At 47.9% G+C, this 144,179-nt stretch overlaps 2 protein-coding genes and 1 pseudogene across 3 annotated transcripts; 2 read left to right on the top strand and 1 right to left on the bottom strand.

Moving 5' to 3' along the window:
* Positions 1-57,744: 57,744 nt before the first annotated feature.
* On the bottom strand, positions 57,745-62,885 carry LOC311530255 (E3 ubiquitin-protein ligase TRIM39 pseudogene; annotated as a pseudogene). Its single transcript has 3 exons — positions 62,775-62,885; positions 62,496-62,661; positions 57,745-60,082 (listed from the first exon to the last, which is right to left on the bottom strand). The product of its transcript is annotated as an E3 ubiquitin-protein ligase TRIM39 pseudogene (transcript).
* Positions 62,884-94,244, top strand: LOC311530254 (butyrophilin subfamily 3 member A2-like; the record flags this gene model as incomplete). The annotated part of the gene is made up of 7 exons (XM_084646717.1): positions 62,884-62,887; positions 64,311-64,562; positions 77,186-77,467; positions 79,000-79,116; positions 84,977-84,997; positions 93,007-93,072; positions 93,738-94,244. 6 exons carry the CDS (start codon positions 62,884-62,886, stop codon positions 93,057-93,059), a joined length of 729 nt encoding a protein of 242 aa, XP_084502843.1. The 3' UTR covers positions 93,060-93,072; positions 93,738-94,244.
* A 5,928-nt stretch (positions 94,245-100,172) lies between these two features.
* Positions 100,173-143,248, top strand: LOC311531239 (butyrophilin subfamily 1 member A1-like). The gene is given in 9 exon segments (XM_084648472.1): positions 100,173-100,415; positions 123,304-123,420; positions 127,032-127,379; positions 129,273-129,557; positions 131,143-131,247; positions 139,319-139,339; positions 140,267-140,299; positions 141,597-141,605; positions 141,608-143,248. Coding segments are annotated over 8 exon segments (1,413 nt in total). The 5' UTR covers positions 100,173-100,415; positions 123,304-123,314; the 3' UTR covers positions 142,114-143,248.
* Positions 143,249-144,179: the final 931 nt, after the last annotated feature.

Below are 144,179 nucleotides of genomic sequence, written 5' to 3'. Positions count from 1 at the left end.
GTTTGAGAGAGCAGACCCATGGCAGGCCTGGACAAGGCTCCCCCAAAAGTGCCTCATATGCCTGCTATGAATCGCTCAAATGGGCAGACGTCCCCGGCTCATTCCACCCCTGCACCCCCCAGGTACAACCCACACAAGGCATTCGACCAGGGTGAGGAGAACAGCTGCAATGCCCTGTCACCTGACGTGCTGAATTTGCCTCTGAGCCCATTTTCCCTTCCAGCTTGGGACTCCAGAACCCTGCCTTGTTGAGCCAGACATGCTTGCCAGCTGCAAACCTAGACCCAGGTCTGGGCCACACCCCCAACGCTGCAGACTTGAACCCAAAACTGCTCAGCAGGTCACCTGTCTCCAGCACCCAGCTCCCAATGGGATCCAAACCCCAAATAAATCCGTTTTACTCTGTATAAAGTTTATACAGGGTAAACTCAAATTGTCCACCCTCTATAACACTGATAGGGAGAGATGCCCAGCTGTTTGCTCCCCCAGGTATTAATCACTTACTCCGGGTTAATGAATAAACAAAAGTGATTTCATTAAATATAAAAAGTAGGATTTAAATGGTTTCAAGTAATAACAGACAGAACAAATAAGTTACCAGGAAAAATAAAACAAAACACGCAAGTCTAAGCCTAATACATTAAGAAACGGAATACAGATAAATCTCACCCTGAGAGATGTTCCAAAAAGCTTCTTTCCCAGACTGGACTCCCTCCAGTCTGGGCCCAATCCTTTCCCCTGGTACAGCCTTGTTCCAGCTCAGGTGGTAACTCGGGGATTTCTTATGACTGGCAGCCCCCTTTGTTCTGTTCCACCCCCTTTGATACCTTTGGCACAAGGCGGGAATCCTCTCACGGTCTCTCTGGGTTTCCACTCCTCCTTCTAAATGGAAAAGCACCAGGTTAAAGATGGATTCAAGTATCATGTGACATGTTCACATGTCCTGTGAGCCCCCCTCCATTCTTTCAGGACTGGCCCGCACGTATGCGGTGAAGGCTTGCAGGTGAACAGAGCCATCTACAGTCAGTTGTCCTAGCTAATGGGAGCCATCAAGATTCTAAGCCACCATTAATGGCCCACACTTTGCATAACTACAGTAGGACCTCAGAGTGATATCTCATATTCCTAATTTCAGATACAAGAATGACACATTCATCCAAATAGGATGAACACACTCAGTAGATTTGTAAGGTCTCATTACAAAACTTATAGAGACCTTTTGCATAAAGCATATTCCAGTTATATCATATTCACACTTAAACATTTTTATAAAGCTTATGAAGTGCAATGTCACAGGGTCAATACCCTCAGAGGATACCTGCAGATAGAGGCTTCCCTGGCTGGTGGAAAGGCCTCAACTGCCCTGCTTCCCATGGCCAGAAGGCATTGTAGTACAGCTATTCTCAGCTTACCTGGGCCTATGTGGAGCGGAATGTACATTAGAGAAGCCCCAAGGCTGCTCTGACTTAGACCTGGTCAGCACAAAGCCTGACGATCATTTGTCTACTCTCCGATCAGCATGGGCTGCCAGTGAGTTGGCCACCTAGGAAGCCTAGCCCCTGGCCCTTCCCCTTGTGCCTGAGGTCCCGCCATTCCCCTTCTGCCCCCCTCCCTCCCCTTCTACCTACCTCTCCCCCGCAGGAGCCCAAAGCACCCTCACCACAGCCCACAGCCCCAGCACTGGATGGCAGAGGTCGGGGGGCGAGACCCCAGCCCCGGGGCACTGCAACCTCCGTGCCCACAGCCCCATGACACCTGCTGCCCATGCTGATCACGCTGTCTGGATTGAAGAGATTTGATGCACGTTACCCTACTGTTCCCGTATCGTGTCCGAATCCCAGAGCTGTTGGCATGAAGACACCACTGGAAACGGAACATTCATTCATTCCTAAATCTGCTCAAAGTTTGTAAGTGCAAAGAAGAAAGGAATAATAAAATATATATAAGAGAACCCCTGAGATGCCTAGCTCTGTAAACAGTGAGAGGTGAGGAAGCCCCTCTCGTGTGGGTGCATCGTATGGTGCCATATGCACACCCAGCACTTCTCAAATCCCAGATGTTCTAATCCACATCCATCTCCTCGCTCTCCCATTCTCCCATCTCCTCCACCTCCATCTCCTCCATGTCGCTGCTGTCAGGGTCGTGTTGGGGCTCCGTCGGAGCCCTGGCTTTTGGGCTATCTGCTGCTCCATAGAAATCCCTGGCAGCATCTCCCATTGGCAGCTGCAATGTGATATTCACAGCAAAGTACGAAGCATGGTTGAAATCTACAAGCACAGAGCCCCGCGGCTGGGTTAGAGGCCAAGTGCACAGAGGTTTGTGCTGCTCATGCAGCTGGAGGGATGAAGGCAAAAACATCAAACTAGGAACCGAATTGGACAACCGTTTCACTGTAGACAAAGATCTCATGCCCCTCAATCCCGACCAGCAGCTCCCTGCTAGCCCAGTTTTGTCAATACTCCTCAGTCCCACCCCAGAGCCCCCTGCAGTTCTGGCCTTAGGTCACCCCAGACAGCTCTCTTGATTCTCTTCACTCCTTCTGTGGCAGATACAGGATACACAGTGGGGCAGTGTGCGGGTTTCCTTGGCACTCACTTCGAGTGAGCTCCATAACTCAAGGCTTCACCGTTCATTAGTAACACGTCAATTGCAACCCCACACCAGCCAAACCCATTCGCAGCTCCAGCAGGGCTTCCTTTCTGTTCCTTACCCGCCTTACACACACTCCGCCCAACCCAGAATACACTGGCGAGGAAAATCTCTTCCTGACCCCTGCATGTGACCAGCTGAAGCAAGAGACTTGGGACCATAAGACATATACCAGACAAGACCCTCAGGGTTGCCCAGTCCACCCCCATCCCACAAGCAACCCTCTCATACAGTCACACTCAAATGTGTCCAATGCTCTCTTACAACTAATAAAGTTTGCCCCTATTGGGAGGCTGTTCCAGAACCTCCCTCCTCAAATGGTTAGAAACTTTCTAATCTCCCAGCCTGAACTTGTTCTTGGCCAGTTGATTTGCCTTTGTTCTTGGGCCTACGTTGTCCTTTAGCTAGAACAGCTCTCCACCCTCCCTGGTGTTTACCCCGATGTATTTATGGAGAGCCATCAGATCCCCTCTCAGCCTTTGTTTTGCTAGACTAAACCAGCCCAGCTCTCCCAGCCTTCTCTCGTGAGACAGGCCCTCCATTCCCTGATCATCCTGAGAACTCTTCTCTGTACCTGTTTCACTCTGAATTCATCTTTCTCGAATGATCAGAATCATACACAGGATTCTAGAGGAGGGCTCTCCAGGGCCATGTACTTTCGTACTTCTCTGTCTCAACTGGAAGTGCCTCAGCTGATGTATCCTAGCATCACATTTGCCTTTTTCATGGCCACATCACATGGGTGGCTCAGTCACCGTATAATCAACCAACACATCAAGGTCTCGCCCCTCCTCTGTCGCCTCCAACTGATGAGCCCCAGCATCAAGAAGAAATTCTTCTTATTAGACCCTAAGTGCAGGATTTTGCACCTGGTACCTTTAAATGTCATCCTTCTTCTGGTACTCCAGTCTTCAAGGTCATCCAGATCTTCCTGTATAATATTCTACCCCCTCTGGACAGACCTTGTTTCCCAGCTTTTTAATCATCAGTAAGTTTTGTTATCACTCTCCTACTTTTTGGGTAAACAACATTAATAAAGAGATTAATGAAGATGGATCCCAAAACAGATCCTTGAAGAACTCCATTAGGAACCTCCCTCCGATCCCACAGTTGAGTTTCCAGACTTCTCCCCTTTAATTGGTTCCTTACCCGCCTTAGAATTCTTGTACTGATCCCCGTCTTCTCTAATTTAGCTAAGAATTTCCCACGTGATACCGTATCAAATGCTTTACTGAAGTCCAAGTATATTAGATCTGCTGCATTTCCCTTCTCTAAACAACCAGTTCTCAGCTCAAAGAAAGAGCTCAGGTTAGTCTGGCCCCATCTACCTTTGGTTACATCCCCTTTTCCATTTACCTCTGTTGGAGACCCCAGGGCATGGCCACTAGTTAAGTTGAGGAGATGGAAGGCCATAAGGGTCGAAGAGGTCTCCCTGCTAAAGGCCTAAGGGCTTCTTCTCAACCCCCCTTAATAGAATTCAGGCCTGGCTGATTTGAGTAAGCTCTTTTGCTCTTAAAACAATGTTGCAGATGCAGACAATGCCCCATAGTGTAAGGTTTGCTGACGCCAAGTTAAAGATAATAGGAGAGAGAGCTACAAGGCCAGACAGGATGTGCTGGTTCTTTAAGTTGCTAGGAATGCTTGTTAGAGGTTGCAGGAAATAAACATTGTCCTAACCCATATAAGAAAGGCAGAGTATTTGTGCAAAGTTTTGATTGGCTGATGTGTAGTGCAGTAGCATTAAGGAATATAAATGTGTGTAATGACCTGCTCTGATGTGCAGGATTTGAGATTCTATTCTCCCTGTACCTTGTTTGCAGCTGCAAATAAACTTTTCTGCTTCCCCACCCCGTTGTGATTATTGAGTGACGCACACCGGGTAACGAACCCCCCCTGCTGTTGTTCGCCTCTGGCACTGGGTGCCGGCAACAGCTTTTGGAGTCCCAACGTGGGGTGACGAGGATGCAATTTAGCCTTGCCCAGATCCCTTCTGGAGGTCGAGGATTGCAGCGACAACCGACGCCCAGCACACACCGGTGAGTTCATTGGGGGCCTCAGAGGAGAAGGAGTTTGATCAACCCCGGATGGAACGACGGTGCAACGCACTCACACAGTGGAGAAGCAGCTGTGGGAGACAGTGAGGAACCTGTTCCTTGGATATAGGGGAGGAGCAGCTGCGCGCGATGTTGGGGAACCGGTCCCTTGGATAAGGTAGGAACCTTTTGAAATCCGGATTATATGCTCTGTTGGAACCTGGGGACGCCCACAGTTACCCTGTAGGTATGGGAAAGGAACAGAGCACGGGAGGTACGGTACGATGCACGCCCCTACAGTGTATTTTAGTAAATTGGAAGATATTTGGATCAGATCCAATGACTAAGGGTAAATTGAAGCGATTTTGTACGGTTGACTGGCCTCAGTACCAATTAGAGGACCAAGAACAGTGGCCTCCCGAAGGATCACTAAATCATAATACAATCCTCCAGTTACTCCTGTTCTGTCAGCAAACGGGGAAGTAGAATAAGCATTCGTATGCTTACTTGTTTATAATCTTATAGTCTCGTACTGATATTTTACAATGCTGTAATTTAACCCCGATTGGCCCTGTAGCAATTAATGTCAGTCCCCGGATCCCCACCCCAAATGTAATGGCAGATCCGGTGTCTCCTTCGGCCCCTACACCCACACAGAGCGAGGCTCAAAGTAAGATTCCTAGTGAAGCTCATAGTGAGGTTCAGGCTCCATCTGTTGGATTATACCCGTTACTTACCAAGACTAAAATCGCCCCTAATGCAATAGAAAGGACAAGCTCTTACCATGCAGGTCTATACTCATGCATCTTTTAATCCTATGGACCTGGCCGCTTTCAAAGCACAGGCTTGAGAATTTTCTATCAACCCAAGCAAGTTGGTATCGGTCTTTGAGGGATGTCTTAGCAGCTACAAGCCAGGCTGGGATGATTGTAATGTCCTTCTGCAAACATTATTGACTGAGGTTAAACAAGAACAGGTCATAGCTAAAGCAAGGAAAAAAGCGAAAAGGCGATATGACCAAGACCGTAACAATGTCCCGATCCCAGATAATCAAGTTCCTATAAAATATCCTAGGTGGGACCCAAATGACAATCAGGCTATGACCCACCTCACCTTCTATAAGGAGCTGCTACTGTATAGACACCGTCATGCAGCTGTCAGACAGAATAATTAAACTAAACCATAGAAGGTAGTGCAGGATCCAAAGGAAAGCCCTGGAGCTTTTTTGCAGCACATTCGAAACACGATCCAACAGTATACCAATGCGGATCCTAATAATCCACAAACTGAGGCAATTATTAAAGGAGTATTTACAAGCAGGGCAGCCCCCGACATTAAGAGAAAGCTACAGAAAAAGGAGGATTTGATAAGTATGACCATGGCACAGATTTTAGAAGCAGCAAATCAAGTGCATAGTTTAAAAGAAGTAAAAAAAAAAAAAAGCAAGTAAAATTAATGGTAGCAGCAATGCAGGCAGGCACGAAGGAAAGTAAACAAAAAAAAGGGGGCCGTGGACACGGACGTCCAGGCCCGCGAAAAAGACGACTGGGGCGCAATCAGTTTGCCCTGTGTCGGCAAGAGGGACACTAAAAAAATAAGTGCCCAAACAAAAAGAAAAGGGGAAGTACCTCTATGATGGCGATAAAAAAACAAAAATAAGGGTGTCAGGGGAAACAGATCATCCTACCCCCGGAACCCCGAGTAAAAATGCGGGTGGGAAATGAAGAAATAGATTTTTTAGTCTCCTGAATTTTGTGGGACTCCAAGGATATCGGGTAGCACGAAGTAAGGCTCAGATTGCTCTCCCACAGGTACAGTACCTCGGGTTCTACTTACAGCAGGGGGAACGCCAGCTTTCAAATAAAAAAATAAAAGCCATATGCCAAGTTCCTATCCCTAGTAATCGCAAGCGGCTCAGAGCATTTCTGGGGATGGCAGGCTTCTGTAGAATATAAATCCCAGAGTCTGAACTATAGGCTAGACCCCTGTATGACTGTGTAAAAGGAGCAGACCATGACCCCTTTCATTGGACACCAGAGGCTGACAGGGCATTTAAAATCCTAAAAAACAAGCTAATGGAAGCCCCGGCTCTAGGTCTGCCAGATCTCTCCAAGCCATTTCAGTTGTATGTACATGAACGAAAGGAGGTGGCCCTGGAAGTACTCACACAGCTGCTAGGAGCATGAAAACGTCCGTTGGCATATTTTCCGAAATAACTGGACCAAGTAGCCAAGGGCTGGCCAGCGTGCCTGCGGGCAGTGGCAGCCACCGCCCTGACCCTGGCAGAAGCAGAGAAACTGACACTAGGGGGAACAATACAGGTTTTTACACCACACATGGTACGCGCTTTACTGGATGTTAAGGGCGGCCTCTGGCTCACACAAGCGCGTATGGCAAGATACCAAACAAAGCTCTTAGAGAACCCTGAGGTCACGCTGCAGCCTTGTCCATCCCTTAACCCTGCCACCCTCTTACCAAAAACTGAGAAACAGAAACATGACTGTTTAAAAATCATAGATGCCCAATATTCTAGCCGCCCGGACTTGAAGGATGTGCCTCTCCCAAATGCAGATTACGAGTGGTACACTGATAGTAGCAGCATGGTAATAAATGAGCAAAAACCGGCGGGTTATGCTATTGTAACCCTCAGTGACAGCGTGGAAGCTGAAAGTTTGCCCACTGGGACCTCTGCCCACTTGGCTGAGCTAGTGGCCCTGACCCGTGCACTCGAACTGTCCAAAAAAAAACAGGTCAATATTTTCACTGATTCCAAATATGCTTTTGGGGTGCTGCATGCTCCTGCTGGCCTGTGGAAGCAGAGGGGAATGCTGACAGCCCAAGGCTCCCCAGTCAAGTACGGGCCCCAAATCCTCCGGCTTCTAGAGGCAGTGCAACTCCCTTTGGAAGTGGCAGTGGGACACTATAAGGCCCATCAGAGGGAGGATCAAGATGTGACCAGGGGTAATGCCAGGGCAGATAAAGAGGCAAAGCATGCTGCCACCCTGATGTTCCCTCAGACTAAAAACACCTATATGCATGCCCTTATCCCATCAGTGGGGAAGCTCCCAACCCCTCAGTATTCTGGGGAGGAGAAACAGCTAGCTGACAAACTTGGTCTCCAGGAAAAGGAGGGATGGCTTCATTCCCCAGAAGGGAAAGTCCTCTTACCAAAGGGCCTAATTCTGCCAGTATTACAAAAATTACATCAAACCACTCATGCTGGCAGGGAGGCACTTATCCAAGTAATAAAAAAGTACTTCATAACCTCCAGACTCAGAGCCCTAGCTACCCAAGTACAAACAAAATGCCTAGTCTGTCAAAAGAATAACCCCCAATCAGGACACCCAGTACCACCAGCAACCCTGGAACCCACTCCAGGCCCCGGACGGGTGTGGCAAATAGACTTTGCTAAGTTTCCCCGGACCCAAAAGTTCAAGTATCTCCTTGTCATAGTAAATGGATTCAGCAGATGGTCAGAAGCCTTTCCATGTCACAATTGCACTGCCAAGACAGTGGCTCTCAAGTTTGTTAAAAAGATTATTCCTCCCTTTGGACTTCCCCAGTGAATAAAATCTGACAATAAAACACACTTCACGTCAAAAATCGTCCAAAGCATCTCAGACACCGTACAGATTCCCTGAAAACTCCATACACCCTGGAGACCGCAAGCCAGTGGGGTAGTAAAGTGGATCAATCAGACCCTTAAGCAACATCTCTCGAAAGTATGCCAGGAGGCCTCCCTATGGTGGCCTGATGCCCTGCCCCTAGTTCTGCTCCGCAGCCGTGCTCTCCCAAAGGGTAAATTAAAGCTCAGTCCCTTTAAAATTATGTTTAAAAAAACACGGCCTATAAATAGTACACCGCTTATGTAAAAAAAAAAAGTAAAAATTAAAAAACAAGTTTCTCTCTCAGTATATGTGTTCCCTGTCTGCTGTTCTTTGTCTCTTCACAGGTATACTAAGGATTCCCAGCCTCTACCCTTGGACTCACCCATCCACTCCCTGCAGCCTGGTGATTCAGTGCTCGTACGTACCTGGAAAGATGAGCCCCTCCAGAAAAAGTGGAAGGGACCCTATACCGTCCTGCTGGTCTCCCACACGGCAGCAAAGGCCGAGGGACACAAGAATTAGATTCATTATACCCAGCTGAAAGACGTGTCAAACCCCCCGGCTGAAAGGTAGACCGTGCATTCAGCCCCCTCCAGTGAAGATCTTAGACTAAAATTACTATTTAAACAGCAGCCCACCAAAAAAGCAAAAAAATAAATAAAAAAGTATATTTTATTCCCCCTCTTAGCCATGTGCCTAACCGGTACTGCTGTTTCAAGCATTGTACCCGTAGATACCTGGCTGGCACTGGCCCAGAGTGCAGTGAACGCAACGTCGTTCTCAGAGAACCTTATTCTCAGAGACTAAGGCAGCAGCTCTGGCCTTTTCTTTCGTTAGTATCCCTGGGCTTGTGGTGCATAATTACCACGCAGTAGAGCACCTTGCCTGCACAGTGGCAAAGGCCATTAATTTAACCTCAGCCGTCCTGGCCCAACTCTCACATGAGTTAGGGGAAGTACGTCAGGGCATGCTACAGAACAGGCTGGCTGTAGACTATTTACTTCTACGCCATGGTCACCTATGCCAGGAGTTTGCAAGCATGTGTTGCTTTAATATAACAGATGCAGAGCCATCCGTAAAAGCTGATTTACAACGCCTAAAGCAGCTAGCAAAGAGCATTCATCAGCAAACTAGAGAAAATTTGCTAAGCTAATTTTCTAGTTGAAGCCTTTCCCTGTAGCTAAATAAGGTATTTAGCCTATTATTTAAGTTTTTTTTCCTGTATGAATCATGTTATATTTACTATGTTATATATAGTCCTGGTAAAAATGCTTATTTTGCATAGTTTTAAAAATCTTAATTTTATGCATAGCCCGCTAGTAAGTAAATAAAAATAAAAAAACTCAAGCAATAAAAATAAATAGTCTCAAAAAAAAATGTTAAAAACCCCAGGACATGGCCACTAGTTAAATTAAAAAAATAAAAGGCCATAAAGGTCAAAAAAGTCTCCCTGCTAAAGCCCTAAGAGCTTCTTCTCAAACCCCCTTAATAAAATTCAGGCCTGGCTGGTTTGAGTAAGCTCTTTTGCTCTTAAAACAATGTAGCAGCCGCATATAATGCCTCATAGTGTAAAGTTTGCTAACGCCAAGTTAAAAATAATAAAAAAAACAGCTACAAGGCCAAACAAGATGTGCTGGTCGTTTAAGTTGCTAAAAATGCTTGTTAAAAGTTGCAAAAAATAAACATTGTTGTAAACCATATAAAAAAAGCAAAATATTTGTGCAAAGTTTTAATTACCTAATGTGTAGTGCAGTCGCATTAAGGAATATAAAAGTGTGTGTAATGACCTGCTCTAATGAGCAAAATTTAAAATTCTATTCCCCCTGTACCTTGTTTGCAGCTGCAAATAAACTTTTCTGCTTCTCCACCCCGTTGTGATTATTAAGTGACGCATACCGGGTAACAAACCCCCCCTGCTGTTGTTCGCCTCTGGCACTGGGTGCCGGCAACACCTCCATGAATTTAATTCTCCTCCCCTCACAGTGTCTTCTACAGCGCCTTGCCTACTGCTGAGCTCACTGACAGAAAAGCAAGAGGGAGCGAAAAGCTGGGATGTGGCCACTAGATGGGGACAAAGAGCTGCATCCGCTGGCCAAGAGCAGCTGGGGGAAGCCTGGGAGCAATAGGTATCAGAATAAGCAAGTCAATCTCAGACCGTGGCCTAGTTTCCAGACATCTCTGGGCCGATTCTTGGAGGACACAGCTCCTGGCAAAGCCAACCCCCAGAGTCAGGCCCTCAATGGTTCTCCCAGCGCAGTGGGCCCTGGGTGCAGCAATGGTGCAGAGATCGGTGTGAAATAGGAAACCCTGCAAGATGCTGGCTCTCCCTGCGGTCCCTGACCCCTCCAGGGGCTCCAGTGCAGCTCCCCCATACGCAGGCAGAGCTCAGAGCAGAGTCCGCAGCAGCCCCACCCCAGCGAGAGCTCCCAGTGAAGGCAGAGGCCTGGCAGAGAGAGGAGAGGGGCACAGGCAGGTCAGCGGAGAGCTGGAAGGTGGCTTCCACCCCAGGAGGATTAACAGAGAAAGAAGAGCGGAGCTGGGAGAGCGCAAAACAGAGACACCCCCCAGCAAATCCCCCCCGCCCCCAGACACCGAGATCCCGGCCTGGGAGAGCCCTAGCAGAGGGGTTCATTCCCCGATACTTACTCATGACCGTTGCAGCAAGGGGTCCTTGTGGGGTGGGAGGAGGTGCCACCCTGCTCTGGCTGGCTGGCTTTGGAGAGATACAAGGGTGAAGAGCGCGGTGAGGAGTTGGTGCCCTGGGAAAGAGGTGGAACAAGAGTAGGGGCTAAGGGCCGAACAGGGGTGGAGCATCTACGGGGAAAAATAAGTCAGTGCCCGTGGAGGGGAAGGCCGGGGGCTCTGTTCCACGACGGCTGAGCGTGTCAGAGCAAAACTACTGAGCAGCGTCATTGTGGCCTCCCCCTGCGTGTCCCTGATTCCCCAGGGTATACTGCATTTCCCCGGCTCCTTCCCTTGCTAGGTGTAATTTCAGAAAATCACTCTCCTGTCCCTAACTCCCACAGCCGCTGTGTATGAGCCACTGCCAGGCCTCTCTAGATGGGCTAACATCTGGATCCTGCCCAAGCTGGTTCTATCCCACGTGGCCAATTGCAAGTGACCGAAAAAAAAAAAATCACAAGTCAGAGCCCCCCTGAAAAACGATTGTTTTTAAAGTCTCGTTGGTTTTAAGCCAACAAGTTGGGGTTCTGTTCTCCAGCTCCTGGTGTTGGAGCCTTTTTTGGGGGGGGTCACCTTTTCAAGCTTTTCTCCCCATCCAGGAGAGCAAGATCATGAAAAACTTCTGCCAAGAATGGCCAACCCCGCCAAAACCTTCTACCAGCACCAGAAAACAGTTAGTCCCAAATTGGGGAAAAAACAAAACAAAAACCCCCACATCATCCAAACCATTTTTGGTTTTTGAATTTTCCAACAAAAAATTGATTTTTTCCTGTTAAAATGACACTTTCCACAAAAAATTGTCTTTAATCGAACACCCAATTTTCCCTAGCACAAAATGTTGATGGAAACATTTCAGTGTATTAGTTAAAGTTGCTGTGAAATCCCCACCTCCCCATACCTCCCTACCAGCACCAGCCCCAGCACCTATGGGGCGTGCAGCTGTGCAGCCTGCCTGGCTGTAGGGCCCCTTCCCTGCCTCCCAAACAGCAGCTGGAGCCAGGGAGCCATCGGGGATCCCCACAGGGACTGGCTGCACTTGCTGCTGCTCAGCTCAGCCCCACAGGGTCAGCATCAGCCTCTCCCCATCCCTTTCCTGGGCAGAGAAGCGGCAGTACCTGGAGCTCCGCTGCCCTGAAGATGCCCCACGGGCTGCGGTGCCTTGGCGCAGGGAGAAGCTGCTGGATGCAGCTGGGCTGGGGGTGAGCGCTGGGCTCGGGAACCTCTGGGACAGCCGGGCGGTCGGTTTGCGGGGCTGGTCCTGCTCCTGTGAACACAGCGCGCTTCTCTCCAAGGGGAGCTTGAACAGGGCCTCCAGCCCCAGCAGGAGGAAGGGTCTGCAACAGCCCCGGGGACCCAGCACAGAGACACCCCCGACCCCAGTGAGCTCCCCTGGGGCAGCAGCAGCCTGGCCTGAGGGGAGAGAGGGAGAGAGACACAGCAGGGGAGAGTAATGGGATAGTTCTGGTTTTGCACCAGGCAGCTAGGGAGAGCTCAGCTGAGCACCCAGGGCAGGCAGGGTGTTAGGGCAAGGGGCTGACAAAGGAGGAACTAGAGAGTGCCTGAATCCTGTACAATCCTCTAGTAAAGCTCAAATCTTGACCGCCTCAGGAAGCAAAGCATGGCTCGGAAAACTCTCCTCCCATTGCAAAGCCATTCCGGAGTTGTTAAATGAATCTCTAACCGGCTCTGTTGATCGTCTGGTGGAACTGCCCATGCCCCGTTTACACCACCAGCTTACTGCGCTTTCGTAGAGTCAGGTGACGGGGGGCTGGCCTTAGCTTTTGGTGAAGTTGCCGCCGATCTCGCCCGTTCCTTTTGCGCCTCTGCCATGCCGTGGGTCGGGGTGTTTCTGGGGCTCTTCCTTCCAGCCCGCCCCTCTGGGTTTTTGGATGGCACTTCAGGGAAGAGATTCCATCTCCCGTCTGGCCCGTTCAGTGGGGCTGGAGTCCTAAGCAGAAAAGGGGAGGGGGAGGTGTGTTGTCTGGGGGTTAGAGAAGGTAGAGCTGGGGCGGGCGGGGGGGGGCATGGCGGGGGGGCAGCTGCAGGGCCCATGTGTTCCCAACACCTCCGCATGCCCCTTTCTTCAGGCCCTGTCCCGCCCAGGGGCGCTGGAACCATTTGTACAGTGAGGGGGCAGAGAGCCACTGAGCCAAACTGTAAACCCTGGATAAGATGGAAACCGCTTCAAGCCGGGGGGGGAGGGGGCGGCGGCCCCGCTAGGTCCAGCACTGGTGGTCCTGCCCATGTCGATTTTACAGAAAATATTTGGGGCTTTTTTGTCCAGTTTTTTTATTTTTATTTATTTATTTGCAAATCCCCAGCTGCTGGCTGAGCAGGCGAGACCGAGAGGCGCAGAGAATAGGGACGGAGGGAAGAGCGCGTGGAAAGAACACACAGAGGAGGGGGGAGGGATTATTTTGTAAACTTTCTTTGAATGCAGTTTAGCAGCTGGAGACAGAGAGGATTGGCCAGCGCCTTGCATCCAGCCAGCCCCACTTGATCACAAGCAGAGAATCCCCTGGCAAGCCCCAGGTTAGGGAACTGGGGGTGCGGGGTGGGGCAGGGTTGAAGCGTGTGTCTTCTCGAGCAGGGGGAGTCGACCTTGGGTTTTAAGGTCTTGGGGCTGGGGGGAGCATGTCCTCACTGCAGAGTTAACTGGAGTTATGGACCCTGGGGGTTATAATCTGCTTGCAGAGATGTGCTGTGTAAATGCATGAGATGAAATCAGATCTGGTGCCGGCGTGAGAGGTGTGCATGGAGTGATGGGGGGTGTGTGTGTGAGTATGAGAAGCAGCCCTTGTTAATTGCACGCTGCCCACTCATGGCAGGGAAACCCCAGCACTCACCTCTAGATCTTTCTGTGATCTACCTACAGGAAGGAGCAGGTGGATGTGACACCCCTTCATTCCCTGTCTCAGGATCTTCCCAGCCTGCCTGCACACCAAATTCACTAGGTGGTGGGTGCATGACTGCAAGGCGCTGGGCTGGGGAAAATCAGCCCCGGGTGGTTATTTTGAGTAGAAAACCAGAGCCACTTCTGGGGTCTTTCAGCTTCTAATGCCCTTTCTCTTCTGCAGCTGGATGTAAGCCTATGATAAAATCCTTCTCAATGCCAAGCCAGTGCCATAAATCACTGGACTGGGTGCAGGAATCAGTAGGGGACGTTCTCTGGCCTGGGTTATGCCAGGGCTCAGACTAAATTATTCTTCCCAAAACTTTTAAAAGCTGAGACCCTCAAGGCAAAGAAACCAATCGTGCCCCTCACCCATCAGCAATGTGTTAGTGACCGCAGCCCCCATTTTCCTGTATACATCTTCAAACCCCACCCTTCCCACCATGGCTAGCCCTTCCCCACGCTTCAGGAGACGCTGGAGGAGATGATCCTAACCGTCCCCTCTAACCTTAAGAACCTGAGGGACCCCATCTTGGAGCATCTTAAAAATCCCAGTTCCCAGACTCTGGAACAGGGGCTGCTTTGCCGGGCTCACCTTTCTCCCTCCGTCAGGTTGGCCGATGGGGATAATGAGCCTGGAGATCTCATTCCCGCTGCTCTGAGTGCTGCCCATGTGCACTCGACCCAACTCAGCTCTTACTGTACCCCAGGAACGTCTTCATCTTCTGGGATCCTCATGGCAGCAGTGGGATGATTTAACGGAGTCCCTTAGTCATGGGGCCTTTCTCTCTCTTTTGTTTCAGAGCCAGCGTCCTGGAATCGTCTCATGGTGCGTGGAGTGGTGGGGGTGGTGGGGGTGCTGGTCTCACTATACCTATGTGGGTTTTGGAAAGGTAGAGGGAAAGTGTTTGCCTATTCGCAACTTGTCCTCAGGAAGCTGCTGACTCATCCCTCCCAGTAGCCTGGAAGTCCGCAGGATTCCCAGGAATCTGAGCTCCCCGCAGTGTGTGACAGGGACGGGGACCAGGCCCAGGGAACCAGAAACAGGAATCGAGACCCAGCCCTGGAGAATGGGGAAGGAGACCTGTTTGCGAATTCGTATCCAGTCTGCTGAATTGTTCACGTCCAGACCCTCCCCCCAGTTCTTAAAAAGTCGAAGCATTTCATTTAGACACTTTCCAAACAAACCATTTTGATTTTTCAGTTTGAAACTATTTTTTATTTAAAAATGTCCTTCACTTTTAATTTAAAAATTCAAAAAGTTATAACCCTTGAAATGTTCCTGGGTCTTTTTTTTTTTTTTTAAAGCTTTTTGGTTCATCAAAAATTTGGAAAAATGTTAGTTTTGTTCAACCTGAAACCGTTTTTTTTTCCATCTCTTTTTTGGAATTGCCAGTGACCAAAAAATTCTGTTTGCCCAGCTCGAGGGGCGGGTGAGGATTTTGGCGGTTATATGGTGGGTCTCTAAGTCCCCTTGTTGCTCAAAGTTTTCTTACTGCAACAAATTAATTTGGGGTGAGGGCAGGATGGGCAAAAGCTTCCTAAAAGTGGGGGGGCTGCTGGCACAAAAACTGTGGCCCACCCCCTGTGCCACCCCTTCTCCTCGAGGTCCTGCCCCCTCAAACTGCCCTTTTCCTTGAGGCCCTCCCTCACACCGCCTTTCTCCCTGAGCTCCCACTTCATGCCTCCTCTTGCCCACAAAACACTGCCCTCCCCACTCCCTTCTCTCCCCCATCATCCAGTCGCTCACACTTATGGCCAGTAAAAAGTGGTGGGCCCTGGTCTCCCCTGTTCCGGCACCCCTGGATGAGAGTGGGAGAGGATGAAGAACTCCTTTCAAATATAACTCCCCCCCACCCTCAGAAAAGCACAATTTGCCAGCAACAGCAAAACATGCACCTAACCAACCCGGGCCAGTCAAGCTGTGTTGTGTGTGACATTCCCGTCCTGGGGCGGTTTATGTCCTGGAGAATGTGAACCCTGCAGGCCTGTGTGTTTCTCTGCGTAATGTGACCTCAGTGCTCCTGATGAGAGCCATTGTTTGTAAATGTTTCAGTAGCAGACATATTTATCATTCATGTACAGACAGACATTTATTCACAATTAGAACTGGTCAAAAATAGGGAGGGTGGAGAGGGTCATGAAAATTGAAGAAGAAACCACTCCCCCCCCATATTCTTCCAACTTATTTGGAAATGTTTTTAATGATCAAATTTTTGTTTCGTTTTGGTGGGAAAAACTCCATGTTCTCTCTCAAGTGGGCAGAGAAATCCCAAAAGTTTTTTTTAAAGAGGTAACTTTTTTCAAATGATCAATGTAATCCAAAGTGGCATTTTTAGTTCAAAGGTTGCATTGTCAGTGTAAAACCCTTTTGAACCAGCTCTGTTACTGTATAAGAAGATGAGTTTATTTTTCATGATGCATTGTTTGGGCCAGGTTCCAAGTGGCATTTCAGTTTTTGCACAGCTCTTCTCTTCTTGCATCTGCACCTCTCATAAGCTGTGGCCTTAATCTTGGGCCTGGAAACACTTACGTGCATGTTTAACTTTAATTACTGCTGTGAATAATTCCATTTCAATGGGAAACTCTGAGATCGGCTTTACACTACGGCCCTATATAGATGTACCTATGTCATTTATTTAATTTTCTTCCTTTTATATGTGAAAGTTCTTGAGAGGTTAAAGCAGGTAAAATACATGAACAGGTTCAGACAGTCCGAGTTTGTCCGTGCAAAGTGACAGCAGAGATGTGGGATCTGCTAGTTTTCTATAAGTCTCTCAGGGTTACCCAGGATAACTTTGGGGATCTCTGTCTTGCATCGGGAATGTTCCCTGAAAGTGTCCAAACAGCTCAGAGCTACAGAACCATTCCCTGGATCCATTCTTCTAGCTGTCTTCCCCAGAAAGCAGTCTGGCAAGTGTTCCTGTCAGCTCATTGCTAAGTTATCTGTCAAAACACTAGAGTTTTCAGGTGCCTAAGTAGCCCCTGGAATCATGGTGAAATTATCCTCCCCGCCACCACCAAAATTGGAAATGGTGCCCCGGAGTGCACGGTACCCTACCGTGCTTCCCCCATAGGAACTGCATGAACAGGCAACTCTGCAAGTTCTCTGCATGCCTCTGCAAGTGACCCCCATGCCTCTCCATTTCCTTGGCCACATGGATCCTGTCCCCATGCCGGCGGTGAATCCAGAAAAAGAGGGAAAAGCTCACCACTGCGACCACGTGAGGGCGGTGTTGGGTTGAGATCAGCTGGTCAAAGCAGGCAATAGGGACAGAATCTGAGACTAGAAGCTCCTTGAGTGACCTCTGCCCTTTCTAGACCTGCCCTTCAATCAGACACAGAGATTGTAAAGTTGAATGTGATAGTAACTAGACCCATTTTAAACCCTTCACCACACAAGACAAAGCCCGTAGGATTCATCATGAACTATTTATTTCTCCTCCCCTGGCTCCATGCAGCCACCAGCCACCTTGAAGCTTTCTCTCGTCTCTCCCAGGCTGTGCTCACTTGATTGCAGGAGCTCAGTGGAGGGTCCAGCTTTGCTCTTTCGCTTCCATTCTTCACGTCTTTGGGTGGCTCCATTTGCAAGTGAGCAGCCTGATGGAAACACTGAGTCCTCTGTCTCGGCAGGCAGGCCCAGCCGCGAAAGCCAAAAGCTCCCTGAGAACAGGGGGAGGTTCGCCTGACCTCTCAGGAGTGGAGGCTTGGCCCATAGGTTAGGGTTACCATATTTAAACTTTCAAAAAAGAGGACACTCCGAGGGTGGGGGGGGAGTGGTAGCCCTGCCACCTATCTACTCCCTCCCACTTCCTGCCCCCTGACTGCCCCCCACAGAACCGCCATCCCATCCAACCCCCCCTGCTTCTTGTCCCCTGATCACCTCCTCCCAGGACCCTGCCCTCTATTTAAGTCTTCCTTCTCCCTGTCTGCAACTGCCCCCTCCTTAGACCCCTCCACCCTAACTGCCCCCCTTGAACTACACCCCCTACCTGTCCCCTGACTGCCCCGCCCCCTATCCGCACCCCCGAGCCTGACAGACCCCTGGCTCTCCCACACCCATCCAACCACTCCCTGTCCCCTGACTGCCCCCGCAGAATCCCCAACCCATCTAATCCCCCCTGCTCCCTGACCCTGACTCCCCCCCGAACCTCCGCCCCATCCAACCCCTCCCGCTCCCTGTCCCTTGACTCCCCCGACCCCTCTTCAAATGCCCACCCCCTGACAGGCTCCCCCCAGAACCTCTCATCCATCCAACCCCTCCTGCTCCCTGTCTCCTGACTGTCCCTTGGGACCCCATGCCCCTTCTCCAGCCCCCCCGGCCCCCGTACCCTGCTGCTCAGAGCAGTGTGTCTGGGGTGCGGAGCCAGACACAGTGCCGTGCTCCCCCACAGAGTGCGCAGCTCCCCCTCCGCCCCCAGAATGCTGCATTGGGAGGGAAATCCCGGCCCTTTGGAGAGTTTTACAAATTCCTCCCTGCGGGCAATTTAAAACCCAAAAAGCCGGACATGTCCGGGAAACTCCGGACGCATGGTAACCCGACCACAGGGACTCCAGGATCTGCAGCTGCTACCACCTGTATGGTGAATCCTCCGACTCATCACCAACCAGCTCTTCCCCATTCTGCAACCTGGCCCCATGGTCTGACCGTGCAGGAGAACAGAAACCGTTTGGGACAGCAGGAGTGTCTCCTCAATGCCGCACTCTTCGCATGGCTTCCCGCGGTCATCGTGAAACACGACTACCCTGCCCCCAGGAGTCTCTCAAGGAGCTGCCGGCACAGTCACTGGGCACCCACTCGTAATGGTCTCGGGCAGTGGCATAGCAGAGAGAGCTGAGCAGACCATCCCTCTGTGACTTCCTGAATTGCTGCCAGGACGGATTCTCCTCTGCGCTAGGGAGAGTCCCCGAGGACAAGCAGCTGTGGTGCGGGAGGGGGCAAGACAAACACTCCCCATGAGCCCTTGACTAGCAGGTAAGCAGGACTCTGGGAGCCAAGGCATCGGTGTGTCTTGCTGGGAGAGCAGAGCTGGAGAGCAAAAAAGGGCATTGGAGGAATTGTAGAAAAGTCAGTGTCATGGCTGGGTCATGGGCAGCCAGACCTAGTGGTCAGAGGCAGAGTCCACACTCACAAGACAGGAGTCGAGAGTCAGCTGGGTCAGAACACTGGAAGAGCAGAAGCAAAAGACCAAATTGTGTTCAGCACCTCAAGTCAGATGAGTCATCCCGAGTCAGGATGCCAGGAAATCAAGCCTGGGGAGTGGGAGCAGGAACAGCCAACACACAGTCCAGAGCCGGGGAGGAGCTCGGCTGTTCAGACAGCTTCTTCTTCCTGCTGCTGGTTTAAGGAGGTCCTGGGGGCCAATTAGCTGCTCTGGGACTCTGCCAATAGGAGCCTCAAACTGGGTCTGGACTTCGTCAGTCCTAGGTAAGCAGTTTTTCGTAGGCTTCCAGGTGGCGTGCTGGAGGGTGGCTGCTCCCAAGAGCCCTGCAGACCCGGGTTAATGACCCATGGGTCAGGACAGTGAATGATCTCTCCCCGCTCAAACCTCCTGCACAAAACAGTCTCCAGGGTCCTGGGCGCATCCTCTGAGAAGAAAGAAACACAATCATGAGGACAAGTAGGCTATGGAACAGGAGCCCCCTCTTTGTTGCAACAGCCCCAAGTGCCCAGAAGAGTGGACGGTTCTTACTTCCAGGACATGCCTGGGATCTTCCATCTAAGCCTCAATGGGACCCCTGTTGCTTGGTCTGACAGGAGGAGATCATGTGTCCCCACTGCTCTCTGCACTGGGCTGGCTGCAGCACACATCTGTGTAAGAGGCTGGGCCAGAGAGATGTTACAATCAGGGTCCAGGCAGCCCAGAAGGAGAACAGAGGGTCTGAAACCAGAAGACGAAGCAATCAAATCAGCGGATTCGACAGAGAAGTTTTCTACCCTACAGGGACATCAAAGAAGGTCTGTTAGGAAAGCTGAGATGTTAGTCTGGAAACTGCTTAGGCAAAGATTGTGACTTGTTAAGATTCAGTTTTAGTCACTACAAAGTGTGTTGTGTTTTGTTTCTCTCTTTGAAATGTGTCTTTTTCTCTTGCTTAGTATCACTTAAATCTCTTCTTTGTTACTATGCTTCCCAAACCACCTCAGTGTTGTGTGTTCGAGTGAAGTGTGATTCTCCAGCCTACCCAACAGGCTGAGCTGTGCCCTGTCTCTCTGAAGGTAGCGAAAAATTTCTGAGCAGTGCCGGGCCCAGAGTCCAAGGGCAGTTCACCAGACATCTTGTGGGAAGCCCAGAGACCAAAGGAGCAGGAGAGAATCCGGCCCCACTGACCCATGGGAACTTCCCACAGAAGAGCCTACACAGGGCTCTAGACACGGCCACTTTGGGTGTGTACCACAGTTCACTCACCGCTAGATGCTGGCCAGGCCTCGTGTCACCGCTTTCTCTCTGGGCTAGCAACCCCGCTGATACTCACTCTTGCAGTTTGTTGGCTGGGAACTCAGCCCTCCAACCAGGTGACTGTCCTTTACTCCACTCCTTCCTGGATTGTGCTCCTTGCAAACAAAGTCCCAAAATGTCTTGAACAGAAACAAGGCCTTCCACCCTCATGGGGAGTTCTGCCTCAGCCTGATTTCGGTTCGGGTTGCCCTTCTTGGGTTTCTCTGGTCTTTTATGTCCCCTTCCTTAGGGACGGTGAGAGAAGCCAGTCCTACCCTGGACTCCAGGGTTTGGCCCAAGGCCGTCTACTGAACAGCTCGCTCTGCTTCTGGACTTTTGATGGTGTTTTCCATTGTTTCCTCTCAGGTGGGGCTCACTTGATCATCAATTTGGCCTAGCCCCAGGCTAGGCAGCCATAGGCCAGGCCACCCTGTTAGACACCTCCTCCTTCAAATCCGGTCCAGCCAGGCTGACAGGTTTGCTGAGGGGATGGGGAAACCCCATTGCTGATCAGAAGGAGGTCAGAGTCTGTTCTCTAGGAGCTGAAGGTCCGTTTGTCCTGCTGCGGGAAGTGGAGCTGGAGGGCGGAGATGTTAGGTGAAAGAGACTGCATGATGGAGTTGGAGACTGAGGGACGGGAGCCTCCTCCCAGAAACCCTGCCAGGAGAAGAGGTTTGAGGAGGAGTTCTCTGGGGAGCCTCTTGCTTGGAAAAAAACAAGGGTGGCACATTGATGGAGATGTCTCTGTCCCAGGGATGGGGGAAGCTCCCAGCCAGGCTATGCAGCAGGGATCCCATTTCTCCCCCAAGAAACCCAGATGCCCAAAGAAGTCAATGGCTCTTACCTCCAAGAGGGAGCAGGGTCTTCCTTCTCAGCCTCTTTGAGAACTACCACTGCTTTGCTTCCTCGGACAAGGGACCTGTCCCCACTGCTCCCTAAGGTGGTTCAGCTTCTGACTGCACCAATCTGGGAGGCTGTCGCACACACCAGGGCCTAGAAGACACGGGGAGAGGAGGCTCCTCTTTATCTCAGACTCGGAGAGCCCAGGGAAGGGCCAAAGGAGGAATAAAGGGCAGGAGATGAAGCTAGCCCTGAGCCTCTGTCCCATCCTCACCTCTTCAAATGTGGAGCTTCCTGAGCTTCAGCTGGGCAGACAGTCTGAAGCCCTGACCCAAAGGTCCTTCTGCGCCATATGGGGCAGGAAGATCTCTGCCTGGGAACACGGGGAATGGGATGGGGGTGAGATCAAGGAAAGAGGGGAGGGATATGGGTGTGAGGGAAAGAGCTCCTGCCCCAGATGAAGGAATTTGGGGGGCCAAGGGAAGGACACAGCTCCACAGAGAGGGGAGAGAGTTTCTGTGAATGCCAGGGCCTCCATTTCCGCTTCCATTCGCCTGGCATTTACAGTGAGACAGAGCAGTACCTGCAGAAGGGAGCGGGACTTGCTGAACAGGGAGGGGAACCTTGAAGAGCGTCAGATGAGCCACAGCCTTTGCAGCGCCTCGGGCATCTGGTGCAAGTGCCGGATGATGTGAAGCTGGCTCATGACCTTGGCTGTGACATCCCCGTGCTGCAGGGGGACGAGAACATGGCAGAGACTGAGACACTCCCCAGGAATCAGGGAGGATGAAGGGCACCTGGAACCAGCACCATCATTTCCACCCAGCAGCTGCTCATGTCTGAGTGGTAGATTCACCCTCCTGACCCCCAGGATGGAGGCTTGCTGTCCTCTCTAGTGACCTCCAGTGCCAACCCCCCTCCTTGTCGGGTGAGCTCCTGCCACCTCCCCATCAGTGCCCGTGACAGCTGTTCCACATCCAACCCACCTGGGGACACCGCTCAAGTTCGGAGGACCCTCTCTTCCACCCCTACCTCCATCCCCACCCAGGTAGGGCATGGAGGGGGCTCTAGAAGGGTGGCGGGAGGGATTCTGGCAGCAGTGAAGTGGGATGAGGAGAGCTTGAGACCTTTCCCCAACACACCCCAGTGACAAAAGCTGAAACCACAGGATGGCAGCCCTGTTGAGCGGGGCAGGTCAGCAGCCCCTGCCAACTGAATCCTCCCAATCTCTCGAGAGTGGGTCCAGCCCTACCAGCAGCAAGACCAGCTTCCCACGCCCATGTGCCTCAGTCAGTCACCATCACCACTCAGTCCTTAGCCTCCCAGGCTGCCAGGGATGGGAGCAACTCTCGATGGTGGCTGGGGTGACATGGACACTAGGCCATGGGGAAATGGGTGCAGCTCTGTGGGGCAGGAAAGGTTCCCAGAGGGCACTTAGGAGACTCTCCTGTCCTTCCCAGGAGTGATAGCAGAGCACCACATCCTAAGAACAGAAGTCCATGAAGTCCAGAAGTCCCCACTAGGCTCCTTGGTACCAGGCCAGCGAATGGCGAGATGATGGGAAGGAGGCCCTGGGCCCCACCCCAAGCTTCTGAGTCGATTGCAGCTGCTTACCGTGTCCCCCATCAGTTGCTGGGCTTCCCCCAGGAGGGAGTAGACGAGCACCAGCCCAGCCTGGCTGACACGCAGCAGGGGGTCGTGGATGGCCAGCAAAGCTGTCTGCACGAAGGATCTTCTCTGCCCGACGGAGAAGAATTTTCCAAAGACCTAAAACCAAGAGGACATGAGGCTCGAGCAGATTGCCCAGAGCCAGCCTCCAAGTCCTGGCGGTACAATGGCGTCTCATGCCCCAAAGGGCGGGGAAGAGAGCTGCTGTGGCCAAGGCAGTTCATTCCCCAGGAGGCTTTCAGGCTCCCAGGGCTCAGGGAAGCCCCTTTATTAAAAGGTCACAGATGCTGAGGGACCAAAGCCTCCAGTGGCTCTTTCGGGAAGGCAATTTATGGCAGGGGCCAGGATGGGCTGGAAATGGATCTCTAATGTGTGTGAGCAGGCCCACTCTGCTGTGCAGGGCACAGAGATGACAGGGGACCCTGTCTTGCTTCCAGCAGAGAGATCTACTGCACTTCAGCAACTAGAGGAGAGTGCATGTGTTCTTACGTGGGGAGGGGGTTGGAGCTGACAGACCAATGGTCTCTTCCCCGAGCTAAGTGATTTCTCTAGTTGCTGGCTATGGCCTCTGCAACTCCTTGGTTTCTTCAAGGGAATCCAACCTGCAGCCTGACAAGAACAAGGAGACTCCTGGCCCAGTCCCAGTGTGGGACCTTTAGCACCAGCGTGTCCCACTGGTTGCTGGATGAGGAACTCTGAACTGGAAATAAGGAGCGGGCTCTTTTCCTGTCTCCAGGAGGCATCCACTGCAGGGAACCCAGCCAGCTACACTCCCTGAGCTGTGTCATGCCCTGGCACAGTGCCCTTACCTCCCCCACTCTGGCTGTATTCTTGTAGCCCAACAGCCTGCTGTCCTGGTGCCAGTCGTAGCACCAGAGATCTTCCGCCTCATGTATGGTCAGGCCTGGAAGAAAGAGAGAGAGAGAGACTTTTCTCCTCATTCTGGTTGCAGTTTCTGTGTCCTTCCAATCCCATTGGTGGCTGCACAGTGGAGTGGAGAAGAACAGAGGCAGAGAGAGACTTGTCCTCCAGCTGGGGTCAGTCTGAGAGAAATGGTCTGGGGTCCCATTATCAACCTGTGGTCACTCTCAGTCCCCTATTGGGTTCCGCGTCCCAGCTGGGTTCCTTACCCCTCTGTTGGAGCAGCAGTTGGTAGAGCCGGTAAGTCCCCTCCCTGGCCTGCCGGCTGATGTCCTTGTCTGGATCGCTGACAAATAGAGCCAGCTGGGCCACATGGTGCCCCATCCGAGGGAACTCGGCTGAGATCTAATGGAAGGGAGAGCAGAGGGGACTCCATCAGCATTTTCCTCTCAGCTCCCTGTCCGCCCTGGGCCAGAGGGCTCCCTCCCCTTAGCCCCTCTGCAGGAGATGCTGGGGGAGAGGAGCTTGAGATCGAGCCTTCATTTGCTCTGCTGCCAAGGGAGCCCGGAGCTGCTTTGGGATGCCAAGCAGGGGCTGGAGCGTGGGCCCCTTAAAGGCCCAGGGACAACACTGAACCAGGACAAGAAGAACTTGACTCAAGCCTAGCTCAATCCTGCTCTCACACTGCCTCCCCATGAAGAACCCTCCTAACCCACAGCCCCGGCAGCAGCAGCAGATCCTGCAGCCCGCTGGAGCCAGCCCACCTCCGCCTGGAGCCAGCAAGCTGGGCTCGGAGCTCACTTACGTCAAACTCAGGGAGGGTGACTGTGTATCTCAGCAGGGCTGTGCTGCTCCTGATGGCCCTGGCTCGCTCCTGGGACACCCTGGACACGACCCAGAGGTTGACATGCTGTGGGGAAAGGAGGCAGGTCAAACTCAGTGGCCAGCTGCTCCTGCTTTGCAAATGAGCCCCCCACGCCCCCAGCCCCAGGGGCCTGAGACGTTCTGCGCAGGGGGGAATATCTGAGTCCTTGATGGCAGAGCTTTAGAAGGGGATTCTTTCCCCCAGGATGCAGCTTGTACCCTTCAGGTCACAACTTCTCTGCGTCTCTCTAGATTGGGACAATGTTCGGGGTCGGGGCTGGTCCCATCCTCCCAGAATTCCTGATTCCTGAACAGTTCACCAGAAAGAAGACTGAACCCTCGGCCCTTCCCTGCTACGCAAATCCTTGGGGGGATGTAGGGAGTGACTGAGAGCACAATCCCCCCAGGAATTTCAGAGCAGATCAGAGGGAAGGGCTGATTCCCTGGGGCCCTCCTGTTTCTCTAGGAAGGAGCATGTGCCTCTTCTCTGAGAACTAGCTCCCTAATCTCATGGGCTCTGTTTGTTGGAGGGGAGGGGGAAGGGTGGATTTTCCGACTCTCACTCCCCAAGACAGCCAGGAGCCCTGTGCTTAGTGCTCAGCAGAACCAGGCAGAGCTCTGGCTTGGAGTCCCAGCTCCTTACTCTGTTCCTCAAAAAGGAAGGACCTGACACTACATTGCACTGACCTCCCCAACCAAGGACGGCCCACTGGGCACCCAGCTAGGAGGACAGAGTAGAAAATGGATCTTCCAGTCTCTCCTTACCTGTCCCCCAAAGAGTTACGGTGAAATGGGGCTCACCTCCAAGATGAAGTGGAGCCTGTCTGTGTCTGGGGACTCTGCCAGCAGGTTCCCCAGCATGGCATCCAGGACCTCTGGGATGACTTTCTGCAGAGTCTGCAAAGCATGGGTCAGATTTAGGGAACCTGGGCCTACACCTGCCACAGGATGGGAAGAGGGGTCTCTGGGAAGCACTGGGGAGACTCCCAAACACATCTCCCAGCCTCTCTCCTTCACATCCCACTGCAGGCAATTTGCAAGAATTGATGACCCCTGGACCTTTGATCCATGAGCTTAGCAGGTCTCTGCAGAGGGCCTTGTAGGCAGAAGAGTAGGAAACAGCCAAGTTGCTATGGATGGAACCTGGGCTTCTGGGCAAAACACGGCTTATGAAAGAAAGAAAGAAAGAAAGAAAGAAAGAAAGAAAGAAAGAAAGAAAGAAAGAAAGAAAGAAAGAAAGCAATCCCCCAGGGAGGCGTAATCTCTTCCCTGCTGGAGGGAAGGATCCAAGCCTGCAGCTTGTTCCATCTCCACTACCCCACCCCTAAAGATGGAGCTCCAGTGAATCAAGAGAGCAGGGACCAAGGACCACTCTGGAAGAGGAGGAGGATGGAGGAGGAGGAGGTACCTGGATGCCGGTGGTGTCCTTCTCCGTGCCCAGGGTGAAGACGGAGTGAAGGGCACCTCGCAAGAGGTGGGTCTCTAGGGCTGGCTCCAGGGCAGGTTTCATGGTGCTGGCAAGAGAGAGGAGCTGCTATTAGACTGTGCAGTATGGGGGTGGGACTGTTGCCAACACAGACACCAAGCCACAGGGATAGAGGCACAGTCTGGCGAGAATGGAAACTGAGGCACTTCGCTAGGGAATGACAAGGCCAAGGCGTCCCAGACAGACAGTGGCAGGACAGGAATAGCTGCTGTTCCCTGGAGCCTGCTGCCCCTCCTGTATCTGATCCCCGGAATGAGCCCCTCCCCAAGGCCCCTGTCATGTTATGGGAGTGAAAAGAAGAGCCCCGCCAGGAGAGAGTGACCCTTCCCACCCAACCATCTCTGCCAGAGGCTCCACTCTTGGGAGGTGACCTGGGAGGGACAGTGACGGTGACTCCCAGCCTTGGGCCTGAGCAGCACTGGGGTGAGGGGAGCCGGCGGGGTGGGGGAATGGGGCTGTCTCGGTACCAGAGGTTCCCCACTGCAGCCAGGGAGTGGGCGAGGACAGCGCTGGGTGACGAGTCATCGGGAAGCTCCTCGATGAGCTCCTGTGAGACGCGAAGGAGACAAAGGAGCGTGTGAGATTCAGGCCCGACTCACACCTCCCAATGACGAGATGACACAGCCAGTGCCCCACATGGTCAGCAGGATCCCCCACCACCTCCCGCTCCTCCAATTCCTTCCTGCCCATCAAACTTGTCCTCCTTCCCAGATTCCTGCCCAGCTCACTCCCAATCCCCTTCTCTCCTCCTCCCTGTCAAAACTGCCCCCATTCAGCCCCATCCTGATGACCGAGCTGGGACCATGTGATTCCTTGGCCCCCACTCTCAGCTGTCCTCCAGCCCCACAATTCCCCCCCTGCTCACTACTGACCAATCTCACAATTTCTCCCTTCTCTTCTCCCAAGTCTTCAGCCCGAGGAATCCTTGTCCTCTGCTGCCCCCTCCAACACCACCCAGTCCCCACCCATGAGCCCGGCCATACCCCTGCCAAACCCATGTCTCTCTCCTCCCTCCAGCTGCCGTATGGCGTGTCTCACTCACCACGATCCTCTTCACCACAGCCGCCTTGCAGCAGCGCGGCTCCAGCGTGTCCTCCCCTCTCTCCCGTGCAGCCAGACATGCGGGGTAGATGGCCTGAAGGAACAGGAGCTGCTGCCCCTCATCCTGTACCCACCGGGAGTGGGGTATAGCAAGAGAGAACCTGTTAGCTAGGGACCTTCCTACCCCACCCAAACCAGCTCCAGGGCTCAGGCCTCAATGGGGGATTGTGGGGACCAGCCTATTGTCCAAATCCCCCACCACTCCTACACAAGCAGGATCAGGAAGTGGGACAGTGCCTGTGGGGGGAAACGACCTCGGCTGTTGTGGGACAAACACCCCCATCTTGGGGGTCCCACATCATGGATGTAAAAGGGCCCCATTAGGGGTGGTGGATCAGGAGGGACAAGACCCTCGGCAGGGGGTGGGGATGCTGGGAAGGGACAGGGCAATCTTGGTTCAAGCCCAGGTGGGGAACATTTGTACCTTATCTCTGCACTGGAGCTGCTCTCGGATGACCTTGAGAGCAGCTTCATCTTTGGCCATGTGCACCCCTTCCTCCTGCTCCGAATCCCGGGGGGTCCCTGCACCAGGGAGGGAAGGACAGGGGCGTGGTGGGCAGAGCAGGATTCAAGACCCCCCTTCCCACCTCAGGCACCCAGGGCAGATCAGGCCCCAAACCTCCCTCTCAGGGATGCCTTCAGGCCCTAACAGCTTCAGAAGCCCAGAGCAGAGCCCCCCTCCGCTGCCCAGGACTCCAGGGCAGGTGCCTGTTCTCCCAGCCCCGGAGCAGCAAGGACCAAAATGGCAGCAGCTCTTCACGCCCCCACCCACAGGTCCCCGTGCGGAAGGGGCAGCTGTGTGACGGCTGCTGCTGTCCGTGGGGTTCCCGTGGCTCAGGCCAGACACCTGGGATGGGGACCTCCGCCCCGGCCCAGTATCCCAGGGAGAGTGTCTGGGCCCAGGGTGTTCACATCCCCATCCTCACCCCTCCCTCAGCCCAGCCTGGCTCCTCACCTGGAACAAAGCAGTGGCCTCCATCAGCCTGGCTGCTGCCAGATGCCCAGGTGCTGCCGCTGTCCCATGCTGAGCTGCCCGTGCTGGGACAGGGACCTTCCCGCTCCTGGCCGGCGGGGGCTGGAAGGGCCTCAGAGAGCGGGCAGGGTGATGCCTCCTGATGGGAAGGAGGGCTGGGCTCCTGGGGCCGCTGCTGCCCACACAACAAGCCCCAGAGCCACCCTGCCCGGCGCCCCTCCTGGGCTGGGTCCTGTCTTGAAAACCGCAGCCTGGGCCAGCTCCACTGGGGCCTGGTCGGGGCCTCTCCCAGCTCGGCGCCTGCGCTGGGAGCTGGGTTCCTTTTCCAGAAGGCCGGGCACTTCCGACGTCTGGTCTGGACGGGAGCTGCTTCCCCGCCAGCGGGGACGCAGGGCTTGCTCTGCCCCTTGGGAAGGTGGCAGCTGCTTCCCTCAGGCTCTGGGGCCACCTGCAGAGCCTTCCTCCGCAACATCCGCAGGAGCCTGGCCATCCTGGAACCGAGCGGGGAGCAGCGGTGAGACTGGGCTCAAGGCAGCCTTTCACTCCTGGGCCTTTTCCGTCCCTCCTCCTCCCTCCTCCAACCACAGCAGCCCCTTCTGCCCCCACAGGAGTGCAGGGAGTGCCATCTACACATACGGGCAGGAGTTCATTGCATGATATTCTCCTAATGTTCCCCCTCTTAATCCCTGCTGCTGCAATATCCAGGAAGTCTCATCCTTTTCCAGCAATGGGGTCAGTCCCTAAGACCATCGGTTCCTCTGGAGAAGCAGTCCCCTCCTGTCGTCCCAGGCCACTCTCCCACCCAGGCTAGAGAAGGAACAGAAGCCAGGAGTCCGGACTTCTCCTGGGAAACCATTCCCCACGTCAAAGTCACAAAGAGCCTAGGCACAGGAAGACCAGGGCCCTCCTCGTTCCCCCTTGATTTCCAGACTCAGCAGCCCACAGGGTCCGGCCCAGCTCAGAGACTCTCAGCCTGGGGAACGGTGTCCCACAAGGAAAGGGCTGGGAGCCCCATTGCTGGAACCTTTCAAAACACACTGGAGACGGCTCTGGAGAAGCCCCTGCCTGGCCTAAGAATGAGGGGCTCTTGGGGGCTGTTTGCAAAGGAAATCCCCCTTTGGAGATAGTCTCTCCCCCAGACAGACAGGGGAAGCCACCGAGGAACCCGAATGCCACTAACTTGCTCTCAGTGATGGGATGATGGATGGCGGATGTTCAGCGTCAGCAGACGTCCCACGCCCTCCTCCTCACTCTCCAAGCCCAAGGCAGGCTGGAGAGGGTGGTGACCTCAGGAGTTACCCTGCCCAGCCAGCAGGCAGGGTGATGACACTAGGGCGATCGACTAGCTGTGAAAACAAGAGTCTGTCTGATTGCCAAGGGACGGAGAAACTCAGCCAGCAGCAGGGGTTGCAGAACACTGCCCTAGGGCGGAGGTGACAGCGCCTCCAGGATCCTGACATCCCAGCACTTTACACACCTTCCTGGAGCCTCCCAAACCCACTGAGCTGTAGCCATGGGACCCTAACCCGACTGACGGCAAACGGGCCTCAGCTAGGAGCACAGGCTCACACTGAGTGTCAGAGCCATGGATCGACCCCTTCACTAACCACTGCCGCACACTCCCTCCACAGCTGGCAATTGCAACCAGGCCCTAATGGCTGGTCCCCCTGCCTTTGAGAGGGAGGGTCACTCCTGCTTCCATTGCTGCCTCTTGATCTGTGGGACTTTGGGCAAGTTGCTCCCCCTCTCCATGGCTCTCTGGGACTCACATCCCTGAATGGGCTTTAAAAAAAACAATGGTTAAAGTTTGGTCCCAACTAGTTCTTGTTTCTCGAGACTAGCCATTTCAGCAAAGTTTAGAATTCTTGACATTCAACACCTGGAAACATCCCTTTCTCCTTCGCAGACGGCCTTAACATCCCTTATCTCACCCAGGCTCCCTGCTGCCTGGAGTTAGAGAATTGACCCTATTCCCACTGGACCTACCCAAGGTGTCACACAGCAAAGCGTGACGGAGCCAGAAAGAGAAGACAACAATCCTGACTCCTGTTCTAACTAACAGACAACAACCCCCCCGGAGGCAGGGATAAAGCCCAGGAAATAAGGTGTGAACATTTTCATGGAAACCGTTTTCTGTCTTAAAATCCATTCAGATGAAACCACTTTGTTTCTTGAAATCATAGAAGTAGGATAAAAATTCTTTGCAAAAATATTTGTTTGCAAAACAAGAGCATCTCCTGTTTGTCACAGTGCATTCAACCGTCTCGTCGTACACAAAGGGGAGACACTATGAACTAGCAAAAAGAAAAAGGAGTACTTGTGGCACCTTAGAGACTAACAAATTTATTTGAGCATAAGCTTTCGTGAGCCCCAGCTCACTTCGTCGGATGCATCTGTAGCTCACGACAGCTGTAGCTCACGAAAGCATGTGCTCAAATAAATTGGTTAGTCTCTAAGGTGCCACAAGTCCTCCTGTTCTTTTTTGCAAATACAGACTAACACGGCTGCTACTCTGAAACCAACTATGATCTAGAAAATTAGATGAGATGCTTCAGTCTGAGCTAAGTAGTTGCTGCTCTTCACAATTTCAAAAGAATAAAATACAAATAAAAGAGAATATTAGGTCATAATCTGATATGGCTCAGTGTGATCGGACACCTCCTAGTCTGTACTGCTCCAAGTGACACTCTTCAGTGGATCCCCAGCATCCACCCATGGCGAGGTAGGTGGGAGAGCATTGTTATTCCTACTTGACAGAAGGAGAAACAAAGGCTGAGAAAGGAGCAGGGACTTGTCTTAGCTGATGCAGCCAGTCAGTAGCAGAATTGCTCTCAAATGAGCTACAGACCAGCAATTGTTCATAGTAATTATGCAGCAAGTATTTGAGAAGAATTGGATTGTTCGAGAGGATATTGAACTGCTCCGAGACAATGAATGGAGAGCAGCATCCACATTGGTCAGAGATATAACTGGTTGTGACTTATTTGCTTGGTCATAAAAGAGAACAACAAAGACCAGAGTTTCCTCCCTGTCAATAGCTCCCTCCTCAGCCAATCAAGGTTGAGACTTTGAGGGGTGGGAGGCTAAGGGTTCTCATTAAATAGCCCAAAGAATGGCCCTGGTCACCACCGAGGTGATCATTCTCGGAGCCCTATTCCAGTCTCACCTCCCTGTAAGGGCCTCCCACAACGCCCCCCGGCCCCCGCTCCACACACAGAGCTCCTGGTGAGCAGAGGAAAATGACAAAGGAAGCGAGAAGAGAAAGGTAGGAGGGACAGAGGAAAAGGGAAAACAAAAAGGAGAAAAACCAACGTCCCCAGTGATTCTAAGGGACAAAGTCCTAGGTTGGAAATAAAATACTTCCCCCACAATCTAATGTTTTCCTTTCCTAAAAATCAACCGGCACCTGATGGATCAGACTGAAGAGGTTCCAAACCTCTCCGAGGCTCTTACCTTCTATACAGGGATGTCTGTTTTCGATCAAAACCACTACAAGAAAAGGAGAAAACTCCGAAGAGGGTCCTCCTTGCTCTCACGAATGTGAAAGTGAATGCTCTCTCAGTCCTCCAGGAGAGACCTCGAGAAGGAGACGTGCTGAAGCAAAGCCACAGGGATCTCCGAGCTTGCCCCTGTCCTGCACCCCTGTCCTGCCTGGCTGATGTCAAGTTCTCTCTGTGAGGTCATCGCCTCCCCACCACCTTTGTCCAATAGGCTGAGGTCCTGCCAAAGGCCCTTGTGATGTCACTGCCACACCCACCCCTCCCCTGCAGTGCTGATGTCCTGCCCCTGTCCAGCCACATTGGATGTTTCAGCTGCTTCCCCTGGATCACCCCACTCAATGTCACTTCCTTGTGGGGTGACACCGACTACACAGTATAACACAGAGCTTCTTCCCCAGGCTGCAATTAGGTTTTCACAAGTTAGTTGACTTTATGGCCAGAAGCAACCGTTAGAGCATTTAATCTCATCCCCTGCGTATTCTAAGGCCTCCTGTATATCAGAAGAGCTGGGCTTTTCTTTTACTCAAATGTTTTCCAGAAAGGCATCTAGTCTTTATTCGAAGAGATCAAGAGATGGAGAATCCATCATTTCTCTTGGCAGTTTGTGCCAATGACAAATCACCCTCTTACAAATCCGGGTCTTATTGTCATTATACTTTTTCTGATTTCTGCTTCCATCCATGGGGTCTTGTCATGCCTTTCTCTGCTACATAAAAGAGCCCTTTTCTACTCAACATTTTCTCTCCATGAAGTCAAGCAACTCACCTCTCATTTGTCTTTTGTGGATACTAAACAGATTGAGCTTTTTCAATGTCTCATTAGAAGGCATCATCCCCATCCCTCAATTAGGAATCTTTTCTGTACCCTCTTCAATTGTTTTAACATAATATTCAAAATGTGGACACAAGAACTGGATTCAACATTCCAGCATCAGTCTCACCAATGCTCTTTCACTTCCCTTTCCATTCTCACTATTCTATCCAGCCAAGAATGGCTTTAACCTTTTTTAACACAGTTTCACATTGACAGACCGTGCTGAGCAGCTCGTCCTCTATGGCCCCGAAATCCTTTTCAAGGTCCCTGCTTTCCAGCGGATTGTCCCCCATTCTGTAGGGTGCCACCTGACTCCTTTGTTACTGAAGCTATGGGGTTGCATTTGGCTTGATTAAAACCTAATTATTTCATAAGTATTTTAGAAGAACTAGCCCATTAGAGAGAGAATTGTGAATTACTCCAAGACAATGAATGGAGAAAAGCGGCAAGAGCAATCAAATACATGTTTGGTTATGGCCTATTTCCTTGGTCTTAAAAGAGAGTAAGGAGGACCTGAGTCTCCTCCCTCACAATAGCCCCAAGCTCCCCCAATCAGCATTGAGACTCTGAGAAGCAGAAAGCTGAGAGTCTTCACCAGATGTCCCGGGTCACCACTGGAGGGAGTCACTCTTAGAGCACCAGTCCAGCCACATGTCTTTGGGAGCAACCCCCCATCCCCAACTCCACATGCACAGACAGGTCCTGGTGGTGAAAGGAAAGCAGGGGAATAGGACAAAGATGCAAGAGAAGACGAGAAAGGAGGGAGAGACAGGAAAAGGGAAAACAAAAAGGAGAAACCCCAGTGTCCCCAGTAATTCTAAGGGACAAAGTCCTAGGTCTGAATTAAAATGCTGGACCCACAATCTAGTGTTTGCCTTTCCTAAAAATCAGCTGGCACCTGATTGATCAGACTGGTCAGGTTCCAAACCTCTCCGAGGCTCTTACCTTCTATACAGGTACGTCTGTTTTTGAGCAAAACCACTACAAGAAAAGGAGAAAACTCCGAAGAGGGTCCTCCTTGCGCTCACAAATGTGAACGTGAATGCTCTCTCAGTCCTCCAGGAGAGACCTCGAGAAGGAGACGTGCTGAAGCAAAGCCACAGGGATCTCCGAGCTTGCCCCTGTCCTGCACCCCTGTCCTGCCTGGCTGATGTCAAGATCTCTCTGTGAGGTCATCGCCTCCCCACCACCTTTGTCCAATAGGCTGAGGTCCTGCCAAAGGCCCTTGTGATGTCACTGCCACACCCACGCCTCCCTTGCAGTGCTGATGTCCTGCCCCTGTCCAGCTACATTGGATGTTTCAGCCGCTTCCCCTGGATCACCCCACGCAATGAGCATTCATTGTGGGCTCAAGTCGAACAAAGTAAAACATCAGAGGCTTCTCCCCGTGCTACGCTCAGTTTTTCATAAATTAGCAGACTTTATGGACAGAAGAGACAATTAGAGCATGTCATCTGACCTCCTGCATATCTCATGCTTTCTGTAGAGCGTAGGAGCTAGTTTTTGAGTACACACGTTCCAGAAAGGCATCTAGTCTTCATTAGAAGACATCAAGAGGTGGGGAATTCCCACCACTTCCCTTTCTAGTTTGTTCCTTTGGTGATTCATCCTCACGGTTGAATATGTGTGCCCTCTTTCTAATATGAATTGGTCTCTTTTGAGTTTCCAGCCACTGGGTCTTGTTATTCTTTTCTCTGCTAGATTAATGAGCCCTTTCATACCCAATATTTTCTCTCCATGAAGTCACTTCAACACTTCAATGACGTCACCTCCCGATCTTTTTTATCATCTAAACAGGCTGAGCTCTTTCAATAGCTTATTCGCAGGCATTTTTCTCCAGCCCTCAAAACGTTTCATTGCTTTTTGCTGCCCCATCTCCAATATTTCCAAATCTTTTTTCAAAGGTGGATGCCAAAACTGCATGCAGGATTCCATGATCAGTCTTCCTCATGGTTTCAGAGTAACAGCCGTGTTAGTCTGTATTCGCAAAAAGAAAAGGAGTACTTGTGGCACCTTAGAGACTAACCAATTTATTTGAGCATAAGCTTTCGTGAGCTATAGCTCACTTCATCGGATGCATACTGTGGAAAGTGTAGAAGATCTTTTTATATACCTACAAAGCATGAAAAAATACCTCCTCCCACCCCACTCTCCTGCTACTAATAGCTTATCTAAAGTGATCACTCTCCTTACAATGTGTATGATAATCAAGTTGGGCCATTTCCAGCACAAATCCAGGTTTTCTCACACACCCCCCCCCCCACTGCACACACACAAACCCACTCTCCTGCTGGGAATAGCTTATCTAAAGTGACCACTCTCCTTACAATGTGTATGATAATCAAGGTGGGCCATTTCCAGCACAAATCCAAATTTTTTCATGCTTTGTGTGTATATAAAAAGATCTTCTACACTTTCCACAGTATGCATCCGATGAAATGAGCTGTAGCTCACAAAAGCTTATGCTCAAATAAATTGGTTAGTCTCTAAGGTGCCACAAGTACTCCTTTTCTTCCTCATGGTGTGTCATCTCCCTATGCTCCTCACTGCTCTTTTCATACATCTAATGATGGCTTTAGCCCTGTTCACCACAGCATCACCCTGCGTGCTCATGTTGAATGGCTTGCCTAGCATGGCCCCGAAATCCTCTTCACCATCAGTGCTTTCCTGGATACACTTCCCCACTCTGTAGATGTGGCCTGCATGCTTTGTCGCTAGCTATAGGACCCTTCCTTTGGTTCTTTTCCAACTTGTTTTCTTTGAATGGCTCCACTTTATCAAGGGATCCCATTGCTCTGTGTCACTGCCCTCTCCTCATCATTAATTACCACTCTGCTTCTATTTTATCACCCACCAACTTTAGCAGCAGTGATATTTTATTTAGGTTGCAGTTCATTGATATTTATTTTCAAGAATTAGTCCTTGAGAGCCTCTTCATATCCCTCGTGCCCATAACCTGCTCCACACAGCACAGTGAGAAAAGGCCACCCAGCCCAGCTGTGCCCAAGGGGCTAAGCACAGAACAAATGTAGGAGCTTGTGTCATCCATAGCTTCTGAACAACATGTGGGGGTCATCAGCTTACAAAGACACTCTAGACCTGTAGCACAGACAGGCCCCAAATGTGTCGAAGTGTCCCGCCTTGAAAAACAGAAGACAAAAAAACATAACCTTGAGTAGCTTTATTTTATAGTCGTGGAAACTGAGGCACACAGAAGCAAAGAGGTTCGTTCATGGTCAAAAAGTCAGGAATAGAAAATGGCCAATCTGCTGATAGTCAGTCCTGGGCCCTAGCCGTGTTTGTCCTGGCCTCTCTGCTTCAGCTCCAGTAACAACCCGAGTGGAGGTTTTCTTCCTCTCCATGTCCTTTAACTTCACGTCACTGGAGAAGAAAGATTGTTTCTGACCAGCTGGCTCTAATGCTTAAAAACCTTCATTTTTTTTCTTTCGCTAGGAGGATAACGCTGGGCGTTTTCTCTCATTCACTTTCCTTTGGAATAATTTCAATCCAGTCCAAAGGATTTCCTTTTCCAGTGTGTCTTCAGCACCTTTCCTAGCAAACAGTTCCTGTTCGAGCACAGGTTTCCAGTTTCAGGCTGTCCCAGGGGAAGATGGCCATGAAAGGGGTAGTAGCTCAACTGAACCTATCCCCAGGTGAAGGGAATAAGTGCAGGGGTCACATGGGAAGGAGCAGCATGTAACTAGGATCCAGGCCTGTTGGGCGATACAAGAACAGCCTGTGCTCAGCCAGGAGAGAGACCCGCAATGGGAGCAGGCCTGGGAGGGGCTTGGATAGTCCTTTCAAGTCAGTTTCGGTACACAGTAGGGGATGGAACAGCCAAGCTGCTAGGGTTGGGAGCTGGGCCTCCTGGCAGTGCCCAGGAACGAAAGCACAGCACCTGCCAGGAAGGGAGTCCCCACAGAGGGACACCGTAATCTCCCAGGGAGGGAAAAGGCTCTCACTGCCATTTCTTAACCTCATGGGGTGTTCTCCTGCTCTGCCAACCCCACCCCTATTTCAGCATCTCCAGGTGCCTGAGGAAGCAGGCACCACAGGCCATCCTGCAGCTGGGACAGAGATGGAGGTTGATGACCTACCTGCCCGTGGTGACCATGGTGCAGGACAGCCCTCAGGACATGCGAATGCAGCTCCAGATCTGCAGAATGCACCTTCCCTTTGCTGGCACGAGACCTTGCAGGTTGCAGGAGGTGAGACAGGCCCTAACTTTTGGTAACCCTCAGTGGGATCAGAGGGTAATGGTTTGTAGAAAGTGGTGTTGGAGAGCTTTACAAAAACTAGGCAAGCCATTTACAACACACACTTTGTTTCTCTACAAAAGAAAAAGGACACTAAACTCTCTAAACTACTACATGCCACAAGGGGCCACAACAGTGGTTCCCTTAACCCACCCAGCAATATTGTTAATGTATCCAACTATACTCTTAGCCCAGCAGAAGAATCTGTCCTATCTCAGGGCCTCTCCTTCTGCCCCTCCACCCCCACAAATATGATACCATTCTGTGGTGACCTAGAATCCTATTTTCGATGTCTCCGACTCAAGGAATATTTCTCACACCTCTGAACAACATACTAACCCACAGAGAGCTTCCTACCAAGACAACAAAAAGAAGGATTCTGGGTGGACTCCTCCTGAAGGTCGAAACAACAGACTGGACTTCTACAGAGAGTGCTTCCGCCGACGTGCACGGGCCGAAATTGTGGAAAAGCAACATCACTTGCCCCATAACCTCAGCCGTGCAGAACACAGCGCCATCCACAGCCTCAGAAACAGCTCAGACATCATAATCAAAAAGGCTGACAAAGGAGGTGCTGTCATCATCATGAATAGGTCAGAATATAAACAAGAGGCTGCTAGGCAGGTCTCCAACACCACTTTCTACAAGCCATTACCCTCTGATCCCACTGTGGGTTACCAAAAGAAACTACACCATCTGCTCAAGAAACTCCCTGAAAAAGCACAAGAACAAATCCGCACAGACACACCCCTAGAACCCCAACCTGGGATATTCTATCTGCTACCCAAGATCCATAAACCTGGAACTCCTGGACGCCCCATCATCTCAGGCATTGGCACCCTGACAGCAGGATTGTCTGGCTATGTAGACTCTCTCCTCAGGCCCTATGCTACCAGCACTCCCAGCTATCTTCCAGACACCACTGACTTCCTGAGGAAACTACAATCCATCGGTGATCTTCCTGAAAACACCATCCTGGCCACTATGGATGTCGAAGCCCTCTACACCAACATTCCACACAAAGATGGACTACAAGCCGTCAAGAACAGTATCCCCGATAATGTCATGGCAAACCTGCTGGCTGAACTTTGTGACTTTGTCCTCACCCATAACTCTTTCACATTTGAGGACAATGTATACCTTCAAGTCGGCCGGATTGCTATGGGTACCCGCATGGCCCCACAGTCTGCCCGCATTTTTATGGCTGACTTAGAATAACGCTTCCAACCAGGACACACCACACGATCCATTGTCTAAAGCCAAACTCTACCATACAACCGCATTTGCTCCAACCCCTCAGGCAGAGACAAATATCTACAAGATCTCTGTCAAGCATTCTTACAACTACAATACACACCTGCTGAAGTGAAGAAACAGATTGACAGAGCCAGAAGAGTACCCATAAGTTACCTACTACAGGACAGACCCAACAAAGAAAATAACAGAACGCCACTAGCCATCACCTTCAGCCCCCAACTAAAACCTCTCCAATGCATCATCAAGGATCTACAACCTATCCTGAAAGACGCCCCATCACTCTCACAGATCTTTGGAGAGAGGCCAGTCCTTGCGTACAGACAGCCCCCCAACCTGAAGCAAATACTCACCAGCAACCACACACCACACAACAGAACCACTAACCCAGGATCCTATCCTTGCAACAAAGCCCGTTGCCAACTCTGTCCACATATCTATTCAGGGGACACCATCATAGGGCCTAATCACATCAGCCACACTATCAGAGGCTCGTTCACCTGCACATCTACCAATGTGATATATGCCATCATGTGCCAACAAGGCCCCTCTGCCATGTACATTGGCCAAACTGGACAGTCTCTACATAAAAGAATAAATGGACACAAATCAGACGTCAAGTATTATAACATTCAAAAACCAGTCGGAGAACACTTCAATCTCTCTGGTCACTCGAACTCAGACCTAAAAGGGGCAATTCTTCAACAACAAAAAACTTCAAAAACAGACTCCAAGGAGAGACTGCTGAATTGGAATTAATTTGCAAACTGGATACAATTAATTTAGGCTTGAATAAAAACTGGGAGTGGATGTGTCATTACACAAAGTAAAACTATTTCCCCTTGTTTATTTCCCCCCCTACTGTTCTTGTCAACTGCTGGAAATGGCCCACCTTGATTATCACTACAAAAGGTTTTCTTCACCCTCCGCCCCCTCCCCTGCCCACCCCTGCTCTCCTGCTGGTAATAGCTCACCTTTCCTGATCACTCTTTTTACAGTCCGTATGGTAACACCAATTCTTTCATGTTCTTTATGTATAAAAAATCTCCACACTGTATTTTCCATTGCATGCATCCGATGAAGTGAGCTGTAGCTCATGAAAGCTTACGCTCAAATGTCTTTGTTAGTCTCTAAGGTGCCACAAGTCCTCCTTTTCTTTTTGTGGATACAGACTAACATGGCTGCTACTCTGAAACAGTGTTAGTCTTGCAGATGCAGACTAACACGGCTGCTACTCTGCCATGCCTCCACCCACTTTAACCCAAAACAAACTCAGGTTTTGGGTCAAAGGGGGTAGAGGCATGGAAGAGAGAATATAGTGAACAAAAGATTGATTTTAAAAGTGTCAGAACAAGACTGTGAAAACAGGAAAGTCCTAGTCTTGACAATCTTTCACGAAAAACCCTTGCATTCCAAAAATAGTCACTTTTCTACAGACAATCCTTCCTTTGGAAAAGATTTTCAACCTTGTCTAGAAATCGCTCCCAGGTCAGTGTCTCTCTGAGCGTGGGGTGCACTCATTTGCCCTCCCCTTCCCCTGGGGATGTGTACGAAGCACTAGTTAGAGGGGTACAGAGGAGGTATAAATAAAGATGATTAGGTCTTGACAAATACACATGTGGAGGGTTTGGGGGGAGAGAGACATGACTGATTGTATTGTCCTGAAGCAGTGCACAGCTTCCAAAGATTTGGTGAATGCTTCTCTGGGGGTCTGATTCTGCAAACCAACTTCCAGGAGCATCAGATGTGCATCTGACAAGGCCCTGCTCCCTCCTCATGTCCAGGCCACTTGGCCAGTGGCTTGGCATGAGTAACTCTGATGCTGGACTGCCATTTTCCTACCCCTGCCTCTATGTGCATTGTGAGCAGCTGCACTGCTGCACATCCAAGTGGCTAAAGAACCATCAACAGGCTTCACTCTTCTTCACTCTCTGGTCACGCAATTACAGACATGAAAGTTGCGATATTACAACAGAAAAACTTCAGAAACAGACTCCAACCAGAGACTGCTGAATTGGAATTCATTTGCAAATTGGATACAATTAACTTATGCTTGAATAGAGACTGGGAGTGGTTGACTCATTATGCAAGGTAACCTATTTCCCCTTGTTTATTCCTTCCCCCTCCCCCCCACTGTTCCTCAGACATTCTTGTTAAACCCTGGATTTGTGCTGGAAATGGCCCACCTTGATTATCATACACATTGTAAGGAGAGTGATCACTTTAGGTAAGCTATTACCAGCAGGAGAGCGGGGTGGGGGAGAGAAAATCTTTTGAAGTGATAAACACCCATTTTTTCATGGTCTGTGTGTATAAAAACATCTTCACTGTATTTTCCACTTTATGCATCTGATGAAGTGAGCTGTAGCTCACGAAAGCTTATGCTCAAATAAATTGGTTAGTCTCTAAGGTGCCACAAGTCCTCCTTTTCTTTTTGTGAATACAGACGAACACGGCTGCTACTCTGAAACCTGACTACACAGAGTGCTGTCAGTTGCACAAAGATAAAATGGAGAAATGTTGTATGTGTTTAACCTCTTTCAATCAGTGGGCTCTTAAAAGTTGCAAATAATTTCTAGCTCAACCAGAAGTTCGGGGCTTGAGGTAGGAGTCTCCCAGGCATTGTCTTCACTGCAAAAGTGTGTTTACACGGAGATAGCTAACTTGATGTAAAATCCGCGTGAAGACATAGAATAGGAACATAGAATATCAGGGTTGGAAGGGACCTCAGGTGGTCATCTAGTCCAACCCCCTGCTCAAAGCAGGACCAATCCCCAATTAAATCATCCCAGCCAGGGCTTTGTCAAGCCTGACCTTAAAAACTTCTAAGCAAGGAGATTCTACCACCTCCCTAGGTAACGCATTCCAGTGTTTCACCACCCTCTTAGTGAAAACATTTTTCCTAATATCCAACCTAAACCTCCCCCACTGCAACTTGAGACCATTACTCCTTGTCCTGTCCTCTTCCACCACTAAGAATAGTCTAGAACCATCCTCTCTGGAACCACCTCTCAGGTAGTTGAAAGCAGCTATCAAATCCCCCCTCATTCTTCTCTTCTGCAGACTAAACAATCCCAGTTCCCTCAGCCTCTCCTCATAAGTCATGTGTTCCAGACCCCTAATCATTTTTGTTGCCCTTCGCTGGACTCTCTCCAATTTATCCACATCCTTCTTGTAGTGTGGGGCTCAAAACTGGACACAGTACTCCAGATGAGGCCTCACCAATGTCGAATAGAGGGGGACAATCACGTCCCTCGATCTGCTCGCTATGCCCCTATTTATACATCCCAAAATGCCATTGGCCTTCTTGGCAACAAGGGCACACTGCTGACTCATATCCAGCTTCTCGTCCACCGTCACCCCTAGGTCCTTTTCTGCAGAACTGCTGCCTAGCCATTCGGTCCCTAGTCTGTAGCTGTGCATTGGGTTCTTCCGTCCTAAGTGCAGGACCCTGCACTTATCCTTATTGAACCTCATCAAATTTCTTTTGGCCCAATCCTCCAATTTGTCTAGGTCCCTCTGTATCCTATCCCTGCCCTCCAGTGTATCTACCACTCCTCCCAGTTTAGTATCATCCACAAATTTGCTGAGAATGCAATCCACACCATCCTCCAGATCATTTATGAAGATATTGAGCAGAACCGGCCCCTATCCCTTCACCCACTTCTAGACTATACAGAGCAAAGGACAGCTCTACGTCAGATAACTGAGCAGTATCAACTCAAAAAGATCACTTACCAAAGCTCTCCTCTCCTGTATCATGCATGCCAGAGCCAGACTGCTGGGACTTGCTAGACCCCTCCTGAGTGGAAAAGAGGTCCTGACTTGCTGCACCACAGGACGACCCTGCTGTGTGCTCCACATTGTCTTCCAATTCAAACTTCTCATCCACAACTTTGTCCTTGGGGTTGAGTCTACTGTCCGCTGCCTGCAGCCCCGCTAAAGTATCCACGAGGCTCTTGGCGGTGGAGATGGGTTCACTGCTAAAGATGGCGGCCAGCTCCTTATAGAAGCAGCAGGTCTTTGGCATAGCACCAGAGCAACGGTTTGCCTCCCTTGCCTTCTGGTACGCCTGCCTCAGCTCCTTTATCTTCACTCAGCACTGTCCTGTTCATACCCCTTTTCCAGTAAACCATGAGAAATCTGCCCACAGGTATCGAAGTTCCTACAGCTGGAGTGCAGCTGGGACTGCACAGCCTCCTCTCCCCATAGTACCAGCAGATCCAACAACTGCGGGGTACTCTGAGTGGGAGAATGTTTGCTGCGTGGAGCCACCATGGTCAGCTGGGGAGATGATATGTGAGCTCTCCATGCCGAGGAAACAGGAAGTGGAATTTCAAAAATTCCCTGGCCTTTAAAGGGTGTGTACCTGGGTACAGGGTGGCGGAGTGTCAAGGTTCCTCCCCCACTCTGAACTCTAGGGTACAAATGTGGGGACCTGCATGAAAAACCTCCTAAGCTTATCTTTACCAGCTTAGGTCAAAACTTCCCCAAGGTACAAAATATTCCACCCGTTGTCTTTGGACTGGCCGCTACCACCATCAAACTAATACTGGTTACTGGGGAAGAGCTGTTTGGACGCATCCTTCCCCCCAAAATACTTCCCAAAACCTTGCACCCCACTTCCTGGACAAGGTTTGGTAAAAAGCCTCACCAATTTGCCTAGGTGACTACAGACCCAGACCCTTGGATCTTAAGAACAATGAACAATCCTCCCAACACTTGCACCCCCCTTTTCCTGGGAAATGTTGGATAAAAAGCCTCACCAATTTGCATAGGTGACCACAGACCCAAACCCTTGGATCTGAGAACAATGAAAAAGCATTCAGTTTTTTACAAGAAGACTTGTAATAAAAAATAGAAGTAAATAGAAATAAAGAAATCCCCCCTGTAAAATCAGGATGGTAGATATCTTACAGGGTAATTAGATTCCAAAACATAGAGAACCCCTCTAGGCAAAACCTTAAGTTCCAAAAAAGATACACAGACAGAAATATTATTCTATTCAGCACAATTCTTTTCTCAGCCATTTAAAGAAATCATAATCTAACACATACCTAGCTAGATTACTTACTAAAAGTTCTAAGACTCCATTCCTGGTCTATCCCAGGTAAAGACCAGCATACAGACAGACACAGACCCTTTGTTTCTCTCCCTCCTCCCAGCTTTTGAAAGTATCTTGTCTCCTCATTGGTCATTTTGGTCAGGTGCCAGCAAGGTTACCTTTAGCTTCTTAACCCTTTACAGGTGAGAGGAGCTTTCCCCTGGCCAGGAGGGATTTCAAAGGGGTTTACCCTTCCCTTTATATTTATGACACCCCTTTTCCAGTAAACCATGAGAAATCTGCCCACAGGTATCGAAGTTCCTACTGCTGGAGTGCAGTTGGGACCGCACAGCCTCCTCTCCCCATAGTACCAGCAGATCCAACAACTGCGGGGTACTCTGAGTGGGAGAATGTTTGCTGCGTGGAGCCACCATGGTCAGCTGGGGAGATGATATGTGAGCTCTCCATGCCGAGGAAACAGGAAGTGGAATTTCAAAAATTCCCTGGCCTTTAAAGGGTGTGTACCTGGGTACAGGGCGGTGGAGTTCAAACTGCTGACCAGATCAGTCAGGATGGACATTTTGGGACACCTCCTAGAGGCCATTTCTAGCAACATAACCAAGCGCGGCGTATACATTAACACTTTCTTGATATAACTTTGTTGCAAATAGCTCTATGCCTTTTGTCGAGGTGGTTTTATTTTGTTGGCAAAGTAGGAGAGTTTTGTTGGCAGAAGGAACACTGCAGTGTGTACACCTCCACTGTTTTGTCAATGAAACCTGACTTTTGCCGACAAAATTATGCCGACAAAATTATGTAGTGTAGACAAGGCTTTACACTAAAAATCACAATATATTCAGGTTGCTTCTAGTCCCAAGAGATCAGTCACTTCCCCCAGATCAGCTGGTACCCTTGATCTTACACCAAAGACCATTCCTGTAGCCAATCCTATAATAAACTATCTAAAGGTTTATTAACTACAAAAATGAAATACGAGAGTTATTTACAGGTTAAAGCAAGCAAATATACACACAAATGAATTACCAGCTACGATTCCTAAAGATGACAGAGATGTAATAATCTGTCAATTCAAAATGTCTTTTAGGGCAAATGCAGGGGTAGCCCCTGGCGATCCCTGCCTTCATTTAATGTCTCTGGCCTGTGAGAGTCCAAAGAGCAAAGAGATGACAAATCTTCTTGTGACCCTGTTTTTTCTTTTACATTTGGCTTACCAGTCCATGAGAAGAGCTTCCTTGCATGGGGCATTTCCAAGGTGTGATAGGGCCATTCACCAATCCTTTGTATTGTGATGTTTCTTAATGTCAAATTTAATCTTGCTAGGTCTCCTTAAAGGGGCGGGGGGGGGGCGAAGGGGGAGGGGAGGAGGGAAGTTACCATGCTTGGGTTTACAGGTTCAGAGCAAACATTTTCAAAGTTATAAAGCAAAACTGACATATTTCCTTATAGCATGGAACACAAGTATTACAAGGGAGATTAATGCATGCTGCAATTTATAAGCATTTCATAGAGTCTAAGTATTAAATACATTCATATAAGATTAATATGTATTTTGAACAAAACTAATGTACATGTGAGCTGGTTTGTTTCCAGCTATGAGTTTCTCAGTGCTTAGCTAATGCCTACAGCATTGGTCAGAGCTGGCACTTGGTCTGTCAATGTCATAAAAGGTGGATGACCTGGTTAAAGATGTGTCTTTCATACTCTGCACCCTTGCAAAGCTGGATAGGGGTGTAAACCAGGGACCTCTTGGTGCCAACAGGCAGAGGGCACAGGGGGTGCAGAGGGTTTTGCAGAGATCCTCTGGGTCAGATATAGGAATTGTAGTTAACCGAAGGGTGGCATGTGAGGACTCTACCAAGAGCCCATTGGTTGCCATAATCATTGCAAAATATATGTCCAGACACTGTTTAAGTAGTTATATGTCTCTTCTGAAAATTGTGTTCTCAAGGATTTGGGATTAGGGTGGGTCACTAGGAGGTGATTTAGCTCAAGAATATTCCTTTCAAACAAGAGGTTACAGATACTTATTTCTCTGTCTGGTCATGGGTGCTTTGGGTATTGTATGTTTTGGGTATTGTATGTTTGGGTATTGTATGTAGCTACAGACTAGGGACCGAATGGCTAGGCAGCAGTTCTGCGGAAAAGGACCTAGGGGTGACGGTGGACGAGAAGCTGGATATGAGTCGGCAGTGTGCCCTTGTTGCCAAGAAGGCCAATGGCATTTTGGGATGTATAAGTAGGGGCATAGCGAGCAGATCGAGGGACGTGATCGTTCCCCTCTATTCGACATTGGTGAGGCCTCATCTGGACTACTGTGTCCAGTTTTGGGCCCCACACTTCAAGAAGGATGTGGATAATTGGAGAGAGTCCAGCGAAGGGCAACAAAAATGATTAGGGGACTGGAACACATGAGTTATGAGGAGAGGCTGAGGGAGCTGGGATTGTTTAGCCTGCAGAAGAGAAGAATGAGGGGGGATTTGATAGCTGCTTTCAACTACCTGAGAGGGGGTTCCAAAGAGGATGGCTCTAGACTGTTCTCAATGGTAGCAGATGACAGAACGAGGAGTAATGGATTCAAGTTGCAGTGGGGGAGGTTTAGATTGGATATTAGGAAAAACTTTTTCACTAAGAGGGTGGTGAAACACTGGAATGCGTTACCTAGGGAGGTGGTGGAATCTCCTTCCTTAGAGATTTTTAAGGCCAGGCTTGACAAAGCCCTGGCTGGGATGATTTAACTGGGAATTGGTCCTGCTTCGAGCAGGGGGTTGGACTAGATGATCTTCTGGGGTCCCTTCCAACCCTGATATTCTATGATTCTATGATTCTATGATTTCACAATGGAGCCTGTTTGCCTACTCTGCCAAATGCTCATCAAAAGAAATCTTCAAGAGCAAAATTTTACAGAAAGGAATAAAGAGCAGGCAGGGGTCCTGTTTACAAGTAAAGACAATGAATTTTTGGGATATATCTGGGCGTGACCTACATTGGAAATGTTCCTTCCACTGGGGGAGTAACAGATACACATCTCTATCCAGATATTTGGGTATTCTATATTGTGTTCTCACACTATAGGCCTATTTGCATAGTGAGCCAGATGCTGTTTAAGAGATTTTGAAATCTACAAGAAAGGAAAATACAGGAAAAAACAACCAGTAGGAGGGTGTCTTCTTTAGGAATAAGGACAATGGATTGTCCTGATATATCTGTGTGGAAGCAGACTGGCAGCATATTTGCCTCAGGAACGAAGGATCACAGTCAACCTGGCTGTAAATTGCTGCAAGGATTTTTGGGTGAGCAATACTTAATTAGATAGGAGAGTACCTTGTTAATTGAGACTGGGCTCTAGAGTATGTATTATGATTTTGTTTTAAATTAGGGCTCTCAATTGTAGTTAACTCAAGCAATTAATGCAAAACAAATTAACTAAATGAAAAAAATTAGTCACAATTAATGGCAGTTTTAATTGCACTGTTAAACAATAATAGAATACCAATTTAAATTTATCATAAATTGGATGTTTTCTATGTTTTAAAATATATTGATTTAAATTACAACACAGAATTCAAAGTGTACAGTGCTCACTTTATATTATTTTTATTACAAATATTTGCACTGTAACAAAGATAAACAAAAGAAATAGTAGTTTTCAATTCCTTTCAAGTACTGGAGTGCAATCTCTTTATTGTCAAAATGCAACTTATAAATGTAGAATATTTTGTAACATAACTGCACTTAAAAACAAAACAATGTAAAACTTTAGAGCCTACAAGTCCACTAAGTCCTACTTCTTGTTCAGCCAATTGCTGAATGCTGACCACTTCTTATTTACAATGTCACCTGAAAGTGAGAACAGGCATTTTCATGGCACTGTTGTAGCGGGCATTGCAAGGTATTTTTGTGCCAGATATGTTAAATATTTGTATGCCACTTCATGCTTCCACTTGTAGATTGCAAATTGTACAGTGCAAATATTGGTAATAAAAATAATAATTAGGCTGCCAATTAATAACAGTTAATGCATGTGATTAACTCAAAAGAACTCAATACTTTTTTTAATGTGCATTAATTGCATACTAGGGTGCCGTGCTCAGGGGGTGCTGCTGCATGCCTCCAGGGCGGGGATGCTCCTCCCCGCATCACCCTTCTCCACTGCTGCTCCTCCCTCCCACCCATGGAGCCACCCCAGACCAAGCTACTCCAGACTAGGAACCTGGCTTCACTCTTCTTCACAGAGTGGAAGGGGTGGGGTGGGGGCTGATGTTGGGGTTCCCCCTGCCCCCACCCATGTACCTGGTTACTGCTGAGCTGGGGTCAGGGAACAGGGGGAGCCTGTCTGCTGCTGCTGCCAGCTCAGGAATGAGTGCGGTCGACAGGAGCTGCTGTTGGCTGAAAAAGTGCTCAGGCTTCTGAGTGCTCTGCTTAAAGAGACAACGCTTCCCCAGCGCGCACGCACGCACACACACACACACACACTCTTCCCCCAAAGAGCAAAACTATTTAAATAAATGGTATTCTGTTATTGTTTAACAGTGCAATTAAAACTGCGATTAATCACAACTTTTTAAAATCTTGTGATTAATCACGATTAATGCTTTTTAGTCATTTGACAGCCCTATTTTAAATGTAACCATTTGTTTCCAATACTACTTGCTATGACTTGAATCTTGATTCTTTGTTAAATAAAAGTATACGGTGCTTGTTTTCAATACAAAAATAGCTAAGTGCCTTGTGTCAAGCAGCACAGTGACCTGAAGTGTAACGGCTAAACTGGTGTGCACTGTTTCTTTAGAAGCAGCGAATCCGTGAACACTACGAGTGTCCGGTGAACCAGGGGATGGACGCTCCAGGGAGATGCTTGCAGGGTTTGACGGTTGGAATGAGCCAATCAGTAACGTGAAGTGAGACTGCAGGGCCTGCGGGGCCTAGAGGGCAGTGCTTGTGTTGCCTATGGCCAATGGAGTTGGGAGCTGGCCCAAGGCAGGCGCAGATATGGCTTCTCATGGTAAGGCACATGGCAGTGAAGTGCTCACAACCCTGGGTACACCTGGGAAATATCACAGGAGGCCAGTGGCACAAGGGTGCAACTGTGCCAGGACCTCAGGACTTCTCTATCATGTGCCAGGCCTGTACTGGCCTCTGTAACCGTTGAATAGGGGCATTGCCAGCAGATCAAGGGACGTAATTGTTCCCCTCTATTTGACATTGGTGAGGCCTCATCTGGAGTACTGTGTCCAGTTTTGGGCCCCACACTACAAGAAGGATGTGGAAAAATTGGAAAACATCCAGCGGAGGGCAAGAAAAATTATTAGGGGACTGGAACACATGACTTATGAGGAGAGGCTGAGGGAACTGGGATTGTTTAGTTTGCGGAAGAGAAGAATGAGGGGGGATTTGATAGCAGCCTACAACTACCTGAGAGGTGGATCCAAAGAGGATGGCTCTAGACTGTTCTCAGTGGTAGCAGATGACAGAACGAGGAGTAATGGTCTCAAGTTGCAGTGGGGGAGGTTTGTGTTGGATATTAGGAAAAACTTTTTCACTAGGAGGGTGGTGAAACACTGGAATGCGTTACCTAGGGAGGTGGTAGAATCTCCTTCCTTTGTAGTTTTTAAGGTCAGGCTTGACAAAGCCCTGGCTGGGATGATTTAGTTGGGGATTGGTCCTGCTCTGGGCAGAGGGTTGGACTAGATGACCTCCTGAGGTCCCTTCCAACCCTGATATTCTATGATTCGATGATACTATGAATAGGGAGATCAAAAACTGTCCCCTTCTATCCCTTTGCCAGTGCAGGCATGAATCTGGCCCATTGAGCCAAACCTCTTCCAGCCTTAATTTCCAAATCTATACAATGTTTTTGTTGTTGTTTGTATTTCAGTCAATGGACAACAAGGACCACATTGTTCTGAGCTCTGTACAGATGCTGAGCAAACAGACCCAAAGAGCTTACAGCTCAGGGCCCTGATCCTGCAAACCCTTAACATTCTATTAATGGCAAAGGGCCCAAAGTAGATAAAATTATAGTCACGCTAAAGTCCTTACAGGATCTGGGTCTAGGTCATGACAAAAGGCAATAGGAGAATGAGACAAATCAACCAAGGGTTGGAGAGGGAGGATGAGAGAACAGTAAACAACTCTTAGAGATTGTACCTCCTAGGATGGTTGAGAGACTTAATGGATATTGATTCCATTGCTGTGAGATGCCTGAATGAAAGAGAAAATGGAAGGTTTCAGACTCGTTTGTATTAAAGACCTGTGTGTGTCTCTGTCCCTCTCTGTCTGTTTCTCTGCCACAATTAAAACACAGTCATGTGAATTAAGAGTGGGGATGTTGTTATAAATATCACAACATAAAATCTCACTGATTTTATCTTTTCTCCCTGTAGACACTCTGCCAGTTGAACTGGAGGAAAAAAAAGAGAATACGCTAGGATCACACAAACAGGGTGAGATTTCAAGGTGGAGATTATTTTTCAGTTACGAGAAAATTCCCATGAAAATGTTTTCTTGAACTTGTAGCTAAGCCAATGCTGACCATGACACAACCAGTCCTAAAAATAAAAACATTACTAAGACGTGCCCAAGTTGAAGTCGGACAAACAATCCAACCCCAACCTTAACGCTGAGTTCATGCCCACAGCAATGAACGGAAACATTCTCACTATCATCCAAACACCCTTAACTCTGACCCTGGGATTTTCATAGATATTCATAAGCATTATATATATTAAATTCATAGGAATGAGTGGACAGGCCACTCACCTCAGGGCTGATCTCTGGCTCTAATACTCTGCTTCCCTCTCTCCTCAGTGAATGTGACTCTGGATCCAGACACGGCTCATCCCCAACTCCTCCTCTCTGAGGGTCAGAAAAGTGTCAGACGGGGAGACAAATGGCACAGACTGCCCAACAATCCCAAGAGATTTGATACCCTGGATCAAAGATTTGATACCCTGCGTGCTGGGCTGTGAGGGATTCACATCTGGGAGATACTACTGGGAGGTGGAGGTGGGAGGTGAAATAATCTGGGCTGTGGGGGTTGCCAGAGAGTCTGTGAGGAGGAAGGGATTGTTCTGCTTTAACCCTGAGTGGGGGATCGGGCTATGGAGCAGTGGTGGGGTGAGTTCCAGGCTCTCACCTCCCCTAAAATTCCTCTGCCCCTGAGCTGGGTCCCCAGGAGGATCCGGGTTTGTCTGGACTATGAACAGGGGCTGGTGACATTTCTGAATGCTGATAATGATGCCCCAATCTTCACTTTCCCACCGGCTTCCTTCAGGGGGGAGAGAATCCACCCCTGGCTTTGGGTTCAGAGTGAACAATCACAGCTCAGACTGTGTCCCTGACACTTGGGGAAAACATCCCTTCTAAAGACCCTGAAATCAACTTCTCTAGCCTCAGACACCCTAATTTCTATGACCCTGGAGAACGCTTGTCTTCCTGAAAGCCTTCTACCACACAATCAGTTTGTATGACCATAAGGCTTGATGGGGCCTCTGAATTGTTAAAGTATAAAGACCAAGATGCTACTGAAATGGAGAAACCAACCGCATTGCTCCAAGAATTGTGCAACCTGTTTGTCACTGGCCTGTGTGATCCTTGAGGAGTGTAGCTGACTGTAGGGGTCAGAGACTGTCAGATAGGAGCTCAGAGAGTGGGAGAGTGAAAGTGAAAGAAAGTGACAAGGAGAGACATGAGCCAGGGTGACAGAGGGACTGGGAGATGCTACTGAACGTGATGGTGTCATTCATTATGTAATCCATCTATTTAATTCACTGGTTCATGAAAAGTGGAGCCATTTTAATGCCTTGGAAAAGTGATTTCTGCAAATGTTGCACTTTTTCTCTGTTCTGACCTTACATAATCACTCCCTAAGTGATTGAAGCCCTCATTTTTTTGTTAACTGAACCTTTTTAATAAATATAAAGCTTTTTTCTGCTTGGTGTTTTCCACTCTTTTGAGGGAGCGAGGAGGTGCAGAGGATTTGATTCGCCACTGACCAAAAGACAAGTTAAGAGTAAGGTGGGGTACACTCTATGGGGGGGCAAGTTGACTGGTTTAATCAAGGGGCTGTAGAGCTGCCACCCTCCATAAAATGACCTGCTTATGAACTTGGAAGTGCATTGAAACCCATGTGGATATATATCTTCCTTCTAAACATGGTACTCTTTAAAAGAGTCTGAAATAGAGCTTGTGAGGCTATTTTGGAGTTATTTGGTCAAGGGGTTCCCAAAACATACCCCCAAATACTCTGCTTTTATCATTTTCAGATTTTTATAACACTTTGTTTTAGAATTAGGAATAGCAGATTTAAATTAAAGCTCAGGAAAAACTTGCTAACTGTAAGAACAGTAGGACAATGGAACAGTGTCTAGGAAAGTTGTGGAAGCTCCTTCACTGGAGGTTTTCAAAAGGAGGCTGGATAGCCGTCTGTCTTGGATGGTTTAGACACAACAGCTCCTGAATCTTGGCAGGGAGTTAGCGTGGATGACCCTTTTAGTCCCTCCTAACCCTGTGATTACCTGAAACAAATCTAGATTTCTGACCGTCCAAAAATGTGTCCCATTGGACTGCCCCTGAGATCAGCTTTTCAATGGCATGAAAGACCAGTTTAGGAATATCTCAGAACGTAGTGAGCTGCCAAAGTTTTAGTATCTATGTGAGCAAATGTTTCCTCAGAAACTCCTTTGTCAAGAACACCCATGGCACCATGTACTGATTTGAGGGAATAGGCAGTGTTCTTTGAGCTCAGGGACAAGGAGTTCATTCCTCTGCTCAGGTGATTTGCATGCTGTGCATATTGGCACTCTCAGCTTGCCTTTCTGCTTGGTGTGCGGGTGGCACAGATGACAGTGAGCCACCCCATAGGACAGCTGGGAGGGGAATCTGCTGCTCTGGCTCGTGGGGTATTTCACGGTTACAGAGCCTGAACAGAGTCCAGCCTGTACTCTAATCTCCTAGCACACTCTTGGGGTGAAGACCTATTGTCTAATACCTCCTCTTGAGAATGGGGACCCAGTGTCTGACTGCCTAGACTCTCTGGGTGCAGTGCTGACACCTCAGCCTGCCTCATGCTTAAACGCGCCCTTTCCCAGACCCCACCCAAAAGGTTTGAGGCTCCTGGGTTACAGTTTAACTCTCAGGGGCACACCGTAGTGGTGTTCCTGCAACAGATCAGGATTCCTGTGTCACCCAGTGGTGCCCTGCTCTCACTCTGGGCTGTGCAGTGCATACAGAGAAAGGCCAACAAATACTTTATTTATTTAATGGTTATGGGTAGACAGCTTAGAAAGATGAAGTCCGACAGAGGAGCAAGAAGGTCAGAGGTGCTGGGATCTTACAGAGAAATCGACAACAGCTAGGAAATGTTACACTGGACAATGCTTTCCTACCACATTACTCTGGGCAGCCTCCTCTATGGGAACTGTAGTGTGAGCTCTGTGCTGCTTGGATCTGTCACAAATCTCACAGTTGGGATCTGATTCTTCTCACAGAGCAGTTTGAAATCTCGCCCTTGACTCACACACTCCCCCTTCTGGCTCTTCTTGCTTTTGTAAACATGAGTTCTTCCCTCAGGGCTCCTATTACTCCAGGCCCCGCCTGTAGCTGGTAGCAGGGGCATGGTCAGATAAAGGGCATGGCTCAGATGCCACACTGTGCCAGCTCCTGGTGCTGGTTTGGCCAGAAGTTCCTTTGCCCAGCAGTGTCATTGCAATGAGGATGGGAGAAGTCTCGTTCTGATTCCTCTCCCCAGGACTTGGTGATTCAGGCTCAGCTCAAATGGTGCTCACAGTCTGTAGACACCAGATCCTTGGAAGCAGCTTCCACTTGGAGATTTTTGGCTGTGCTTAGAAATACCCTGGGATCTCTCTGCAGAGTGGAAAGAATTTCACTCTCCAGAGCCAGTAATGGAGCAGCAATTAGGCAGGTCCCCTCCTGCCACAGGCTTGTTGTTACTCAGCTGGAATCCCCAGACAGCTGTCCTGAGAACCTGGTCCCTCTGGCATTGTGCAGGAGCAGATTTAAAGAGACATACCCTGGGAGCCAATGATCCAGGATGGTGCAGCCTGGACTTTGTGCAGTCACAGGATGGGAGTATATAAAAACTGTAAAGTTTCTAACCTGAAGGTTTCTGCCTTTTCTTTTCTCCTTCCAGCTATTCCTTTTCTTTCCTCTCACTTGATTTCACCTTCACCCTTTGCCTTGCTTCTTTCTTTCTACTGTATCCCCTTCCCTTATTATTTCAAATCTTCCATTCTCCTGCTCTTTCCTCTCCCCAGCTGCCCCACCTATCTTCCTCTTCTTGGAGTACAAGAAAAAAAGACTGCCTCCAGCTATAAGGAAACAAAGGACACCTCATCAACCAGCAGTGAGGAAAAACTGTCTCTGACCCTAAGAAAATGGAATGAGATGGCATTGCAGTACAGAGCTGAGCAATCAGCCAGTAGGTCAGGAACTGACAATAGTGACAAAGGAACACAAAGGATCAAATGCTAAACCCCTCTCAGTGGCTGAAAGTTCATCTGGTGGCAGGTCACAGGCCACTGTGGAAGGTGCTGGAATCTCAGCCTGGTCCCTAGTGGGGCAGGTGTCACCATCATACACAGATATAACTAGCAGGACCTGCACTGACTGGTTCCCTTTGTCATCGGTCTCAGCAGCAGAGGCCAATGACTCAATGGCTAGTGGAATCAGAACTTTCATCTCAGCTTTAGAGAGAGATTTTCCCCAGGTCAGGGTTGAAGTCCAATGGCTGTGGGCAGCGTGCATGAGGGGAGCTGGTTAGAAGGCTCCTGCACTGCACAGTGTGTGGGATAAACAGATACGTCCAATCCACTAGGCTCTCAGGACACTTGTCTGTTCCAGCTGCAAGATGGTGATCTGGGAACAGACTGAGGAGACCTGATAGTGTCTGGGGAGCAACCACCTGGGACCAGGAGTGGAAACTCAACTGTGGTGGGAAAGGAGCAATGACTAGACATGCTACTGCAGATATATTTAGTTCAACTGGGTACAATGCTGTTGACTGAAGTCATGCCAACAATCAAAAACCAGTATAATTACATCACTTGTGCATGTTCACAGAATGCTTCTTCCGTCGGCAGAGCGCGTCCACACTTAGTGCTCAACAGTAAGAGCAGTGCACTGTGCGTGGCTATCCCACTGTGCTACTCAGCACCTTCTGCAGCTAGGAGTTGTGGGAACACAGAGTGGATCGCAGTGTGTCATGAGTGCAGGCTCAACGTCCCATGATGCAGTTTTTCCCACCCTATCATTCCATGGGCTTCCAACTGTGTTTCATGGCATTTTTCAATGGTCCCTGTTTACTGTGTGCCCGCCATCTCTCTCTGAAAGGATGGATCCTGCACTGCTCTCTACCGTTGTGGTCACTGTTATAAACACATCATGGATGGTCATGTAGCATATCATGGACTCCCAATCTGGACAGGAATCAGAGTTCCCTGACCTGCTGTGTGCCATGGAAAGGAACAACACAAGATTACTTTTAGCATTCATGGAGCAGCTGCATATGGTGGATCGTCGCTTCTGGGCTCGGGAAACAAGCACTGAGTGGTGGGATCATATTATGTAGGTTTGGGATGATAGGCAGTGGCTGCACAACTTTTGGATGTGGAAATATGGCCAGTTGGTGAAGCTTCCCCTAGGGGAATCTATCCCCCTGTCCCGCCCCTTCCTCTGGTGGCCCTGCCCAAGCTCTGCCCTGCCCCACCCCCACTCTGCCCCACACCCTGCCCCTCTCCACGCCTTGTCCATGCTCCACCCCATGGCTTGCTACCACTTGGCCCCCTTGCCTGCCCCTCACCGTCACTCCTCTTGTCTGCTGAGGAGGAGAGGAGCAAGCAGAGGGCAGAGGAGGCCTAGGGGGAATGGGTGGAGCTGTTCAGCCACCTCCCCACTGAAACCCTTTTCCCACTGCTTGCTGTCACCATTCACTCCTCTCCTCCTACTCAGTGAGCAGTATGTGGTGGGGACCTCAGGGGAATGGGCAGAGCAGAGCCAGGAAGGGGTGGAGTGAGGGCAGGCCTCAGAGGGAAGAGTGGGACCTCAGGGCGGAGTGCAGGCGTGGCCATGGCCCAGGTGTCGCTGTTCACGTGTGGTGGATCAGCAGTTTTGGGAGGCTTAGCCTCTCCTGGCCTATGATCCCTGCCGCCCTTGTGTGGAAAGTCATCTTCATGGAACTGTGTGCAGAGCTTGCCCCAGCACTGAAGCACAAGGACACCAAAATGAAAGTTGCCCTCTGGGTGGAGAAGCACATGGTGATCACTCTGTGGAAGATGGAGACTCCAGACTGTTACTGGTTGGGCATGAATTAGTTGGGAGCTGGGAAGTCCACCACTGGGGCCACATGAATGCAAGTTTGCAGGGCCATTAATCGCATCCTGCTATGAAGGACTCTGACTCTTGGCAATGCGCATGAAATAGTGGATGGCTTTGTGGCATTGGGGTTCCCTAACAGCAGCAGGGCGATAGATGGCACACTGTAATGGTCCCTCGCTCTCCCATGGTGAGGGAGGCCACTCAGTCCAGTCCCGTCTGGCCAGGACCAGAGTCCGCAGGACAGTCAAGAGCCCACAATAGGGCTGAGCGACCAACAGTCACAGGCCAGCTTTAGCCTGGGCTTGGGAGGCTCAAGCTGCCAGCCCTTAAACAGGGTCTATAACTGAACTGGGCCCCGGGCTTGAGGAGGCTCAGGCAGCCAGCAACAAACAATCTCAGGGCTGGCTTTAGCCTGGGTGGGGCTCAGGCAGCCAGCAAACAAACAGTCTGCAGGTGGGCTGGGGCCTGGGTTTGAGGAGTCTCAGGCGGCCAGCGAACAAACAGTCTGCAAAGGTGACTGGTAAAGGAAGCTCCTTCTCCAGAGCAGGAGCTTCTCAGAAAAGTGTAGGGAGTTAGCCACCCAGGGTGGGGTGGCAGGGGGACACGGCCCCACCCTACTCCACCATGTCCCACCCCAGGGCCCTGGCAGGGGCAGGATCGGCTGCCCCTGCGTCGGTGGGGATCCAGCCGCAACACGCCGACTGAGCCACAGCCCCTGGGGCTGCCCCTGGGCTACTTCCTGCCTCCCCGGGGGTTAGTACCTGTGGCCTTCAGGCCTCTTCCGGCTCCTCGGGGTACACAGCAGCAGGCTTTCTGGGCCAGTTGGTGTAACAATCAGTGAACCCAAGTTCCCGGGTTCCCTGAAGACGTTCAATGAGTGCTACTTTTTCACCATCACTCCCAGGATCTATTTTCCATCCAACTCCACACTCACCCCCACTCTCCCACTGTGGGCCTATATACAAAATCAAACTGCCTGCCCAGGTATCCGGTTACTGAACAGAACCGCCCCAGCACAGCTAACACCGTGGCATGGTTTGCAGTAGAATAAAGTTCTGATAAACGTTCCCCTTCCCCCCAAGTCTTGCAGAGTCCCACAGATGCCCTGTGAGGCAGTGCAGCTAAGGGCACAGATGGGACCTTGATCAGTTCTGTCTGTACTGAGGATTCTGAGAGCCACATGTGCTTAGTGGCTCCCCCAAAAACAGAGAGTGCAGGGGGCACCCACACCCAGGGATCGGCACCACCATGTTATGCGATGGACTCTTTGCAAAATTACTGAACTTAGTGATGGACACTGGGGGAGGGGGGGTTATGTCATTCAGTCATTCAACGTTTTTTTGAAAAATTATCACGGACCTCAAAATTTTTACCATGGACACTTGGGTCTGTGAATGGACACATTGCCTACCCCTGTTCACACCTCTCCTAACACCATTCCTCCCTTCCCTGACTTCAGCTTTCTCTGTTCCTGGATCCCTCCCTTCTGCCCACTCAACCCTTCCCTGGGATCTCCCCATCCACTTCTCAGAGCTCCACCTCCATATACTGGGGTCTCTTCTCTTTCATTTCTGCAAGGGGCTCTTCCTACTTGTGGCCTTCCCCCCCTCCATTATATACCCCTCCCCCAAGTCTTCCTCTTGTGATCTGGGCTCTTCACTTCCTACTGCTGCAGCCTCCCATCCCACTCCACCCTAGTGTAAGCGGGGGAATGGTCCCGCTATTGTGGGGAACTTTCCTGGCTTATACACTACCCCAATGGAATTGACTTGAGAAAGGATCTGAGTCCTCACTCCTAGTCCCTTTACACAGAAGCCTGCCTAACCTCAAGGGCTCCCCTTCCACTCTCCTGTGTGGCAGAGTCCTCATAACCCCCAACATCACTGGGTCAAGGATTCCTGGGGGGCTTGACCCACAATCTTGTCATTGTCACTTAGGACAAAGGCTAGAGTGTCCCCACTCTGAGGTATTCTCTCCGCTCTGGACACTTCCCTGACCCACTGATCATTATATACAATTCATAGCAAATACAATTTACTGAACAGCAACAAATTAAAAAATATAAGGTGTAAAGATGCTGCCTTTGGTGTGACACTTCTGAGATTATCAATTCAGGACAAATTGCTTCAAGCAGGGGAATTACAGCCCAAGGTTGGGGTTTCTCCACTTCTAAGGCACACCAAACCAGCCAGACAAAGAGGACTTTGGTTTCACCCCACTGGCTAACCATAAGTCATACAAGCAATTCCCTTAGACACTCCAGTTTCCCAGTATCACCACCAGTGCCACTCATTATGGGGACGAATGGTTATGAAAACCAATACCCCAATAAAAGAAAAAAGGTTCTCTTGATCCCAAAGGGCCAAGCCCCAGACCCAGGTCAATATACAAGTTAGATCTTACCCACAAATCATGCTGTTGCCAATCCTTTAGAATCTAAAATCTAAAGGTTTATTCATAAAAGAAAGAAATATATATGAGAGCTAAAATTGGTTAAATGGAATCAGTTACATACAGTAATGGCAAAGCTCCTGGTTCAGGCTTGTAGCAGTGATGGAATAAACTGCAGGTTTAAATTAAGTCTCTGAGTACATCCACATCTGGGATGGGTCATACAGTTCTTTGTTCAGAGCTTCAGTGTAGCAAAGTTCCTCCAGAGGTCAGAAGCAGGACTGAAGATAAAATGGAAGGGTTTTCAGGGCCTTTTATATTCTCTGCCTGTGGAAGGACCCCTTTTGTTCTTACTGCGGAAAATGACAGCAGCAAGATGGAGTCTGGAGTCACATGGGCAAGTCACATGTCCACCATGCATGACTCAGTTTGCAGGCCAACGCCATTGTTTACGTGTTAGTTTGAACGTTCCCAGGAAAGCTCAGATGTGGACTGGCATCTCCCAGAGTCATTGTCAGTTACCTGTTTCTTGATTGGGCACTTACTGAGAACAGTCCTTTCTCAAGAAGCTGACCAAAAGCTTCACTAAGGCTACTTAGAATCAAAACACACTGAGATACAAGTACATAGCCAATATTCATAACTTCAACTACAAAAATGCTACACACATACAGACAGCATAACCATAACCAGAAAATCATAACCTTTTCATAGACATCTCACACAACAACCTTTGTACAATATTTGCTGCAAATATATAATAGTGGTTGCAACAATGATCTATGTGGTCATAGTTTATGTCAATAACGTCACATAAGGAAAAAATGGAAGAGCTTAAAGGAAACAAGTAACCCCACTCTGTGGCACGGGGACGTCACAACCAGCGTCTCTGGAATTTACGGGCAGTTCACAGTCTGTTCCTCACACGTCCCAGGCCTCCTGCCCAGGCCCTGGCTGCGCTGCAGGGATGCTGCGGGTCGGACACTTGCTCTGGCGGTGACCGGTGCTGGGGAGAAGGTGGCAGGACCCATCTCCCCAGCATCGGCCCCCACATCAGGGTGATGGTTTGCTGCCAACTCTGGCCTGCAATGCCTTTTGGCTGGTGGGGTCTTACTGCACTGGGCCCGCTGCCCAGGGTCCTCCTCGCTCTCCCCAGCTGCTCTCCGGACTGCTCCAGCCCCAGCCCCAGCCCCAGCTTCGCTCTGCCTCAGCGCAGCTGCTGTTCTGCCCCTGGCGCAGCTCTCTGGGCTGCTCCTCTGGCTCTGGCTGCCGTGGCTCTGCTCCCAGCACAGCGCTGAACCCTGGCCTGCTTCTCTCGCTCTGGCTGTTGTGGCTCTAGCTCGGCCCCTATGGGCAGACAGAGGATGGGACCCCGCTCTCCTTACTCCCTCATTGGCCTGCCTGCTGTGTCAATCAGGCGGATCTGGAGCATTTGCCTCTCCCCATTGGTCCTGGGGACTGTCAGTCCAAGGTCTTGGTTTCTCATCTGCAATTCCCCTTTCCTTTGTTACTGGGAGGGCCAACCAAAAATCCTCATTGAGTTTCAGTAAGGGGACAACAGTCCCCCTTACATCAGCAACAGCAGCCACCCCTGACATTGTGTCTACACACAGCTCTGCCTCTGCATGCCCACAACCCAGCAGCCTACATCCCCCCTCTGCCCCTCTCCTCTCCCCTAGCTCACAGGCTTGGTGCTGGGAACTGCGGGGGAGGCGGTGGCAGGCAGATGATTCCCCAGGCCATCCTTATAGGAACACACCTGGGGGCTGGTCAGCGCTGGGAGGGGACAGGCTCCTCCATGGGTGTCACTGTCAGGAACAGAGATTCCCTCCAGCCTGAGCTGGGACTGGGCAGATTATCAAGGGAGATGTGTTTCTAAATCCCTCTTTGTAAACTCTAAGTATAAAAATAAGGGTGGAGCGTTCCGGAGAAAGTGTCAGTGAAAGTGAAGAGATGGGACTTGTCAGTCACATTGTAAAATGAGACCTCTCCTGCCTCATAGTCCAGGAAAATCCCTACCCGGCTGGGCCTGACGCTCATGGACAGTGGAGTCAAATGGGAGGTGAGGGCCTTGTATTCCTTATATCTCAGACACACTGTCCAGAATCCATTCTCAGGTGATAGGTAAATCTTCCCCTTCCTTGTCACAGATTCTGTACAAACCCCCAGAGTCCAGTTTGTTTTGTCTCCCACCTCCACCTCCCAGTAATGCCTCCCTCCTGTCAATTTGTTAAAGCCCAGGACAATGGGATAAGTATCAAATCTCTTAATATTGTCAGGCAGATCCTGTTGTTTGTCTTCGTATGTCACAGTTTTCTGATCCTCAGACAGGATGAGGCTGGGATGAGCCGTGTCTGGATCCAGAGTCACATCCACTGGGGAGAGAGTCACAGAGTCAGTGCTGGAGGCAGGGGCTGGTCACTGGGATCAAAGGGAAATTAACCTGTGTCCCCATTAATTGCTGTGACACAAGGTTGCTGGCCATTTAAGGAGAGTCAGGGCCCCATCTAAGGCCAAGGGGGCAGGGGAAGGAGAGGAGATGGAAAGAGGGGCAGGTGCTTGTGAGGGACATAGGAGAGGGGAGGAACAAGCACCAGGGAAGGGGAGCAGATGGGAAGGGAAGGGGGAGATCTCCATGGAGTAGTGGGAGGGACGGGTCAGGCATCAAGGAATCAGAAAGGATAGGAGGGGAGTAGTGGGGGTTGCAGAGAAGAGAGGGATAAAGGCTGGCAGAGGAAGGGGACAGATGTCAGGGAGGCAGGGAGGGAAGGGCAGGCTGCAGGAACAAGGGTGGTGGTGGTGAGGGAAGAGGAAAGACAGGTGCCAGGGGGCAGAGGGAAGGTGCTCAGGGGTGGGGCAGGAGGTAGGAATTTGGGGCAGTAGCAAGGGACCTGGAGGGGCAGGTGCTGTGGGAGTTGCAGAGAGGGGTGGGTGCCAGGGGGACATGGAGGACATTGCAGTGGGGTCTAGAGGCCACTCAGGCTAGTTCCCTGTTGTGCCAGGCACTACATAGACAGAGGTGGATCTTTGCTTATGTCTGAGTGACTGAGGAGCACAGATCCCAGTGACTGCACAAAAAGAGCTTAGGCCTAAGTCCCTGGTTTCAGCTCCACTATGATGTGATCTTTGAAAAGTCATGGAAGACAGAAGAGATTCCAGAAGACTGGAAAAGGGCAAATATAGTGTCAATCTATGAAAAGGGGAATAAGGACAACCTGGGGAATTACAGACCATTTAGCTTTCAGAGTAGCAGCCGTGTTAGTCTGTATCCGCAAAAAGAAAAGGAGTACTTGTGGCATCTTAGAGACTAACAAATTTATTTGAGCATAAGGTTTCGTGAGCTACAGTTCACTTCATGGGATGCATGATGGAGCAAATAATTAAACAATCAATTTGCAAACATCTAGAAGATAATTAGGTGATAAGTAACAGTCAGCATGGATTTGTCAAGAACAAATCGTGTTAAACCAACTGGATAGCTTTCTTTGACACAGTAACATGCCTTTGGATGGGGGGAAGCGGTAGATGTGGTATATCTTGACTTTAGTTAGGGTTTTGAAACTGTTTTGCACGACCTTCTCATAAACAAACTAGGGAAATACGACCTAGATGGAGTTACTATAAGTTGGGTGTGTAACTGGTTGAAAAACAATTCCCAAAAAGTAGTTATTGTTGGTTCACAGTCATGCTGGAAGGGCATAATGAGTGGGGTCCCGCAGGGATCAGTTCTGGGTCTGGTTCTGTTCAATATCTTCATCAATGATTTAGATAACGGCATAGAGAGCACACTTATAAAGTTTGCGGATGATACAAAGATGGGAGGGGTTGCAAGTGCTTTGGAGAATAGGATTATAATTCAAAATGATCTGGACAAACTGGAGAAATGGTCTGAAGTAAACAGGATGAAATTCAATAAGGAAAAATACAAACTACTCCACTTAGGAAGGAACAATCAGTTGCATACATACAAAATGGGAAATGACTGCCTAGGAAGGAGTACTGCAGAAAGGGATCTGGGGGTCATAGTAGATCACAAACTAAATATGAGTACCAGAAAAAGAAAAGGAGTACTAGTGGCACCTTAGAGACTAACCAATTTATTTGAGCATAAACTTTCGTGAGCTACAGCTCACTTCATCGGAATACATCTGATGAAGTGAGCTATAGCTCACGAAAGCTTATGCTCAAATAAATTGGTTAGACTCTAAGGTGCCACTAGTACTCCTTTTCTTTTTGCGTGTAAGCAGTGTCAGGATGAGCTCCACCCTGACATCTGGTGGTGAGGTGTGGCAAGTTGTGGAAGAGAACTTCAGGGGCCGATCTCATTTGCATAGGCACACCCACCCCGCCTAGAATGAGAATACCAGAAGTGGGGGTGAGTGAACAAATAGAATATATATATTCTACACAAATGCCAACCTTCTACAACTACAGTATCTGCTTTGTGAATATTGGCAGGCCGGCTGGCTGCCCACAGCCATGTAGTTATAATTGTAGGAGGCAGCAGCTGAGGATTAATGAGTCAAGTGGCCCCATGATGGCTGCAGAGGATGGCAGAGAAGAAGGGCTGTCTCTGTCTGCTCAGCTGAGTGAGTCCCAGGGCTGCCCTGAGCTCTGCTCCCTTAGGGCCAAACTCCTAAAGGCCAGGGCAACATCTGCCCACACTGAGCCCGGTGCCCTGGGTGTGGATGTGCAGAGAGCACCTCTGAGGATCTGGCACTCCTGAGGGCTGTCTGCGTCTGCAGTTACTCAGCGTGGTTTGTGGGTATGATGGGGCAATGGACTCACATGCAAACACTGCACACCCATTGTAAGAGTATGTCATCTCCTTCTTGCCCCCAGAGAGCCTGGGGGTGAATCTGTGCCATGGACCATGGGACAGGAACTGTCCCCTGGTATGCTTCACTGTGATCCCCACCAGAAACATTTCCCGCTCCTGGTACCATGGCACCATCTCGGAGCAAACAGCCAGAGGAGATTGTAATATCAGCCTATAGCTTTTTGGCCCCTCACCCTGGGAACACTGCAGGGGGAAGGGCTCGGGGAAGGATAAACCCAGACACCCACCTGCCACTCTGTGGTTTTCTCCTCCTCTTCAGATGTCAGCTCCAGGGCCTTCTCCAGCTCCAGCCTCAGAGGGCCCAGGGCTTCCTGGAGTTTCACCTGCAGTGGCACCATGTGTGATAGCCATTAATCTGCACATCTGATGGGTGGAATTTGCAGGAGGCAGGGCCAGATGAAACAGGGGCACTACAAACCCATGTCTAGGCCCCAGCTACTGGAGTTATGTGATAAAATCAGGCTTTTGGCTTTCATTAAAAAGAGAATGTTTCAAACCTTCTGGGTTGCAAAGAAAATATTCAAAACATGCCCCAAATGTGACAGACACAGCGATTCCTGCCTGAGTCTGTAGAGAGCCTGAGCCCAGTGCCATGAGAGGGGACGGCTCCATTTATGTGTATGGAACATTGACACCAAGCCTCACTGCTCTGGGGGACAGCCAACCCCTCCGCAAAAAGAGGGGCTTTGTGTGGCAGCAGGGGGTAGGTCATATGACTCAGCTCCCCCATCCAATCATAGACACCTTGGCTAATAGATGGGGGGCGGGGGGGCTCCCTGAGCCTTTTCGAGTATCTCTGTCTCTCAATGGGAGGGAGAGGATTCTTGCTGTTGATCCTGTGGGAAAAAAGGACACCCAGCCCCTGGGATTCCCAAGGGGAGGGAGCCCCCAGCCTCTCCTCCTGCTTGTCTAAATAGGTTCACAGGCTCCACCCGCAGCAGACAGCCCTTGTGTGGGTGGCCCCTTCCACAACTACTGCTAATGGGGCCAGGGCCGCGACAGGGCCCCTTGTCAGCATGTTGCGGCTGGGGTGCCTCAGTCCAGCCCTGTAAGAAATGCACATTTCAATAGCAAAGCCAGGAGAATAACCTGGGCAGAGGCAGCAGCGTCAGAGCGGCACGTTCTGAGGCACTGTCTGGCTGAGACACTGATCCTGGGGGAGACTCTTCCCCACTTGTCTGCTCTGCTCCAAGATTTCTCAGAAACGGAGGCGTTTAGCTGAAGTTTGAGGACACTGAGCCAAGCTGCAGCCTTTCAGAACCAAGTGCTCACCTGGGCAGGGGAGGCCTCAGAAGGGAGATGAATGTATGTTTATGGGCATTACCAATCAGTCACCATTGGGCCAAGGATCTGGCCCCTTCTTGTGGTGTGCTGTCCCTTTAAATGTTTGAGCACTCCCCCCTCCCCAGTGCAAAGCCTCACTTGCACAGTTTCAGTTTTTCAGCTGACAATAAAACCACCAGGGCAGAAGCTGTTTTTCCATCAGCTCGCTTTGTCCCCTTACTAAAACTCAATGGGGGTGTTTTAGTTGTTAGCTCCCAGTACCAAAAGAAAGGGGAAGGGTGGATGGGAAATCAGGACCCTGAGACTGACAGTCCCCAGGAACAGTGGGGAGAGGCCAATGCTCCAGGTCAGCCTGATTGACAGGGTGGGCAGGCTAATCAGGGAGTCAGGAGGCCAGGGGGGTTCTGCCCTCCATGTGAGCTGGAATTGCCTGGGTCAGGCTGAGTGGGGCTGAGCTAAAGAGAAAGCAGGGGCCTGAGCTGAGCTGGGGAGCAGAGCTGGGCCAGATCCAGAGGGGCCAGAAAAGCAGCGCAGGAAGCAGGTCGCTGCTGGGAGCAGAGTCACAGAAGCAGCCCCCAGAGCAGACTTGTCCTGGGGGGAGAGCTGCAGCAACCAGAGCCAGGGGGGCCAGAGAAGCAGCCCAGGGAACTGGAGGCAGAGCAGCAGCAGCAGCCGCCGTGCTGAGGCAGAGTGGTGGAGCTGGAGCTCGGGCTGGAGGAGTCCGGAGCTGGGTGTGGTGAGCAGCTGGGGAGAGCAAGGGGGACCCTGGGCAGCGGGCCCAGTGCAGGGAGATGCCCCCAGCCAAGAGGCCTTGCAGGCCAGACTTGGAGGGGGGATCGTAACCCCGACGGGGCAGATGACACTGGGGAGATGGGTCCTGCCACCTAGAGCGTGTGGCCACCTCCAGAGCAAGTTCCTGCAGCATCCCTGCAGCACAGCCAGAGCCTGGGCAGGAGGCCTGGGATGTGTGAGGAACAGACTGTGAACAGCCCTGATATTCCAGAGACGCTGGTTGTGACGTCCCCATGCCACCGAGCGGGGTGACATGTCTTTTCCTTTAGCCTTTCCCATTGTTTCCTTATTTTTTAAAATCGATTGCTGTTTAATAAATTCTATTTGCTTTGAACTGTATGTAATGATCAGTGGGTCAGGGAAGCATCCAGTGTGGAGAGAGCACCCCGGAGTGGGGACACCCTAGTCCCTGACCTGAGTGACCATGACAAGGTTGTGGGTTGAGCCCCCCAGCCTTGTTGGGGTTCCAAGGACTCTGCCACACAGGAGAGTGGAAGGGGAGCCTTCACTTGCTATGAGGGTCGATTGCTAGCAGAGAGAGCACAAGCGCAGCCAGCCAAAGGCAGAATTCTGCAGTTTGCAGTGTGGACACACAACCAGCGGGGGGGCGTGTCGAGCACAGACAGTGCAGTAACAATGGAAGAATTTCTCTGTGGCAGAAAAGGTTATCCAGGAGGCTTGAAGAGCAGGAGAGCAGAGAAATGGCACCTTTTGTGGGCAATGATGATGAATTTGTTGAAAACTAAAATCCCAGGTGGTGTGCCTCAAATTTTTTGAGCAATTTTGCAGGGTAATTTGTAGTTTCCCAACAGACAACGAATTTCAATCTTGCTGACAGTGACTGGTCTGAAGCCATATGGACTGCCACATGATTTATTGTCTCCAACTGTGCCAAGAACTGCCAAGTATGCCACAATTACTGCCACAATGTGGGAACACTTTTCTCCTACATCATCAGTGATAGCTTGCAATTTCTTGTGCCAATTCTTTTAATATTCTTGGATGAAGATTATCTGGGCCCCCCGATTTAGTCCCATTAAGCTGTTTGAGTTTCGCTTCTACCTCAGATATGGTGATGTCTACCTCCATATCCTCATTCCCATTTATCATGCTACCATTATCCCTAAGATCCTCTTTAGCCTTATTAAAGACTGAGGCAAAGTATTTGTTTAGATATTGGGCCATGCCTAGATTATCCTTGACCTCCACTCCATCCTCAGTTTTTAGCGGTCCCACTTCTTCTTTCTTTGTTTTCTTCCTATTTATATGACTATAGAACCTTTTACTATTGGTTTTAATTCCCTTTGCAAGGTCCAACTCTACTTGACTTTTAGCCTGTCTCACTTTATCCCTACATCTTCTGACCTCAATAAGGTAGCTTTCCTTACTGATCCCTCCCTTCTTCCACTCCCTATATGCTTTCTGCTTTTTCTTAATTACCTCTCTAAGATGCTTGCTCATCCAGCTTGGTCTACAACTCCTGCCTATGAATTTTTTCCCCTTTCTTGGGATGCAGGCTTCCGATAGCTTCTGCAGCTTTAATTTAAAATAATCCCAGGCCTCCTCTACCTTTAAACCCATAAATTCTTCAGTCCAATCCACTTCCCTAACTAATTTCCTTAATTTTTGAAAGTCAGCCCTTTTGAAATCAAAAACCCTAGTTGCAGATTTATTTTTGTTAATCCTTCCATTCAGTTTGAACTGAATTAGCTCATGATCACTTGAGCCAAGATTATCTCCTACAACCATTTCCTCTATGAGGTCCTCATTACTCACCAAGACCAAATCTAAAATGGCATCCCCTCTAGTCGGTTCAGCAACTACTTGCTGAAGGAATCCATCAGCTATCGCATCTAGGAAAATCTGAGCCCTATTATTATTACTAGCACTCGTCCTCCAGTCTATATCTGGGAAGTTAAAGTCTCCCATGATCACACAGTTTCCATTAGTATTTATTTTATTAAAAACATTAAAAAGGGCTCTATCCATATCCAAATTAGATCCCGGCGGTCTATAGCACACCCCAAGCACTATCCCAGGGGAGGCTCTAATAGTTTTCTTCCCCAATTTAATTGTTGCCCAGACAGACTCAGTCATATCCATTTCATCGCTTCTTATTTCTTTACATTCTATCTCATCATTGATATACAGTGCTACTCCACCACCTTTACCTTTATTTCGGTCTTTCCTAAACAGCACATACCCTTCAATACCTGTAGCCCAGTCATGACTACTATTCCACCAGGTCTCTGTTATACCTATAATATCTGGTTTCACTTCCTGCACCAGTAACTCTAGTTCCTCCATTTTGTTACCTAGGCTCCTTGCATTAGTGTACAAACATCTTAATTTTTGCTGTTTGGCCTCACTCACATTCTGTACCCTATTAGGCACGGTTATTTTACTACCAGTATAACCTATTAGACTTGTATCTACACTGCCCTTCCTCCTACCTACAGCTGTATCCACTCTTACTTCATTTTCTTTCCACTCTATGCTAAATTCTGGCGTGGAGATTACCTGGACATCTCCCAACCATCTCCCCCAAATTCCTAGTTTAAAGCTCTCTTAATCAGTTGTGCCAGCCTCCATCCTAGAAGTCTATTTCCTTCCCTACTCAGATGAAGTCCATCCCGAGAGAACTGTCCTCTATCCATGAATGCCTCCCAATGGCCATACATCCCAAAGCCCTCCTTATAGCACCACTGCCTAAGCCATCTATTGATAGTCATAATCTTGTCACACCTTTGTTGCCCTTCTCTAGGAACAGGCAGAATCCCACTAAAGATCACCTGAGCCTCAATTTCCTTAAGCGTCCTCCCCAGCCTAGCATAGTCTCCCTTAATACTTTCCAGCGAGAATCTAGCCGTATCATTTGTTCCCACATGAAGGATAATTAGGGGATTCTTTCCCGCTCCCTTTAGAATCCTTTTCAACCTCAGGTCTACATCCCGTATCTTAGCACCTGGAAGACAGCACACCCTCCTATTTTCTGGATCAGCTCTGGTTACAGGCCTATCTATTCTTCTCAGTAAAGAGTCCCCAATCACATAGACCTGCCTTTTCCTAGTGACGGTGCTATTCTCCAGTCTATCCCCTGTTCCCTCTGGCTGCAAGTTCTTTCCATTCCCATTCTCCCTTGTAATCCTTTTTAACCCATCCTGTATCCTCCTGGGGCTCATATTTGGTGTAAACTCCATTAACTCTTCCCCTTTTCCTATAGGACTAACCGCTCTTCTCTTCTTCCTTGCCCTGTCACCTTCAGTGACTACCTGCTGAGCCCCTTCTTCATTTTCCAACTCTGCAAACCTATTCTGAAGCTCTATTTCTCCTTCACTAGCCCGTCTTTTCCTCTGCCTAGTTCTTTTAGTCACATGCTTCCACTGACCACTTTCCTCACCCAGTCTCCCCTCAGAATTCCCTAGTCCTGCTTCCATCTGCAAGTCTGAGCTTTTCCCTTCAGATACCTCATGTCTTTGCTCCATAATCTGCTCAAACCCCTTCCTAAACTCTACCAGACTTTCCACCTGCATCTCCAAACCTCTGATCTTTTCCTCCATCAGCTCTATCAGACGGCATTTCATGCAGACAAAACTCTTACCAGGTGCCCCCTCCAGGATCATGTACATACCACAGCTTCCACATCCAGTCATCTTCATTGTGTCATCTGCTACATGGGTCACTCCCACTGCCACCTCTGAATCTGTCATAGCCTTCCCACCTAAATCCTGTTAATCTGGGAAACACAAACCTGGTGTTTCAGGCACAGGCAGATCCCTGGATCCCTGAATGACTTCCTGAGCCGGAGCCCCCAGGAAAGTGACCCTCCACAAATGGCCCCTCCTCACCCCATCTCTGCTCCCGGGCGGGGGTCTGCGAGTCCCAGAGCTGCTGCCCTCCCTGACCCGACCAGGCTCTGCCCCCCTGAGCACCTGCAGGAGCCGAGCCAGCTCCGGGAGAGCGACCGCCCCGGGACTGGGCCAGGGACAGAGTCTCCCAACCCGATGGGAGAGGAGAGGGGGAAGGAGAGATGGAGACTTAAAAGGGCAACAGGGGACTGAAGTGGGGAGGGAGGTTCCCAGATCTGCCTGGATCCATGGGCGATGTGATGGGGAATGCGGGGGAGGTATCCAGTCCCTCTGTACAGATGCCCCAGGGCCCGAATGAAAAAATGGTGGGGGTAGGGCCAGTCAGTCCTTACCATCAGTCTCTGGCCCCAGCTCTGTCTGTCCCTGGGAGCTGCCAGCCCCTCTGTGCTTTCCTCAAGCTCGGTGCCGCTCTGGAGTGAGCAGCCCTGTGCCCTCTCCACCCACAGACACCACCTACCATTGGGCCTGGGGAGAGAACCGCCCACAACCACAACAGCCCGGCCCTGTCGGGGTGTGTCCTCCCCCCACCCTGCTCTGCACGGAGCAGCTGCTGTGCAGACTTGTCAGATGACACAGGCCAGTTGGCAGCTTCCTCACCTTCACTTGGCCTGATTTTCCTGCTTGCCCCTGTGTGAACCAGGAGTGACAGGTTTAATTTCACTTCCTTGTTCCCCTAAAAGTGCTGCCCTAACAGCAACTGGGCATTTCCCTTCTGCCAACTGCCTCCTGCTGTGGGGTGAGTTGAGAATAGTCATTGCAACACGGAGCCATGGGCTACCCTCATGTCAACCAGTTCCTGCAGCTTGGCCTCTCCTCAGCTCCAGCCAGTCGCTCCATCTGCTCTCAGTGAGGACGCTGTACAGGGAGCATCACATCTCTCACTCTCACTTATACACACACACCTGGCTATCCCTGAACACACCTCCTGTGTCTATGTAGCTACAGACTCTGGTGTCCATCACCACAGTATCTCGACTGCAAAGTTACAAAGCAACCACCCAGTCTGAGGATCAGGATTCTCCCCTTGTCCCATCATGTGCTGAGAAGTGTGAACACTAATCTCCCCCTCCCTCTGCCTCCCCTCTAAGGCCATTGTTGGGTGGGATTCTCCCTCTTGGCCCAGCCCACTTGGACACTGTACAGGGGTCATGTGTGACAGAAACAACCCAGTAAGGTCCTAAATATTGGCTAACTACTTAGGCCAAAGAGGGAGCAGTCACTTATGGTGTGATTGCCTTAGTGCCCCTTGCAGGGGTTCTCCCATTCTGAGCCTTCATTCTCTTCCTGTGGCCCCTGCTTCCCCAAGCCCTTCTGCCCCAAACAGAGCTCCCCACAGCCCCAGTCCCTCAGCTGTCCCTTCTGCACCCCCAAGAACCCCCAATACTTTCCCATCCCACCGCCCCATCCGTGACGTTATTGACATAATCTGGGACCGTATAGATCATTGCTGCAACCAAGGTCCTGTAGTGGTACCAAATCTTGTATAAAGGGGGTCAAATGAGGTGTCTAAGACAAGGTTATGATTTGCTGGTTATGATTATGCTATCTGTTTGCATGTATCATTTTTTTATTTAAAGATATAAGTATTGGCTCTATACTGTCTGTATTTCAAACTTATGCTATGCTTCTGGGTGACACCCCAGACAAGTTGGTGTCAGCTCTGCCTAGCCTGCTTGTTAGGACCATCAGCTTTACATTTGACCCATTGAGAGAAGGCAGACACGCCTTGTGACTCAGCAAGTTATGCAGGGACATGCCTATGGAGAGAACTCTGCGGTTTTTCCATGCCATGTGATGGACAGCTTGTCTTTGGAACAAAGAAAGAAAGACCACATGACAAGAGAATATAAAAAGCTGCTGCAGCTCCTCCATCTTGTCTTCAATCCTGCTTCTTATCTCTGGAGGGACTTTGCTACACTGAAGCATTGAACGAAGGACTGATGACCCATCCCAGCTGTGGCTGTTCTCCAGAGACTTGATTTGAACCTGCAGTCTATTCTATCACTGCTGCAAGCCTGCCATCAAGAACTTTGCCATCACTGTATGTAATTGATTCTACCAGTTCTAACCAGTTCTAGCTCTCATCTATATCTTTTTCCTTTTATGAATAAACCTTCTCTCCCACATCTCTCCCACAGCACCTGCAACAACCCCATACTCCTCCTACCACCCAATAGCCCCTTAGCTGCCCAGCCCCTCTGTACCCCCAGCTCTGCTGCTCCCCTAAGATCACCCAGAGCCATTCCTCTCCTATCTGGGGGGCTGGGCTCAAAACATCTGACTCTGCAGTAGTGATGGTACAGGAGTTTCTCCAAACAATCCATCCCAGCAAGGGCAGGGTTATTAATTAACTCTGCATTTACAGGGGGAGGATTCAATCTGAGGCAGAGCTGCAATGGCCTTGTTAAACCAGTGATAAGTGTATTGAACACACAGTTTGCACTGGGAAAAGCAGCTGATAGACCTGCTCTTATCTAAACAAGAGTAAGCCCTGGAAAGATGGGCTGGGATGACACAAGCTCTAAGATCAAAGTCTGAGTGTATTCAAGGGTCCCATCTTGCAGTCCTGGTGCTTTCTACATTTTCACTGAGCTCAGTAGATGATGTGACTCACATGCAAGGACTGCAGGAGTAGGGCTTGATCCTCCACCCCCTGGAGTTAAAGGCAAAGATTCCATTGATTTCAGGGGTGCAGGATCCAGCCATTCATACCAGCAAAATTTCTGCATTTGAGCAGCATCTGCTGGTGTTTCCAAGGCCACAGGTCAGGGGTTTTCCCCCTCCTGCCAGCTTAGGAGTGAGTGGATGTTAAGTGAAGAATGTGAAGGGCCTTTAACTAGAAAGGTTTCATGAGTACCTGGATCCCGCATTGCTGGGCATTTCAGAAATACAGATGGACAGAGAATTCCCCTGACAGAAGCAGGAATAGAACAAAGATGGTGATCCAGGGGTTGAGGACATGGGCCGGGGGCTGCTTGGGACCCCCATGCTGCTGGCATATATGTTGTATTATATGTTGTATTAATTTGTATGGTGTAGGTGTAACCCTGAGGTTTTTTTCAGGAGTTAAAGTCCATTTACAGACTATGAAGAGCCAATAACTGTCCAATCCTGTCCACTGATGGCACCACCCTCCTGACTGAGCCCAATATGATACTAGAAAGATGGAAAGAACATTTTGTGACTCTCCTCAATCATGAGTCAAGTGCAAATGATCAAATAGTAGACTCAATTGAACAAAGACAGTTTGATTTGAACTCAAACATCCGCCAACTTCAGAGGAGACTAAGAACGCACTTATGGAAATGAGAAATGGAAAGGCAGCTGGAGCTCACAAATCCCAGCTGAAGTGCGAAAACATGGTAGTCCTATACTTCACAAAGCTTTGCTAGACCCAGTTACTTTCTGCTGGGAAAATAAGGTTTTACCCCAGGATTTCAAAGTTACCAAAAGCGTAATAATCTGCAAGAGCAAAGGGGACAGACATAACTGCAGCAATTATCGTGGCATTTTGCTCTTCTCCATCACTGGTAGACTCCTTGGTAAGCTGTTGCTGAAAAGGTTTCAGGTTATTGCAGACGATGTACTCCCTAAATTCCAGTGTGGTTTCCATTCATCACACAGCATGGCCGACATGATATTTTCCCTATGCCAGTTACAGGAGCAAGCTGCTGAACAAGAAATGTCCTCGTATGTTGCCTTTGTTGACCTTAGTAAGGCATTCGACTATGTCAAATGCTCCACTGTCTTCTTGCAAAGTTTAGCTGCCCAAACAAACTAATCAACCTTATTTGCTGCTTCCATGCCAACATGCAGGCCCATGTATCAGTGGGTGCCGACTCATCTGATCCCTTTCCTGTAGCCCATGAGGTTAAAAAAGGCTGTGTGCTTCCCTTACATTATTTACTTTCAGAGTAGCAGCCGTGTTAGTCTGTATTCGCAAAAAGAAAAGGAGGACTTGTGGCACCTTAGAGACTAACCAATTTATTTGAGCATAAGCTTTCGTGAGCTACGGCTCACTTCATCGGATGGATGAAGTTTGTTCCTGGCTGGAATGACATGTACAACCATTACAGATGTCACTCTAACAACACGATTCGATGGCAGATTTCTAAACCTCTGCCCATTCAAGGCCAAAAGCAAATCCCAGAAAAGTGAAGTAAAGGATCTACTGTAAGCCGATGACTCAGCGTTTGTCACCCTTTCTGAGAACAACCTGCAGCATTTGCTGAATTCCTTTGCCCGTGTTGTATCCCTGTTTGGCCTCTGTATTAATGTAAAGAAAACAGAAATCCTGTACCAACCATCTCCTGGCAGAAACCCATCACTTCCACCACCACCAGAAATAAAATTGAACAGCTGCCAATTAAACAACATCAAGTCCTTCTGCTGCACAGGTAGCAGTTACCAATGACACTAACATTGACAAAGAACTTTCAGCACCCTTAAAGTCAGCTGTCTCAGCTTTTGGTTGTCTACACAAAGGACTATGGACAAGACAGGGGGTGGGGGTCAAAGTGTCCCCAAAATGCCAACTTTACAGAGCTGTTGTGCTCCCTTGTCTTCTATACTCGTTAGAGACCTCCCCCCTTTATCGTTGCCACATCCAAAACCTTAACTGTCTGCAACAATGCTACCTACGCAACATACTGGGAATCAAATGGTCTGACAAAATCGCCAACAACAAGGTACTACGGCAGGCAGCCATGCCAAGCCTGGAAGCCATGCTAGCACAGAGGCAAATGGCCTGGGTCGGCCACGTCATATGTATGGAAAACAATTGACTGCCTAAGAGAGTTCTGTGCAGTGGACTTGAAAAAGGCAGTAGGAAGGCTGGCCATCCCAGATGCTGTTACAAGGACTGCATCAAGCAGCACATACAGTCTGCTGGTCTGCACTTAATGACCTGGGAAGATACGGCCAAGGACAGGTGAGCTTGACACTCTGCTACGAAGGAAGCAGAACGAGCAACAGAATATCGTTGTGCCACCTTGGCCAACAGTAGGAGGGAATATAGACACCAAAGTGCCCTGGCACATCTCCCGAACCCTACATGTGGAAACTGATTTCCAGTCATAGTCGAATACAAGCAACAGATGGAATAAATGAGCACAAAGAGTCAAAGATGTTAACATGACCCTGTCACTGTCTAACATTAAACAGTGTTAAACAAGGTTTGGGGGTTGGTTTTCAGAGACCTCAGCCAGCGTTGTCTCATGGCAAACACACCATTGAAAAATCCCTTTAACCTTTTATTAAAAATACAAAAAAGAAGATTAACAATTGAAATATTTGCAAAAGGAGAGGGATAGGACAGAATAAAAATAAGGTAGGGAAGGAGAACTGAGAGGGGGGAGGAGTGACTGTCGAGGTCCCAAGTGGGGAGGAGGGGGGAAGGAAAGGAGGGACACCCGCACTGAGCTGGGAAGGGACGGGCAGGGCCACGGGCATAAGAAGCGGGATGGGGGGCTAGCCTCCTCGAGTGGAAGCTTCACCCTCCGCCCATGGTTAACTTTTCAGCCACAAGTCTTGCATGTGTTTGGAGGGTGGGGAATGGGAATGAAGAATATTTCAGGGCACTAGAATAAATTAACATGGCCACAGAGTCTAGTGGCTGCTGAAGCAGACTTTGGTCCAGTTCTTTACACAGGGTGGAGATAATTACAGTGACTCCTGGAGCACAAGGAAAAAAGTCTGCAGAACTGATTGTGTCACCAGTCAAAAGAGCTGGTTTGCTGGCACCACAGCTGTCTTCTCACTAGCACTGTGGGTGTGTCCGAGGAATTTGAACTTTGTGCCATAACCATGCTGTGAGAAGGATCCAGTTACAGTGACGTCCAGGCGCTACTGTAGTTGCAGTTTTGAAGCGGATGGATGTTCGAAGAGAGGACGGTGCTTCCATTTAATATAAAATGTATTAACTTAATGAAAAGCTTAGGAGCAGGCTGGAGTTAAACCCTGTGGCTCCCTGACCCCTCCAGCAGGATGGATGTTACAGCCTGGGAAAGGGAAGCAGTCACTGGAAGCAGGAGCTCTCTCTAGAGAGAATGGCTCTGGGTGCTAGCAAAGCAGGGAACCCCCTGGAGAGATTGGAATGGCTCAGGAATAACTGCACAGGATTCTGCAGATAGGGGGTTCACTCACTGCAACTCCCACTAAATTGCTCCCCTGAATATTTCCTGGCTTATTATGCTGATTAGTCAGAGGAGCGGCTGCTATCAACAGGCCTCGCTCCTGGGATTTGGGGGATAAAGTGTCACTTCACTACCAGGAAATCAGTTGTGAGTGTAGAAAGGCCCACACGGATTCAGAGACCTGTTCAGTCACTTCTCCACTGCCAGGTTCACATTTATTTGCTGTTCTGCTTTATTTACTGACAGATGTAGGAAACGATCACCATTTCTAATTTTCCCTTGGGGCGTTGTTGGGAGTGTGCAGGTATTTTTATCATCAACTCACTACTGTCATGCTCCAGAGTGAGAGGCTGAAAGATGGAAGGGAAACACCTGAGGCCAGATTGGGTGCAACTGATGGAGGGAGAGGGAGATTTTCTAAAGCTCCTAAGGGATTTAGGAGCACAAGCCCCATTGATCCTAACTCCCCTGTGTTTGTGAAAATCTCCCCCTCTGAGTGTAAATGGCACCTGTATGTGTCCATGAGGCCTCTTGTATACCAGATGGGCTCACTCCATCAGCATAACGTGGTGTGAGCCCCGAGTGAAGTCAGCCCTTGTTGGAAGCCCACTGCCCTTTAAAACAACATAGCCTCTTGCAGGTGCCAGGGGCCGTAGAGCCATAGGACCATGTTTCCAAAGGAGCTCAGCTCTGAACTGCTACATGTTGGCACCTGTGTGACATGGGCAGGTTTCCAGGGGCTCTGAGCAGCTCCTGTTGTTCTCAATGGGAGGGGAAGGGGAACAGTCTCCATTGGTTTCAGCTGGAGCTGCTGTACGGAGCACTGTGACATTGTTCCCATTGTGAGCGATGACCAAATCCATCCCTGACATCGCCTTGACCCTGGGACACTGAGGCTGGGCCACAGACACAGAAAGGGAGTCCCAGGCCAGGTGTGAGCTGTTGTGGGGGGAAAACCATAAAGAACCCTCCCCTGGAATAAGCAGAACTGGGGCATGGGTCACTGTCCCCCACCAATACCTTGGTAGTTATTAGGGACAGGGCTGGAAGGGGAGGGGCTATGTCATGCCCACTCTGAGGTCTGGCCTACACCGGCCTTTCCCCTTGAACATTTCCAAAGTTGCTGCCAGAGCAACACCTAAACAAATACTTTACCATCGTTTTTAATAAGGGTACTGAGGTGCTATGGGGTAGTGGCAGGGAATGGGAATTAGGACATGGAAATTACCACATCCAAGCTGGAAGCCAAACTCAAGCAGCTTAATGGGACTAAACAGGGGGCCCCGGATAATCTCCATCCAAGAATATTAAAGCAAGCCCAATAGCTAGGATTTTTAATGAATTTGTAAATTAGGGGATTGTATCCTATGACTGGAGAATGATTAATATAGTTTCTATTTTTAAGAAAAGAGAAAAAGTGATCCAGGAAACTAGAGGCCTGTTAGTTTGACTTCAATTGTATGCAAGGTCTTGGACCAAATCTTGGAAGAAAAAGTAGTTCAGGACAAGAAGTAAACAGTAACTGGGATAAAATATAACATGGTTTTTAGAAAGGTATATTGTGCTAAACCAACTGGATCTCCTTTTTTGAGAAGATAATTGTTTCTTTAGACAAAGGAAAAGCATTAGATCTAATCTACCTGGATGTCAGTAAGGCATTTGATACAGTTCCACCTGGGAAACTATTAGTTAAATTAGAGAAGATGGGGATTAATATGAAAATTGAAAGGTGCATAATGAACTGCTAAAGGGTCATACTGAGGGCTTGTCTACACTAGAAATGCTACAGTGGTACAGCTGCACTGATGCAGCTGCGCTGCTGTAGTGCATCTGGTGAAGAAACTATGCCAGCAGAAGAGAGCTCTTCCGTTGTCATAATACCTCCACCTCTGCAAGAGGTGGTAGCTATGTTGGCAGGAGAAGCTTTCCCACTGACATAGCGCTGTCCACACCAGCGCTTAGGTTGGTGTAATTTCTGTCACTCAGGGGTGTGAATTATTCACACCCCCTGAGTGATGTAAATTATACCAAAGTAAGCTCTAGTGTAGACCAAGCCTGAAAGGTGAATTGTCAGGCTGGAGGGAGGTTACTAGTGGAGTTCATGTATAAGATCTAATGCTTTTCCTTTGTCTATACGTGACATGTATAAAGCTGATACAATGGTCTGTGTATATCCCATGATACAATGGCTCTGTTCACAGGCTGGCAATCCTGGTTATTCATTCACACTTACCTGACTTTGCCCCATCACTGCATTGCCTGTTCTGTTTCTATAAAGACATTAACCCCTGCACATCTGGCCATTAACAATAGAAGATGAGAGGAGATACCAAGTGAGCTGTAGCTCACGAAAGCTTATGCTCAAATAAATTGGTTAGTCTCTAAGGTGCCACAAGTCCTCCTTTTCTTTTTGCGAATACAGACTAACACGGCTGTTACTCTGAAACCTGTCATAAAAATAAACCAGAACTTTCCCAGCTCTCTACAGATGCTGTAATGAGACTTTTGGCACATCTGGGTACTGTAGAATTAACACCTGTTTATTCCATTTTCCTCTAGGTGTGGGCTCTGATCCTGACATCCCTGTGGAAGGTCACCAGGATGGAGGGATCCGGGTTGTGTGTCGATCATTTGGGTGGTACCCAGAGCCTGAGGCTCAATGGAGAGATCTCCAGGGGCAGGTCTTACCATCAGCCTCTCACAACATATTGCAAGAGGCCACTTGTCTGTTTCAAACAGAGATTGCTATTGTTATAACAGAAGAATCCAACCAGAAAGTGTCCTGTTCTGTCAGGAACCCCTGCCTGAACCAGGAGAGAGTGTCAACCATTTCCATAGCAGGTCAGTGCCCATCCACGCTGTATGTGGAATAGACTGAGCTTCTGCAGTTGTTAGTGTGGAACAATTCTTATTGGGTCTCCTATTTACTGGCCTGAATCTTCAGCATTATGAGCAATTCAGCTACATTCACAAAAACACTTAGGTGTGCTGATGCTCAGCACCACAAACACTAATTATATAGTAACCAGTGGTGAAAGTAACTTAAGGGACTTACCGAGATGCAGGGAGGCCGGGGTCCTGAGCAAGGTTGGTGGGGGGAGGTGGCTCTGGGCCCCCGGAAGGGGTGGGCCTTGGGCAAAAGGGGCGGGACTGGGGCCAGACTCCCACAGCCAGCCTTTCAGCGCTGCCCAGCCCACGCCACCTGGAGCTCCAGCAGCAATTTAAAGGGTCCGGGGCTCCCGTCTGCTACCTTTTGCCACCCCCCCCCTCCGCCCATTAGCGTCCCTGCCGGTATGGTTGGCTGTGTATCGGCTCTTACTGGTATGCTGTACCATACTGGCTTACTTTCACCTCTGGGTGTAACCTGGAGTCAGTGAAGTTACTCCAGATTTACACTGGTGTAACAGATCTTAAGGAGAGTCAGTATTTGATACTTTGAGGTACCTAGAAAATCACTGGGAACAACAAAGCCTGAGTTAGGTGCCCAGGCTCCCTGTACAACAGGGGCTAGACTGCAATTCACAGAAACCAGCCTGCTAAGTGCCACCTCCTCTTAGCTAGCCAATGGGAGATGACAAGGAGAGGGGTGTGTGTTAAGTCCCCTTTGTCTCAGAGATAGGTGCCTAAACTGGAGTATTGTGTCCAGTTCTGGGTGCCACATTTCAGGAAAGATGTGGACAAATTGGAGAATGTCCCGAAAGAGCAACAAAAATGATTAAAGGTCTAGAAAACATGACCTCTGAGGGAAGACTGAAAAAATTGGGTTTGTTTATTCTGGAGAAGAGAAGACTGAATGGGGACATGATAACAGTTTTCATGTACATAAAAGGTTGTTACAAGGAGGAGGGAGAAAAATTGTTCTCCTTAACTTCTGTGGATAGGACAAGAAGCAATGGGCTTAAATTGCAGCAAGGGCGGTTTAGGTTGGACATTAGGAAAATCTTCCCAACTGTCAGAGTGGTTAAGCACTGGAATAAATTTCCTAGGGTTGGTGGTGGAATCTCCATCACTGGGGATTTTTAAGAGCAGGTTGGACAAACACCTGTGAGGGATGGTCTAGATAATACTTAGTCCTACCTTGAGTGCAGGGGACTAGACTAGATGACATCTCGAGGTCCCTTCCAGTCCTATGATTCTCTAATGGAGCTGCGCCAAGCCCCATCCCTGATATTCCCCTTTTCAGTAATTAACCATGTTCAGTAACCAGATTATTGCTTGGACTTTCAATGGCTTAATAATAAAGCACAGAGGAGCCACATCTCACCATGTATTTCCCTGTGAGATTCTTTTAACTGGTCACAGTGTCACCATTGTTGCAATGTCCTTCTTTTGACACATGTTTGTTCCTAAGTCAATGACACTTTCTCTTGCAGATCTCTTTTTCACATTTCACATCTGGGTGGTGGCTCTGGGTGTGATCCTGGGTGTTATCTTCTGTGTTCTCATTGCCCTGGCCAGTTACTGCTCCTGGAGTCAATGCAGAGCAAAAGGTAAAGTAACAAGAAGGGTGTCAGGGTTCCCTTCCCACTCTGAACTCTGGGGTACAGATGTGAGGACCCCCATGAAAGATCCCCTAAGTTTATATTCTACCACCTTAGGTTAAAACTTCCCCAAGGTACAATTCCTTTCCTTGTCCTTGGGTAGTATTGCTGCCACCACCAAGTGATTTACACAAAAATTTGGGAAAAGGGTCACTTGGAGTCCCTATCCCCCCAAAATATTCCCCCAAGCCCCTTCACCCCCTTTCCTGGGGAGGCTTGAGAATAATGTGAGTACCGACCAGACTCTTTGTCTCTAGGACACTGAAAATCAATCAGGTTCTTAAAGAAAGAACTTTATTTAAAGAAAAAGTAAAAGAATCATACCTGCAAAATCAGGATGGAAGATAACTTTACAGAGTAAAAACACAGAGGATTCCCCTCTAGGCTCAGCTTCAAAGTTACAAAAAACAGGAATAAAACTCCCTCTTAGCATAGGGGAAATTAACAAGCTAAAACAAAAGATAATCTAATGCATTTCCTTGCCCTTACTTACAATGTTTGTAATCTTAGATGAATCATTTCAGGTATGTTTTCAGGAGATGTTTTACTTTCCTGGCCTCTCTCTCCATCCAGAGAGAGAACAAACAAAGAGAAACAAACACTTCTTCCTGACCCCCAGATTTGAAAGTATCTTCTTTTCTTATTGATCCTTCTGGTCAGGTGCCAACTAGGTTATTTGAGTTTCTTAACCCCTTACAGGTAAAGTGTTCTCTGTTCATCTGGCCAGGAGGGATTTTATGCTATTGCATACATAAAGGTTGTTACCCTTCCCTATATATTTATGACAAAGGGAGAATGCAATTTGACCAGTCAGAGATTTAAAAACAAAAATGGAGATGCCAGGATTGAGGTGCTTTGATTAAATGTTTGGAAGAGTTTGGGGCAATGGAGATAGGTTGAGGGCGAAGGGTGCTCTGAATACATTATGATTTCACGTCTGAACTCACAAGTGTCAAGTGGGTTCATCCTGTCAGATCTCACTAACAGGTCCCAATGGAATGTGATTCTGAAATATTCCATGGGGATCAGCATTGCTCAGTTTGAAACACCCATGTGAGGCTTAGTAAGCTATGCTTGCAGCTGTGACATATCTAACTTGTTTGCTTGCAGACAAAACAATGCAAAGTAGGAGAGAAGTAAGTTTCTTAGGGCCCAATTCTGTGCACATGCACATCCCTTCTGTTGAAAAATTGTATAGTCAATCGTTTAACCACACTCTGTTTCATTATGAAATATATTCAAGAGACCAAATAACCAGTATCAGTCAGGTTTATTGCTAAAGCTCAATAATAGTATAGTAGAGGAAGAAAGGTTCATTACGATACCTGTGTCCAGGAAGCCGTCTTGTGCAGCCTTGTTAAATTCACCTTACACAGAAGGTGTGCACTCAAAGTTACTCTCCCAAAGTTATCCTTTTTATATCCTGCCTGTTCCTAAGTAAAAGGTACTGTGTCCTCTGAAACTAGATTTATTCAATCAGTTTTTCTGTACCAAAGTGTACTCCGTATCTTGTTGTTCTCAGCATGTGCATTCCAGGTACCAAGGGGCATGAAGGCACCTCCTAGGTTTGTACTAGGGTAGAACAATCATATGTCTTGTCCTTTTCCCTTGGGACCTTCCAGTGGTGGCCTTTGAGTGTGTGGAACAGTTACATTAGCCATGGGTTTGCTGTTATAAACACAACAGCATGAAATATCACCTCTTGCCTTTTTCTCCCTCTAGAGACTCTGCAATCTGCGATGGAGAGGCAGAAATGTCAGTGTCTGGGACCAATGGGATGGGTTGAAGATTTCATGTCATGATAGTCGAGTTAGCTCAGTGAAGCCAACTTAACTCGATTGAAAGACACATTTGATGCAGAGTAGTCACAGTTTACCACCTTTAGCTCAGTTTTAGCTGATGGAGTTACAGCCTGTTTTAATGAGTGATGGGGAACGTCTCCATATTGGCACCAGGGCCCAAGCTGTGAGCTCAGGGGCTGCTCATGCTCACATAAATGGGCTCTGAAGGCGAATAATAAAGCCCATGGGAATTATAGAAATGGTTCTCTGAATCCAGGGCCCTGAATAACACTTGCCATCCTGGGCCGGTGTCATTGCTGGAGACTGGGTACGTCTATACTGCAAAAAACCCACCCACGGCAGCAAATCTCAGAGCCTGGGGCTTGCACTGCATGGCTAAATATTAATATTGTAGACATTCCGGCTTGGGCTGGAACCCAGGCTCTGAGGCCCTCCCCCTCACTGGGTTTCGGAACACAGGTGCTAGCCCAAGCAGGAATGTCTGTACTGCTATTTTTAGCCCTGTAGCATGGGCTCCCCAAGCCTGAGTCAGTTGGCCTAGTCTCTGGGCCCCACTGTTGTGTTTTGTTTTGGGGTTTTTTTTGCAATGTAGATGAACCCTGAGAGACTTGAGACTTGTCCAATATTTAACAGGATCCCTCACTCAGGATCCCCCTGTGTTGTGGCTCTTCCATACACATGTAATGACGGAGAGGGCAGGATTTCACCTGCAGTGAGCATGTACACCCACAACCTCAGCTCCACTCTACAGCGACTCTATGCATTAACCATACAGGTCTGATCAGTGCAGAACAGTGTCTGTGGTTCTACATTAAATGAAACTGATTTTATAGGAACACAATGTTTTAAGGGTTTTTTTCCAATTTCCCCCCTCATGATGTTACTACAGGGCAGAGTTAAGGTTGTTTAGGTGCCTTAGCTGCATTTCGAGACCATGGAATGTTTGGATTTCTTTTAAATATAACCATAATTCTGTATTGTCTGGGTATATAACATTTGGTTTGGGGATAATTACAAGATTCTTGTAATGACTTTTACCCTTAAGTTACAAGTACATGTCCTCTCAGTTTTAACTCCATATTAAGGGGAATTGCATTGTGCATTATGGCACAGATCTGCAAAGAGACTTAGGCACCTAAACCCAGAGACAGGCATCTCAATCCTAGTTTTAGGCACCGTGATCCACAAGACCCCTCTTGGCTGATGCATAACTGTGTGGGTGCCTAAACTCACTCGGGACAGAAATCTCTGCTGTAAAAATTCTCTCAGTGTCTAAGTTTCTGCCTCTGGGCATATACATGGCTGCCTTGCTCTAGACGTTTAGGCACCTATCTCCCACCTGAGCCCCAAAGTGACCCACAAACTGGAGGAAGGAGCACCTGTCTCACCTATGAAGACTGATCCTGTAGACATGCTCAGAGGTCACCCAATGACACAAAGAACAGAGGTGGGAGACTGGGAGGAGGCAAAACTCTCTTATAACCTTTAGCCTAGGGGTTAGGGTACCCACCCGAAATGTGGGAGACTCTGGTTGAAGTCCCCTCTCTCTGCTGATGAGGAGAAAGGATTTGAACAGGGGTCTCCCAACTCTCAGGACAGTGCTCTAACTACTGGGCTATGGGATATTCTGGTATGAGGCTCACTCTGTCTGTTTTGTTTAAGGTGTTCAACTTTAATCAAATATTAATTGAGAATCACTCTATAACCACCTCACCCCGCTCCCCAGCACAACAGACATCATTTCCCCTGAGCCGGGATCTTCTGCATGGGCCTAGCCCCTCCCTGCAAGATTGCACCCCACCAGCTGTCTGCCTGAGAATCATACAGGAACTGGGCTCTTTTCCCTGCCTCAGGGTCTCCTCCTGGAGTCTTCCTGCTCCCTGAAGCTCTCCCTTAGCTGAAGAACTTGCTGGCCAGGCTTTTATTAGGACCAGGAGATCTTCAAGCCATCACTTGATCCCTGGCCTCAGCATCAGCTGATTAATCTCAGGGTGGAACTGGGCCCCAACTCTCCTTAAAAGACCAGCCACCTTGTGACACTTAGTCTCTCCCATCCTAAAACTTTCCATCCCTGATCCTAATTGCCTCTCTACCTACTGTCCCTTCTCCCTTCTCCCGCTAAGCTCAATGAACGCTCTGTCTACAATCACAGTCTGGAGTTTCTCTCCTCCTGTTCCATCCTAGACAGGGGTGCTGGAATAGGGGGCACCAAGGGGCCATGGAGCTCCACTTTTTACCTGCCATAAGAACAAGTAATGGGGTGAGGGGGCACAAAGGAGCAAGGGGGGAGCGGGGTCTTGGGAGGAAGAGGCAGCGCAGGGGCTCAGGAAGAAGGGGCGGTGCGAAGGCGGGGCCATGGGAGAATGGGCGCTGTGAGGGAGGGGCCTTGGGGGAATGAGAGCTGTGAGGGGGAGGGTCCATGGTTGGGGTGATGGTGGGCCCCGCACTTTTAGGAATCTTCTGCCGCTCCTGTCCTAGACCTAGACCCTCTCCAATTGAGCTTCTTCCCCATTCACTCCCCTGAAACCACTCTCACCAAAATCTCTAATGACCTCTGTGATGTTCCCAGCTCAGCCTCTTCTATGGCCTCCCAGACACACCCACTGTCTCCCTTCAGTCCACACAAACTCCATATAACAAAGAGATACCTGCCCCAGGGAGCTCACCCTCTACATGACAGACAGGCTATAACAGAGGGATGAAAAACACAAGGGACGTGAGGGGTTGGGAGGGCAAGCAGCGAGGTAATGATAAAAAGAAACCAAAGTCCAGCTCATCACTTGCCCAGCCAGTTTTTTACTGGGGCCACAGCATATATGTGTTTGGAGGAGGGATTTAAGAGAGAATAAGGGAGCAGCTTTACAAATATTGATGGGGCATTTTCTCCATGCACGGAAGGGGAGAAAACACTGAGGTGCTTGAGGGAGAAGCAGACAGGTGGGTGACCCAGCCTGCCAGGAGCAGCCCTTACCATTTTGCCCAAGAGGGCAAAAAATGTTTTCTATGCAATGGGAAGACAGTGTTGACAGCTCAGTAAAGCTGGTGGATTTGACAGACAGGGAAGGGCTGAATGGTGAAGGGACTAATGGCAAAGACTATTAGCTTGTGCTGGTGTGGTGCTGGGTGGGGCAGAGGGTCTTAGTGAAGGGACAATAAGACGGTGGGGGATGTGGTAGCAGAAACAACCCGGAAGGGAAGATGGGGCAGTAGTTGGAGAGGTGTGGGGAAAAGAAGCAGGTTTGTGAGTAAAATTATACCTGGGCTTTTGCATGGTCAGGACCCTAGATTGTAAACTCTTTGGAGCAGGGACTGTGTCTTTTTATAGTCTGGAGTGTGTGTGTGTGTACAGAACCAAGTGCAGTGGGGGCCCAGCCCTGAGTGTATGTGTACAGGACCTAGTATGGTGGGCCCCAGCCCTGAGCGTGTGTGTACAGGACCTAGCGCAGTGGGGCCCAGCCCTGAGTGTTTGTGTACAGGACCTAGTATGGTGGGCCCCAGCCCTGAGCGTGTGTGTACAGGACCTAGCGCAGTGGGGCCCAGCCCTGAGTGCGACCTCTAGATGCTACTGGAATGTAAATAATAATGTGCAGTGGGAGCAGCAGACCAGCATGGGATGTGGAGATATGGCCTGGGGTGGGGCTTAAAGGCATGTGTGTCTGTGCAGAGGATGGGGGATGAAGAGTGGCAGGTGGGGAGGAGGTTGCAGGGATCAGTGTGGGAGGGACGTGGAACGGTGACTTGGAGCCAGCAAGCCCTGCTCTCTGGTCCAGGTTTATGTGTGCAGTATCTGAGGTGTATAAGTTAGTACATGTAACAGCTGGGACAGGACAGCTTGGGTCCCTGTCCCCATAAGAAGCTCTGCTCTGCGCTCTTCTCTGCTTAGCGTCCTATTGACAGATCTTTCAGAACATTCGTATCATCAGTGTGGGAGACGTCACTCTTAGTTCGACTATTGCCCATTAATTTTGGTGACTCAACATTAACTGAAGGTGTCTTTTACCTTCCAGCGGAATATGAGGCAGTGAAAGGTACGTGCATTTTTACTAGTTTTGATTAAGCTCAAACTTGGAAAGTGAACACTCAGAGCTGTGTGTGCAAAAGAAATGTTAGTGTAAAAAACTGAAGCATGTTACTGTAACAGTTAATTTACAAGACAAGGGAAAATCCAGAGGAAGGAGTGATAAGAAACAAATATACAGATATTACCCAGAAATAATAAATAGAAAATCTGTGGCATTGAAATATGCATATTATCAGTTTTATTTTTCATATTAACCCTTGAAAATACTTGTAAAAACAAACTTCACTTACTGACCAGAGAGACAGTGTAACAAGAACAAGAATTGTTTTATACAAATAGGGCCCAGCCCTGTGAGCTCTCCGCAGATGTTGGTTTCCTTGGAGGAGGATTGGGCCTGCTGAGTCCTGTGTGGCTTCCACATACCACAGCTGTAGAATCAGGCACATGGGTCTGACCCACTGAAGCCGGCAGGAGTTGCAGGCACTCAGCACCCCTTGGAGTCAGGCCAGCATCATCCAGATTATGGAGACACTTATACAGGAAGAGTTCTTTGAACTGGAGGCCCAGATTCTCTGCGGTGCCAAGATCTGCTCAGGGAGGGGGATGAGGACAGTGAGGGAACTGGTGTTGGCTCCCTGATTATCAAGCTGTCCTAGGGGCTGCTCTAATGTACTCCAGTTGGCTGTGGTCCCTGAGAATTGATGATGTGCTCTGCTCTGGTCCAACACACATCCTCCCACAGGATTAAAAGAATCTCACAGGGAAATACATGGTGAGATGTGGCTCCTCTGTGCTTTTTTATTAAGCCATTGAAAGTCCAAGCAATAATCTGGTGGCTGAACATGGTTAATTACTGAAAAGGGGAATATCAGGGATGGGGCATGGCGCAGCTCCATTAGAGAATCATAGAATCATAGGACTGGAAGGGACCTCGAGAGGTCATCTAGTCCAGTCCCCTGCACTCATGACAGGACCAAGTATTATCTAGACCATCCCTGACAGGTGTTTGTCTAACCTGTTCTTAAAAATCTCCAGTGATGGAGATTCCACAACATCCCTAGGCAATCTATTCCAGTGCTTAACCACTCTGACAGTTAGAAAGTTTTTCCTAATGTCCAATCTAAACCTCCCTTGCTGCAATTTAAGCCCATTGCTTCTTATCCTATCCTCAGAGGTTGAGAAAAACAATTTTCTCCCTCTTCCTTGTAACAACCTTTTACGTACATGAAAACTGTTATCATGTCCCCTCTCAGTCTTCTCTTTTCCAGACTAAACAAACCCAGTTTTTTCAGTCTTCCCTCATAGGTCATGTTTTCTAGATGTTTAATCATTTTTGCTGGTCTTCTCTGGACTCTCTCCAATTTGTCCAAAACTTTCCTGAAATGTCGCACCCAGAACTGGACACAATAACCCAGTTGAGGCCTAATCAGTACTGAGTAGAGAGAAAGAATTACTTCTCATGTCTTGCTTACAATACTCCTGCTATACATCCCAGAATGATTGTTTTTTTTTGGCAACAGTTTTACACTGTTGACTCATATTTAGCTTATGGTCTACTATGACCTCCAGATCCCTTTCCACAGTACTCCTTCCTGGGCAGTCATTTCCCATTTTGTATGTGTGCAACTGATTGTTTCTTCCTAAATGGAGTACTCTGCATTTGCCCTTATTGAATTTCATCCTATTTAGTTCAGAGCATTGCTCCAGTTTGTCCAGATCATTTTGAATTTTTATCCTATCCTCCAAAGCACTTGCTTGCTATCATCTGCAAACCTTATAAGTGTACTCTCAATGTCATTGTATAAATCATTGATAAAGATATTGAACAGAACTGGACCGAGAACTGATTCCTGCAGGACTCCACTTGATATGCCCCTCCAGCTTGACTGTGAACCACTGATAACTACTCTCTGGGAACGGTTTTCCAACCAGTTTTGCACCCACCTTAAAATAGCTCCATCTAGGTTGCATTTCCCCACTTTATTTATGAGCAGCTCAGGTGAGACAGTATCAAGAGCTTTATTACTAAAGTCAAGATATACCACGTTCTACCGCTTCCCCCCATCCACAAGGCTTGTTATCCTGTCAAAGAAAGCTATCAGGTTAGTTTGACATGATTTGTTCTTGACAAATCCATGCTGACTGTTACTTATCACCTTATTATCTTCTAGATGTTTGCAAATTGATTGCTTAATTATTTGCTCCATTATCTTTCCGGGTACAGAAGTTAAGCTGTCTAATTTTTAATTCCATGGTTTGTCCTTATTTCCTTTTTATAGGTTGGCACTCTATTTGCCCTTTTCCAGTCTTCTGGAATCTCTCCCATCTCTCATGACTTTTCAAAGATAATCACTTATGGCTCAGATATCTCCTCAGTCAGCTCCTTGAGTATTCTAGGATGCATTTCATCAGGCTCTGGTGACTTGAAGACATCTAACTTGCCTGGGACAAATGGCCTGGCCGAGTGGGCAGGGATCTGCTCAGAGACACACGCCCTGTGCTGCACTCGGAGGGCAGAGACCAGCCAGGGCTGGGCAGCAACGTGGCACCACACTGGGATTAACCCTTTCCTTCCACCCCACCATCCCCTGATTGGTCAATGGCACTGCGCACTGTCTGAAAGATCTCAGTAAAAGTCCCCTATTTTGAGTCCAAGTAAACCATCAAAAATAAAATCTCATTCACTCTGCTCCAGCCCCTGGCTCTCCCTCAAACTCCTCACACTCCTTGAGTCAGGAACCTGCAGCCCTTCTTCCTGGAGCTGGCTTCAGTTCAGACTGCACATATTTCCCTACAATCCTCACCTGCAGGGTTCTGTCCTGCTACAGCTGCTGCTGCTGTAATAGTCATCTCTGGGAGCTCCTCTCTCTAGGCTCTCTGCTCTAGTGAGCTCTCCTGGGAGCCCCTCTCCTCAGCAACTTCCTCTTTCTGGGGTCCCTTCAGCTGAGCTCTGGTAACCCATCTAAGGATTTAGTTACTTCCATTTGGGTCTGGGATGGCTGGTTTTCCTTTTTGTGAGCATGTCACAGGTAGCCTGGGCACTGATTCCCCTTAAAGGGCTAGTCCCCGTGACATATCCCCCCTGTACCCAAAGGTAGACTTGACCATGGGTAATGTCGGTTATATTCTACAGGGGATACTTCCTGCCCTGCTGCCACAAGGAAATCTGCAAGGCCCTTGGCCATATTTTTATTCCAAAGTATGAAGAGACCAGGAGTTGTGTCCCCAACATTCTATGTAGCTCATGTGATGGGTAAAATCCCCCATAGTCTTCAGCATGGAGTAGCTCACAACAACTTGTACTCCTTGTAAGGGCATGTCTACACTACAATTAATTACTGTACTCTTTGTCAGTCAAGTCTACTGGCCCAATCAGCATAAGGCTGCCTCATGGTCTCTGGGACAGCAGCATCCCCCAGTAGACTCACATGCACCCTTTGGAGTCAAGGTAATCTTTTACTCAGACTATCTTCTTGTTAATGTTTCTAATTATTAAACACTGAATCTTTTTTTCCTGAAGCCTTCAATAAAGGAGCTAGGGGAGTCCATTTCAGATCCTCGTCAGCCCACATGACCATGTGCAATGTTATCAGCTGGAAAAGTACCTTTCTGCTCCTCCCCTGGGGTGGACAGCCTTTCCTTTAGGATGGACTTCTTTTTAGACCTGCTCTGGTTCAGGCTTTGTGTTGCTCTTTCAGGCCTCTGGGGGAGAGGTCCCCTGTCTTGTCCCTTATTATTTCAGATTCCTCTTGAACGTGTGTTTTAAAGTAATTAACATGGTGGCTTTTCCTTTCAGCATGTGGAATCCCCTCCTCAGACAGCCCATCTTCCACTCAATGGTCCTGTACCTCTAAACCCACCTCAGCGCTGTTCTTTTCTCCAGCCGGCTGGTATACCTCACTGCCCAACTGATCAGTTTTCTGGAGAAGCCATGCTTTCTCTCTCTGGCATAATTTCAGCTCTTGCCACAAGGCCATCACCTCAGCCTCTGGGATCTCCAACATCGGATGTGTCTCAGAGTTGGGCTTCATTCCACCCTCAGTCTTAAGCTGGTTCTGGAGCTTTGTCATCTCTTTTTGCAACAACAAAGATTGCTGTTCCCTGGTCACTTTCTCAGTGCTAAGACAGGCCAGCTCCTGCTCCTGCTGGATGGCTTGGGCTGAGATCCAGTCCCTTGAGCTTTGCATCTCCTCTCGCGCCTGCCAGACCTCAGCCTTTGGGCCTGGAGGGTGTTTAGTTGTGCAAGGCCTTCTGCCCTACTCCCTTCAGCTGCAGCAACCTTTTCTTCTAGCTGTCTCCAGTTCATTAGTGGATGGCTTTGCTGGGTAGCTATAGAGGACATGGCCACTAGTGCAGCTTCCCTTGTAGCCCCCACCTCTGTCTTTGTGCCCATCGACATCCAGTCCTTCTGTGGGTGATCAACTTGTTCCCCTAAAAAGTCCTCTAGGACACCCACAGCATCACTCCTCTCCCCTGTGTACATGCAGCCTCCTGGTAATTTATTGTTGGACTTTCTGTGTTATCGCACATACCAGAGCCCTCTTCATGCATCTTTGCCATCTCCTGAGCCATTGGCTTTAGCCTTTCTAGTTCTTTAACTTGTTCTAGGAGCTGTTCCTTCTTTTGTCTCAGGATACATCTACATTTGAGCTGGGAGGTGATTCCCAGCTCACGTAGATGTACCCAGGCTAGCACCTAAAGATAGCCATGTGGCCAGGGTAGTACAGGTGGCAGATTGACCTAGCCACCTAAGTACAAACTCACCTGGACCTCTTTGGTATGTATTCAAATGGGTGGCCCAATGTGCCTGTACTTCCCCAGCTAGCACACTAAATTGAGCAGAGCTAGGGAGGGTATGTCTACATAAGCTGGGAATCACACCTCCTATCTCAAATGCAGACATATCCTCAGTTTCAAGGTCTCCTGGTTACTACCATCTAACCAGCGTAGCAGGCTCATATATCCCAGCAAACACTCTTCTAGTTTTCCAGCCACACTACTCCTGTTCTGTAGCCCTTTCTGGAGCATCTCATTCACAAGGCCTAGGGCTTGTTCAAGCTCTTTCAGTTTTGGCTCCTGAGTAGCTTTCCCCTTGCATGGCTCATTTTCTACCTTGGCAGCCTGCAGTTTGGCTGTCTTGAGACTCTTGTTTGCCGTCTCCCTGTTGCTTTGCTCCTCTCTTGGCTGAACTATTCAGGGCTCCAGGTGTTTCTTCTTGTTTAGGACCAGGGATCCTTGACAAGGGGTATTGACAATTGCATTTGCCACTTCATCCCTGTGGTGTGGTGCCTGGCACTTGGTACATTCAGCAGCTGTGAGTTTCTCCTACATTTGAATAATCTCCCCGGTACTTGGCTCACACGGGTGTTGGAGCTTTATCTTCAACTGCTGGGCTTCTGGAAGCTAGAGCAGAATTTCTTCTGCTGAATGCCATGTTCCTTCTTCAGAGCCTTGACTCATTTACTCTCCTTACTCACAACCAGATGGCTTCTCTCCTGCTCTGTGAGTAGCTCCTTCTGCCTGTCCACTGGTTACTGGGTTTGCTCCCATTGCTTGGCCAGTTTCTATGAGAAAGTCCACACGTGGGCCTGCTAATTACATACCTGTTAAATATCCCTCTCAGAGTTCTTATAACACCCATCTCTCGAGACCACCAAAACTTTTGAATCACATTTAGCCTTCTCCCCAGCTGCCCTGGCCCAGAGAGCCTGCTGTTCTCTAGAGCTTCTTGTTGCACCTTTTTCTACTGGAGTCCTTTCAGACTTCTGGAGGGAGCTACTCAGTCTCCCCAAACTCCCAAACTTTGAATCTGGGAGTGAACTTAAGATACCCCTGGTAAGCGGAGCGAAGTCTGAAACCCTTGGCTGGCCTCTTCCCCTGAAGCTTATACCCCAGGACCTACTTTCTTAGCTATTCATTTTGCCCAGTATTAGAAATTCTTACTGCCCCATAGCAACACCCCTTCTTTCCAAAATCCAGAGTTCTTGTAGGAAAGCAGTATTTTACATGTCCCTTTCCCTACATTTGAAACAAACCCATGAAGGGCTCACTCTTCCTGGAGCAAAAAGGGATTCCTACAGTCGTCTGTTTTGACATGACAGTAGCTAGGCCTGACTTCCCCATGGCAGGATGGCATGACTTCCCCATGGCAGGACGTATTTAATAACCTGGAACTCCCCTCTTCTCTGACTCTTCTGGGAAACCAGGCCAGTCTCAGCATCCTGGTTTCTGGGGGCCAACCCCATCTTATTTGCCCATCTTGCCCACGGTCGGTACCTAATATTGGACCAGTCCTGTGCTTTCTTCTCTTGTGGTTGTCTGTGGTGGCTGACTCTTTCAAATCACTGACCTTCTTTGAGGCACCACTGTGGTTGCTTAGTTCCTTCGAAATATGGGAGCTGGAACTCCCATAGTTGTTGCTGCCCTCCTGACACTACCTTGAGAGAGTGAATGTCCCACCGTCATGGAAGTGCTTGTGCCATGCTGCTTGGTCATCCGTTCTTGGTGGAATGGGATCTCAGATTCCACTTCTGATACCATATAGTCAGGGGAAGCACATTTAAGTACTCCACTCAGCTGCCTCAGGGTGGCCCTGCAAGTACCTTGCCTCAGTTTACCCTCTTCGGCACTACTTAAATAACTCCATGTAATCTGAAAAATCTGAAACAAAAGTCCCTTGCTGGGATCTACTTTACTCATAAACTCAAAGGTCAGAAGGGACCATCATGATCATCTAGTCAGACTTCCTGCACATTGCAGACCACAGAGCCTCACCCACCCACTCCAGAAATAGACCTCTAACCTCTGGAAGAGTTACTAAAGTCCTCAAATCATGATTTAAAGATTTCAAGTTTACAGAGAATCCACCATTTACACTAGTTTAAACCTGCAAGTGACCTATGCCCCATGTTGCAGAGGAAGGTGAAAATCCCTCAGATCTCCGCCAGTCTGACCCAGGGGAAAATTCCTTCCTGACCCCAAGTATGGGGATCAGTTAGACCTTGAGTATGTGGGCAAGACCCACCAGCCAGATACCTGGGAAAGAATTCTCTGTAGTAACTCAAAGTCCTCCCCATCTAGTGTCCCATCATCAGAGATATTGGCTGCTAGCAGTTGCAGATCAGCTACATCCTCTCGCTGCCCTCTGCCTCAGTGGTTCCCACCCCTTCCCTTGTCCCCCCTCAGGCCCCACTGGGCCTGCCCCTCTCTTTTTCCCTATCTGCCCACTTGGTGCCCACCCTTCTCCTTTGCCCCCCTCTAACCCTGGGTGCCCACCTCTTTCCTCACCACTCCTTTATCCTCTGGTGCCCCCATTTTCTCCCCAGGTGACTGTCCCACTCCTCTCTTCTCTGCCTCTATTCCCATGTGGCCTGTCCCTTCCCTCTTCCCCCCTCTTACTACTGATACCTGCCTTTTCCACCTTTTGATGCCTGTTCTTCCGCTTGCCCCACCACACCCTCTGATACCTGCATCTTCCCTCACCCCCAACATCTGGCTCTCTGCTCACCCCCTCTGCCTCACTGATGCAAGCCCCTTCCCTCTGCCATCTTGATACCTGGCTCTTCCTTCAACCACTTTCTTCCCCATGAAGGCCCCTCCCCTCAACATCCTCTGTCCCTCTGGTGCCTCCCCGTTACCTCACCTCCTCTTCCTCAGGCACCTTCCCTCTCCTGCTCTTTGCCCCGCAGTGACTACATCTCCCCTTGTCCCCTATAGCCCCCCTGACACCCGCACCATCCCTCAATCCTCTCTGTCCCTTTGGTGCTTGTCCCTCCTTCCTGTGGGTGGAAACCCTTTCCCTTGCCCAACCATCTCCCAGCCTTTGATCCCAACCCCCTCACACTTGCTCCTCCCCACAACTCTCTGGTTCCCCTCCCACCCCTGGGGCATATCCTTCCTCCTGGCATTGCATGGGGGCCCCATGACACAGTGATTAATGGGAATGAAGGTTAATTTCCCTTTCATCCTAGTGACCAGCCCCTGACCCTGGCACTGATTCTGTGACTCTCTCCCCAGTGAACATGACTCTGGATCCAGACACATCAAATCCCTGGCTCATCCTGGTCTGAGGATCTTAAACATGTGAGAGATGGACATACCCCACAGGATCTTCCCGATAATCCTAAGAGATTTGATACTTTCCCCATTGTCCTGGGTGCTGAGGGATTTATGGACGGGAGGTGTTACTGGGAGGTGGAGGTGGGAGACAAGACAGGCTGGACTCTGGGGGTTTGTAGAGAATCTGTGAGCAGGAAGGGGCCAGTCAGACTCACACCTGGGAATGGATACTGGACAATGTGTCTGAAGGATGGGGAATACAAGGTCCTCACCTCCCTCTCAAGCTCCCTCCCCGTGAGCATCAGGCCCAGCCGAGTGGGTCTGGAATCCCATGCCTGTAGGAGATGCACCCTTGCATCCTTGCTTACCCTCAGGAGTGAGATATTGGCTTCTATGACCCCCACCTGTGGAAAATGGTGGCTGAATTAGCAATATTGTCCCTAGACACCTGCAGTGATCCCTTTAAAAAAACACCTAGACCCTTTGCCCTATCTTGAGCACCCAACCTCTCCCCCTCCCCTGGAGGGCACTCACCATGTTTAAGATGCTTGCTGAGATGTGTGCTTGCCAAGGGTCACTGAGAAAGTGATTTGTATGTAAAAAGAGGTATATTTTTACACTATAATGTTTCAGTGCTGTGCGTGAACTAAAAATCATGCTTCTGTGAATTGTTTCTTGTGTTTCTATAGATTTGGCCTTCAGGGGATCTTCCTACACACTGGGGGAGCACCTCCACCAAATAAGGAAGTGACCAAGGTGCAGCAAGGAGGACATGTTCTGAGAGGTGCTCCAATCCTCTGAGGCTGAAAAAAGAGGATACAGGGAGTGGACAAAGACTTTAAAGGAAAAATAATTCAAACTCACAGGGAGGCCAGAAAGGAGAGTAAGGAACACATTGTAAAGGGCCAGGAGTGGATGATAAAAATGATGGAGGAGCAAACAGTAATGTTGAGGTCCCTAATCATGCTCCAGGCAGAACACATGAGTGCTCCCTCACCAGCCATTACAGAACTGCTTTCCATGCCTTCCCCAAACTCCTCCCACGCATTCCTTGCAACATCCCAGAACATCTCTGTATGCCGTTCCATCCATCCCTTTGGACAGTTTCCAAAACGATAGCTGGATTTACACACAGTTATGAGAGCGTACTGCCATACGCTTTTTTCTCCCTTCCCACCAATCCTTTTGTGTGTGTTGTTAATTATTATTTAATAAAAACAAACTCTGAAAGATACCAATCTTTATTTGTCGCCAACACATGGTGGTCGCTGCTGATAGTTATACACTTGCTGACTGCAAATCCTGGTCAGGAATCATCAAAATTTTAATGCAAAGCAGCAAGTTAACAAAGCATGGCAGAGTGCTTTGTAGAAATACACATTACTGGTGTTCATTATCAAAATGTTGTCTCAAAGCCTCCCTGATTCCAATAGCCTCCCATTATGTTCCTCTAGTAGTCCTGGTATCTGGCTGCTTAAAATAAGCCACCAGGTGATCCGCTTCCGTGCTCCACACTGTGGGAAACATTTATCATAGAATCATAGAATATCAGGGTTGGAAGGGACCCCAGAAGGTCATCTAGTCCAACCCCCTGCTCGAAGCAGGACCAATTCCCAGTTAAATCATCCCAGCCAGGGCTTTGTCAAGCCTGACCTTAAAAACCTCTAAGGAAGGAGATCCTACCACCTCCCTAGGTAACGCATTCCAGTGTTTCACCACCCTCTTAGTGAAAAAGTTTTTCCTAATATCCAATCTAAACCTCCCCCACTCCCCCATTTCACCCTTAGCCTCACAGCTATTATAGAGCATGCCCCCAGCTGCTATCACCATGGGAATAGTTTCCTCATTTAGGTCTAGCATTCCATAAAGGCAGCACCAGCATGCTTTTAATCTGCCAAAGGCACATTGTACAGTCATTCTGCACCTGCTCAACCTATTGTTGAAGCACTCCTTGCTGCTGTGCAGATTTCCCATCTAAGGTTTCATGAGCCATTGGAATAAAGGGTATACTGGGTCTCCCAGGATTGCTATTGGCATTTCACCATCCCCCACTGGAATCTTCTGCTCTGGAAAGAAAGTCCCTGCTTGCAGATTTCTGTACAGGCCAGTGTTCCTAAAGATGCATGCATCATGCACCTTCCTTGACCATCCCAGTTTGATGTTGATGAAATGCCCATGGATATCCACATGTATAGTATGTATATATACACAGGTTTGGGCTTCAACCCTCTCATCTCTATTGAGCATCACCAGGGTGGAGGGATCCGGGTGGTTTGTCAGTCATCTGGGTGGTACCCAGAGCCCAAGGTGCTAGGGAGCGATCTCAGTGGGCAACATTTACCATCAATCTATGAAGCAAAATCCCTGGGGCATAACGGCCTGTTTGAAACAGAAAATTCTGTTATTATGAGAGAACATTCAAACTGTTGGATCAGTAATACCTTTCTCAATCAAGAAAAGGAATCAACAATTTACGTAGCAGGTCAATTACCAGTCAAACCCCACACTGAAATTACCACCACCAGAAACAAAACAAAATACAGGAAACAAAGAACTGAAGAATCCGTGGTGCACATTTTACAATCTACATACAAGCAAAGAAAATGGCAGAGTGGTATCTTCACAGGGTCACAGTTCAGGCAGTCTGATTACCTGAATTTTGAATATTCAGTGTACCAGAGTTTTGAGTTTCATGTAAATTTAATCTAACTCTGAATGTCCTGAAACTCTTACTCCCCCACCCAAAAAGCAAACAAACAAAAATCCTCTCCCATAATTTTGAGAATAAATATTCACCCAAATCACAGAACCATAAAACCAGTGCTTAATGTGTGCCAGGGCTTGGCAGGGCTGAGCCCCGGCACCTCTAGGCTTGACGGTTCATAGTCCTCTGGCCTCGCTGCATCAGTTATGAAAGTAAAAAAATTGCTTGAGCCCCGGCAGCTCTTTCATTACAGATTAAGCACTGCATAGAAACAGCTTATTCCTGCACACCTATCTTCCTCTCAATGATTTCTAGAATGTAGTAATTCTGATGCTGTGGTTTGTTTGCTATCTTTTCACTGTATGAAATGTCATGCAAATTGTGTGGTGCTCTTTCTGTTGACATTCCATGGAACTTGGGCTCATCGCTCACTTTGCTTTTGTCTACTCACAAAAGTTGCACTGACTATCTATTTAGTTACTGATAATACCTCTTGTCTGAACACTCTTATTTCAGTTTCAGAGTGGCCTATATATTTAGTTTAAGTCAGTTCTTGATGGATTTATGCTAATGAATATAGGTCACTATTAAGCTGACTTACACAAGTTTCACAAAACCAGAGCACAAGCCACATATGGAGAATGCTGTAGGCATGTCTGAAATGCCCACCCTGCCTCGGCGACCTAAACATTGAAAACACAAGAACAGCAAGTGAAGACTGATTAATTTGCTTCACTTAATGTTTGGATTAATTGTGATAATGATTCATCCAAATATTGTGGGGAACTAGTGAGTTGCAAAAATATTCTAATTAATTTGGCAATTCCTGAATGTCGCTGAACACTGCAGGCCAAAATATTTGCAGACATAACTCCACTGAAGTCAATGTGGTCTTATGAGCAGAGAATTTGCCCCTGAGCTCTATGAACCTCTGAATGCCAATGAATCAAACTAGTCCTGTTCATTCACAGATAAAACAGTGCTAAAGCTGTGTTGCCTAGAGCCATTTTTAAAATCAGTATCTGGACTTTTATGTAGTGTAGATGAGGCCATGCTTCCACTCTTATTGCACACATACAATAGAAAAAAATTAGTTTTGTCCCTGCTTCCAAACTAATGCAAGTCCTGGGAGTTTTATTTCTCAGGTTCCTTTTTCCAAGATAAAATTCCACCAACAAGGGGTGAAGGCAGCCCAGAGGTAGACCCCCTATTCCATGGGTTCATCAAGGCTGTTCCGATGTTGGACTCTCAGGCTGTCAAGCCTTTCCGGTTGTGCAGGAACGGACCAAATGGCGAACGATCGCTATGGCCTACTGTCTGGGTAAGCATTGAAGAAGGTTCCTTTTCCCTGGGGTGAATCCCTGGATGATGGCTTTGAGTGTGATCCTGGTGGTTTTGTTTGTTTCTATTGGCCTTGCTTCTTTGTCTACTTAAAATAAAAGGTAAAAGTCAGTGGCAAATGTAATGTATTTAGCATGAAATTGTCTTCTAATAAATGAAAAAGGTGAAGAATGAAATTCTACCCTGGGCCAAGCCCCCGTCCCCAGCAGCACAGGGAAAGAAATGTTACAAATGTTCCCCTTTGCTTCAGGGGGCAGTGATCTGCATAAGCCCTTTACCAGGCAGAGAGAACGTCTCCCCAGTACTGCCTCAAGCTGACTGGAGCACTTGGGAAAGGGTGTGTGTGAGATCAAACCACTGTCCACTCCTCACTCTTTCAGTCCACTTCCCCCCGACCTGTGCAGTTATTCTCCCCTCAGTCCTGATGGACTTTAGGAATTTCATTTATTGCTAAAAAGAAATTGGGATGACACTAAGCTTGATAAATTTCACCCCAACAATTAGTATGAAAAAAATATACACAGTAGAAAATAGGGGTCTGAATAAACATGGGCTCTCAGCCTTAACCTCAGTTCTGACAATAGTGAGAAACAACAGGTAAGAGATGGAGGAAGGAAAACCTTTTTCTCTTGGTGTTGTGAAAGTGAAATCCATCAAAGACTCATGAATTATATAATCAGTGTTCATCTTTCACAAAACGAAACCTTATGTTTCTAATAATAATTTATATTTATTTTTGTTTCTTTTTTAGGGAAACATGATACAGAAATTGGTAAGTGTTATGCTTTTTCCTCCAACAAATAAAAGTTGTGTACAAATTTGTCTCCTGATAAGGGTGTTTGATTATTTATTTATGTACTTTTTTGAGTGAAGTTTTTTAACCAGAAGAAGATTAAAGCCCTGATACTGCACTAACATCAGTTAGCTATTGACTTCAGTGAGTCTAGGATCAAGCACCGAATGCACAAGTCATATCACTAAAACAATACGGTAACTCTTCACTTAATGTTGTTCTGTTAACATTGTTTCGTTGCTGATCTATTAGGGAACAAGCTCGTTTAAAGTTGCAAAATGCTCCCTTATAAGTCGTTTGGCAGCTGCCTGCTTTGTCCACTGCTTGCAGGATTCTCCAGAAGAGCAGCCCCTCCTTGTGGGGATTAGAACCAAGGGGGGCTCACAGCCCCCCCCCCCATCAGCTCCCCTAAATTCTCTGTAAGGTATGTGGCTCAGCAGCTGCCCAGCAGCATTTCAGGTGGCCCTCCCCACACTGCCCTGCTGCTCCTGCCCTGCCTTCTGCCTTAGAGCTGCTCTCAGGAGTTTCCTGCTTGATGGGAAAGTGGGGGAGAGGGGTGCTGATATCAGGATGTCCCCCTGCTCCTGCTCCTGCCCCCCCTCGCTCCATACCCCCTCTCCACAAAGCAGAGGAGGGAGACTGGGCTCAGGGACAGAAAGGAGGGAGCTTCCTGGAAGCTGTTGCTTCCTGTCTGAACTGGGGGACCTGCTTAAAAGGGCAACATACCTGAACTGGGCTCAGCATACTTAAAGGGGCAATGCACGTCTCTCTCACTCATGCATGCACCCCCCAGCACTTTGGAAAGTCAGCACCTGTGCAGCTGTGCATGTGCTGTCAGGAGGAGGGAGTGGTGCACTCCAGCTGGATAGTGTGGGCTCATCATCATGTTCAGTTTTTGCAGGGAAGTGTTTGCAGCTACTGCCCTGCATCTATTGTGTTTCCTCCCTTCTGCCTCAGTCCATGCTGCCTTGTAGAGTGTAAGGCTACATTAACAACAGCCTATTAACCCTTGAGGGCTCAGCTGAGTGCTAGTTCATCATTTAGCAGCAAGGCATTCCCTGGGAAATATTCCACCCTCCTATTCCACCACCTCAACCAAGCTTCACAATCATTTATTGCTGTGTACAATATTAAACTGTTCATTTAAAATTGTTTAAAATTTATACTGTATATGTATATAATGTCTTTTGTCTGGTGAAAAAAATTTCCCTGAAACCTAACTCCCCCTATTTACATTAATTCTTATGGGGAAATTGGATTTGCTTAATATCATTTTGCATAAATTCACATTTTTCAGGAACATAATTACAGTGTTAGGTGACGAGTTACTGTAATGCTGATAATTTGAGGTCCAGCAATTCCACTTTTTGCACCACCAGAACTCCCAACAAAGCCAATGAGAATATGTGAGATATGAGGAAGCAGAACTGGGCTCTAATGGCTAGATTTTTAAAGATGCCCCTCTTTCCTTTGATAGCGTATATGGAGTGTGGGTGGGTGTGTGCAGACTCAGATTTCATATCACAATCAGAGCTCTGAGACACTTCTCAAACTAACCCCCCCACTCTCCTCATATCAGACTCAGAGATCTCCCAAGGTGCTCCACCTAATTCATCCACCACTCAACACAGGTGTACCTAACACAGTGAAGGCCGTTGGAGTGTATGCAGAAAATTCATCGTAAGTATTGCCAGCTCCAGTGGAGCAGAGTCAACTCTGCATTAACTCTGTATGTCCTGGTTTTCAGAAGTCTGAGTTTTGATGAACTTAGAGACACCTGGTGGGTAAGGTAATATCTTTTATTGGACCAACTTCTGTTGGTGAAAGAGACACATTTTCAAGCTACACAGAGCTCTTCTTCAGGTCTTTATGGCTCAAAAACTTGTCTTTATTACCAATAGAACTTGGTCCAATAGAGAGATTACCTCATCCACTTTGTCTGTCTAATATCCTGTGACCAACATGGCTACAACAACATTGCAAACGACTTTTGATGCACTTGATGTTCTGGAAGGGTATGAGCTTCTTTGGGAAACCTTAACTCTATGATAACAAAGGTGGGTTTTTTCCCCCCATTCCATTTATTGTAGTTCACAAAAAAGCAGGAAGAGTCTCTTTGAAATCATTAATGGATTCAGGTAACTTGGGCCACCTGGATGCTTGACTCTGCCTGTGCATTTGCTTCCAGCTCAGCAGGACTGTGGAGTTGTTTCTTTAATCTATCTAATCGCCCCTTGTGACAGGATGTGAAATTACTGCAACTTTCCAGTTACCGTTTTACTTTCTCTTTCAAACTCTGCAAATGCTGCGAGAGGAGGAAAGCACATTTATTGGTCTGGAACACAAACACATTTATTTAAACAAGTGTAAGGAAAAGCAATGAGAAAACTCTGTAGCTATTTTATTACCAGAATTAGCTGTAAAATTTGATAAACTGGACTACTGACTCAAAACGCAATTATCTCAACAAAACCAGTGACGTCTGACCACGTCCTGAAGATTGCTCCTTCTGAGAAGTTTTACAATCAGGTAGGTTAATTTTGCTTCAGAATGACTCTTTGTAACCAACTCCTAATATACACTGCTTGTTGCTTGGACAATTTGAAGATTAAATAATCCTCTGATAATTTGTTTCACTCTTTATTAACACTACAATACATGTACATTCAAATTGATTAACATTCAAATGCATTGCTCATTTTCGTAGCAGTGTACCATGAGATTTGTACAGCAGGTTGAATTAATAATTTGTTTTTTTGCTATTTTGTTTTATTGAAGAACCCTGGGCCTCATTCTGTTCTCAGTGATGTCAGGGAAAAGATTTGTAAAAAAATAACTTCCAGTATTTAGAATACAGGAAGAAAGTTACTGTGCCAAATCCAGTGGTTATCAGCCTATTTTTCTGCCTGTTGTCATTTCAGTTTTCTAGAGCTGACTGTGGGGCTGAATCCTTTTGCTTCTGATACTTTCAAGGGAAAAAAGGAAAATTATTTCCAGAATCAATCAAAATAGAAAATTGCATCCTTTTCTCCTGATTAAATCATGGGAACTAAGCATGTGTCTAAGTTTGATCCTGTGTTTGAGAGTGTTGCTGAATAGGGGATTTCATAACATAATAAAAAAGAGGCAAATTTATATATTGTGTGACAGATAAGCTCCTTTTGTGTGAAAATCCATTGGAGGTGAGATTTCATAAAGAAATCCATAGAAGTAAAGCTAGTTGGGAAAAATGGAATTATTATTGTGAAAATGTATTTTAAAATTATTTCTATTTTATTTGAAATATTTTATGGATTTTTCAATTTTTAATCAAATATTATTAAAACAAAATTTTGTTTTTAGTTTTTCTTTTTCTTCAACTATCATTTCCCCCTCTGTGTTTCTTTTTAGAAAGGATAGGAGAACTGGTTAATAAAATCTTTTATTCCATTTAATTACAATGTCTCATTTTGAATCAATGTGAAATATTTTTTCATTTAGCATAATTTCATTGAAATGATCAGAAAAATCATTTTGAATATTTTCCTAAAAATCATGTGAAAAATCATTTTTGTTGAACTTTTTTTGTCCAGCTATAGTATTGTCAGCTCACATAATATTCTTGTGAGTTTGGGGATTTTATTTTGTCTCACAATATTTGGTGATTTTTCTGAAGCCTGGCATCTCTAGTTTTGAGATTGTGCAAATTTCAGATTTCATTTAAAGTAGAATTACATTTCTAGCCCTCGTGGTTCCAGAGAAAAGACTATGGCCTGAGTGCTCCCTGAGGGATCAAAATGTATCAAATGAAAATTAAATTGAAAATTATGACAACATATGTTATGGCCTAAACTCGATCTCTAATCTACTAAAAGCATTTAAATTAGATATACATAAAATAATATTCAAGCAGTACACATGTCCCGGAGAAGTTTTAAAGAAAGGCAAACCACTGAACTGGTGGAAGTCACAGGCTAGGAACCTGGAACCAGAGTTTGTTGAAATGCTAAACCGGCTTTAGAGAGCAGTGTTCTCTTATGCAGGTGAAGAGAGAATATTTTCTTCTTTAGAGTTTATTCAACTAGTTTAGTTCAATGACTAGTTCATTGAAAGTTGAGAAACTGATTGAGAATTGAAAAAGCAGGAAAGCTGGTAACATTACAGCCCTGGAGGCTTTTGTGAAAACAATACCATTAGGATTCTGATCCTGCAGTCAGCCCCCTGTGCTGGTGTGGAGAGTCACGGGGGCTTCATATGGGCATTAGCATCTGCCTGTGATGATGAGCTTGCAGGAGCTGGGGCTATATGTCTAAGGAGTGAAGTGAAATTCACATGCTAAAAACAGGTTTCGGACTAGCAGCCGTGTTTGTATCCGTAAAAAGAAAAGGAGGACTTGTGGCACCTTAGAGACTAACAAATTTATTAGAGCATAAGCTTTCGTGATCTACATCCGATGAAATGAGCTATAGCTCACGAAAGCTTATGCTCTAATAAATTTGTTAGTCTCTAAGGTCCCACAAGTCCTCCTTTTCTTTTTACATGCTAAAAACTTACTTAAACTGGAATCAGTGTTTTAAAAGTCTGATGCTCATTGACACTAAGGCTGCTTTGGAAATGACCGTTGTTCCCAGAATGTCATAAGTCCTGAGCTGTCTCCCTGTTTCCATTCCTCATTTATTTTAAGAAATTCAATAATATTTTTAGAATATTTCTTTCAGGAAACCTAGCTTGGCTCTGAACAAATTACAGCTCCCCCGTCCCCCTATCTCTGTGGGGATTTCATTTCCCCTACTTGACTAATTGTCCTTAATGCTATGTTTATGTCATGGAGGTCACAGAAGTCAAGGAATCCTCTGTGACCTTTTCTGCTTCAGGCCCTGGGGCCAAGGCAACCAGCAGGGCCCTGGCAAGGTTCCAGCGATGCACATGCATGACAGCCTTGCACACGGGGAGGGGCAGGGGGAACCCCCGCAGCTCCCAGCCACCATGGTGGCAGGAGAAACCATGAAGCTGCGGCAGCAAAAGTCACAGACAGGTCACGGCTTCCATGAATTTTAGTTTGTTATACCAATAAAATAAAAACCAGCAGGATCTTATTAAAGGGAAAAAGGCAAAATACCACATTTATTGTGAATACAGAAAGAATCATAGTAAGCAGTTAGTTATAGCTATAACATTCCATTCAGTCTCATATTTATTCACACATTCATTCATACAAACACACACACACAGGTTCTGCAAGGTTGTTATCATAGTTACCAGCCTTAGAGTTGCTCATGCCAAGCCACTGGCCAGGTGGCCTGGACATGAGGAGGGAGCAGGGCCTTGTCAGATGCTCATCTGATGCTCCTGGAAGTTGGTTTGCAGAATCAGACCCCAAAGTTCTCACTTTTTAGAGTCTATTTTTATAGGAATTTCTTCCTATGCCAGTCTATGGGAATTGCTTCATCATGCTGTTGCTGAATCAATCAGCAGATAGCACATTCCTGACGGCTCCAAGATGTTATCTTGTTCTTTGGTTCTCCCATTCTTGAGGCTGTTGGGTGGATTCCAGTCTGCCCTCCGGGGGGTCCTCTGGTTATTTCCACTTGACGCCTTCTTCAGCCGATGGACACTGGATTCTTAGGCTGGCACCTCCCTGATCATTCAGTTATTATCCACACCAAGCATCCATCCACATCCATCCTCTATCTCTATTTTAATGACAATTGTTAATACAACAAAAGGGCGGGGAGTCTCTGGGTGCTGTTTCTGTTGTTAGAGTATTGTTTTGAGTCTCTCTCTCTGTGAATTGCTTTGAGAACAGACTCTGTCTTAGAATGTACTAACACAGTTAGCAGCTTGCAAGTTTCACACATAGAGGGAGAGAAACAGTACCAAAAACCAAGAGACCTCTTAATTAGTAATACCCTGGAATTTGAACTATGGGGAATCAAACTCATTTGTGATTTTAATACAGAACTTCTTTAATATGATCCAACAAGTTTATTACACATCTTAGCCTTAATTATTCTACCTCCTTTTTGTTAAGTCATCTTTGGGGCTGTTACATATAACTGTACTAACCCCACCGTGAATTTACATTGAACGAGAATTAGTACTCTCTCTCCCCTTTTCATGCATTGTAGGCATAGGCACCGACTCCACCGGTGCTCCGGGGCTGGAGCACCCACAGGGAAAAATTAGTGAGCACTCTGCACCCACTGGCAGCCAAGCTCCCCTCACCCCCCATCCCACCTCAACTCCTTCCCCCCCACAAACAAGCCATGTCTCCACTCCTCTGCCTACCTCCCAGTGCTGTTTGGCGGCACTTAGGACTTTCCAGGAGGGAGCAGGGAGGAGCGGGGACACAGTGGGCTCAGGGGAGGAGGCAGAGAAGAGGGGGGGCAGGGGCTGGGTCTTCTGGGAAGGGGGTGGAATGGAACGGGGATTTTGGGAAAGGGATGGGATGGAGGTGGGGTGAGGGCTGTGCAGAGGCAGGGCCAGGGGCGGGGGTGGGGTCAACCACCCACCGGGAACAGTGAAAGTCTGCGCCTATGATTGTAGGTTCAAATTATTATAGATTTATTGGCTCATGAGCTCCTACAAGAGTTGCTGCAGAACAAGCCTGGTCAAATGTAGTTAGAAAGTTCTGCTTCCATTCTTCCTTCCATGTAGAAGCGGTTCTATGGTGTAATCCTGTATTTAAAATCAATGGCAAAACTTTGATGTGGAGGGATTGGATGGAGAGAGGAATTATGACTGTGTCTTGGCTAATTGACAGTAATCAGTTTAAACCATTTGTAGACCTACAGTAACAATTTGCCTTGCCCTGTTCTGGAACATTTAAATAACAGTTAAAACATTGGTTTACCAATGTATTTGGACTGGATGTATTGGGAGCTCCAGAACCTCCAGAACGTTTATTATTTTGTAGGAAACTTCCTGGATTTATTCAGCCAGCGGTTTTATCCTTTTACGGTTTTCTGGCCTAAAAAGCTCAGTCAAAGACTGATAACTCAAGAGCTGCTTGGAATAGAGATTTGGATACACAGATATCTCCGACGCAATGGAATACAATTGTATCTACTGTTAAAGAAAGCAACTGCAGACCACCTTTCAAATAAACTGGTCCCCACATAGGCTAATGGTAGAGGGCTTCCTAAATGTTGATCACTATTAGAAATTTAACTGTCTTGGTGCTACAATAGCTCATATGCTTTGGGAAATTCTGGGATGAGGTGGGTAAAAGGACCAAATTGATATTGGATGCTAAGTTGGAGCCCTCCCTCTTATGTTTTATTCTTGGACATAACCTCCATGTATCAGGAATATTTGGTAAGAAGGGGGTGTGGTTCCAGTGTGCAGCTTTGGTTACTGGAAAATTAGTCCTGCAAAAATGGACAACTCAGTCCACACCAAACATTTATGCCCAGCTCAGTGATATGGCTGAGCTCACACCTAATGAATGACCAGCATTCTGTACAGGGGGAAGGCCTGAAAAATTCAAAGACATTTGGGCTCACTTTTTAGAGGTCTATATTAATGTAGACCCTTAACGTAGGTAAGTTGCTTCTCCTCCCCTCCCTTTAGTCTAACCCTCTTTACTTACTTTGTGTGTTATGATAAATCTGGTATTTTGATATATTTGCACTATTTGGAAAGAAAGAAAGAAAGAAAGAAAGAAAGAAAGAAAGAAAGAAAGAAAGAAAGAAAGAAAGAAAGAAAGAAAGAAAGACCGGAAAACATAAACTGATCAATGCCAATGCAATTTTGCAAGCACCAAGTGTTCAAAAATCATGAGATTAACTAAAGGAAACATGAGATTTATTTTCTAAAAAAATACATTTTGGACTTTTTGGTTTTCTGAGCACTGAGATTTTCTTCTAGTCGTGTTCTCAAGTTTTTCTACTTCACCACAAGAGCAAGAAACTGACTGTTGTTAGAATGAGAGCTGAGATTCTCCTCTCACCATAGGATTGCAAGAGCTGGGGCATTAAGAGAAATGCCAGCTATTGAAAGAGTCAGGGTGAAATCAGGAAAGTTGGAGACAACCCAATGTGATTTGTTAGTGCTTTGATGTGGGAAGGAAATGCCTCCACTTCTAGCTACTGCAGGTGCTTCTCCGGCTCTCATCCCTGCACTATCTGAGCACCTCCCAAGCTTTGATACGTTCAGTCTCACAACACCTCTGGAAGGTGGGGAAGGGTTTTTATTCCTACTTTAGAAGAGGAAAAGTCAGGCACAGGCAGAAGAAATGACTTGTCTGAGTTCACACAGAGCAGGAATTAAGCCTGGGTCTCTCAGGTTAACCAACACCTGAACTACTGGACTATCATTTTCTCTGCAGCAGGAGCCGCGTAAAAGAGGATGCATGCACAGATGCACACGCACACGCACACACTAAGTCAGTAAAGTCTTTCTAAGATCATCTCACTGACCCTAGCCCTGCTCACTAGGCCAGTCCTGTGCAGAGTCAGGAGATAATGGTGGACAGGAATTGAGTATATGTCATAGGGGTGAAAATGTGTCATTTTTCAGGCCTGCTCGAAGAGGTTCAGGCTGCCTCTGAATGCACGCTTTCTGTGCTCAGCTTTTTAACCCAGCTGCCCACAGCCCCTCCTTTCTCCAGGTCTGTTTGCATTTCTTAGATAAGCTTCTTCCCCTGCAGGAATTCACTTGCTGGCTGTTGGCTGCTGGCACTTCCCTTCCATCTCACTGATCAGCTTGTTAAGATGGGAAATTTCTTTGGAAAATTTGGTGGCATTTTCACCTCATTTCTTCACAGTCTCCCTTTCCAGTTTCCCCAGTCCAGCTAGCAGAAATTAGAATCATAGAATCATAGAAATCCTAGAACTGGAAGGGACCTTGAGAGGTCATCTAGTCCAGTCCCCTGCATTCAAGGCAAGACTAAGTATTATCTAGACCATCCCTGACAGATGTTTGTCCAACCTGTTCTTAAAAATCCCCAATGATGGAGATTCCACCACCTCCCTAGGCAATTTATTCCAGTGCTTAACCACTGTCATAAATATAAAGGGAAGGGTAACCACCTGTCTGTATACAGTGCTATAAAATCCCTCCTGGCCAGAGGCAAAACCCTTTCACCTGTAAAGGGTTGAGAAGCTAAGGTACCCTCGCTGGCACCTGACCCAAAATGACCAATGAGGGGACAAGATACTTTCAAATCTGGAGGGGGAGACAAAGGGATTGGTCTGTCTGTGTGATGCTTTTGCTGGGAACAGACCAGGAATGCAAGCCTTACAACTCCTGTAAAGTTAGTAAGTAATCTAGCTAGAAAATGCGTTAGATTTTCTTTTGTTTAATGGCCTGTAAAATAAGCTGTGATGGCGGGAATGTGTATTCCTGTTTTTGTATCTTTTTGTAACTTAAGGTTTTGCCTAGAGGGATTCTCTATGTTTTGAATCTGATTGCCCTGTAAGGTATTTACCATCCTGATTTTACACAGGTGATTCTTTTACCTTTTCTTTAATCAAAATTCTTCTTTTAAGAACCTGATTGATTTTTCATTGTTCTTAAGATCCAAGGGTTTGGGTCTGTGTTCACCTGTACCAGTTGGTGAGGATTCTTATCATGCCTTTCCCAGGAAACAGGGTGTAGAGCTTGGGGGGGGGGGATATTCTGGGGGAAGATGACTCCAAGAGGTCTCTTTCCCTGTTCTTTGTTTAAAACGCTTGGTGGTGGCAGCATACTGTTCAAGGACAAGGCAAACCTTGTACCTTGGGGAAGTTTTTAACCTAAGCTGGTAAGAATAAGCTTAGGGGTCTTTCATGCAGGTCTCCACATCTGTACCCTAGAGTTCAGAGTGGGGGAGGAACCTTGACAACCACTCTGACAGTTAGGAAGTTTTTCCTAATGTCCAACCTAAACCGCCCTTGCTGCAATTTAAGCCCATTGCTTCTTGTCTTATCCTCAGAGGTTAAGGAGAACAATTTTTCTCCCTCCTCCTCGTAACAACCTTATATCTTGAAGGCTGTTATCATGCCCCCCCCTCAGTCTTCTCTTCTCCAGACTAAACAAACCCAATTTTTTTCAATCCTCCCTCATAGGTCACATTTTCTAGCCCTTTAATCATTTTTGTTGCTCTTCTCCGGACTTTCTCCAATTTGTCCACATCTTTCCGGAAATGTGGCGCTCAAAACTGGACACAATACTCCAGCTGAGGCCTAATCAGCACAGAGTAGAGCGGAAGAATTACTTCTCATGTCTGCACATCTACCAATGTGATAGCAATTCCCCTCTGCCATGTACATTGGCCAAACTGGACAGTCTCTATGTAAAAGAATAAATGGACACAAATCAGACGTCAAGAATTACAACATTCAAAAACCAGTCGGAGAACACTTCAATCTCTTTGGTCACTCGATTACAAACCTAAAAGTGGCAATTCTTCAACAAAAAAACTTCAAAAACAGACTCCAAGAAGAGACTGCTGAATTGGAATTAATTTGCAAACTGGATACAATTAACTTAGGCTTGAATAAAGACTGGGAGTGGATGGGTCATTACACAAAGTAAAACTATTTCCCCATGTTCCCCCCTCCCCCCCGTTCCTCAGATGTTCTTGTAAACTGCTGAAAATGGCTCACCTTGATTATCACTACAAAAGTCCCCCCCCACTCTCCTGTTGGTAATAGCTCACCTTACCTGATCACTCTCGTTACAGAGCGTATGGTAACACCCATTGTTTCATGTTCTCTGTATATATCTCCCCACTATATTTTCCACTGAATGCATCCAATGAAGTAAGCTATAGCTCACGAAAGCTTATGCTCAAATAAATTTTTTAGTTTCTAAGGTGCCACAAGTCCTCCTTTTTTTTTTTGCATGTCTTGCTTACAACATTCCTGCTAATACATCCCAGAATGATGTTTGGTTTTTTTGCAACAGCGTTACAGTGTTGACTCATATTTAGCTTGCAATCCACTATGACCCCAAATCCCTTTCCGCAATACTCCTTCCTAGGCAGTCATTTCCCATTTTGTATGCGTGCAATGATTGTTCCTTCCTAAGTGTAGTATTTTGCATTTGTCCTTATTGAATTTCATCTGATTTACTTCAGACCTTTCTCCAGTTTTGTCCAAATCATTTTGAATTTTAATCCTATTCTCCAAAGCACTTTCAATCCTTCTTCTTCCTCTGAAACTGATCCAGTCACTCATGTTGAAAAACAATCTCATGCCTGTCAGCTTCTGTCTTTTCATCATTGGACCTCAAGTATTTTACAATGGACATAAATTTCACTATCCCCATTTTACAGATAGAGAAACTGAGGCACAGAGAGGTGAAAACCCAGATCACTAAGGGACTTAGGTGCCTAAAGCCCAGATTTAGGTGCCTAACTCCCAGAATTAGGTGCCAGTGAAATCCAGACAACCCCTGCTTAGCTGCCACCTACCCCTCTAGGCACATGAAACTCACTCAATGCCAACATGGCATCTAAGTTTCTGCTTCTGGGCATGAGCACTGCTGCCTCACTCTAGGCATCCAGTCACCTAACTCATGTCTAAGCACCAGTGGGATCCTTAAACCAGAAGACAGGCAGTGGGACACCTGTGGGGCCTGATCCGTTATATGTGTTCTGAGCATACTGGAATGGGACTCATGCAAAATCCAGAGGCAGATCCTTTATAACTTTTAGACTAGTGGGAGTGGGAGATTTAGGTTCAATTACACTCTGCTTGGTGGGGAGAAAGGGTCTCCTACTGAGTGCAAGTGACTCCTTAGGTCAGGGGTGGGCAAACTTTTTGGCCCAAGGGCCACATCAGGGTTGTGAAACTGTACGGAGGGCCTCCCCAAACAGCCTGGGCCCTGCCCCCTATCCGCCCCCTTCCACTTCCCGCCCCCTGACTGCCCCCCTCAGAATTCCACTCAGAATCCCCGACCCATCCAACCCCCCCCGTTCCTTGTCCCCTGACTGCCCCCTGGGACCCCTGCCCCTATCCAACCCCCCCCCGCACCCCCCCCCGCTCCCTGCCCCCTTACCATGCTGCTCAGAGTGGCAGGACTGGCAGCTGTGCCGCCACCGTGGCCGGAGTGCCTGCGGGGGAGGGGGGGCAGCAGGGGAAGGGTCGGGGGCTAGCCTCCCTGGCCGGGAGCTCAAGGGCCGGGCAGGACGCTCCCTTGAGGACGGGCAGGCCGGATGTGGCCCGCGGGTCATAGTTTGTTCACATCTGCCTTAGATGAAAGCCCCAAGCACTGAGCTATAGAATGTTCTGATGAGAGGTTCCCTTAGTCTCTCCTGGTGAAGCTGTTCCACTGTGAATAAATAATGAAAAGTCACTGAGCCAGAGCAAGAAAGTGAAGAAAGCAACAATGACTCTGTACCCTGGTGGTCAGGGCACTGGCAGATAGAAGATGCAGGGTGCAGAACTCTGTTCCAGTGACTATAGGTCTCAGAGTGGCAGCTGTGTTAGTCTGTATCAGCAAAAAGAACGAGGAGTCCTTGTGGCACCTTAGCGACTAACAAATTTATTTGGGCATAAGCTTCCGTGGGCTAAAACCCACTTCATGGGATGCATGCAGTGGAAAATACAGTAGGAAGATATATCTATACACAGAGAACATGAAACAATGGGTGTTGCGATGAAGTGGGTTTTAGCCCATGGAAGCTTATGCTCAAATAAATTTGTTAGTCTCTAAGGTGCCACAAGGACTCCTCATTCTTTTTATTTGATTATAGTTCTTTTCCTGCAGAAGTGAGCATTCATTGCTCCCCATATGAATTCATCACTTGACCTTCCCTGGGAACACGCCCTGGGCTCAGGGGATGGACAAACCAGGAACTCAGTCAGCATTGAAGCCATAGGATCATAAAGAATAAACTTGCACTATAGGATGGTGTGGGTGTAAAATCTGTCACTGAATGAGACCTCCCTTAGAAGCTGACTGCATCATTCCAGACAGAGAAGGGCAGCCTTGTCTAGACATGGGGCTCAACCCTGCCTTTGGGAACTCTGGGGGAAGGGTGGGAGTGCTGAGATGGAGTGCCCCAAGAGTCGGTCCTGGGGCTGGTTTTGTTCAATATCTTCATTAATGATCTGGAGGATGGTGTGGATTGCACCCTCAGCAAGTTTGCAGACAACACTAAACTGGGAGGAGTGGTTGATATGCTGGAGGGTAGGGATAGGATACAGAGGGACCTAGGCAAATTAGAGGATTGGACCGCTTGCAGAGGCAATAAAGTCGTTGTTTCAAGATTATGCATTCTTTATTAATTCATCACACAAATAGGGGGATAACTTCCAAGGTAGCCCAGGAGGGGTGGGGCAGAAGGGAAGGACAAGGCCACACTGCACTTCAAAACTTATTGAATGCCAGCCTTCTGTTGCTTGGGCAGTCCTCTGGGGTGGAGTGGTTGGGTGCCCGGAGCCATCCCCCGCGTTCTTGGGCGTCTGGGTGAGGAGGCGATGGAACTTGGGGAGAAGGGCGGGCAGTTACACAGGGGCTGCAGCGGCCATCTGTGCTCCTGCTGCCTTTCCTGCAGCTCCATCAGACACCGGAGCATATCAGTTTAATCCCCCAGTAGCCTCTGCATTGCATCCTGCCTTCTCTCATCACGCTGCCGCCACCTCTCATTTTGCTCATCCCTCCTGTCCTTGCGTTCATTTTCTGCTTTCCTGGACTCTGCCATTGTTTGCCTCCATGCATTCTGCTGAGCTCTTTCAGTGCGGGAGGACTGCATGAGCTCAGAGAACATTTCATCGCGAGTGCGTTTTTTCACCTTCTTATCTGCGCTAGACTCTGAGATGGAGATGATAGGGGGAGCATTGAAACATTTGCAGCTGTGGGAGGAAAAAAAGGGAGATTAGTATTTAAAAAGACACATTTTAGAGAACAATGGGTAGACTCTTTCACGGTGAACCAAGCTGTTAACATTACATAGCACATGTGCTTTCGGTACAAGGTTGCATTTTGCCTCTTATATTGAGGGTGTGCCGGTTTGGTGTGAGAGATCACACACGCTGGGCCGGGCAACAGAATTCGGCTTGCAGGCGGCCATGGTAAGCCACAGTCTTTCAGCTTCTTCAACCTTCATAACATGTGGGAATGGCTTCACACAGCAGCTCCCTCCTTTCCCATACCAAGCACCCGTTGGGCTGGCCATTTAAAAGGAGGGACTGCAGTTTTCGGGTTGACATGCAGAACAAACCCAACTAAACCCCCGCCCTCCAATTCTCTGGGATGATTGCTTCACCCCTCCTCCCACCATGTGACTAGTATCAGGGAAGATCCCTGCCAGCCAAACGCAAACAGCTCAGCGTGAACGGGTCCCCCCACCACGTAACTAAAAGCGGGGATGATTTCTTTTCAGCACAGGCAAACAGCCCAGCAGGAACAGCCACCTCTGAATGTCCCCTTAATAATGTCCCTGGAGGATTTCCGCTCCATCCCCAGACACGTTAACAGACTTTACCCGTAGCTGTACTGGCCGCAAATGCATCCTAAGTCTTCATGGCAAATTAATCATTAGACATGCTTGCTTTTAAACCATGTATTATATTTACAAAGGTACACTCACCAGAGGTGCCTTCTCCGGCTTCATGGTCTGGGAGCCCACCTTGGGAGGGTTGGCTCCAGGGTGATAAACAATTCCTGGCTGTCGGGAGAAGGGATTCTCCGCTTGCCTGCTGTGCGCTATCCTCCTCCTCCTCCTCATCTTCCTCGTCCCCAAAATCCTCATCCCTTTTGCTTGAGACTCCCCTCTTGCTGGAGTCCCCAGACAGGGGTGGGGTAGTGGTAGGGGTACCCCCTAGAATTGCATGCAGCTCATCATAGAAGCGGCATGTCTGGGGCTCTGACCCGGAGTAGCCGTTTAGCTCTTTGGTAGGCTTGCCTGAGCGCCTTAATTTTCACACAGTACTGCTGTGTGTCCCTGTTGTAGCCTCTGTCCATCATGCCCTTGGAGATTTTTTCAAATATTTTGACATTTTGTCTTTTGGAACGGAGTTCTGATAGCACGGATTTGTCTCCCCATATAGGGATCGGATCCAGTACCTCCCATTTGGTCCATGCTGGAGCTCCTTTGTGATTCTGGGACTGCATGGTCACCTCTGCTGATGAGCTCGCCACGCTGGCCAAACAGGAAATGAAATTCAAAAGTTCGCGGGGCTTTTCCTGTGTACCTGGCCAGAGCATCCGAGTTGAGAGTGCTGTCCAGAGGGGTCACAATGGAGCACTGTGGGATAGCTCCCGGAGGCCAATACCGTCAAATTGCATCCACACTACCCCAAATTCGACTTGGCAATGTCTATATCAGCGCTAATCCCCTCATCAGGGAGGAGTACAGAAATCAATTTTAAAAGCCCTTTAAGTTGACAAAAATGGCTTTGTCATGTGGAAGGGTGCAGGATTAAATTGATCTAACGCTACTAAATTCGACCTAAACTCGTAGTGTAGACCAGGGCTCAGCAGCAGTTCTGCAGGAAAAGACCTAGGTGGACGAGAAGCTGGATATGAGTCAACAGTGTGACCTTGTTGCCCAGAAGGCTAACAGCATTTTGGGCTGTATAAGTGGGAACATTGCCAGCAGATTGAGGAACATGATCATTCCCCCTCTATTTGGCATTGGTGAGGCTTCATCTGGAGTACTGTGTCCAGTTTTGGGCCCCACACTACAAGAAGGATGTGGAAAAATTGGAGAGAGTCCAGCGGAGGGTAACAAAAATGATTAGGGGGCTGGAGCACATGATTTATGAGGAGAGGCTGAGAGAACTGGAATTATTTAGTCTGCAGAAAAGAAGAGTGAGGGGGAGGATTTGATAGCAGCCTGCTGCCTTCAACTACCTGAAGGGGGGTTCCAAAGAGGATGGAGCTAGACTGTTCTCAGTGGTGGCAGATGACAGAACAAGGAGTAATGGTCTCAAGTTGCAGCGGGGGAGGTCTAGGTTGGATATTAGGAAAAACTATTTCACTAGGAGGGTTGTGAAGCACTGGAATGGGTTACCTAGGGAGGTAGTGGAATCTCCATCCTTAGAGGTTTTTAAGGCCTGGCTTAACAAAGCCCTGACTAGAATGATTTATTTGGGGATTGGTCCTGCTTTGAGCAGGGGGTTGGACTAGATGACCTCCTGAGTGTTAGGGGGCTTATTCCTTCACCCACTTACTTCCCTGGTCCTTCTCGCATGAACAGAGAGCAACAATACCCGAAGTCCAAAGGTGCAAACAATTCAATGTTTATTGGGATGAACTTCCAGCAAGCATGATTCCAGTTTCCTTCCTTAGTGTCCCCCTTCCCAGCTCTGACACCACAGAGCCTGACACCTGTGTCCCTATTCCCATTCCTGCCCTTAGCCAAACATGATTCCAATTTCCCCACCCCCATTCCCTCTTCCCATTTCCCCCTTTAGCAAAACATGATTCCAGTTTCCCCACCCCCATTCCCTGTTCCCATTTCTACCCCACACACCCACTTCCTGATTGACTGCAGACTATATAGTAAAACTTGAGTTCCGCTTAGCTATACCTTAACCAATCATTTTCCTGAAATTTAACTAACCAATCCTAACATATTGTAACATGATTATGTAATGAATTATATCCCACCACCTTAATTAGTTTACACCCAGCAAAATTAATTATGTCGCAGACAGAAACAATCACAGAACCAGACAGAGATTATACAAACAATGGGGAAATGGGGACTACAGTGATAGAACAAATACAGAAATGAGGATTTCACATCCCAGCTATTGATAAGTGAGTTCTTGCCAGACAGGATGCTATCAAACTAAGTTTCCTTTTACATCTTCTAGGCACTGCCCTTTCTCTGGAGGCGATAGGCATTATCAGGACAGGATTTTATTCCTAACAGCGCAATAGCACCTTCTTTCAATGTGACTAGTTTGGAATGTGAGGATGTGACCGTTCGCTTCCCAGCTTATGGCTGCCTCTTCTGCTTAGCCAAAGGCCTTAGCCTAAGAACAGGGCCTCAGACTGTCACAGTAAGAGAAGGACCTTACACCAGCAGACAGTGATTTTGATTCTTTCTTTTATTCCTCTATAACTAGCCAAGTGATAAGAATACACTTACATTCTTAGAGTATAGGCCTTTACAGACAAGCCTGAATATCTATATCCTCACACTGAGGTCCCTTCCAACCCTTATATTCTATGATGGTCAGTTCTGGAAACATGTTCCATTTGTGACAACTTTTATCCCCCCTGCCCCTGTCTGGCATTGCATCCCTGCAATTCTTAACCCAGGCTCCTACCCCTGACTTTGCCCCTTTGACTCTCTCCTTCCCTTGCTTCCACCTGTCTGACCCATTTCTGGAAACAGTTTGGCCCCTGAACACATTCTGTCATCTCTCCCCTCCCATTTGGGCTCCCTCTGTCTACCCTTCCCCCCACCCCCTTTGTAGCAGAGTCTGAGGGTGACTGAAGGCAGTGGCTGCAGCAGATATCACAGAGCAGGTCCAGATGCTGAAGCAGGCTCAGGAACTGCCAAGCAGCCAGCAGAAGGGAGTGGTTGGTAACCCTGCTCCTTGATAGTTGCCCTGCAGTAAGTCACTCTCCCCAGTGGACAAACCTCAGAAATCCTGAGTTAGGTCTGCCAAAACTCCCCAGCGTGGAAGTGAGGGTTCACGCTACAGCACAAGGAGACTCTGGAATGCAAAACGCTGCAGAAGTAAAGTCATCCCAAAACTTAGCCTCAAAACCTGTTGTTCCACCCAGCCTTTCCCTACCCTTGATTGGTCCTCTGAGCTAGCATGGGGCAATTAGTCAGAAAATCAGTGAAACTCCTCTTTTGGCTAAGCTCAAACCAGATTTGAATGGAGGCTGACGATTTCAAATAGTACTCCTGAGGGAATTCTGCACCAAAATTTAAAAATTCTGTACCAAAAAAATAAAAATTGTGCAAACAATATCTTAAAATTCTGCAAAATTCTATAAATTTTATTTTTCAAGATAACACAGTATAATCACCAAATACATTGAAATAAATTACCAAAATAATTGAAAATGGTGTGATTATATTGTTATTGTGTTACTGTGTCATTTTGAAAAATAAAATATGCCTAACTTCTCAGAATTTTAAAATATTTACTTTTTCGGTACAGAATTCCTCAAGAGTACCAGGGTTCTGTGTGGTGCAATCTGGGTGCGGGCAGCTGAGTGGGGGTGGGGGGCAGGTATGTGTGAGAATCTGGATATACAGGGGCTTGGTGCGGGGTTCTGGGTGCAGGGGGACTGGGACTCTACAGGGGAGTCCAGGTGAAGGTGGTTAGGGCTCAGTGTGTGTGTGCGGGGGGGAGGGGTTGGGGGAGTGGGACTTGGTGGGTCAGGCTGCCGCTGTTTGGGGTTCAGTGGGTTAGAGATACCTATGCATGGTATGAGGCTCAATGGGCAGGGTTCGGGGGGCTTGGTGGGGGGATTCTGGGTGCGAGGGGCTCCTGATGCACGGGGTGAGGCTTGGGGGTGGGGGTTTGGGTTCAGGTTGCTTGATGAGGGGTTCTGGGTGTATAGGGCTCCCAACGCAGAGGGGCTCAGTGTGGGGTGCAGGTGGGAGAAGGGGTCAATGTATGGGGAGCTGCTCCCCCTGTCTGCCCAACCCCCATCTATCTAGAACCCCCACACGCAGCCCCCGCCACTGACCTTCATCCCCTCTCACCTGGAACCCCCCCACCGAGACCCCTTCACAGTGCAGAGCTTCCTGCAGGCAGGGGAAGTTCCTGGGGGTTGATCTGACCCAGCCCTGGCGGCACCTTAAAGACTAACAGATTTATCTGGGCATAAGCTTTTGTGGGTAAAAAAACCACGTCTGCATCTGAACTGCTTGTTGTTTTTGTGGATACAGACTAACACGGCTACCCCCTGATACTTGAATTCATAGTTTAGAATCTTCTTCGTTAATTGTATCTTCAAGGCAGGGGGAGATGGGAACCTACAAGGATGAAGTGACCTGTAGCTCACGAAAGCTTATGCTCAAATAAATTTGTTAGTCTCTAAGGGGCCACAAGTCCTCCTTTTCTTTTTACAAAGATCCTGGAACTGCTGAGATGTTTCTTACAGACACTTGAGACAGGGTAGGTGTTTGTTTTCTCCTTTGATTTGTGTTTCAGTTGTGAGTCTTCCCTGGGTATGCTGTTATGGTGGGCAGCCTGTTTCAGTGGCCTGAGGCACATGGCCACAGACCTGGGATCTCCGGAGTACTTGTTCCTACTGTGGGTGATGTCCAGCTTCACATGGGAACTAGCACTAAGTCTTCCACAAAACTCAGGCTCCGATGTGGGGAAGCAGTTCTGCAGCAGGGAATTTGCTTCCCAGTCCCAAGCATTGTGGAACAGGTTTCTAGTAGTGCCAAGCCATGCAGAAGAACTGCAGCCACTGCAGTAGCCCAAAGTCTGGTGAGGTTCAACAAGGACAACAAGGACAAGTGCAGAGTACTGCACTTAGGACGGAAGAATCCCAGGCACCGCTACAGACTAGGGGACCGAATGGCTAGGCAGCAGTTCTGCAGAAAAGGACCTAGGGGTTACAGTGGACGAGAAGCTGGATATGAGTCAACAGTGTGCCGTTGTTGCCAAGAAGGCCAATGGCATTTTGGGATGTATAAGTAGGGGCATTTGCCAGCAGATCGAGGGACGGGATCGTTCCCCTCTATTTGACATTGGTGAGGCCTCATCTGGAGTACTGTGTCCAGTTTTGGGCCCCACGCTACAAGAAGGATTTGGAAAAATTGGAGAGAGTCCAGTGGAGGGCAACAAAAATGATTAGGGGACTGGAACACATGACTTATGAGGAGAGGCTGAGGGGGGAGGGATAACTCAGTGGTTTGAACATTGGCCTGCTAAACCCAGAGTTGTGAGTTCAATCCTTGAGGGGGCCATTTAGGGATCTGGGGCAAACACTGGGGACTGGTCCTGCTTTGAGCAGGGGGTTGGACTAGATGACATCCTGAGGTCCCTTCCAACTCTGTGATTCTGTGAACTGGGATTGTTTAGCCTACGGAAGAGAAGAATGAGGAGGGATTTGATAGCTGCTTTCAACTACCTGAAAGGGGGTTCCAAAGAGGATGGATCTAGACTGTTCTCAGTGGTAGCAGATGACAGAACAAGGAGTAATGGTCTCAAGTTGCAGTGGGGGAGGTTTAGGTTGGATATTAGGAAAAACTTTTTCACTAGGAGGGTGGTGAAACACTGGAATGCATTACCAGTGGTGGAATCTCCTTCCTTAGAAGTTTTTAAGGTCAGGCTTGACAAAGCCCTGCTGGGATGATTTAGTTGGGGATTGGTCCTGCTCTGGGCAGGGGGTTGGACTAGATGACCTCCTGAGGTCCCTTCCAACCCTGATATTCTATGATTCTATGATGTGCTGGCTGGTGCCTCCGGAGCAGGGGTGTCCTGTCCCTCCTTCCCCCGCTGCTCTTCGGCCATCTGCGGCCGGCCATCTGTCCCCACCCACCTCCCTGCTTGGAACCGACCCGGCCAAGCTGCTCCTGGGAGCCTCCTGTTTGCTGTGGGGGGGGGGGGGGGGTGTTAGGATATAGATATTCAGGCCTGTCTGCAAAGGCCTGTACTCTAAGAATTTAGGTGTATTCTTATCACTTGGCTAGTGATAGAGGTATAAAAGAAAGAATCAAAATCACTGTCTGCTGGTGTAAGGGCCTTCTCTTACTGTGACAGTCTGAGGCCCTGTTCTTAGGCTAAGGCCTTTGGCTAAGCAGCAGAGGCAGCCATAAGCTGGGAAGCGAACGGTCACATCCTCACATTCCAAACTAGTCACATTGAAATAAGGTGCTATTGGGCTGTCAGGCACTATCAGGACAGGATTGTATTCCTATCACCTCCAGAGAAAGGGAAGTGCCTAGAAAATGTAAAAGGAAACTTAGTTTGATAGCATCCTGTCTGGCAAGAACTCACTTATCAATAGCTGGGATGTGAAATCCTCACTTCTGTATTGTTTTGTCATTATAGTTCCCACTTTGCTGTTGTTTGTCTGTATAATCTCTGTCTGGTTCTGTGATTGTTCCTGTCTGCTGTATAATTAATTTTGCTGGGTGTAAACTAATTGAGGTGGTGGGATATAATTGGTTACATAATCATGTTACAATATGTTAGGATTGGTTAGTTAAATTTCAGGAAAATGATTGGTTAAGGTATAGCTAAGCAGAACTCAAGTTTTACTATATAATCTGTAGTCAATGAGGAAGTGACGGGGTGTGGGTGGGGGTGGGCATGTGGGGGTGTGAGATGGGAACAGGGAATGGGGGTAAGAAAATTGGAATCATGTTTTGCTAAAGGGGGAGATGGGAACAGGGAATGGGGGTAAGAAAATTGGAATCTTGTTTTGCTAAAGGGGGAGACGGGAACAGGGAATGGGAGTAAGGAAGTTGGAATCATGTTTGGCTAAGGGCAGGAATGGGAACAGGGACACAGGTGTAAGGCTTTGTGGTGTCAGAGCTGGGAAGGAGGATACTAAGGAAGGAAACTGGAATCATGCTTGCTGGAAGTTCACCCCAATAAACATCGAATTGTTTGCACCTTTGGACTTCGGGTATTGTTGCTCTCTGTTCATGCGAGAAGGACCAGGGAAGTAAGTGGGTGAAGGAATAAGCCCCCTAACAGCGGGCATTTCATAATTTTATTTCCCTCTTATGCTTATATTTAATTCATTGAGTAGTGAGTTCTAAAATGTCTAATCTGTCCTGGCTGCAGTAATTTTCCTTATTTTTATTACTATTTTGTGCTTTGTCATTAATTATTTAAAATGGTATAATCAAATAATAACATCCTCTTAGAATATAACTTTAGCTTGTACTCACCTGAGCACTGCCAGGTTAAAAAACATTAGCTAAACACATAACTTTAGACCCTGGGCAGATGAAAGTCACTTATTTTCAAGTAGTATTTTTAGTTATATCTGTAAAAAAACCTTAAAATTCATATGAAAATAAATGCAGTTCCAATTATGATACCTAACAGCAATGATGGAGTCAAATGTTCGTGAGTCACATACATGGTTGTGATTGGTAAACATAAATGCCAAAATAATTAGAAAAATAAATTCCCATTCTTAATAAAAGAGAAAAAACCTTCATCATGTATGTTACAATTAAGTAAATACTTTTTTGGGGGAGTGAAAAACAAATGACTAAAATAGAGTAGATAATGGCAGGGACACAGAGTCAGATTTTATTTATTTTTATTATTAACGATAGTGTACAACGTATCAAACTTGTGTTTCTGATATCTGTGTTAAAGCTTCAGAACTGATACCTCAAGGTTTGGGATTGGGAATATCTTGCTGTATTATCTCCTGATCTAAATTTACATATAAACTTAAAATGTGGCTTTAATTGGAGTTTGTATATATTTGTTCTTTCTTTATGTAACAATTAGACGTAGTGCTCCTGTCAGCTAATTCCTAAGTTATTATCTGCAAAAAACCCAAGAGTCTTCAGGTGCCTAAGTAGTCTCTGGAACCATGGTTAAAGTTGCCCCCACCCCACAAAATCTGAAATGGCACCCCGGTGAGCCAGTAGTGTCCAGAGAGCTGCAGGAGGGCCCTGGGCTCTGGCAAGATGCAGCCTCCTTGTGACAGCATGAAACCGACCTTGAGCCGCGGGCAGAGCATCAGGCACCAGGAGCCACAGCAGCAGCACAGAAATAAGGGTGGCAATACAGCATCTACCAGGCCACCCTTACTTCTGTGCTGCTGCTGGTGGTGGCGTTGCCGTCAGAGCTGGGCACGCGGCCAGGAGCTGCTGGTATCAGGCCGCCTGACAATTCTTAATTTGTGCCAGGGCTGACCTGTGGCACCTCTTCAATACAAACGTGGGGAAGCAGCAGGGTCCAGAGGTGGTGGGGGGATCCCAGTAAGCCTGTGGGGCCAGGGGTGATGTGGGGGGCAGCAAAATACAAGTTCACCCAGAGTGCCATTTTCCCTAAATCTGGCCCTACCGGTCTTGGTGCAGGCAGCAGGAGGCTTATGCTGGCCAGAGCACCCGTTCTGTGCTGGGGCTGCAGCCGGGGTGGTCACTTTGCTGGGGAAAAAACATGGTTTTCAGAGAAAAGGGGAAGGAAAGAGGCAGCTGCAGGAGCTTTTATCAGAGCGCTCCACAGCCCGCCAGAGTCATTTCCCCTTGACAGAGATGCACATGGGATGTCCCCACAGCAGCCGAGTGCCCTCAGCGCCTGGCAGGAGGGGAGTGGAGCCGGGTGTCCAGGGGCTTCCTCCCCGAGCTCTGTGCTGCTGCTCCCCCTGCATCCCCAAGTGCTGCTTGGTTCACAGCCGGGTGAACTCCTGGGGGACTTGCAGAGCGCATCCAAAGTCAGACCTGTACTTATTAAGCCCTCTACCCTGCAAATACAGAAGTCAGACTGTGCCTCTGGGTTTACAGAAAGGATGTTGTGGAAAAGGAGGCTCAATTCAATAGATCAAGAGCCCCAGCCAAAGGGTGGGTTCGCACCATTTTATTTCCTTCACTGATTCTTTCAAAGTTAAAAGGGAAAGCCAACTGCTTAGCTTTTTGATAGCAGAAGAAGCTGAAATGTGTCTGATCTCACTACAGCAAAATACCCTGCAGAAAATACAGACACGATGAATTAAAACAACTTTACCAGATCAGTCACTGCAATGCTGGAATTCAGTTCTCAGTCTAGCAACAAACTGCACAGGGAAAATCAACCATTTCATGCCCGCCCTTCCCCTTAGCTTTATTTCTTTGAACTTTTATTTCTTTGAACCTGATTTCAGTAGCAGAGGCAGCCCCTCCATCCAGGCTCAGGAAGCAGCTCTGGGCTCTGGCTGCTGCTGCTGGCAGGTTGGAGCATTACGATAAGGACACAGCTGCTTTGCTCGCATTTACCCCACCCCATCCTCCTCACGATTCCAGTGTACCAGAAACATCTAGCCCCCTCCCCGCCCCCCATGATTCCAGTGCACCGGGAACATCTACCTCACCCCACCCTCCTCATGTTTCCAGTGTACCGGGAACATCTACCCCCTAACCCCTCATGATTCCAGTGCATTGCTGGACCTGGGGACTCCTTGCATCTGTGGATCAGCAAGGTTCTACAGAGCAGCGTGATTTTATTTTCTCTCCGAGGCAATCCCCCTCCTGGTACCTTTTCCTTGTAAACCTCCTGGAGTTGAGTCTTATTTTCTTTGTTTTGTTTTTTTAATTTTTTAAAATATAAATATATACAGAGAAAAAACAAACATAATAAACTATATTAAATTCTCATGATATATTAACCATTTGCTACCTAATGTTAGCCATACTTGAAACATTTAATTATATATATATATATATAATATGAATGGTCAAAATATACCTCAATTATTTGCATTAAACAATTTACAAACAAAATCTGCTTATGGAAAATCAACTAGTTAAAGAAAAATTATGAAGTTAAGTAAAGAATAGAAGCAAAGTTCAGAGGAGAGGGCTAGAGATGGGGAAGGAAGGAAGTGGGTAGAGAGGAAGGAGAAGGGGGGAAGAGGAATGCATGTAATAGGATCATTCAGATACTTCTATGAAAGCATCCCATGTCTCTGAGCTTTTTTTCTTGGATATTTCTGTTATGGTATACTAGTGAGGCAGAACTAGTAACTAGCAGCTGGAGTTAACCGTGGCAAATCTCCTGCTGATGTGAAGAGAAGTTCTGAATTTATCAAAGGAATAAAAGAAGCTCCAGGACTCTCACTGCAGTTGAATGTATTGTGACTTTTCTGGCTCATTGCCTGTACATTTCTCTGTCTCTGTTTCTCAGGCTCTCTTGCTGGAGCTGTTCCACTCTGTATTAAATTATATGTTCAGCAGTGCTGCAGTGGAGGAGAGAGGGTGGCTTGGTGATGAGAGCCCTCCTCTTGGCTGTAGAAGACTCAGGTTCAAGTTCCTGCTCTAATAAATATTTCATTATTTACTCAAAGTGGAACAGATCCACCAGGAAAGACTGAAAAAACTCCATCTCAGGCTACAGATAAATTGGTTGGTCACTAAGGTGCCACAAGTACTCCTTTTCTTTTTCCATCTCAGGCTAGTCAATAGCCTAGTGATTAGGGCTCTCCCCTGGAGAGGGGAAAATGGAGGGAGAGAGGAATCAGGGAACCAGAGTTGGGGAAAGCAGGCATCTGGAGAGGGGAAAGTGGAATTGAGGAAAAGCAGGAACCTTTGGGCAGGGAGGACCCAGAGGGGAGAAGCAGGATATAGAGGAGTGGGGGAAGCAGCGACCTCGAGGTGGGGAGCAGTGTGGATTGGGTGGGAATGGGACAAACTCGGACTCATAATAGAAACATGTTTTCAACTTTAATGGAATGGTTGCTCTAACTGCATAACACAATAAATTTACTTGGCAATGCATATATCCCATTTTATTTGTGTCCTCTGTGATCTTCTGTCCCTCAAAATCCAATAACCAGCATCTCATAATCACTGTTTTGTTTACTATGATGTTTGTTTGTTTTTCTCCATGTCCATCCTGTTATCTAGACCAAGTTCCCATGAGGATGCAGGTTCTCTCATTCTGCCATAGCACCACAGCCAGATGCTTTCTGCCTGATTTGATTATTTTCTTCATTACTTGTTCTCTTCACAGGTTGGAATCAGGTAGGAATCCCATCTCTTTCTGTAGTTTCTTATATGATTTATCTAGGCTTACAGTGACTTACAAATGGGCTTCACTTGAAGACAATGGAACTACTTACAGTGTGTAAACAGAACCACAAAGCAAGATTGGCAACTTCTTTATTCAATTTTGCTCTGCTTATCCTGTTGCTGGGTTGTTGCATTGTTCTTGGGATAGTTTTTAGATTTGCTTATTCATGCATGTGTTTTTAAAAGTTGTCAGCAATGGATAACACTCTATTATTGAAGGAGGATAAAAATCTAAGTAAATAAATAGCAGGGGTTTGAAAAGATGCCCAGTAAGATGTTTAGTTGTAAACAGAAGGCTAAACAAAAAACAACCCAAATTCCAAACAGAAACAACAGTGTTTTTTTAAAAAGTGTCTTCACTGCCTGTCCAAACCTTCAGGACTAATAACTGTCTAACTCATCTTAATGCACTGACGTCCTCTTCCACTCATTCCCTTCTCAAACACCTAGAGAGAGCGGGGACTATAAGTCAGGAGGTTGAACAAGAGGGTAAATGAGATACACAGCTGACGACCCTTTATTGAAAATGTCCCATTAGAACCCATGGGGTTGTTAGCTCAGACACTCCATCTGCTCTCAGTCTCTGGGACATCACATTAGGAAAGAGGCACTAATCTGGTCCCAAACCACTTAATGCTTCATATGTCAAAAACCAGTGCTTTGAAGTGCACACAAAATATACTGGAAGTAAGAGCATATCACAGAGGTCAGGTACACAGTGTCCCATGTGCAGAGCACAGCTAACCAAGTAGGATGCTACACTTTGCACTATCTTAAATTGAAACTAGCCCTCTGGAGATTAAAGGCTTCCACAGCCTGTGAACCTGAGCAACAAAAGGAGAGCCCATTAGGGCTGATCCAAATCCCATTGAAGTAAATGAGAACTGTTCCATTGGTTCAATGGGATTGGGATCAGGTTTCCAGCCCTTTAAAATTTCCTCCAAATTTCGTTGCCTAGTTTATCAGATCTAATCCTATTTTATTTGCATAGCACACTACTGCATGAGGCTGACAGGACTGAGGAGGCAAAAGAAAAGTAATTTTTCTCTCTGAGTTAATTTTCTTTTATGTTGTGGCACATTTCAGAGCACAATGTAGAGTGACTGAACCTTATCACCCTGTCACTGTAACTGGGGTTGGGGACATTTTGTGATCCTCTCACTTGCTCCCCATGACAAGTGCTGGGAATGTATTTCAGTATTTTTTAAAATATAATCTTTCTGCCTGGTGGAGCCAGCAGCAGTCAGGGCCATGTTCAATATCTAGGGGTTCCTTTCTGTTGATACAACACAGAACTGGCTCAATCCTCCACCCAGTATCCTAGGAAATTTACACACCACCCCTGGGTGTCTCTGAGAGGCAATACTTCCCCACTCACAAGCATAGAGTCTGAGTATAGAAAAGAAACTTTAATAAAAGGAGGGAAGCAACTGGGTGTTAATTTGGGAAAACACTGCAACTAGGGTCCATAAAAATAAACCATGGGTAAACGACCCAACCCCAAGTAGGTTGGGCAGTGTCCTTTCCCCTCAGGTTCTTAAGTCCAGCAACCCAAAAGCCCCCTTCACATGCCCAACCCTTCTCTGCACCCCACTCACAGTTGCTGTCCTTGGTTAGTGCAGACCCAGAGTTCAGAGGTGCATCTGCAGACTTCACCTCCCACCTTGTGTGGAGAGGGGGTAAAGAGGCTCCTTACTTGTAGCGCTGCTCGGGCACTCGCTCGCTGCCCCTCTCTGCCAGCCACCCTGCCAGATGTCTGCTCACCATGCTCACCGCGCCTCTCCACTGTCAGCCTGCTGGCTGCTTGGTCACCGCTGTTGGCACACCTCTCCACCAGCCGCCCTGTTGGCCGCTCACCTTGCTTCTCCACCAGCCGCCCTGCTAGCCACTCATCACGCTTCTTTGCCACTGCCCTGCTGGCTGCTTGTTGCGCCTCTCTGCCTCAACAGCCACTCATTCACCAGCTGTCAGTCACCTTCTGCTGCCATCTGCCTCTCTGCTGTGTCCTCTGCACATCAGTTTCTTAGTAATTTTAGCTCTTAGCAGGCAGGGCAGAAACACAGTCGCACCACAAATGATTTCAGCTCTGATCGAACAATTAAATTAACAAAGAGGGTTCTAATGAAGCCTATTTAATGCTATTATTTGACCTGTGGGGAGGAACAGGTTGAACCAGTCTAGGTAGGACCCTTGGTGAGGGTGTGCTGCCTTCTCACTGGGATACTTGTCCCCACCCCTCTTACTTTCACAGGGCGCTGACATTTGAGCCCCTGGCTTAACAAGGTTCTTTCAACTGAGGATGGTCCCCCTTATTTGGGACAGGTTAAGCACAGTACTGCTTCTCTGTATTCCAACAATAATTACAACATTGGTAACAGCATTTCACTACTCCTGCATTCAGTACTAAAGTGATTTGTACCCAACACCAGTTAAAGTTGATCACTTTGACACCTCTGCATCTGTTGAATATGTAAGCAGAGCAGGAACAAATTGTATTTACATAAACACACGGGGAGTCTCTCCCACTCCCAGCTAGCTGTCAGGGAAGCATTCATTCAGACCCTGCTTACATAAACATAATATTAACCCTTTAGACATGAGTGGGTAGCCAGTATTCAGGGTCTTATGGGTTCTTTCCATTAGAAAGAGAAATTGCTGATGGAGTCAGGTATTTATTTGATGAAATCCTTTTTATTTACATAGAATGTACACAACGTCCCGCATCATTGAACACAGTAGGAATCAAACAGCAGGAGGCAATTTCTTTGCTCACAATTCCAAGCCGCTTTCAACCAAAACTTTGCCCAACAAGTTCTCTCTTAGCTTTCACATGCTTCAAGTGCTTTTCTGGCTGTCTCTGGCCCTTCTTTGCAGCCTTTTCTGTCTGCTTCTTTAGTGTTTTTTCTCTGCTTCTGCTCTCACACACAAGCACACAGCTCTACCAAAGCAATACCCATCCCTCTGTATTTGCACTATGCCCACATAGCTCAGCTCTTGACCAGACTTGCACATGGCATGTAATTTGAGTGGTGGCTCTGAAAGTTTCAGCTACTTTACTCCATAAAGGAGCTTCATTGCTTCTATCATTTATTCTGAATGAAGGGTGGCTATTACACCCACCAGATTCAATGAGGTTTCACCCTACATCTGGTATAACAATAATTTAACAGAGTAGCAGCCGTGTTAGTCTGTATTCGCAAAAAGAAAAGGAGTACTTGTGGCACCTTAGAGACTAACCAATTTATTTGAGCATAAGCTTTCGTGAACTACAGCTCACTTCCACTGAATGCATCCGATGAAGTGAGCTGTAGCTCACGAAAGCTTATGCTCAAATAAATGAGTTAGTCTCTAAGGTGCCACAAGTACTCCTTTTCTTTTTGTGAATAATTTACAGTTGTGGAAATGCATTATTTCTTGTAAACTCCATATATAATTTCATGCCCCATGGAATATAAAATACATGAAATAGATCTTGTTGTTTGTGTGTATTGTTAAAGAAATGTATATGAATTTCCCATGCTTTCTCTGAGTTTATCTTCCTTGTATCCTGGTACATTTCTTAGCTCGTTTTAAAGTGGTTGGACCTGACCAGCCTGTCATTGCCACTGTGGGAGAAGAGATTGTGTTACCCTGTCACCTGTCCCCCAAGATGAGCGCTGAGAACATGGAGGTGACGTGGTTCCGGTCCCAACTCTCTCCATTTGTTCATCGCTATAGTGATGGAAAGGACCAGTATGGGCAGCAGATGTCAGAATATCAGCGGAGGACAGAGCTCTTTAAAGATGGTCTCACCGATGGAAATGTTGCCTTGAGAATTTTCAATATCAGACCTTCTGATGAAGGACAGTATAGCTGTTTTGTTCAAGAGGGTATGGATTATGAAGAAGCCCAATTGGAACTAAAAGTGTCAGGTCAGTAGCGTGTGGGGAAGCAATAGATGTGATATATCTTAATTTTTAGTAAGGCTGTTGGCACAATCCCACATGACAATCTCATAAGCAAACCAGGGAAATGTGGTTTGGCTGAAATTGCTAGAAGGTGGGTGCACAACCTGATTAAAAAATTGAACCCAAAGAGTAGTTATCAGTTGTTTGCTGTTAAATTAGGAGGATGTATCAAATGGGATCCCACATGGGTCATTCCTCGGTCCGGTACTATTCAATATTTTCATTAATTACTTAGATGATGCAGTAGAGAGTACACTTATAAAATGTGCAGATGTCACCAAGCTGGGAAAGATGCAGTCCCTTTGGAGGGCAGGATTAGAATTCAAAATGATCTTGATAAACTGGAGTATTGGTCTGAAATCAACAACATGAAATTGAGTAAAAACATGCAAAGAGAAATACACGTAGGAAGGAAAAAATAAATGCACAAATACAATATGGGAATAACTGTCTGTGCAGCAATGCTGCAGAAAAGGATGTGGAGATTTTAGTGGACCACAAAGTGAATATGGAGCCAACAGTATGATGCTGCAGTGAAAAAAAAGGAGATTTAGGCTACATAGCAGGAAAATCTTTCTAACTATGAAGATAGTTAAGCACTGGAACAGGTAACCTAGGCAGGTCATGGAATTCTTGCAATTGTAGGTTTTTTAAGAAGGAGGTTTCTACAGTCCAATTGTGCCACAATCACTGTTTTTCTGCATTTAAAAGCCAGGGCCAGGATTAGGGGATAGCAAGCAGGTCAATTGCCCAGGGCCCCACACCACAGGGGGCCCTGCGAAGCTACCTTGCTCAGGCTTCGGCTTCAACCTCGTGTGACGGGTCTCAGGTTTCAGCCATGCACAGCAGGGTGGGGGCTTTGGCTTTCTGCCCTGGGCCCCAGCAAGTCTAATGCTGACCCTGTTTGGTGGACCCCTTGAAACCTGCTCATAGCCCCCTGTGGGGCCACAGACCCCTGGCTGAGAACCGCTGGACTAGATGACCTTTTGAGTTCCCTTCCAATCCTATAGTTCTATGTGCCTTTATTTCCTTTGGAGAGCGTTCTCAGTGATTCTTATTTGCATTTTACTATTCAAAATTTCCTGTTACCTTCAATTTATTTCCTATCAGTAACTCCAGTGTGTCACTTTTGTAAATCGGATTTAAGTTCCTATGTCATTTGGGTGGTTTTGAAAAATTTCCCCAAGTCCGTTGCGAGGAATGATTCTTCATCCAAACATGAAGTACATTGGATAAGGGGTACACTAGCTACTCCATGTCTGAAAATGAGTGGCTAGTGTTCTGCTGGCTCCTTGTCACTCTGGTGCTATCTCGTTTCATTCTGGTGAAGGCTGCTAAAACTTTAAGGAGGGAGAACAATTCCTCCTGTGAAAGCCCATTCCTCCTCCACTGCTTTTCACCAGTGAAGAGGGGCTTAGGAGCAGCCACACATACTGAGCTCTGGGTTAAACTTGACCAGACATGGACAGACTTTTCTCCTCTGTCTTTGACATGTACCCATAGGGCTAGCTAAAGCAGACTGTATATGATCAAAGAAGAGATATTTCACCTGAAGGTACATTTGAAATATAACTTTTATTTTTCTCAATCTTTTTCTTTATCTGTTAGTGTTAAGATCATTTACCAGCTAACGGATTCATGAAATCATGAAATACAATGTTTTGCCATGTGTAGATCCTGGAATGGAAAACTAGTGAAGGAAAAAGTTTTCCCTTCCCGCTCCATGAAATAATTATAATTTCTTGCTCATATTGTTTCCTGAGTCCATGAGTATAGGGAATAAAAGGAAAGTTTAAGTGTTTATCCTCCAGGCTGAACATGTGCATAAATTAATACTGATTTATTAATTTTCTCTAGCTTCAGGCACTGCTCCTCACATCTCTGTTGAGGATTATCAGGATGGAGGGATCCGGGTGGTGTGTCGATTGGTTGGCTGGTACCCACAGCCTGAGGTGCTGTGGAGAGATGCCAGTGGACAGCATTTACCATCGCTCTCTGAAACAAATTCCAAAGAAGCCAATGAGCTGTTTGACATTGAAAATTCCATCGTTATTACAGAGAATTCACACCAGAACTTGTCTTGCGTAGTCAAGAGCACCCACACCAACCGAAAAAAGGAATCAACATTATTTTATATATCAGGTCAGTTACCACCAAAGCAACACACTGTGATCAGCAACAGAAAAAATACAACAGCAGATTGGTTAACTACATTAAAATGTATCAATAGCAATGAAGGCTAGAGTATGATATTTAGACAAAAAACCCTACAAAAGAAACAAACCAATGGTGGAATTTTCAAAAAGTATCCTGAAAGTCAACAAGACTCCTGCTCCTAAATAATTCAGACACTTTTGAACATCCCACCTATACTGTATAGCAGAGGTGGCCAAATTTACTGACTCTCCAAGCCACATATGACAATCTTCAGAAGTTTGAGAGCTGGGGCATGACTGCAGGAGTTTGGGGCTTCAAATCTGTGGGGAGGGGGGTCTCAGGGCTTCAGCCCCATGGGAAGCACCTGCTGGGGCTTGGGGCTTCAGGAGTGGGGCTGAAACCCGAGACCTTCCTCCCTGCAGTGGTGACACGGCGGGACACATGGGGTCACATGCTCCCCCAGACTTTTGCCAGGATTTGCTGGCCCTGCTTGGTCACATGGTGTCGCCCTGTGTGACAGCTGCCGGAGCCGGCAAGCTGGGAGCTGTGACTATGAGGAGAGGCAGCTGGGAACTGCAGGGGGAGCTTCTGCTTTTGCTTCTGCCTGAGAGCTCTTTTGGGACCATGGAGAGGAGGGGCTCAGAGCATAGCCCCAGCTGGGGCTGAGCTCTCACCCATGGCCGGGACTGCAGCAGAGCAATTGGCCCTGGCCAGAGCGCCAAGCCCAGAGCCCATCCCCCGTTCCACCATTCCGCCCAAGGCCCTACCCGTGGCCCCACCCCATTCCACCCCTTCCCCTGTGAGCCTGCCCCTGTTCCAACCACGAACCTGCCCCCATTCCACCCCCACTCCACCTCTTCTCTCGAGGCCCACACCCCGCTTGTTCCTTTCCACCCTGTCTGCTGCCACCCCGAGTCCAGAAAGGCTCTGTGTCCCCACTGTGGCCCTGGAGTAAGAGCTCCTCCAACCCCAAGGCTGTAGCAGTGGGGATTTTTCCGGGGGCCCCAAATTGGCCAGGACCCCTGGGCATAGGCCCTGTGGGTCTGTGCGGTAATCCGCCACTGCACTCCCGCTTCTGGCCTCTCCCCAAGCCTCCATTACGCACCGCCCATGATTGCAGCCCCAGTGTGCTGAGCACTGTACAAATAAACTATGATAGTTCTAAACTAAATGAACAAGACAAGCAAAAGACTGGACAGGAAATAGAACAACAGAGGGGAAATGACATAGTAAAGCTCATACAGCAGGGCACCAGAAGTGTGGGGAACATAATTCAGTCTCCTGAGTCTGAAGCCAGTGCTTTAGGCATTGGACAAGGTTGTCTCTTTGTGCAACAACAGCAGTGAATTAAACCAGGCTGATTCATACGCTGATCTGTGAATTGATGCCTGTGTTGGTTGGAGTCCTTGTAATATAGGTTTCTGGTGCTCTGTGCACTGCAGACAGGGCTGTATTTCCACCTTTGTTTTAGACTACTCCTGCTGGAGGTAGCTTTATATGATGTGGAATCCTTTGATTTTTGCCCTTACTTACAGAGTGATGTGAGTCCCTCTGGGGTTTTCTTTTACAGCTGCCTTTTTCCCAAAGGCGAATCCATGGATGGTGGCTCTGTCGGTGATCCTGATGATTTTCGCATGTTTCATTGGTATCACTATTTATTTATTTAAAATAAAAGGTAAACATTATAAAGGAAAATATAATGCAAGATTTTCTTCTAATAAAAGCAGTAAGGCTACATCTGAAAAACTAAAAAGTAACATGAAAAATGTAGAAGCAACAAAAAATAATGGTTTTGTATGGAAATGTCCTTGCAAAGGAACTTCACTGAGTTACACCAGCTGAGCCTTCACATTTATATATAACGGGACACATAAAATTAGAGAAAAGTGAAAAGAGAAGACATCCCAGGCTGTGAGATGAGTTAGGGCAGTGGCTCTCAACCTTTCCAGACCACTGCACCCCTTTCAGGAGTCTGATTTGTCTTGCATACCACAAGTTTCTCCTGACTTAAAAATCACTTGCTTAGGGTATGTCTACACTACAAAATTAGGTCGAATTTATAGAAGTCGTTTTTTTAGAAATCGTTTTTATATATTCGAGTGTGTGTGTCCCCACAGAAAATGCTCTAAGTGCATTAAGTGCATTAACTCGGTGGAGTGCTTCCACAGTACCAAGGCAAACGTCGACTTCCGGAGTGTTGCACTGTGGGTAGCTATCCCACAGTTCCCGCAGTCTCTGCTGCCCATTGGAATTCTGGGTTGAGATCCCAATGCCTGATGGGGCTAAAACATTGTTGCAGGTGGTTCTGGGTACATATCATCAGGCCTCCGTTCCCTCCCTCCCTCCATGAAAGCAAGGGCAGACAATCGTTTCGCGCCTTTTTTCTTGAGTTACCTGTGCAGACGCCATACCACGGCAAGCATGGAGCCCGCTCAGGTAACCGTCACCGTATGTCTACTGGGTGCTGGCAGACGTGGTACTGCATTGCTACTCAGCAGCAGCAACCCCTTGCCTTGTGGCAGCAGACTGTACAATAGGACTGGTAGCCGTCATCGTCATGTCCGAGGTGCTCCTGGCCATGTCGGCCAGGAGCACCTGGGCAGACATGGGTGCAGGGACTACATTAGAAGTGACTTGACCAGGTCATTCTCTTTAGTCCTGCAGTCAGTCCTATTGAACCATCTTATGGTGAGCAGGAGGCGATATGGATTGCTAGCAGTCCTGTTGTACCATCTTCTGCCGGGCAGGCAAGAGATGAGGATAGCTAGCAGTCCTATTGTACCATCTCCTGCCGAGCAGCCATGAGATGTGGATGGCTTGCAGTCCTTCTGCACCGTCTGCTGCCAGCCAAAGATGTAAAAGATAGATGGAGTGGATCAAAACAAGAAAAAGACTAGATTTGTTTTGTACTCATTCGCTTCCCCCCTCCCGCCCCGTCTAGGGGACTCATTCCTCTAGGTCACACTGCAGTCACTCACAGAGAAGGTGCAGCAAGGTAAATCTAGCCATGTATCAATCAGAGGCCAGACCAACCTGCTTGTTCCAATAAGAACAATTACTTAGGTGCACCATTTCTTATTGGAACCCTCCGTGAAGTCCTGCCTGAAATACTCCTTGATGTAAAGCCACCCCCTTTGTTGATTTTAATTCCCTGTAAGCCAACCCTGTAAGCCATGTCGTCAGTCGCCCCTCCCTCCGTCAGAGCAACGGCAGACAATCGTTCCGTGACTTTTTTCTGTGTGGATGCCATACCAAGGCAAGCATGAAGGCCGCTCAGCTCACTTTGGCAATTAGGAGCACATTAAACACCACATGCATTATCCAGCAGTATATGCAGCACCAGAACCTGGCAGAGCGATACTGGGTGAGGAGGCGATGTCAGCGTGGTCACGTGAGTGATCAGGACATGGACACAAATTTCTCTGAAAGCATAGGCCCTGCCAATGCATGCATCATGGTGCTAATGGGGCAGGTTCATGTGGTGGAACGCCGATTCTGGGCTTGGGAAACAAGCACAGACTGGTGGGACCGCATCGTGTTGCAGGTCTGGGACGATTCCCAGTGGCTGTGAAACTTTCGCATGCGTAAGGGCACTTTCATGGAACTTTGTGACTTGCTTTCCCCTGCCCTGAAGCGCATGAATACCAAGATGAGAGCAGCCCTCACAGTTGAGAAGCGAGTGGCGATAGCCCTGTGGAAGCTTGCAACGCCAGACAGCTACCAGTCAGTTGGGAATCAATTTGGATTGGGCAAATCTACTGTGGGGGCTGCTGTGATGCAAGTAGCCCACGCAATCAAAGATCTGCTGATATCAAGGGCAGTGACCCTGGGAAATGTGCAGGTCATAGTGGATGGCTTTGCTGCAATGGGATTCCCTAACTGTGGTGGGCCATAGATGGAACCCATATCCCTATCTTGGCACCGGAGCACCAAGCCAGCGACTACATAAACTGCAAGGGGTACTTTTCAATAGTGCTGCAAGCTCTGGTGGATCACAAGGGACGTTTCACCAACATCAGTGTGGGATAGCCGGGAAAGGTACATGACGCTCGCATCTTCAGGAACTCTGGTCTGTTTCAAAAGCTGCAGGAAGGGACTTTATTCCCAGACCAGAAAATAACTGTTGGGGATGTTGAAATGCCTATATGTATCCTTGGGGACCCAGCCTACCCCTTAATGCCATGGCTCATGAAGCCATACACAGGCAGCCTGGACAGTAGTCAAGAGCTGTTCAACTACAGGCTGAGCAAGTGCAGAATGGTGGTAGAATGTGCATTTGGACGTTTAAAGGCGCGCTGGCGCAGTTTACTGACTCGCTTAGACCTCAGCGAAACCAATATTCCCACTGTTATTACTGCTTGCTGTGCACTCCATAATATCTGTGAGAGTAAGAGGGAGACATTTATGGAGGGGTGGGAGGTTGAGGCAAATCGTCTGGCTGCTGGTTACGTGCAGCCAGACACCAGGGTGGTTAGAAGAGCACAGGAGGGCGCGGTGCGCATCAGAGAAGCTTTGAAAACCAGTTTCATGACTGGCCAGGCTACGGTGTGAAAGTTCTGTTTGTTTCTCCTCAATGAAACCCCTCGCCCCTTGGTTCACTCTACTTCCCTGTAAGCTAACCACCCTCCCCTCCTCCCTTCGATCACTGCTTGCAGAGTCAATAAAGTCATTGTTGCTTCACATTCATGCATTCTTTATTCATTCATCACACAAATAGGGGGATGACTACCAAGGTAGCCCAGGAGGGGTGGTGGAGGAGGGAATGAAAATGCCACCCAGCACTTTAAAAGTTTACAACTTTAAAATTTATTGAATGCCAGCCTTCTGTTTTTTGGGCAATCCTCTGTGGTGGAGTGGCTGGTTGGCCGGAGACCCCCCCCCCCCCACCGCGTTCTTGGGCGTCTGGGTGTGGAGGCTATGGAACTTGGGGAGGAGGGTGGTTAGTTACACAGGGGCTGTAGTGGCAGTCTGTGCTCCAGCTGCCTTTGCTGCAGCTCAACCATACTCTGGAGCATATTAGTTTGATCCTCCAGCAGCCTCAGCATTGAATCCTGCCTCCTCTCATCACGCTGCCACCACCTTTCAGCTTCAGCCCTCTCTTCAGCCCGCCACTTACTCTCTTCAGCCCGCCACTTACTCTCTTCAGCCCGCCACCTCTCCTCCTGGTCATTTTGTGCTTTCCTGCACTCTGACATTATTTGCCTCCACGCATTCCTCTGTGCTCTGTCAGTGTGGGAGACAACGTGAGCTCAGAGAACATTTCATCATAAGTGCGTTTTTTTTCTTTCTAATCTTCACTAGCCTCTGGGAAGGAGAAGATCCTGTGATCATTGAAACACATGCAGCTGGCGGAGAAAAAAAAGGGACAGCAGTATTTAAAAAGACACATTTTATAAAACAGTGGCTACAGTCTTTCAGGGTAAACCTTGCTGTTAACATTACATACATAGCACATGTGCTTTCGTTACAAGGTCGCATTTTGCCTCCCCCCACCGCGTGGCTACCCCCTCAACCCTCCCTCCTCCCCGTGGCTCACAGTGGGGAACATTTCTGTTCAGCCACAGGCAAACAACCCAGCAGGAACGGGCACCTCCGAGTGTCCCCTGAAGAAAAGCACCCTATTTCAACCAGGTGACCATGAATGATATCACTCTCCTGAGGATAACACAGAGACATAAAGAACGGATGTTGTTTGAACGCCAGCAAACATACACTGCAATGCTTTGTTGTACAATGATTCCCGAGTACGTGCTACTGGCCTGGAGTGGTAAAGTGTCCTACCATGGAGGACGCAATAAGGCTGCCCTCCCCAGAAACCTTTTGCAAAGGTTTTGGGAGTACATCCAGGAGAGCCGCGAATGCCTGGGCAAATTAATCCTTTCACATGCTTGCTTTTAAACCATGTATAGTATTTTAAAAGGTACACTCACTGGAGGTCCCTTCTCCTCCTGCCGGGTCCAGGAGGCAGCCTTGGGTGGGTTCGGGGGGTACTGGCTCCAGGTCCAGGGTGAGAAACCGTTCCTGGCTGTCGGGAAAACCGGTTTCTCCGCTTGCTTGCTGTGAGCTATCCACAACCTCCTCCTCATCATCATCTTCTTCGTCCCCAAAACCTGCTTCCGTATTGCCTCCATCTCCATTGAAGGAGTCAAACAACACGGCTGGGGTAATGGTGGCTGAACCCCCTAAAATGGCATGCAGCTCATCATAGAAGCGGCATGTTTGGGGCTCTGATCCGGAGCGGCCATTCGCCTCTCTGGTTTTCTGGTAGGCTTGCCTCAGCTCCTTAAGTTTCACGCGGCACTGCTTTGGGTCCCTGTTATGGCCTCTGTCCTTCATGCCCTGGGAGATTTTGACAAAGGTTTTGGCATTTCGAAAACTGGAACGGAGTTCTGATAGCACGGATTCCTCTCCCCATACAGCGATCAGATCCCGTACCTCCCGTTCAGTCCATGCTGGAGCTCTTTTGCGATTCTGGGACTCCATCATGGTCATCTCTGCTGATGAGCTCTGCATGGTCACCTGCAGCTTGCCACGCTGGCCAAACAGGAAATGAGATTCAAAAGTTTGTGATTCTTTTCCTGTCTACCTGGCCAGTGCATCTGAGTTGAGAGTGCTGTCCAGAGCAGTCACAATGGAGCACTCTGGGATAGCTCCTGGAGGCCAATACCGTCGAATTGTGTCCACAGTACCCCAAATTCGAGCCGGCAAGGTCTATTTAAGCGCTAATCCACTTGTCAGGGATGGAGTAAGGAAATCGATTTTAAGAGCCCTTTAAGTCGAAAGAAAGGGCTTCATCGTGTGGACGGGTGCAGGTTTACATCGATTTAATGCTGCTAAATTCGACCTAAAGTCCTAGTGTAGACCAGGGCTTGGAGTCATTATGGATAGTTTTCTGAAAACATCCACTTAATGTGAAGCATCAGTCAAAAAAGCAAACAGAATGTTGTGAATCATTAAGAAAGGGATAGATACCTCTGTGTAAATCCATGGTACACCCACATCTTGAATACTGCATGCAGATGTAGTCACCCCATCTCAAAAAATATATGTTGGGATTGGAAAAGGTTCAGAAAAGGGCAACGAAATTTATTAGGGATATGGAACAGCTTCCGTATGAGGAGACATTAATAAAACTGGGACTTTTCAGCTTGGAAAAGAAACAACTGAGGGGAGGTATGATTGCGGTCTATAAAATCATCACTGGTGTGGAGAAAATAAATAAGGAAGTGTTATTTACTCCTTCTCATAACACAAGAACTAGGGGCTCATAAAATGAAATTAATAGGCAGCAGGTTTAAAAGAAACAAAAGGAAGTATTTCTTCACACAACGCAGAGTCAACCTGTGGAATTCTTTGCCAGAGGATGTTGTGAAGGCCAAGCCTATAACAAGGTTCAAAAAAGAACTAGATAAGTTCATGGATGATAGGTCCATCAATGGCTATTAGCCAGGATGGGCAGGGATGGTGTCCCTAGCCTCTGTTTGCCAGAAGATGGGAATGGGCTATGGGATGATCACTTGATGATTACCTGTTTTGTTCATTCCCTCTGGGGGCACCTGGCATTGGCCACTGTCGGAAGACAGGATACTGGGCTAGATGGACCTTTGGTCTGACCCAGTATGGCCATTCATATTTTCTAGTAATAATTTTTATTTATCGCTGTTTATTTTATTTATTTATTTGTTTGGGAAATGTGATACCGACATTGGTGTCATTATCTTTCCTCCAACAAGTAAAATTTTCCACAAATTTGTCTCCTCATTATTATTATTATTTATTATTTATTATTTATTATGGGAGAGATTTTAGAACCAGAAACACCACTATCATCAATAAGAGCTTTGTCATTGACTTCAGGGAGTGAAGGATCAAGCACTAAATGCACAAGTCCTAGAACAATACAGTTGATAATATTAGGGCCTGAAATTACACTCCTTGCACCCCTAAAGCTCCCAACAAAGTTGCTGGATATGTAGGATATGCCAGGAAGCAGGACTGGGCTCTAATTCTGCTGGGAATTCAGAACTTTCACAACTTGGAAATACTCACTCTTTGATATTGAACTCCAATGTAGTCACATGATTAGTAAAACAAAAATTTAATGTTTATCGAGGTGCTAAGGATTCATATAATGCAAACATTTCTTTCAATCTACATTAACTGTAAATATTCTTAAACAACTTGCTTTTCAAATGTTTTCTCCTAATAGAAACTGTTCTATGAAGTTGTTTGCTGTTAATTTTTGTTGTTGTGATTATTGGTAATAAAGGAACACCAACTTGAAACTCACATGAAATATCACAATAATGTATTGATGATAATTCAATAGGTAGGAGATGAGAACATAGAGAACATGATTTAAGATGTATCTTCACTGAGGGTGAAATTCCCCTCCTGCGGGAGGTGACATTAAGTGGGAGACAAGGGGGACTCTGTGCCCTCCTGCACAGCGGGGAAGGGCTTCATGCCAGCTTGGTATCAGTTTTTCCCCTTTGTGCAGAGTTGTTTCTGATAGATACAAGTTAGGTCTATTCTTGGTGTCATCTTGTTATTTACAGAATATGTAGAGGAAAGTCTTTTATCCTAGAACACAGAAGAAACCAACAACAGCAGACAGTTTCCTTGCTCAGAAAATCCCCAATCTTCCACTGTAGTGAGCTCTGTGCCCAAGGAGCCCTATCTGCTTCCGTTCACACCCATAACTCCTTTGCCAGGTTTCTTTTGGTTTTCTACCTCCAACAAACACACACGCACGCACGTGCGCGCGCACACACACACACACACACACACACACGGTCTTTTAGCCCCTGAGTTCACTATCAGTGATAGCCCTGTTAATCTACCTGGGTTGGCTTTGTGCCCAGTGCACTGGGCAGTAGTTTTCATTATTTCTAGCTGGATCACAACACAAAAGGCCATAATGATTCTTTCTACTGAACCTGAAGGCAGATGCTTGGCTTTAACAAAGTCTGTGATCCTCTTTGGATCAAAATCCCATTAACACCTGCCAAAATAACGTCAACAACTGCTGAGAAAGAGGTGTGTGTGTGTGTGGCTATATGTACTATCAATCTGGGCAGGAAGCCAGAAGCTGGGGCTGGACAGTGAAGTACAGGGAGAAATGGAGATAGAGATGAGGAGTTTTAGGGATAGCTCTGTTTCCTTTTTATAACAACATGATCTGGTCAGTGATATAGAAAATGACTCTGTTGAGCTTTACCATTGTCACATGACAAGTATCAGGTCAGCAGAGAAATGGGAGTGAAGCTGCCAGGCCAGGATTTTGTAGATTCCAGATAGGGGATGTGCAGGAGCTGCAGCTGAGATCAAAGTGAGTACACTGGCCATTGCGAGGCTTCAGAGGTGCTCTGTGTCCTGCGTGTGGTATCTTTACTGAAATCTCTTTTTGCTAACAAAGTGCAGTGCACCTGAGCTCTATAGTGCTGGGCCCTACAGAAACACCCCATGCTAGGGAAGTAAATAAATGCATCTATTCCAGGGAGGAAAAAGTTCCTAGCAACTTTCAGGTTTAAAACCAAGCCCTTTTTGAATCATCACAGCTAAGTATTGTCAATTGTAACATCTCTCTGCCCAACACTCCCATAACTCAGAGACTGCCCTCTTTACCGATAGTGTGAATTTCATACATAGAGAATACAGCCTTTCAACTGTGTATCCAGGGGGATAGAAGCTCTGGATGATAAAACTTGATATAATAATGAATATTTATTTCTCTACATTTTTAGGGAAACTTACTGCAGAGCTTGGTAAGTCTTCTTTTGCTTCTATTTTTTGCACACACTTGTATACTGATCAGAGTGTTTTGTCGTCATTGTGGTGTTGACGTTTATTTAGTTTTTTTGTTAGGTTGATTGATTTTGGGGGGGCAGGGTTGTTTTTCTGATTATTTATTTCTTGGGGGAGGTTGTTTTTCTTTTTTCAATTTCGATTTTAAAAAATGTGGAATAGAGGTAAGGCTGATCAATGTCACACAGAATAAACAAAATAATATAAGGGATTTGAAAAGAAAGGAGCTGTCCGATTTAACTTTGATCCTGACAGTACTGAGAAATAGTGCAGAAAAGAAGTGGAAAGTGGATCTTTGTCATAAAATTGAAATTAAATTGGCAATGTTTTGAAGAAAAATGTTTGTTTCTGAAAAAGGCAATTTGTCAAGAAAAACACTTTTAATTCAAAAATTAGGATTAGCTTTCAGATTTGACTTGCTGTATCTGAGTAGAACTCATGGGACTCAGTGGAGTGACTCCGATCTGTAAAGTTAAGCACGTGCAGCCATCTTTTCACGATTGCTGCACATATATGTTCTATTCTGCTCCCTCTGAAATAGATGGGAGATTTTTCACTGACCTCGGTGGGACCAGGTTCAGGCTTTTCTGACCAGGTATTTTGCATCCTAATTCTAATGTGTCCGTTGAAAAATCAGATCGTAAGTTTTTTGACAGTTGCATAGTTAATGGAACCTGACATAATACAAAAGAGTGTGTTAAAGGTGTAGCCTCTGTGAGAGAAGCACTTACACAATCTAGGTGTGTTTCTGATTCTTTATTTTATCATAAACATCTGATAGACATTATAAATCTATTTTTTCCCTCAGTGTACCATTCTGTACCCTATTGAATCCTAGAGAATTTGTTCTGGGGAATTCTCATCTCTGATTATGTGGTTGGTTTCAGGCTGGAGAAAGCTTGCTGCCCCTCTGGAAAAAGGTAATTGAAGATCATACTGTATCAATGTCCATCACCTTTCATAAGAAAATGTTGCACCTTCTCCTTGATTGCAGCAGTGAGTAGTTCAGGGCAGACCTCACAAGCATCCTGTATGTTGGTGCGCATCAGGATGTGAGGCAGGTTTTATGCCTATGTCCTGCCACAGCACAATGCATCCAGATCATACACAGCTCCTCCCACTCCTCTGTCTGCATGTGCCCTGCCCCCTGAAGGGCTTTCTGAGAGCACCTCCCAGTCATTGTACAATGGAACATGACCCTGCCCAGCTGCTACCCCAGGGCCAAGGCCTGCCCTGTCTTCCCATCAATTGCCTTCCTGCTCCTGCTCATGTCTCCTCCTCACTCTTCTTCAGCCCTCACTGCCTGGGAGAGGGACAGAGCTATGCTCTGCAGACAAGGAGCAACTGAATTCTGTGTCTGGTGTCTAGATACCATGATGATGGAGATGGGAAAAGTGTTGACTAGAATTACAGCTAGAGGGGCTGGGGTAAGTGAGGAAATAAAATGTAGGGGAGGAAGATCCTGCTTCCTGCACATGAGCCAGAGCGAGCAGTGGAGGAGAGATGGGTGGGGGAGTGAAGGTGGTGGTGGGAAGGAGAGGAAGGGAAGGGAAGGGAAGGGAAGGGAAGGGAAGGGAAGGGTGGGATGATGAGCAGTTTTGAAGATGATAGCAATTAACAGGAGGGTGAGTGCAGTTCCCCAGAGCAGCCGCCCTTGGGAGAAACGGGACCTGCTGCTGAGCAGTGAAATCTGAGGCATGTCAAGTCCTTGCCCCATGTGGCCTGTTGCTGTCTGAGGAAGGAGCACGTCAGAGATCCAGCATTTGGAGAGGGGAGGAGAGTGAGGAGGCCCATATCACATTGAAAGGAGGAAGCAGCTGGGAAACAAAAGGACTCATGCTGGAAATAAAGCACTTCGGGGGGGGGGGGGGGGAAGCTGTGTCAATGTTCTTGACTTCATATAATCTGCTGTGTCCCCCCAGGGATACTAGTCCCCTCCATGGGGAGAGGTGGGGCCAGGAGGGGATAGACCCTGATTCTGAGGCCTGGCCCAGCTGATCCCTTCACTCTGTTACTGACACATCTCTGTCAGGGGAGTGACTCTCCCCTGCACTGTGCTGAGATCTCAGAGCTGCTCCCCATTCCAACCTGGTAAATTCTGGAGGAAGGCGATTCCCTAAGTCACACTCCATCTGGGGCAGATTCTGTCACTGACATGATCAAACTCTCCCGCAGGGCTGAGCTCTGCCCTTAATGCTCTGATTTTTTCTTTCCCAGAGAATGTGACTTGGATCCAGACACAGTTCATCCCCATCTTCTCCTGTCTGTGGATTGCAAAAGTGTTAAACGGCTATTCACACGGCTGGATTGCCTCGACAATCCTAAGAGATTTGAATATGAACGTTGTGTGCTGGGCTACGAGGGGTTCAACTCAGGGAGACATTACTGGGAGGTGGAGGTGGGACATGGGGGATACTGGGCTGTGGGGATCGCTAGAGAGTCTGTGAGGAGGAAAGGAGAGATCATATTTAGCACTGAGGAGGGGATCTGGGCTGTGGGCCATTGGGGGAATCAGTACCTCGCTGTCACTTCTCCTCGCTCCCCATTGGCCCTGAAGCAGGTGCCCAAGAGGATCCGGGTTTCTCTGGACTATGAAGTGGGGAAGGTGGCATTTTTTGATGCTGATAAAGGGGTACTGATATTCACTTTCCCACCGGCTTCCTTTGCTGGGGAGAAAATCCACCCTTGGCTCTGGGTCTGGGATTTGCAATCACAGCTCAGACTGTGTCCCTGAGACACAGGAAGAAATACCCCTCTGGGACACTTGTCATCAGCCAGTCTAGCCTCACACATCCTCATCCTAAGATGCTGGAGGTCTCCAATGTTTCTGCAGAGCCTGTAATGCACAGTTTCTATAAACCTGGGAGAGGGGTGGTGTCCCTGGATTTAAGAGCCATTGAGAGCAGAGATGGAGGAAGACAAGCCAATTTCCTTGGTCCTAAGATTGTGCAGCCTGTCTGTCACTAGCCTCTGCAATCCAAGAGAACTCTAGCCACTGGTCAGGTTAGTAGCTAAGGGTGTGTCTACACTGCAGCGTGTGCTCCATCCTGCCTTGTAGGCATGTGCACACATTAGTCAAGTCCACTTGTAAAAGTCCACACTGCCGAGCTGCACATGATCCGTACCCCATACACGTGTGTTGACATGAATGCTGTAGTTTCGTGTTTGGCACTAGGATTTCTAGGGACATGGAGTGCACATTTGGCAGGCTGAAGGCAATATGGTGCCACCTACAGACCATTTGGACACCAACATAGCCAGTGCCATCCATATGGCTGTGGTCTGCTGTGCTCTGCCTAGCATCTGCAAGGAGAAAGACACTGCTGGTTGCAGTCCCATACAGACATCCAGAATGTGCACCTGTCATCCAGGGGTGCTGGAATGGGGAGTCAGGGGTCCATGGCCCCATCACTTTTAAAAATGGGGGACTATGCCCTCCAACTTTTAACAAGCCGTAAGAGCAAGCGATGCGGGGGCAGAGAGGAGTGAGCAGGGGTAGGGCCTTACGGGGCAGAGGTGGTGTGAGGGTGGGGGCTCAGGAGGAAGGGGTGATGTGGGAGCAGGGCATTGGGAAAAGGGGTAGTGGGGGAGGGCAGGGCCAGAGTTTAGGTGCCGGTGGCTCCCCACACTTTTATGGAGCTTCCATCGCTCCTGCTGTCATCACAGAGGTTGGGTCCAGGTGAACAAGGGAAACAAGGGATGGCTTACACACCTACATCCTTGCAGCACTGGGTGATGTGGAGATGTGATGAGGGACTGTAATGCTGTACATTGGCATTGTGTCTATTTCCTATGTGCTGATTTGCTCTTGGTTATTTGCTGTTGCTTTTAAAAGAATCTGATATTTTATTTAAAATCTTTGGATACAACTTCCTGACTCTTCCTTTATTTCCTGACACTCATATGCCAATGTATTGTCCAAGCCAGCCAATTCATTAACAAAACAAAATGCTGAAATAACCCAAAGACCATTGCAGGCACCATGACTTCCTGTCCACAAATAATTCTTCAGAAGTGTGCAGTGTGAAATAAAGTGCAACCCTGTGCAAAAGGACAGGTTTCAGAGTAGCAGCCATGTTAGTCTGTATTCGCAAAAAGAAAAGGAGTCCTTGTGGCACCTTAGAGACTAACCAATTTATTGGAGCATGAGCATCTGATGAAGTGAGCTGTAGCTCACGAAAGCTTATGCTCAAGTAAATTGGTTAGTCTCTAAGGTGCCACAAGTCCTCCTTTTCTTCCTGTGCAAAAGGGGACCAATAGCTAAAGTCCAAGCTCCATGGGCTCACTAATAGTGGAACTGGAAGTCAGAAGGGCACCTCCAGTTCTCCTTCCCCCTAGTCAAAATGTTGATCTTATTGAATGCTGTTTTATGGGGGTGGAATGCACATGGTACATCTGCCCATTTCACTCCATGCATTGCTCAGAGCCCACCCAACCCCAGAGTTTTCCAGTGGCTGCTGGACGTGGTAGCATGGAAGTCGGTCTGCAGGCAGTGGGGATGGTGCTGAAGGTGGTGCTGGAGCTGGTATTGAGGGCTGCAGCTATCAGGGGGTAGCCTTTAATTTTATTTAAAGTGAATTTTGCAATGTGGTATTACACCACCGTGGGTTCGGCTCTGGCAGCTACAGTTTTAAGCTTAACACAGTGAAAGTTACCTTTGCTACTTGCTTTAGATTTAGAGTTTTTAGGAACACAAAGACCAAAGGTAGTGACCACACATACATTTACCAATGCAAGGTTTATTTTATTTTATAAGTTTTATTAAAGTTATAATTACCCAAGCATACAGAAACTTTATAC

The sequence above is a fragment of the Lepidochelys olivacea genome (genome assembly GCF_965140295.1).
Source record: "Lepidochelys olivacea isolate rLepOli2 genome assembly, chromosome: 14".
NCBI classification, from domain to species: domain Eukaryota; kingdom Metazoa; phylum Chordata; order Testudines; family Cheloniidae; genus Lepidochelys; species Lepidochelys olivacea.
The sequence above is the reverse complement of the archived record's forward strand: the minus strand, read 5'-3'. Positions and strand labels throughout refer to the sequence as shown.